Source organism: Aotus nancymaae, unplaced genomic scaffold (genome assembly GCF_030222135.1).
Source record: "Aotus nancymaae isolate 86718 unplaced genomic scaffold, 86718_ANA_hifiasm-v0.15.2.pri h1tg000040l, whole genome shotgun sequence".
NCBI lineage: Eukaryota > Metazoa > Chordata > Mammalia > Primates > Aotidae > Aotus > Aotus nancymaae.
Window position 1 is genome coordinate 117,753,053 of NW_026988454.1, and position 106,699 is coordinate 117,859,751.

At 52.5% G+C, this 106,699-nt stretch overlaps 8 protein-coding genes and 1 non-coding gene across 12 annotated transcripts; 5 read left to right on the top strand and 4 right to left on the bottom strand.

The window, feature by feature from the left end:
* Positions 1–6,783: 6,783 nt before the first annotated feature.
* AARS2 (alanyl-tRNA synthetase 2, mitochondrial) lies at positions 6,784–21,040 on the top strand. Its single transcript, XM_012448773.2, has 22 exons — positions 6,784–7,026; positions 7,854–8,045; positions 8,583–8,728; positions 8,956–9,123; positions 9,969–10,113; positions 12,982–13,127; positions 13,347–13,455; positions 13,842–13,880; positions 13,983–14,094; positions 14,587–14,720; positions 15,174–15,318; positions 15,554–15,726; positions 15,838–15,951; positions 16,048–16,188; positions 17,107–17,244; positions 17,359–17,468; positions 17,625–17,733; positions 18,031–18,153; positions 18,387–18,497; positions 19,115–19,198; positions 19,312–19,422; positions 19,869–21,040. Exons 1-22 carry the CDS (start codon positions 6,784–6,786, stop codon positions 20,031–20,033), a joined length of 2,958 nt encoding a protein of 985 aa, XP_012304196.2. The 3' UTR covers positions 20,034–21,040.
* Positions 21,041–27,248: 6,208 nt separating this feature from the next.
* On the top strand, positions 27,249–27,356 carry LOC135268567 (small nucleolar RNA SNORD46). Its single transcript, XR_010336871.1, has one exon. It is a non-coding gene; the product is annotated as a small nucleolar RNA SNORD46 (small nucleolar RNA).
* A 6,045-nt stretch (positions 27,357–33,401) lies between these two features.
* Positions 33,402–41,210, top strand: TCTE1 (t-complex-associated-testis-expressed 1). Its single transcript, XM_012448777.2, has 4 exons — positions 33,402–33,740; positions 34,756–35,324; positions 38,770–39,219; positions 41,001–41,210. Exons 1-4 carry the CDS (start codon positions 33,461–33,463, stop codon positions 41,208–41,210), a joined length of 1,509 nt encoding a protein of 502 aa, XP_012304200.1. The 5' UTR covers positions 33,402–33,460.
* Positions 41,211–41,876: 666 nt separating this feature from the next.
* On the bottom strand, positions 41,877–50,444 carry TMEM151B (transmembrane protein 151B). The gene is made up of 3 exons (XM_064361006.1): positions 50,019–50,444; positions 47,421–47,861; positions 41,877–45,878 (listed from the first exon to the last, which is right to left on the bottom strand). The coding sequence occupies exons 1-3, from the start codon at positions 50,148–50,150 to the stop codon at positions 44,754–44,756; spliced, it is 1,698 nt and encodes a 565-aa protein (XP_064217076.1). The 5' UTR covers positions 50,151–50,444; the 3' UTR covers positions 41,877–44,753.
* A 4,887-nt stretch (positions 50,445–55,331) lies between these two features.
* Positions 55,332–62,198, top strand: NFKBIE (NFKB inhibitor epsilon). The gene is made up of 6 exons (XM_012448771.2): positions 55,332–55,901; positions 58,236–58,338; positions 59,062–59,284; positions 60,331–60,419; positions 60,589–60,828; positions 61,582–62,198. The coding sequence occupies exons 1-6, from the start codon at positions 55,537–55,539 to the stop codon at positions 61,645–61,647; spliced, it is 1,086 nt and encodes a 361-aa protein (XP_012304194.2). The 5' UTR covers positions 55,332–55,536; the 3' UTR covers positions 61,648–62,198.
* A 1,136-nt stretch (positions 62,199–63,334) lies between these two features.
* SLC35B2 (solute carrier family 35 member B2) lies at positions 63,335–66,782 on the top strand. Of its 3 annotated transcripts, none has more exons than XM_012448769.2 (4): positions 63,335–63,471; positions 63,987–64,180; positions 64,373–64,527; positions 65,228–66,782. In XM_012448769.2, the coding sequence occupies exons 1-4, from the start codon at positions 63,461–63,463 to the stop codon at positions 66,164–66,166; spliced, it is 1,299 nt and encodes a 432-aa protein (XP_012304192.1). In that variant the 5' UTR covers positions 63,335–63,460; the 3' UTR covers positions 66,167–66,782. The 3 variants fall into 3 exon arrangements, with proteins under 3 accessions (XP_012304192.1, XP_012304193.1, XP_021531738.1); XM_021676063.2 differs by lacking the exon at positions 63,335–63,471 and adding an exon at positions 63,595–63,615 and having other exon boundaries at positions 64,377–64,527; XM_012448770.3 differs by lacking the exon at positions 64,373–64,527.
* Positions 66,783–67,004: 222 nt separating this feature from the next.
* On the bottom strand, positions 67,005–73,960 carry HSP90AB1 (heat shock protein 90 alpha family class B member 1). The gene is made up of 12 exons (XM_021676062.2): positions 73,856–73,960; positions 72,290–72,436; positions 71,211–71,417; positions 70,947–71,106; positions 70,622–70,755; positions 70,181–70,489; positions 69,569–69,734; positions 69,168–69,358; positions 68,899–69,046; positions 68,517–68,785; positions 67,478–67,811; positions 67,005–67,368 (listed from the first exon to the last, which is right to left on the bottom strand). The coding sequence occupies exons 2-12, from the start codon at positions 72,434–72,436 to the stop codon at positions 67,259–67,261; spliced, it is 2,175 nt and encodes a 724-aa protein (XP_021531737.2). The 5' UTR covers positions 73,856–73,960; the 3' UTR covers positions 67,005–67,258.
* A 13,136-nt stretch (positions 73,961–87,096) lies between these two features.
* Positions 87,097–100,850, bottom strand: SLC29A1 (solute carrier family 29 member 1 (Augustine blood group)). The gene is given in 15 exon segments (XM_021676064.2): positions 87,097–87,789; positions 88,183–88,382; positions 88,759–88,844; positions 89,081–89,189; positions 89,421–89,518; positions 90,006–90,084; positions 90,230–90,327; positions 90,414–90,548; positions 90,849–90,988; positions 91,104–91,306; positions 91,423–91,504; positions 93,553–93,596; positions 93,598–93,633; positions 98,848–98,947; positions 100,740–100,850. Coding segments are annotated over 15 exon segments (1,608 nt in total). The 5' UTR covers positions 100,826–100,850; the 3' UTR covers positions 87,097–87,677.
* A 999-nt stretch (positions 100,851–101,849) lies between these two features.
* On the bottom strand, positions 101,850–103,576 carry MYMX (myomixer, myoblast fusion factor). Of its 2 annotated transcripts, none has more exons than XM_021676077.2 (2): positions 103,525–103,576; positions 101,850–102,716 (listed from the first exon to the last, which is right to left on the bottom strand). In XM_021676077.2, the coding sequence occupies exon 2, from the start codon at positions 102,692–102,694 to the stop codon at positions 102,440–102,442; it is 255 nt and encodes an 84-aa protein (XP_021531752.2). In that variant the 5' UTR covers positions 102,695–102,716; positions 103,525–103,576; the 3' UTR covers positions 101,850–102,439. The 2 variants fall into 2 exon arrangements, with proteins under 2 accessions (XP_021531752.2, XP_021531753.2); XM_021676078.2 differs by lacking the exon at positions 103,525–103,576 and adding an exon at positions 102,832–102,903.
* Positions 103,577–106,699: the final 3,123 nt, after the last annotated feature.

Below are 106,699 nucleotides of genomic sequence, written 5' to 3' on the forward strand. Positions count from 1 at the left end.
ATTACACAAGATCCCCAGCCTTAGTTAATTCTGATGAAAAAATTGATTCTTAATTGTGAGGCCCCAAGGAAAGCTGCCCAGACACTTCGCCACATGAGCTTTATTGGTTAGTCAAACGCACTGCTTAGCTAATAGGGCTGGGATTGTAGATGTGTTCTTTGTGCATCTCAACCCGTCTTTCCTTCTTCCTTCCTCTTCATAGCACCAAAGCATCTCAGGCCCATGACACAAACCCAGGATTCACAACTACACTTTTTTTTTTTTTGAGACAAAGTCTAGTTCTGCTGCCAGGCTGGAGTACAGTGGCACAATCTCAGCTCACTCAACCTCCGCCTCCCGGGTTCAAGCAATTCTCCTGACTCAGCTTCCCGAGTAGTTGGGACTACAGGTGCACACCACCACGTCCATCTAATTTTTGTACTTTTAGTAGAGACGAGGTTTCACCATGTTGGCCAGGATGGTCTTGATCTCTTGACCCTGTGCTGGGATTACAAGTGTGAGGCACCACAACCAGCCACAACTACTCTTTAAAAAAGCTGCTTAGCCAGGCATGGTGGCTGATGCCTATAATCCCAATGCTGTGGAAGGCTGAGGTAGGCAGATCACTTGATGTCAGGAATTCAAGACCAGCCTGGACAACATGGCAAAATCTGTCTCTAAAAAAAAAACAAAAATTAGCCAAGCATGGTGGCTCATACCTGTAGTCCCAGCTACTTGAGAGGCTGAGGCAGGAGGATGGCTTGAGCCCAAGAAGCGGAGGTTGCAGTGAGCCTAGATCGTGCCACTGCTCTTCAGCCTGGGTGATGGGAGTGAAACTGTGTTTCAAAAATAAAATAAAATTAAGGTCAGATGTGGTGACTCACGCCTGTAATCCCAGCACTTTGGGAGGCTGAGGCAGGCGGATCATCTGAGGTCAGGAATTGGAGATCAGCCTGACCAACATGGAGAAACTCCATCTCTACTAAAAATACAAAATTAGCCAGGTGTGGTTGAGCATGTTGGAAGGTGGAGGCAGGAGAATCGCTTGAACCTGGAAGGCAGAGGTTGCGGTGAGCCGAGATCACACCATTGCACTCTAGCCTGGGAAACAAGAGCGAAATTTTGCTTTAAAAACAAAAAATAAATAAATAAAAATTAAATTAAATTAAGGTTGGATTCAGTGAATCACGCCTGTAATCCTAGAACTTTGGGAGGCCCAAGAGGGCAGATCACCTGAGGTCAGGATTTCAAGACCAGACTGGCCAACATGGTGAAACCCCTTCTCTACTAAAAATACAAAAATTAGCTGGGTGTGTTGGTGCGTGCCTGTAATCTCAGCTACCCAGGAGACTGAGGCAGGAGAATCACTTGAACCCTGGAGGTCGAGGCTGCAGTGAGCCAAGATGGTGCTGCTGCACTCCAGTCTTAGCAACAGAGCGAGACTACATTCAAAATAAAATAAAAAATAATTAATAAAATTAAAAAATAAATTTGTAATGATTTTTGTTGCATTATTTTATTCACTGAGGTAAAATTTACATAACACAAAATTAATCATTTTAAAGTGTACAATTCAGAGGCATCTAGTACATTCGCAATGTTCTGCAACCACCACCTCTATCTAGAGTTAAAACATTTTCATCATCCCAAAATAAAACTCTATATTCATTATGCCACACTTCGCATTCTCCTCTTCCTCAACACCTGGAAACCACCAATCTGCTGTCTCTGTGAATTGACCTATCCTGGACATTTCATATAAGTGAAATCATACAAGATGTGCCCCCTTTTTTTTTTTTTGAGACAGAATCTCGCTCTTGCTGCCCAGGCTGGAGCGCAATGGTGTGATCTCGGATCACCGCAACCTTAGCCTCCCGGGTTCAAGCAATTCTCCTGCCTTAACCTCCTGAGTAGCTGGGATTACAGGCATGCACCACCACGCCCGGCCAATTTTTGTATTTTTAGTGGAGATGAAGTTTCTCTGTGTTGGTCAGGTTGGTCTCAAATTCTCGACCTCAGGTGATCCGCCCGTCTCCACCACAAAGTGTTGGGATTACAGGCATGAGCCACCATGCCCAGCAATATGTGCCCTTTTATGTCTGGCTTCTTTCATTTAGCATAATGTTTTCGAGGTCCATCCCCATTGTAGCATGTGTCAAGATTTTATTTCTTTCTATGATTGACTAATACTCCATTGTATGCACATACCACATTTCATTTATCCATGCATCCACTGATGAACATTTGGGTTGCTTCCACTACAATGAATAGTGCTGCTCATTGCACGATTTTTTAGTGGTTGCTTTAAAGCAACAATTTTCAAATGTTTAATTTTAAGTTTCACTCCTAAAAAGTATTGAAAATCCCAAAAGAGCTTCTATGTAGGTAATATCTATTAGAAATTAAACAGGGAGGCCAGTCACAGAGGCTAATGCCTGTAAACCCAGCACTTTAAGAGACTGAAGTGGGTGGATTACTTGAGGTCAGGAGTTTGAGACCAGCCTGACTAAGATGGTGAAACCCTATCCCTACTAAAAATACAAAAATTAGCCAAGCATGGTGGTGGATGCCCAGATAATCGTGAGGCTGAGGCAGGAGAATCGCATGAACCTGGGAGGCAGAGGTTACAGTAAGCCAAAATAGCACCAAATGCACTCTAGCCTGGGCAACAAGAGTGAAACTCTGTTTCAAAAAAAAAAATGCAATGCAGTGATTACTATTAAAGTCAGGGTAGTGGTCACCTTTGGGAGAAAGAAGATGGTTGCAGGCAGGGCAGAATCCATGGAGAGGCCCTGGGGTGGCTGCAAAGTTCTACTTCAAGATCTGGGTGGTGGATACAAAGATGTCTGCCTTTGAATCAACAACATTGAAACAAATCAACATTTATTTTGGTTGATTTTCTACATCTATGTTTTATGATATGATTTTTTAAAAAATCTCTATTGCAATGTTTGGCAAAGTTTTTTTAAAAAGGGCCGAATATGAAATATTTTAGGTTTTCCAGGCCAAGAGGTAAAATTGATGTTGTTATGTAGGTATTTCTATAACCATTTTAAATGTTCACCTTGGAGACTAAAGCGAGAAGATCACTTGAGACCAGGAGTTCAGGACTAGCCTGGACAACATAGTGAAACCCCATCTCTTTCAAAAATAAAATAAAAATAAATAATGTAACTACAGTATTTTTTAAATGCATAAGGATAAACCTCTAGAATTGAGACCCTCAAAGGTCCACTAATACTTGAATTCCCCATCCAGGGGCTCCACCGGCCATCAGCATGCCCTGATGACTCCACCAGATTCCCACGAGCACCGTTCCTCTCCCACCCTGGTCCACCCTCATCTCTAAGCCACAGGCAGATGTAATCACCACCCTCAATTCCCTAAGAAGCTGGTGGAGGGAAGGGTGCGAGCACTCGTGTGAGCTCCCAGCTACGCCCACCTGCTCTGGGCGAGCGCCCTTCCTAGGAGAAAGGGAGAACCTAAGGGCACCTAAGTCTTAGGCCCCAGGACCAGGCAAAACAGTATTTCCTAAAGCCTGTGTCCAGACTGTCCTCACCAGTCCTTTACTACAACCTTGTCACTCTAGGAAGGGTCTAGTAAACTAGCAGCAGCAGCAGCAGCATCACTGGGAGCCTGCTAGAAATGCAGAATTTCACCCACCCCAGACCTACCAGGTCACTGTCTGCATTTTTAACAAGATTGCAGGAGATCCATATGCATATATTAATGTTTGACAAGTGTTGGCTGTTTTCACAATCCAGATAAGGCAATGCCATAAATACATACATCAAACCAGAAACACCTCTTGAAGGCTGAGTTTTTAACCTAGACGCTAAAAGACTGCTTTTATGATTTTTAAGAGGAAATTCCCACAGCTGAGTTCCCCATGCTCAGTAAGAGTGAAAATTCCCTCCTGTCTTCTCTGACCATCAATCCAGGACAGAATGTTCACTGACCTTGGGGTCCTGCTCTGAAAGCCAAAGGGGAAATCACAAAGGACAATTTCTACTCCTAGAATAACAGTGTTACATCTTTTAAACAAGGTGAAAGAGAGAGCACAAAGAATGGCTGGGTGCCTTGAATCTACCAAGATAAGTAGGTCAAATGGCAACATAAGGGAAAAGCCCAATTCCAGAGAAGATAAAGCACCACTGTCTTAAACAATGAAAGGAGCGCCCAAAACGGTGCTCACAAAACCCAGTTGAGTAACTCCCAAGAAACAGACTCTATTTGCATGTTAAACCTCAAAATGAAATTCCCACAAATACTAAGACAGTGGATCAGTATCCTTGAGAGAAGTTCCCAGGGTTGGTAACTTCCCTGTCTGATGAGTTTTCTCCACCTCCATCTATCTTGGGAAGCTGCAGGCCTTAGGTTTAACTTCCTCATCAGATGACAGTTGCAAACCAGAATAGACACATCCCAGTCCTAGATGAACCACTTGCTTCACTGGGAAACCTAATGATTTCCCTAAAAGAACCTAATGATTCACCAAAGAACACCACATTTAAAGAAAAGAAAATTATCTTGCTCATGCATGGCTAAGAAAGAAAAAAAAAAGAAAATTATCATTTTTAGTGGCAAAGACAAAATAAGATGAGAGAAAAACCTACTTCAAACAGAAAACAAGTAAAAACATTTTTCTAAAAATCCATGGTGCATGCTACGACACGAAGGAACCTTGAAAACATTATTTTAGGTGAAAGAAGCCAGTTGCAAAGAACCACATATGATTCCATTTATGTGACATGTCCAGAATATGCAAGGCTGTAGAGACGGAAGGTAGATTAGTGGTTGCCAAGGGCTAGGAGGGATGAGGTGATTGGGGGTTAATAGCTAAAGGATTCAGGATTTCATTTGGAAGTAATGAAAATGTTCTAAAAGGGATTGTGGTGATGGATGGGCAACTCTATGTAAATATACTAAAAGTCATTGAACTGTATACTTTATTTAAATGGATGAATTGTATAGTATGTAAATTATGTTTCAAATAAAGCTGTTTTAAAAAGTTATATGGCTCAATACTAGATCCACATTTGGAGTTTCTAATATAACACAATGACTTTCTGGGCAAAGTCTGAAAAAAAAGTTGATGTTCAGTACTGAGTAGAGGCCCTGCTAGGTTTGGATGGCAAAACACTTCCATCTCAGTTTGGGAAATAATTTCACAGTCTTGTCTAAAGATCATCAATTTTGGCCGAGTGCAGTGGCTCACATCTGTAATCCCAGCACTTGAGGAGACCGAGGCGTGCAGATCACCTGAGGTTGGGAGTTCCAGACCAGCCTGACATGACATGGAGAAACCCCGTCTCCAACAAAAATGCAAAATTAGCCAGGCATGGTGGTGCATGCCTGTAATCCCAGCTACTTGGGAGGGTGAGGCAGGAGAATCACTTGAACCCGGGAGGTGGAGGTTGCAGTGAGCCGAGATTGTGTCATTGCACTCCAGCGTGGGCAACAAGAGCGAAATGACATCTCAAAAAATAAAATTAAAAAAAATCATCAGTCTCACAGAAATCCCCATCTGGCTTTAGCTTCCTGTTCCAGAAACACTGGAAAAACCAAAACAGGCCAAATGCACTTTCAAAACAGCACCTTTAATCTATGTGGGGAAGGGGAAGAAAAAGGGGATCATGGAATAGGCGCTGTCAGAATAAAAAATTGAGAATGTACTGTTACTACAGAAATTCAAGCCCAGTGTAGCTTCCCCAGAGAAACCATGTATCCAAAGACCCCAAATAATTTAACACACACAGAATGGTGGCTAAAAGAGACTACTTGGATGGCTAAGGTCTTCTCAGTTATTACACTGACCTCAGCTCTGGAACCTCTATTGAGTTTTAGCTTTAGCAAACTCTCTTCTCTCTTCCCAATGTGTTTAATTTCCCAAGCAACAGCATCAAGAGAAGCCCTGTGAGCACCCTGACTGCACCCACAAGGACCTGTTGGCTTCAGGGTCACAGCTGTTACTATGGAAAGACAGAAGTGAGAGGTAAGACAGGTGTATTTCTTACCCTAAAGCAAAACACACAAAACCTTAGGGCACTGGAAGGCTTAGAGAGTGAAATCTCTGCAGCTATCAGCCAACAGCTTCCTCCTGCCTTGATGACCTGGATTCTCTCTGATCCCCAGGCAAATGAGAAGACCAAATGTTAGGCAATTAATAATATAGCAAATGCTGTCTGGCTTCTCTGTTCTCCTATAGACTCCTGCTTCAAGGACAAAATGGCTGTGTGTGATGCCAAGGTCCAAGGGAACCGGCAAATGCCTAGAACAGTGCCTAGCACATACTAGGTCTTCAACTAATATTTGTTGAGTACCTCTTGAATGAATGCTGATATTCCCGTCACTCTCTGCCTTCTTCCCTCAGCCTGGAAAAACACACACAAAACACACACACACACACACACACACATACACACACACACGAAGTTGAATCCACACCTTTTAATTGCAACCCCATTTATAACTTTGCAAAACTAATAAGCACAACATCAATTACTGCTAGAATATAGATTTCAGTGGGTAGGGCATATTGTTAATTTTGTACCCTAAACGCCCAAAATAGTGCCTAGCACATAGTAAGCTCTCAATGAATATTTGTTTAATGCAGAATGAATTTAGAGCCTACTACGTGTCAGGCGCTGTGCTGGACCGACTTCTGCTAGCGACCCAATCTCTTTCACCCAGGCGGCAGAGGCTGCCCCAGAGTCCTCCTACCGCCAGGGGCCGCTGTAGGAAACGCCTGGCTTCCTTCCCTCGTCACTCTTTGACCCTGTAAAGTCACTGCCCGGAGCTAAGATGGCGACGTCGGTGGCAGCTGCAGCCCGGAGGCTGCGGCGGGCCATTCGAAGGTCGCCCGCATGGCAGGGCCCCAGCCATCGGCCGCTCTCATCAGAGCCCGCTGCAGTCCAGGCCTCGGCGGTGAGGACTGCCTTTCTGAACTTCTTTCGGGACCGCCATGGCCACCGACTGGTACCGTCCGCCTCTGTGCGGCCCCGCGGCGACCCCAGTTTGCTTTTCGTCAATGCGGGCATGAACCAGGTGAGGGCCGAACCATACCGGTAGGGGGCGGAGTTTGTGAGTTTTCCAGTGAGAAAGACGCTGCAGGATTGGGTAAAAGAAGCAAGAGGCGGAATTCATAGTTTTTGGGGGAACGAGGACGGTGCTTGGTTGGGTAAAGTGATTAAGGGACGGCGCTCAGAGTATAGGGAGGGTTAGGGGAGGGCTTGAGCGGGGAATTTATGGATGGGGATTATTAGGTCCAGAAATGGCTGGTGTGGAATCCCGTTGGGGCAGATTGGTGGGGGAAGTCTGATTTCATTTATTCGTTCGTTAAATAAAGATAATGCTTTCATTAAATGTTTATTGAGCGCCTATTGTGTGCTGAGTACTATTCTCTAAACTTTTGATTTTTATCAATCACTCACCCTTTCTAGACTTCATTGTCCTCATCTGTAAAATAGGAGCGGCATAGGTTAACCTTAGAGGCTGTCTGGGATCCCTACTAAATGAGTCTCAGTTTTGTACCCTGAAGTTATTGGGTGTGGTTGAAGAAGCTGGGAAGGAGGATGCCACCTTTCAGTGCCCTGTTTCCACTCCCAACACATCCCTCCTTCTTTTACCTTGCCTATTTTACTAGCAGAGGGTCTCTGGTCCATGATTTATTTACCTCTTCCCTGCTCCCCACACACCAGAGATGGCTGTCCCCAGGGTCCCAGGTTGTCCTCCTAGACTAAGATTACACTGCACTTTCAGGGGCACAGTCAGCCTTCGGTCTGAACAGGCATCCCTATCCCCACTCCCCACCTTTCTCTTCTACTGAGAAATTGGGAAATCCCTCTCCCCCTCCCCACTTCTTGTGCTTCCAGTTCAAGCCCATTTTTCTGGGCACCGTGGATCCACGAAGTGAGATGGCAGGCTTCCGACGTGTGGCAAACAGCCAGAAATGTGTGAGAGCTGGAGGACACCATAACGACCTGGAAGATGTGGGCCAAGACCTTTCCCATCACACCTTCTTTGAAATGCTTGGCAATTGGGCCTTTGGGGGTGAATATTTTAAGGTGAGTCTCTGGGGAGCAGTGGTCAGCCAAGAAGGGAGTCAAAGTTCATCCTGTTTCCATTGTACTGTCTGCTTAGGCAGGGCCTCATACCAGATCTGGAGGCAAAGTGCTAGTTGAGCAGGTGTAACAGGAATTACCTCACTTCCCTGATTCGATTATAAGCCCCTTGAGGGCAGAGACTGTGCTTCCTGCCTAATGGCTACTCAAAAGTTGTTGTTTGAATAAATGATCAAACAGCAATGCTAAGGTACTTACTGGAGTTAGAGATCACCCCAGACTACAGTAGGCAGAGAATTTCATGTGAAAATGGGACTTGTTCTGGAACTTGAAAGAAGATAGGATGTAGAAGATGGGGGAAGCTTTCTGGGCAGGAAAACACTCAGGCAGTAATGGTTCATGGCTTATTCTGGGAACAAGATGGCAGCAGAAATGCTCTTGTCTTAAGCCGAGGGCTAAACACATGTGGCTTGATGACTTCAGTGTGGTCTCCCTCTCACCCATCTTCCTTTCCCCACCCCATGCTGGTTTCTGCTGCAGGAGGAGGCTTGTAGCATGGCCTGGGAACTGCTGACTCAGGTCTATAGGATCCCTGAGGAAAGACTCTGGGTCTCCTACTTTGATGGTGACCCCAAGGCAGGGCTGGACCCAGACCTGGAGACCAGGGACATCTGGCTGAGCTTAGGGTAAGTCAACCCCTCCTTATGTTCATTCCTGGAGGGCAGGAGGACTGGAAAATGGTGACTACCAGTGCCAATCCTCAGAGTCTCAGCATATCATTCCAGGATACTGTGGTGTCAGCCCTGTTCCTCCTCTTGCTGAGCTGCGACTTGAGGGAGGGGCTCTCGTGACAGAGAGGGTCCCAGCTTCTGGGTCTGTCTGTCTCCCACCACTCACCTGCCTTTCTCCCCAGGGTGCCTGCTAGCCGTGTGCTTTCCTATGGACCCCAAGAGAACTTCTGGGAGATGGGGGATACTGGCCCTTGTGGGCCCTGTACTGAGATCCACTATGACCTTGCTGGTGGGGTGGGAGCCCCCCAGCTGGTAGAGCTTTGGAATCTGGTCTTCATGCAACACAACAGGTAATGGGGTGCTGAAGCACAGCGAGAATCCTTGGCTAGAAGCGGAAAAGGTGGCAATTAGGAGACTTTGATCAGTTTCATATGAAAACAAACACATAAATGGTGCTTACCGTATGCCAGGCACAATTCTCAACACTTTATAGATAAGAACTGATTTAGGCCGGGCACGGTGGCTCAAGCCTGTAATCCCAGCACTTTGGGAGGCCGAGGTGGATGGATCACGAGGTCAAGAGATCGAGACCATCCTGGTCAACATGGTGAAACCCCATCTCTACTAATACAAAAAATTAGCTGGGCGTAGTGGCGCGTGCCTGTAATCCCAGCTACTCAGGAGGCTGAGGCAGGAGAATTGCCTGAACCCAGGAGGCGGAGGTTGCGGTGAGCCGAGATCGCGCCATTGCACTTCAGCCTGGGTAACGAGCGAAACTCTGTCTCAAAAAAAAAAAAAAAAAAAAAAAAAGAACTGATTTAATCCTAGTCCTTGCCTGTGGCAGTTTAAACAAGTCACCACTAGTGTCTGGCCTCTTATCGTATGATGTAGTTGAATTTAATGATCTTAGATTTTCTTCTAGCCTTGACATGTCTTTCTAAGGGCAAAGAATTCTGTCCTAAGATGGGATGTCAGGTGCCTAGGCAAGGGCTCAAGCAGAGGTGAGAGTGGAAATAGCCCTGTATGAGAAAGGACAGGACCCAAGGCCATATCATCTGCTATTGCTGGGTGGCGGGGGAAGATACTGCTTGTCTGGTTCCTCCCACTGTCAGCCCTCTTGGGCCCCCTCCTTCTCTACTCCTCTTGGGCATGTAATCCTGGGTGGGGCCTCACCTTGCACACCTTCCCTGGCCAGAGAGGCAGATGGAAGCCTGCAACCCCTGCCCCAGCGGCATGTGGACACAGGAATGGGCCTGGAAAGGCTGGTGGCTGTGCTGCAGGGCAAACACTCCACCTACGACACTGACCTCTTTTCCCCGCTGCTCAGCGCCATACACCAGGTGAGTGCCTCTTCCCTTCCAGAAGCCCTCCAACCTGCTCTTCACAGCCCCCAGCTCCATTGCTCTCCATCTTTGTTGAGAACTCAGAATGTTCTCAGCATCTGAGGACAATAACCAACCAAGAATTCCAAGATGTCACGCAAGACACTAGGATTCATTACTTATTACCTGATGTTGCTCCTGACTCCTTCTTTCATTTAAAATATGTGTTGAGTGGCTCCTTTGTGTTAAGTCTTTTGTGCTTGGTACAGAAGACACAGCAGTAAACAGAAAAGAGATCATGAAGATTACATGCTAGCATGAGAGATAGACAATAAATGTGTTAAAGCACAAGGTTATAGCTTACAGATTGTGAACAGGCAGTAAAGACGGGTGAAAGTAACTAGGAGGAAGGAGGGTGCAGAGGAATTTTAGCTAAGGTGTTTGGGGAAGGTTCACCAAGAAGGTGACCTTTGAGTTGAGCCCCAACAGAAGAGGAGCCACAGGAAGCTCTTTCCAGGCAGAGGGGACAGCAGGTATCAAGGGCCTTAGTACTGATGGATTGGATGGGGAGGGGAAAGATAAATCAAGATGGCTCCCCGGCTATTGACTTGAGTAACAAAGTGAATGGCATGACTGTTTATTGAGATGAAGCTTGGGGAAGAGTGGGGTTTGGAGCTAGGTCAATCAAGCTCCCTGCTTTGGAGCATTTTCATGTGTGTGTAGCTTATACCCTCCCTCCTTTCCCCCCAAGAAAGGGCTTGACATGTGCCAAGAACAAAAGGTGGCCAGCTGGCTAAAGGAGAATCCCATGGGATACAGTAGGAACATGTGTCAGTTAGCTTTTGCTGTATAACAAACCACCCTAATGCTCTGTGGCTTAACCGACAACCATTTATTTGCCCCCTTAGTCTGCAGGCTAGCAGTTTAGGCTGGGCTTTCTTTGGGTCTTGTGTGAGCTCATCCATCTATGGTCAGCTGAGAGGCAGCTCCTCTTCTGGGGACTGGCTGGCTGTCAGTTTAGGGGCAGTCGGGGTGACTGGGCCATGTGTCTGTCATCACCTAGCTGGCTAGTCTGGGCTTGTCCACATCACAGCTCAGCAAGATTCCAAGACAGAGATCAGACACATAGACTCAGAACAATGTTATTTCTACCATATTCTATGGGCCAAAGCAAGTCACAAAGCCAGCACAGATTCAGGAGATGGAGAAATAGATTCTGTCTCTTGATGGGAAACAGCTGTGAAGTCCCATTTTAAAGTGGCATATGCATAGGAAAGGGCCATTTTTGCGAACAGTCTACTACAGAGAAGAAGGCAAAGTCCAGTCTTGTGGGCCTTAAAGTCCAAAGTGGTGCTTTGATTCTCAGAGTGGCCGAGAAGGGTTCTTAGGGCCAGGTGCGGTGGCTCACGCCTATCATCCCAGCACTTGGGGAGGCTGAGGGAGGCGGATCACTTGAGGTCAGGACCAGCCTGGCCAACATGGCAAAACCCTGTCTCTACTAAAAAATAGAAAAACTAGCCAGGCATGATGGCACACACCTGTAGTCCCAGCCACTTGGGAGGCTGAGACAGGAGGAAATTGCTTGAACCTGGGAGATGGAGGTTGCAGTGAGCCGAGATTGTGCCACTGCACTCCAACCTGGGTGACAGAGTGAGACGTAGTCTCTAAATAAATAAATAAATAAATAATAGTGTGCATCAGGTCATGCCACTCCCAGCTGATAACTTTTTTTTTTTTTTTTGAGGCAGAGTCTTGCTCTGTTGCCCAGGCTGGAGTGCAGTGGCATGATCTCGGCTCACTGCTACTTCTGCCTCCTAGACTCAAGCTATTCTCCTGCCTCAGCCTCCTGAGTAGCTGGGATTACAGGTGTCCACAACCACCCCTGGCTAATTTTTGTATTTTTAGTAGAGATGGACTTTCACCATGTTGGCCAGGCTAGTCTCGAACTCCTGACCTAGGGTGATCCACCCACTTCAGCCTCCCAGAGTGTTGGGATTACAGGCATGAGCCACTGTACCTGGCCTGATGTACACTTTTGAAAGGCTACTCCTGTTGCTGTGTGGAGGATGAGCTGGAGGGAGATGAGAGCAGAAGCTGAGGAATCAGTTGGGAGGCTATTACCAGTCCAGGCAAAGATCACAGGGCATGGCTTCAGCTAACATCAGTGGAAGTAGAGACAGATTGATTTGAGAGATCTCACGGAGGTTGAAGCAAAAGGACCCACTGATGGACTGGATGGGGAGGAGAAAGAAAAATCAAAGATGGCTCCCAGGCTGTTGACGAGCAACACAGTGAATGGCATGACTATTTACTGAGATGAAACTTGGAGAAGAGAGAGGTTTGGAGCTAGGTGAACAAGCTCCCTGCCTTGGATCACTTCCATGTGTATGTAGCTTACGCCCTCCCTCCCTGCCCACCCCCACAAAAGATGGGAGAGGCGAGAACAGGTAGTGGAAAGCACCTGGAGTCCAACAGGCCTGGCTAAGATCTCAGATCTGCTCCTTGTGAGCTGGGTAGCCTGTATCACCGAGTTCCTCTGAGCCTCAGCTTCCTCTTCTTTAAAGCAAGGATACTGATACCTCCTGGAACAGGCTGTTTTGATGATTAGAGGTCATGTTGTTCAAGCACTCACCCAGTTCTGCTAGTAGAAATTCAGTAAGTGATCGCAGATATGATCACTTGTAGCACCAAACATGAGCCCCATGAGGACAGGGCCTGGCTCCTGTTTATCCATAAGGCTTCTCAGCCCATGACTGGACTGGCAAGGGCATTCTGGATGTGGTTGGCTTTAGGGCTGAGGGCAGGTGCTCTGGAAGTGATAAAGAGCACCCACCTGGGCCAGGTCAGGCAGGGCCACTGGCTGACTCTTTCTCTCCTGCTTTCCAGGGCTGCAGGGTACCCCCTTACTTGGGCCGGGTAGGGGTGGCAGATGAGGGGCGCACAGACACAGCGTACCGCGTGGTAGCTGACCACATCCGCACACTCGGCATCTGCATCGCTGATGGCATCTTCCCTGGGATGTCAGGTGCCCCGTGAGTCTGGAAGGGCTACAGAGAGGACAAGGGCTGCTGGGGGTCACAGGTGGAGGAGGGAAGGAAGAGGAGAGGTGGGTCTGGTTGAGCCAGTAGGAGGAATGGGGAGAGGGAGAGCTTTGGGGTGGGAGCACACACTGTGGACCGTATTCTTCCCACTCCCCATATTGCTGACCATCAGCTGCTGGGAGTACATGTCTGAGCTCTGAACCCCTTTAGGTTGGTTCTTCGTCGGATCCTCCGTCGAGCTGTGCGTTTCTCCACAGAGATCTTAAAAGCACCACCTGGCTTCCTAGGCAGCCTGGTGCCTGTAGTGGTGGAGACATTGGTAAGGGGAGAGCTGCTTCTCCACTCTGGGCCTTCCTGGGCACTTGGGGAGCCTATCACTGAGCCTAGACAGTGCCCCCAGGCACCAGCCTAGCCTGGATGCCCAGGGGTCCCCACCCTAAATGCCTAGCCCAGCATCCTATCAGCAAGCTAAGAAAGCTGTCCTTGCTTACAAGAAGCAGGGAGACAAGCAGGCTCCTTGCTCAAACTGCTGAGCCTTTGACCTTAGGACCCCTTCTGCCACCCTACAGGGAAAGCAGTTCCCCATTTGAGACCCTCTCCCAGCCCTCAGTGTGTCTGACGCCAGGGCAGGTGTCCTTAGGGAGGCCCAGGGTGGAGAGGCGGGGGTGGGTTGGTTGCCTTTCACACCTTCTCCACCTCCCCCAGGGAGATGCTTATCCAGAACTGCAAAGGAACTCAGCCCAGGTACTGGATTTGGATGGGAGTGAAAGGGGCTGATGGGAGAGATATGGAGAGAGACCCTCCCTCCAGGGAGACCCAGCTCCACTTCTGCTCTGCCTGGTTCAGATAGCCAACCTGGTGTCAGAGGATGAGGCAGCCTTCCTGGCCTCCCTGCAGCGGGGTCGGCGGATCATTGATCGAACTCTGAGGAGCCTGGGGCCTTCAGATATGTTCCCTGGTGAGTGGGGTACTTAGCCCCTGCACAAGGGGCTCACTGAGACTCACCAGGGTGGGCAGAGGAGGGGGCTCTAGGCCAGCCCCATGCCTCATGTCCACCCCCTACCTCAGCCCGATGTTCCTCTCTTCCTGGACTCTCCTTCCATACCCAGACCCCTCTGCAGCAGGAACACCACCCTGCCTCTCCCCCATCCACACTGCCCAGCTAGCCCTGCCTCCTGCTTTCCTAGGTTGGCTTAATGCACAGACAGCTTCCCTCCTCCTTTGAAATGACGTGTGCCCAGGGAGTATCCTAGACTAGCTCCAGCTCTGGCCTTGATGCATGAAGCCTGAATGTGCCCCCTCTCCTGAGGCTATGCAGTATGGAGGGGGTATTAATTTGTGTTTGGCATCTGGTGGCTTCTGCAAGGTTAGAAAGGCCCTGGCCTTATTTTCTCCCCTTCTTTGTCTTATCCCTCCCCTCCTCAACATTTTTTGTCTTCCTTTCTCAAAGCTGAAGTGGCCTGGTCCTTGTCACTGGCTGGAGACCTGGGGCTTCCCTTGGACCTGGTAGAGCTGATGCTGGAGGAGAAAGGGGTGCAGCTGGACTCTGCTGGGCTGGAACGGTTCGCCCAGGAGGAAGCTCAGGTACAAGCTATGCCACCCCCATGCTGAGTTCTGTTGGGACATCCCCAGCCCTGAGCTCCTGGGGGAAGAGCTGCTGCTATTGTGAGGAATCAAGAGGCTGAGACAGGACCTGTCCTCTCACCTGGGAGATTTCTAAAACCTCAGGCCACAACCTGCAGAGAGCAACACTAGCCAATGTGCTAAACACAGGAGCAGAAGCTAGCACAGCTTCCTGGAGAGGGGCCCTCCAGGGGCAGCGGTGGGCAGGGAGGCCTGATCCTGAGGAACCCACACGATGGTTCACCGACCAGCCCAGGGGCTCTACCAGCCAGCCAAGCCCTGAGTACTTATCCGAGAAGGGCTGCAGCATCCTCAGCTGTGCGGCAGGGACAGGGCTGTGCGCGGCTGAAGTCCCATGCAGCCCTGTGACATGCATTCTCCATGTACCTCTTCGGTGACATGCCCATCCTGTAGCACCGGGCACAGCAGGCTGAGCCAGTTCAGAAGCAGGGATTGTGGCTTGATGTCCATGCGCTGGGGGAGCTGCAGCGCCGAGGAGTGCCCCCAACTGACGACAGCCCCAAATATGACTACTCCTTGCAACCCAACGGAGGTTATGGTGAGAGCCTGAACTGAGGCGTGTGGCCACAAGCTTGCCTGACCATGACCAGGAAGAATGTCCAAGATGGTTGCTGCTAGCCCCTGTGCATTCCCCAGTATGACCACCAGGGGTCTCTGTGGCCCCCAGCTGGAAGCACCCCCGCCAGTGGGATGCCTGTTGTCCCCAACACACAGACCCACCTCCAGGTCCCCAGCCCCTGTCCAGCACTAATAGCCATTCTGTGCCCTGGCAGAGTTTGGTACCTGTGAGGCCCAGGTGTTGCAGCTGTATACAGAGGATGGGACAGCAGTGGCCTCCGTGGGGAAAGGCCAGCGCTGTGGCCTCCTCTTGGATAAGACCAACTTCTACGCAGAACAGGGGGGCCAGGCTTCAGACCAAGGCTACCTGGTGCGGGCAGGGCAAGAGGTGAGTCCCCTCCACAACCCAGGCTAGTTTCTGTGGGAGGCAGACCCAAGCCGGGGTGGGAGTCGAGGGGAGGGAAAGACTACAGGCACCTTGACCCCTCCCCTCCCCCAGGATGTGCTGTTCCCAGTAGCCCGGGCCCAGGTCTGTGGGGGTTTCATTCTGCATGAGGCAGTAGCCCCTGAGTGCCTGCAGATAGGGGACCAGGTGCAGCTGCATGTGGATAAGGTAAGGATCTTCCCTGACTTCCCAATACCCTGCAGCCCCTTCACTCTCCCCACCCCCTGCCCTCACCCAGGATGCTGGGTGACAAAAGTGTTTCAGGCCTGGCGTCTGGGCTGCATGGAGAAGCACACGGCCACCCACCTGCTGAACTGGGCACTGCGGCAGACCCTGGGCCCTGGCACAGAGCAGCAGGGCTCCCATCTCAATCCTGAGCGGCTGCGCTTCGATGTGGCCACCCAGGTGAGCCCGGCACAGAAAGACAGGCTTCATGTGAGGTGAGGTGACAGGCTTAAAGAAAGACAGCCTGCTGTAAGCGGGTTGACCAATCTAAGGACCTAGGCTCTAGACCCAGCATGGCCACCCAGTCACTATGGAACCCTGGGCAAGTCCCTTCCCCTTGGGCTCTTCCAGCAACAGTGAGGAGTCAGGCTACAGGGTGTCTGGGGCCTTGCCCAGCTCTGATGTTGTGGGATTCTATGTTTTTTTGTTTGTTTCTTTTTTTGTTTGTTTTTTTTTTTAAGACGGGGTTTCACCATGTTGGTCTGGCTGGTCTTGAACTCCCAACCTCAGGTGATCCGCCCGCCTTGGCCTCCAAAGTGCTTGGATTACAGGCGTGACCCACCATGCCTGGCTGTTGTGGGATTCTAAAGAGCCTCCAGCAGGGGCCCTCCCTTCACCTCCAGCCGCGCCCCTTCCTTGTTTCTGCTGTCACCCAAGCCATTCTTGCTCAAACTGGGCTGCCCTCTCTGCTGCCACCCTGTCTCCCTGCCCAACTTGCACATCTGGCTCAAATCCTTTCTCCAGGAAGCACTTGCTGGCTAATCCCCATTCCACCTGCTTATTCCCTGCCCCTGCATCCCCCAATCCTGTAGTTCCCTCTTCCATTGAGCTGCCCCTTGTAAGCTCCTTGTGGATACAGCCTCCTTTTTCTGTGTCTTCATCAACTTCTGGTGCCTAGTGAAAGGCCTGGAGCTTCCAATAGACCCAACTTCCAGATAGCTTTCTAAGGAAAAGAATTGTCTGCTCAACCTGTTATGTGCTAGCCACTATTCTAGAACCTGGGGATAGCTCAGTGGACACCGACGATGTTTTAATGCATCAGTTACAGGTAAGGGGTGACTGCCTGTTGGTCTTTCCATTTCCTCCCCACCCCTCCAGACCCCATTGACCCCAGAGCAGCTCCGAGCAGTGGAGAACACTGTGCAGGAGGCCGTGGGGCAGGATAAGACCGTGTACATGGAGGAGGTGGCCTTGGCGCTCACTGCCCAGGTCCCTGGCCTGCGCTCTCTGGATGAGGTGAGTTGGGGAAACCCTTTTGGTGGAGATCAGGGGCCTCTTTCAGGCATACTAGGAGGCTTTATCCTTCTCCTTTGGCAGCTAATGAGCCTGTCTGTCCCCTCTTGACCTCAGGTTTACCCAGACCCTGTGCGAGTGGTGTCAGTGGGGGTGCCCGTGGCCCATGCATTGGACCCGGCATCCCAAGCCGCACTGCAGACCTCTGTGGAGCTATGCTGTGGGACGTGAGTCACCGCTTTGTGCTGCCTGGCCCAGGGGTCCTGGGTCCTTGCCCTTCCTTGGTCTTCGGAGCCATCAGCCCTTGATGGGTGATACTTTCTGGCTTCTCCCTTCTCTCCTGTCATCCTCCCTGACTTTCTGCTCCCTCCTTCCTCCCATAGGCACCTGTTACGTACAGGGGCTGTAGGGGACCTGGTTATCATCGGGGAGCGCCAGCTTTCCAAAGGCACCACCCGCCTGCTGGCTGTCACGGGGGAGCAGGCCCAGCAGGTCAGCATGCCAGTAGGCTTGGGACTTCTGGGTTGAGTGGATGCAAGGGACACATGCAGGTGACATGCTCAGGCTCAGGGGTGCCCAGCAGCAGAGCCAGTGTTCATACGTGCATACCAATGTGGCCATACCAGCTGTTGGCAGCTGGCATCTGTTTTAATTATTTGGTGCTGGTGCCTTGATTGGTCCTGATTGTTAAATCTAATTTGTCCTTTACCAGTAATGAGTTGAGAGGCCTTGTCCTGGGGAGATGAATGTCAGCCTGGCGGCCCTGACCCTCCTGTTCCCTCCTGGCAGGCCCGAGAGCTAGGCCAGAGCCTGGCCCAGGAAGTGAAAGCAGCCACTGAGCGGCTGAGTCAAGGGAGCCGGGATGGGGTGGAGGCACATCGGCTATCCAAGGACATAGGACGACTCATTGAAGTGAGGGCCACGCCTACCATGGAGCTGTTCCCCAACCTCTCCTGGCCCTGTTTCCCCCTGCCCCCATGCCTCACTGGACCCCTCCAGACTCTCCCCAGCTCTCCAGTCGGGTTGGGCTCCAGCTGGCCCAGATGTTTGTCCGCAGGGTGGGTGGCTTCCCTGGCCCTGCGGGTCCCTACCTCAGAGACTATGGCTCAGGAAGGGCAGGGGTGATGTACTGCTTCTGGCCATAGGCTGTGGATACTTCTGTGATGCCCCAGTGGCAGCGGCGGGAGCTGCTGGCCACACTGAAGATGCTGCAGCGGCGTGCCAACACTGCCATCCGTAAGCTGGAGATGGGGCAGGTGAGAGGAGGTTTCGCTGTATCCTTGTGCCCAGAGATGCTCCAGCACATATACTGAGAAGTCTCAAGGGCTGGGGCATGGGGTGAGTCAGAGGCTGTGCAAGGACATGGGGATGGGGTGGTGGCAGCTTCTTCCTTCTCCTGCCAGCTGGGAACCATCACCCAGGCCATTCCCCTACTTCTCTCTCTGTCAAACTGTGTTTCTCCCCCAACTCCCAAGTCTGGCTCAGACCTCTCTCCCCACCCCGGGAAGCCTGCTGACTTGATTAGTGCCATTCAGCCCCAATTGCACCTTCACTGTGGATCCCCCTTCCTCCCACCCACTCCTGGTCCATCTGTACTCTGACCTTCCTCCTTTCACCTTCAGCGACCTATTTGTAGGGGCCTGGAGCTATGATGAAAGGGAAGTGGCAAGGGAGGTGAGGAAGGACACGTGTGGGACCCAAAAAGGAGGCCACCCTAGGCAGAGTTTCTGCCACCTCTGCTTAGAGCTGATGACCTTTAGGGTGGGTGGGGGAAGCAGGGGATTGCTCAGCTGAGGCTCAGTTCAGGAGTGGGGGATAATTGGAAACCTGCCTCTCAGCCTGACCCCTCTTGCTGGTCCTTCCTGCCCCATAGGCTGCAAAGAAAACCCAGGAGCTGCTGGAGCGGCACTCAAAGGGGCCTCTGATTGTGGACACAGTCTCTGCTGAGTCCCTCTCAGTGAGTGCTGGCCAAGCGGGGCTGCCCCAGGGTCTGGGGAGGGCACAGTCCTGACCAGGGGGTAGCTGGGGTCTGGGAAGCTATGGGCTCACCATCTGCCTTTCATGGCCCAGGTGCTGGTGAAGGTCGTACGGCAGCTGTGTGAGCAGGCCCCCAATACGTCTGTGCTCCTACTCAGCCCCCAGCCTGTGGGGAAGGTGTTGTGTGCCTGTCGGGTGGCCCAGGTGAGGGAAGTGGGAGAGCAGCCCACCACCCCCTTAATACCCATCCTGGTCTGGCTCTCTGATTTTACACCTTTAATTCTCCCAGACAAAGGGGCCAAGGCTGGGTGGAGGTATCTATGAGCATATTCCAGGACAGAGATAGGGGAATCTCCTTGTTCCTAAAAACAGCCCTCCCCACCCCAGAAAGCACCGAGAGATTCCTTAATTACCAACCCCTCCCAGGCCTCACATCCCTTGTAAACAAGTAGCAGATGTTCACGTTCATAAACCTCCCCACACACATTTCCAGCCCAACCCTTCTCCTGCTTGTCAGCCAACCCCCCCACCATGTGCTCAGCTGGGAAGGGGGTGCTGATCACCTTCAGCTCCGCTGTTGAGGGTACCTTGAGTGGATGCTGGCAGGGAGGGCCACTCTGCATCACTTCCCCTTCTGATTCTGTTCCTAGGGTGCCACGCCCACCTTCACAGCCGAGGCCTGGGCACTGGCAGTGTGCAGCCACATGGGGGGCAAGGCCTGGGGCTCGAGAGTGGTGGCCCAAGGCACTGGAAGCACTGCTGACCTGGAAGCTGCCCTCAGCACAGCCCGAGCCTATGCCCTCAACCAGCTCTGACCCAGGCCCACCCAGGGACCCGCATGGACTAAAGGCAAGGCCAGGAGCCCTGAAGGAGCCAGCAGAACTCCCCACAGGCTGAAGCAAGGACTAGAGACGAGGCCAGCAGCTGAGCCGAAGAGGACCACGTGGACCAGGCCCTGCATGACACAAGAAGATAAGGGCTAGGGAAGGCAGAAGTGGGCCCAGAGACACACACCCCCTTGGTGAATGAGAAGACATATGGTTGTGATTGCACATTAGAAATTATTGCACAGAGGATAGGAAGCTCCAGAAGGTTCTATTACTTTGAAAAAGAACAGTGTTTCCCCTCCCAGCAACCTGGTATGGGTGCCCTAACACCAGTCTGAACTCACACTATCTGAAAGGCCACCCGGGATCCAAATCGGGCCATCCTCATTGCCATGAGTGCTCAGACAGGCTCTGCATGCCTGGCAATGGTGGGCACCAACAAAGGGCTCCCTGGCTACCGGGAAGATACAGAATCATCCTGTGAAAATCATTTCAGCAGTGCAGACCCTCTTTACTGTCACTTCTTTCATTAACAGTGACCTCGGCCAGGCGCGGTGTCTCACACCTGTAATCCCAGCACTTTGGGAGGCCAGGGCAGGTGGATTTCCTGAGCTCAGTAGTTTGAAACCAGCCTGGGCAACACAGTGAAACCCCATCTCTACTAAAATACAAAAAATTAGCCGGGCGTGGAACTACAACCATGTGCCTATAGTTCCAGCTAGTCAAGAGGCTGAGGCAGGAGAATTGCTTGAACCCAGGAGGCGGAGGTTGCAGTGAGCTGAGATCACACCACTGTACTCCAGCATGGACAACAGAGCAAGACTGTCTCAAAAAAAAAAAAAAAAAAAAAAAACCTCTAATTTAAATTGGGCCCTGCTGATTTGTTGATAACTTGAGCAACTGAGAATGTTTCAAGCACTAAACTAACGATTCCTTCCTTCATGGAGTCTGCTTCTTATGGAGGAAACAGGCAATAAAGCGAAATACAAGGGTCAGGCTTTGTTGCTCACAACTACAATCTTGGCATTTTGGGAGGCTGAGGTTGGAGGATCGCTTGAGGCCAGAAGTGCTAGAACAGCCTGCACAAACACAGCAAGACCCTGTCTCTAAAAAAGAAAATTGTGATCTTTCTGCCTCAGCCTCCCAAGTAGCTGAGATTACCCACACCTTAGTCCCAGCTACTTGGGAGGCTGAGAGGGGAAAATCACTTTAGCCCAGGAGTTCAAGGCTGCAGTGAGCTATGATTGCACCACTGCACTCCAGTCTGGGCAACAAGAGTGAGACCTTGTGTCAGACGGTGATGAGGTCGGGGGGGAAAATACAGATTGGGGATGAGGAGTGTGGATGGTGTTACCTCCCTCACCAAGAGGCAGCATGTAAGCAGGGAACTGGGAGGTGAGAGTGTGTGCCATGTGGAAATCTAAGGGAAAAGCATTCCAGGCTGAGGGAACAGCCAATTCGGAGACTGTGAGGCCGCCAGTGCCACTGAGCAGTCAGCTGGGATAGGAGCCGGTGATGAGGTTGGAGAGCGGGGTCAGACAAGCAATATGCTGATTAAAACAAGTTGTATAGCACCTGCCTCAAGCCTGAGCTGAAGCTGAAAATTGGCAGCTCAAAGCAAGAGGAAGCCAAGAGATAGAGGGGAGGCCTCCTTCCCTACCAGAATGAGTCCACCTCAGACAGCCAGACGTTGGACCTCTGCCTCTGTTCCTAGATCTCTGTTGCTAGATGCAGGAAAAGGCCTCAGGGGACCCATCTTCCAATCAAGGGCTCCCTGGCTACCAAGTTCTGTCTAGCAAAAATTATTCGAGCAGCGTGAGCCCGCCTGGTATCATTTTCTGCACAGTTTCTCATTCTAATTAAGGCACCGATGATTTGCCGGTAAGGCACCGGTGAGGGCTTGAAAGGACCCAATGCCGGTGCCTGGCCCCTGGCTGCTTGCAAAGCTTTGCCTCAGCATCCTGGCCACTGGAGCAGTAGCTACTGTTCGGCAGTGCTCACCACAGGCCCAGCTCCAAGCTCCGCGGGCGCCAAGATGAGTTGTAGCACCCCTGATTTATTGATGAGTTAACAGAGCTTCGAGGTATTCGTCCAGGTTAACCAACTAAGTCCTCAGCAGAACTGAAATCAAAGCTACCCTTTGAAACCCCCACCTCCTTGGCTGCCTCTCCCTTCCTGAAAGCCAGTTTCTTTTTTTTACTAGCCATCCCTCTGAAGTCTGTCCCTCTTGCCCTCCAAGAGGTCAGGGGTCCCCACCACATCCTGTCGCGCCAGGGCCGGAAGGGGGTTTGGCACAGGACATGGGCTATGTGAAGGAGCACCGTGTTGGCCTTCCTGCGTCTAGTGCCAGACATCAGCTGGGAGAAAGGTGGAAGGTGCCCTCCCGCAGGGCCTAAGGTCACCAGGAGGCCTCAGGGGAGTTCCATTGACTTCTACAGGTGCCCGGGAGATGGTCCGTCCACCCTTATCTTCCACAGACGCTTTTCCTGGACCAACTCCCCACCCCCAGCTCCCTATCCATTGCCACACAAAAGCTACCAAGAGAGCACGAGCACTCTAGGCCAGCAGCCCTGCCCGGGGTCTCCCACCTCCAGCCCCTTTAGAAAGCCCACCCGTTCCTAGACACGTCCCACGGAAACACAGGGCATAGCGCAAGGCCACAGTCCCACGACCCCCAAAGCGGCCGCTTCCACTGAACCTTCCCGAGGCAGGGCCTGGGCGCCCTGCGCGCGAATGAGCCGCGTGCCGGGTGCGCAGCGACAGCCGAGGAAGCAGCAGCGCCCCCTCCTCCGAGGCGCGGCGCGCTCGCCCTCCCCGCCTGGCCCGCCCCTAGCGACGCGGGGCGTCCCCAACGACAGCGACCGGCACCGGCTCGCGGGACTTTGCGTGAGGCCAGCGCCCGGGCTCCCGGAGCGGGTGAGGGCCTCTGGGAGTGGGGACACCCAGCCCTGGTCTCCCTTATCGGGGTTCCCTCAGGCGGGCACGGCCTCGGAGCCCCTCCAGTGTCCTCGGTCACACCGGCCCGAAGCCTGCAGGCGGCCATTGCCTGGGTTCCATTTCCCGTGGAGGGGAAGAGCTAGTCCATACCCACGGGAGACCCCACGCTCTCCACGCGAGGACGTCCCGCGCCTCCTCCCCACCACAGTCACTGTCTGCAAACCGTGTGGCCCGGCGCTGGGGATCCGAGTGAGGAAGGGGAAGGATCGTGGGAAGGAAGGGGGGAAAGTGGGGCATCGGTAGGGCGTGATGGAGAGCGGTCCTAAGCCCTGGGGCCCCAGGCTTCTCCGAAAGGCAGTCCCGGTCCCCAGCACCCGAGGGCTGCAGTCCCTAGCGCGGGTCCAGAAGCTTCCGCATCTCCCTCCCTCCCACAGCACTGCCGGTTTCCCTGGGTTACCAAGGAGAAGCCAGCGCCTCTACACCCCAGGTAGGATGGGGGAGGGACCCCCTGGCCTTTGGAGCTGAGCTTCCCTGCTGGGGTGTCTGAACTGAAGGTAGGGAGGAGGGGTGGGGAGCAGAGAGGCTGGAGTCCCTTTTGAGACAGCAGACCTCAGTGGACAGGAGTTGGGAGGAGGCCAGCCCAAGGACCGTGGTCAGTGAACTGGCGGTTTCACCCAGCCCAAGTCCAAGCACTCACCGAGGCTCTGTTGGGGAAACTTTTTGCCCTTCCACAAATGGAATTCCCAACTTGGGAGTGACTTGCCCCAAAGTAAGACACCGTGGGCATGAAAGAGATGGAGGCGGGTGTAGACAAAAGCCCAGAGCCCTGAGGACAGAGGGGGCTCTCCTGCGGGGATCTGGGGTGGGAGCAGCTGAGAAGGCAGAGAAGGCAGGCAGAGCAGTGGGTGCAGAGCCAGCTCCTGGGGAAGTATCCCAGGCACAGAGGCGCTGTCGTCCCAAAGAGGGCTGGGTGTCTCCACTTTTTGGCTGAGAGGAAGGGAGGAGGGGACAGTTGAGGACCAGGACTGTGATGCACAAGAAGGTGAAAATGCTCCCCTACAGCATCTTCCTCGTATTCCCATTAGGGCGGAATAAGGAACTCCTGCCCAGAGTGGTTAGATTTATCTGGGGACCAGGGGAAGGATGGAGAAGGCCCGGACTTTCTGTGGAGGGAATGTGCCTGGGCGGGAGAGCGCCACTCTGCAGCACTCTGTTGGGCTCCTTCGGCCCTCCAAAGCATGCAGGCAATGGTCCAGCCTTGCAGAAGACTCCTGTGCCCAGCAGTGAACTGGGCGAGGGAACTTGGACTATTTAGGTCAGCACCAAGGGGGTAACCCTGGGCTCCATGCTGGTGAACAAGAGATCTCATGAGCTGGAGAAAGTGAGAGACCCACTGGAAAGTGCTGTGAGTGACTGAGTTGGGAGCAATTTATAAGCAACCCCAGCATCTGTCTAATGGAAGTAAGAGAGAGCATTAGACACACACAAACTAAACCTCAGCTTCTCCATTTACTAGCTAGTGACATTTAGTAAGTTACTTAAGCTTTCTAAGTTTCAGTTTCCTCATTTGTGAAATGGGGACAATAGTGTTAAATAATAATCCTCAATACATTTGAGAATTTGATAAAATTATGTTAGTAAGGCATCCAGCACCTTCATTATAACTTCTAACACGCATCTTGAGTGCTGGCTCTGGGCCCAGCACTATATGAAATGGCTCACACACATTAGCTCCTTAATCCTCTGGGCAATCCTATGAAATCGGTACTATTAAGTACTGTCCCCATGTTATAGATGAAGAAACTGAGGCAAGCAGGGACCTGCCCGAGGTTGCGCAGATAGTGTGGGGGCACAGTAGAGATTTGACTTGAGGCAGCACAAGTCCTGAGTACTTAGCCAGCTGCTGTCCTGCCTCCTGCTATGCACATGCTATTGAAGGCCTAGAGCTCTCAATAAATCGTAGCTATATATAGCCAAGGGTATGGTTCCTGGAACACCTGCCCACCAGATTCAAGCCATCAGAAATGAGGACAACCCTGGCCAAACTGGAGCATCTTGTCACTTTTCATTACCTGTGCTTGCGCATGGAGAGAGCAGTCCTTCACACCCTTTGAGTTATGTCCTGGTGTGGACGTCGTTCCCTGTATGTGATTTCAGGACCCTGGACCCTGGTCCTGAGGATACAGAGTAGGGGCCCAGGGGATGAGGACTGGCCTTTCCCTAGGGACTGTGGTCCCAGGTTAGAGACACAGCCATGTGAAGCCAAACAGGCTCGTGAGGCAGGCCCCAGAGAAGTGAAAGTCCACTGCATGTGTCCCACTCTCCCACTTTCCCCCTCTGAGAGCACAGCACACCCTTGGATGGGGACACCAGATGGTGGCACAAGATGTACCTACTCCTGGTGGCCCTGACCTCTCTGGAATGTCAGGATTCCTGCCCTGGAGAAGGACCGGAGTCTTGAACATGCTCCTAGTCTTCAAACTCTGGGATTCTCTGACTGACCCAACAGGCTTCCCAGGGAAAGAAAGCTCCAGAGAGGAAGGTGACCCTTCAGCCACCTCCAGGACTGCCCTCTGTGGGTGCCTGGGGACTATGTGCCCCAGGCCCCCAGCTATTGGGTATCCACCCATCCCTCCAGGCTCCTATGGAAGATAGTGCCACCTACTAGCACCCTCAGCTGCAGGCAGGTGACTGCCAGGCCAGACTAAGGCCAACCTGTGAAGCAGGCAGAGCTCTCTCAGCCTCCTGTCTTCTTCACTGTGCCCACTCCCCACCTTCTCTCCTCTCCATGGCTGTTCCCCTTGCCTCCTTTTTTTCCCCTCCCTCCTCCCTCACTTCCTTCCTTCCTTTCTTTTCTTTCTTTCCTTTCGAGACAGAGTTTTGCTTTTCTTGCCCAGGCTGGAGTGCACTGGCACAGTCTCAGCTCACTGCAACCTCTGCCTCCCAGGTCCAAGCAATTCTCCTGCCTCAGCCTCCCGAGTAGCTGGGATTATAGGCACACCACCATGCCTGGCTAATTTTCACGTGTTTAGTAGAGACAAGGGTTTCACCATGTTGATCAGGCTGGTCTCGAACTCCTGACCTCAGGTGATCCACCTACCTCAGCCTCCCAAAGTGCTGCAATTACAGGCATGAGCCACCACGCCTGGCCTCCCTTGCCCCCTTTCTAACTTTGCTTTTTGTATCTGAAACTCATTCACACTAAGGTGTAGAATATATATCTATATTATTCTAGAATATATATATTATTCTAGAATATATATCTATATTGTTCTAGAATATAGAATATTCTATATTATTGTATCTATATAGTATCTATGTTATTCTATATTATATATTCTATATATATTCTATATTATTATATTCTATATTATACATTCTATATGATTATACCTATATAATATATATCTATATTATTCTAGAATTATACATATATTCTAGAATAATATAGATATATATTCTACACCTTAGTGCGAATTACATATATAATACACATGACTATATGTTAGATATAATATGAGAATTATATATATTATTAATATATAATTAATATTAATATCTAATATATAGTCATGTGTATTATATATGTAATTTCTGCACACTTAAACTGTCAGAAACAATATATTACAACTTCTACCTTTTTTTTTCTTGAGATAGAGTCTTACTCTGTCGCCCAGGCTGGAGTGCGGTGGCCCAATCTCAGCTCACTGCAACCTCCACCTCCAAGGTTCAAGTAATTCTCCTACCTCAGCCTCCCAAGCAGCTGGGATTATAGGTGTCCACCACAATGCCCAGCTAATTTTTGCATTTTTAGTAGAGACGGAGTTTCACCATGTTGGTCAGGCTGATCTCGAACTCCTGACCTCAGGTGATCCGCCCAGCCCGGCCTCCCAAAATGCTGGGATTACAGGCATGAGCCACTACGCCCAGCCTACAACTTCAACTTTTTAAAAAGTTTGCTACATTAGGCCAGGCACAGTGGCTCACACCTATAATCCCAGCACTTTGAGAGGCTCAGGCAGGTGGATCACCTGAGGTCAGGAGTTCGAGACCAGCCTGACCAACATGGAGAAACCTCGTCTCTACTAAAAATACAAAATTAGCCAGGTGTGGTGGGGCATGCCTGTAATCCCAGCTACTCCAGAGACTGAGGCAGGGGAATCGCTTGAACCTGGGAGGCAGAGGTTGTGGTGAGCCGAGATTGCACCATTGCACTCCAGCCTGGGCAACAGGAGCGAAACTCCGTATTTAAAAAAAAAAAAAAAAGTTTAGGGTGATGAAAAAGAATCCTTAGGCATGGTTGTGGCTACCTTGGTCACTTGTGTGCCACTTGCCAATGCTAGGACATGTCATTAAAAAAAAAGTTTGCTACATTAGTGTCAATATGCATTTTATGATTTACTATGCTTTTGTTTGACCTAAAATGATGAGATGTATTTTTATAAAGCAGTTCAAGGTTAGTGTGATATAGGCACACAAGTATTGATATCAAATTTTGTTTCATTAGGGGGAAAATGCATTACATAACAGGGATGAAAACTGTACGTTAGGGCTCTGAAATTCCCATAGTAGAGTGCCAAAGGCCTGGGAGCTCTCTCAGCCCAGGGAGGCCCTCCCCACTTCCTAAGGAGCAAGAATATGCTTTCTTCTTTCCTAGTGGAGGGCAGGAAAAGCGCGGGGAAGGAGACATTGTGAGTGACTGTGGAAAGGTAGTGTATTGTGGCTAGAGGTAGGAGACCTGCCCTCAGATGCTGGCCCCAGCTCTCACAGGTGTTTTAGGGCCAGTCATTTCCTGTTTCCTTGTTTCTTCGTCTGTAAATGGGGATAAGGAAACCCATCCTAGCTCCTTTATACAGTGCTTGAAGAGTCATATGAGAAGACTTCTTTTTTTAGAGACAGCATCTCACTATGTTGGTCAGGTTGGTCTTGAACTCTTGACTTCAGGCTTCCCATCTTGGCCTCCCAAAGTATTAGGATTACAGGCATGAGCCACCACACCCATCCCCTTTTTTTTTTGAGAGGATAGTTCTGAAAGGACCTTGAAAGGACCTTGTAACTGCTAAATCCTGGACAGCTGTAAGGTGCTGATACCGTCCCAGCCCTGGAGAGATGGGATGTGAGACTAGAGGCTCAGTGTGGCCAGGAGAGGAAGAGGCCACAGGAGTGATATCAGGTCCTGTGAGTAATAACCTGGGGGCCTTTGGCCCTTCTCAGCTATCCCGTTGAACTCTTTCATCTACTGGTTTAGGATTTTCCCCATAATTCCACTCACCAAACTGTGAGCCTTTTGGTCAAAATGGGACAGGACCTTTTGGTCAAAAGGGGTAGAAACCCAACTCAGCGTTGGCAAAGGGACTGCCAACTTAGCTCTCAGAGCTGCAGGCACTGCCAAGGAGCCAGGCAGCTCTGGGAGCCTCCAGACTAGATATGGGGACTGAAGATACCCAGATGCTGTCTCTGTCTATCTTTTGTTTCTGCTGGTCTCTCCCAGGCTTCATTCCCTCCTGCTGCAAGCAGACCTTGGACATGCAAAGAGAATGACTTCCAGCAGCAGGAGATCCAGATCCTGCAAGGACATATGTCCTCTGTCTCCCTCCACTTGGACACATCTCAAGAAGGACTCCGATTGGCTTATATCAGATAGCCACCCCCAAACCAGTTGCCCTGACCAATAGGATACTCCTTTTGGTCGGAATCTATTATCAGAAGCCAGTGGAGCAGCCCCAAACACCAGCTATCTCGCCTAAAGCAGACCTGGCACTGGGCTAGGAATTGGAGACAAAAATGAGGAGGAGACAGCCCCTACCCTCGAGCAACTCACAGTCTAGTGTGGGTGTGGGAAAGGGTGGCAGCCAGGTCATTGGAGTGATGCAAGTACTGGAGAGTTGGGGTCTGACAATGGAAGGGGTTGTTTTGGGGAATCAGGGACAAAGAAGCACCTGGCCTTCAGAGGGGAAGTCGTGCTTGAGCTCAGACTCAGAAGACCAGTGATTGACCCTTTCCCTGGCTGAGACGGTGGGAAAGGCATTCCAGGCAGAGGGAACAACTTGAGCAAGGGCTGGGCAGCATGAGCTGGGCTGCAGTGTCCCAGATTCAAAGAGGAGCTTATTTCCAGCAAAGTGTCCAGCCACAGAGAGACTTAATGTCAAGCTGAGGAAGCTGGTTTTACCCAGTGATTAGTGGTGAGCCACTAGAGGTCTTACATGGAGACTCCCATGGTATCTGTGTGAAGGCTAGATGTGAGAGGACCAGACTGGATACCAGAAACTACGTGCCCCACAGCTGAAGCTGTGATCCGAACAGACACTGAGACCCTGAGCTAAGACAGCAGCAGGAAAGGATAAGCTGCCTGGGTGGGAGGCAGAACTGAATCAGTAACTAGATGGCAGGGTGGGGTGGGAGGGCTGAAGGAGAGAGAGGTGACTCCTTGCCTGCTGGTGCCGGCATCTGGATGGATTGAGTTTGAGGGACCAAGGCGGATCCCAGTGGACTTGTCTGGAATGCAGATGCAGGGGAGTCTGACATTACTCACACCACCACCCAGCCTCACCATCCTGGTAGACAGTACCCTCTGCTTCTCCTGGGACGCCACAGCTGGGAAACCCCACCTGGAAGAGGTGAAAGCTAGAACCCATCAGCAGGAACGAGTGGGTGACCATGGTGGAATCCTGAGGGGTCTCGGCACATGAGGGGTGGACAAAGGGAGAGAAGTCTGTAGTGAAGACTCTTGGAAAAAGAATGGTCAGAAAGTAGGAGGAGAGCCAAGAGAGTGGCATGCCAAAGGGTGACCCCCAAGGGCAGGGGTCAGAACATGGCCTGCCGAGGGAGGAGCCACACTCCATATCCTCCTCAGAACAGTAATAGCGGGGCAGCAAGGAGTTAGTTTTGCTCGTTATCCTTTTAAATATACTTTGTTTTCTATTTTGTTCATTTTAAAAATAGATTTTTAAAAACATTTAGAACTAAAATCCTCCTTAGGATTCTTAGAAGAATCTTCTGTGTTGATAATAATTTGCCTGCCAAAATATTTTTGTGATATCCATTTTTAAAAAAAATCAAGAGATAATTAACTAAAAATTATCAACTCTGATCTTATGCAGTTAATTTTTTCAACGTTTGCCTTAAAATGACATCAGGCCTCATGGTATGGCTGTTCCTGTAAACCCTGAAGGCGGTAGGGGCTCATTTTTATACCAGCCATGCACACGGCAGCCATGTGATGTGGAGCAAGGCCCTGCCCCTTCCTTCTGAGGAGTTGCTTCAGGGCCCTGGAACACGCCCCAATGGGTCCTGCTGTGTCATGCCCAGAAGCGGGCTGCAGGCACGAAACAGCAGCAAGAGCAATTAGGACCAGATCCTAAGGAAGAACTGCCAGGTCCTAAGAGTGAGGCACGAGGCGGTGGGATCAGAGTCACCTCATTGCAGAGGCATCCCGCCTGGCCCCATGTGGGGTTTTCTAGATGTGACTCCCCAGGAGAAGAAGGAGAAGGGACTGACTACCAGGATGGTGAGGCTGGAAGGTGCCACAAGGAATGACTAAAAAGCCAACTCCAGGGCAATGCACACCAGCAACCTGGGGCTCCTCCTGCCCAGCCTGGTCCTGCGCCCTGGGTGTGGCCCATGGGTGTCCAGGGATATATCTAGGACCAAGGGAAATTATAGAATGTTTTAGGGCAAAACCAGGGAGGAGTTGGGCTGGACTATTACCTCTGACCTTCCTCCATTGCCTCTGTCCTGATGTCCTTGCAGCCCCCAACACCACTACTGTCACCTTGCCCTTCACATCGCTCCTGGAAATAGGGAAGGGCCTCAGACACTTTGCACTCACCCAAAGATACCATCTCAGGTCAGCACTCATGAAGCAGGTCTCCAGGATGTGACCTGTCCAGCCTCAGACCCCTGCCCCTTCATTCTCCACACACCCTCCCCTCCTGTGTTCTTTACAGTCATCAATATTAACTGACCATTATCTCAAGGGGATCTCCACTATAGCCCATGTAGGAAGATATTATTATCCAGTTTCACAAATAAAGAAACTGAAGCTCAGATAGGTTAGGTAACTTGGCCAAGGTCACAAAGCACATAACCAGCAAAGCCAGAAATGCAAAGTCAGCCAGCACCACTAAGCAGCAACCCCCTCCAACCCTACTCTCTGAGAGCCATTAGTCAAAAAGCACGATCTGGTTATTCCACAATTCTGGACACAAATCTGTGTGCGAATTTGCATTTGATTTGCATAAGGATGTCACAATACCTAGATATCTTTCCTGCACTATCCCTCTCCCTGCCACCCGCCTCTCAACCAGGCTTTTCCTCCTTGAGATGCCTGGCAGGCTGGGGAGCACCATCTGGTCCCTTCCTCTGCCAAGGACGCCTTTGCTGGTTCAGAGCGTTCCCTCCCACCGGCCACTACCCAGTGCACTGAGTCAGGGTGCACATCTGAGGGAAACTGCCTGGAGGAGGAGCCAAGTGCCAGCAGCCCCATTTCCTTCTGCAGATCTCAGGGCAGGAGTGCAAGGGTGCAGGAATGGGCAAATGCAGGGAAGGTCCCTGGACCAAGCCACATCCTCTGTCTTCTGTGTTCAGCCCCAGATTTAGCTGCCTTCTTACCGCCCACGCTTGCCCACTGCTGTCTGGAATGCTGGGAGGCTGGGAGAACTAGAGAAAGACTGGGTGGGGAGATGGAAGGGAGGGGACCTGGAGCTTGAGCTCTCAGTGGGAAGGAGGAGAGGAGGGTGCTGGCACCCTGGGCAGGGCATGGGGTCTCGTCCCCCTCTCCTTTCTCTCAAACTGCACTCTGCAAAACGGTAGCCACAGGCTCAATTTGCCTATTGAGCCATCAGATTTTGAAGACTTCATATGAAAACATAGTTTATAAAATGTCTTTTTTTTTTTTGAGACAGAGTTTCACTCTTTTACCCAGGCTGGAGTGCAATGGCGCGATCTCGGCTCACTGCAACCTCCGCCTCCTGGGTTCAGGCAATTCTCCTGCCTCAGCCTCCTGAGTAGCTGGGATTACAGGCACGCGCCACCGTGCCCAGCTAATTTTTTATATTTTTAGTAGAGACGGGGTTTCACCATGTTGACCAGGATGGTCTCGATCTCTTGACCTCGTGATCCACTCGCCTCGGCCTCCCAAAGTGCTGGGATTACAGGCGTGAGCCACCGCACCCGGCCATCTTATTAATAATTTATATTGATTATATGTTTAAATGATAACACTTTGTACACACTGGGATAAATATAAAATTAATTTCACCTGTTTCTCTTTCTGTGTGTGTGTGTGTGTGTGTGTGTGTGTGTGTGTGTGTGACAGAGTCTTGCTCTATCACCCAGGCTGGAGTCTGATGCACTCCAAATTCGGCTCACTGAAACCTCTGCCTCCCAAGTTTAAGCAGTTCTCATGCCTCAGCCTATCGAGTAGCTGGGACTACAGGCACCTGCCACCATGCCCTGCTAATTAGTGCATTTTTAGTAGAGATGGAATTTCATCATGTTGGCCAGGCTGGTCTCAAACTCCTGAACTCAAGTGATCCACCTACCTTGGTCTCCTGAAGTGCTGGGATTATAGGCTTGAGCCACCATGCCCAGCGTTGTTTCTCTTTACTTTTTAAAATGTGAGCACTAAAGAAATTAAAATAGCATATGTGGCTTGCATTTTGGCTTGCATCATATTTCTGTTGGCCAGAGCTGTTCTCAGCCCCATCCTACGGATCAGGCAGTTGCTGTTCTAGAAAATACTTAGTGCAGGGGCCTGTTTTGAGCTGAATGGCTCTTTATTACACCTCTGTCTTTTGGCAATATACACCCCTCACCCTCAGAGGGGTAGTCCAATGTAGGGTTCAGAGCATGAATTTGATAGACTTGAGTTTAAACCCACCTTTGATATTTCTAAGCTGTGTGACATTGGGCAAGTCAATTAGCCTCTCTGCTTCAGTTTCCCAGCAGAAAAATGGGAATAATACAAGCGGCTATCTGAAAAAGGCTTTTGTGAGGACACAGGAATTAATGGGCATAAAGAACTAAAAAGATTGTCTGGCACAGAGCAATTACTGTAATTGCTGTAGAGCTATTAGCTAAAATTTTGGCTGCTCCTTGGTACAATTCCATGTGTCAGATAATATATTATGCCTTTTGGATGCATTATTTTATCCACTCCTCCAAATAATCCTACTGGAACTGACCTTCATTTCTCAGAGGCAGCATCTGAAATTCAGAGAGATTCAGTAACTTTCCCAAGGCCACACAGATAACCAATGGGTGTGTACCTGGATCTGCTTCACTCCAGGGACTGATCCTTAAGCACTATTCTGCACCACGTATCTTAGTAAATGCCCACCAAGACCCTCCAAAGTAACACCTCCACCCTCTTCCTTTTGCTCCAGATCCCTGCCTGTATCAAGGGTCTGCCAGTCTGAGAAGCTTCTTGTCATAAGGGCGTCCAGGGGCCACTTGCCCCTACATTGCCAGCCCCCAGCATGCAGGATACCGTAACAACATCAGCCTTGTTGGACCCCAGCCACTCCTCAGTCTCCACCCAGGACAAGTCCTCCACTGGAGGCCACACTTCAAGCACAGGCCCACAGCCCTCAAAGCCTTCTTCAATCACACCAGTGCCTGCAAAGTCCAGGAACCCAAATTCTGGGGCCAATTTCCATCGGATGCGCCGGATCATTGCTGAGGATCCTGAGTGGTCACTGGCCATCGTGCCCCTCCTCACAGAGCTCTGCATTCAGCACATCATCAAGAACTTCCAGAGTGAGTCTGTCCCTGTTTTGGGTGGGAAGAAGAAGGCCAGGAGTGGGGCAAGGTGGGTAGGGACTGTCTGGAGCCAAGACTGCAGAAGCTGGGTCCCAGGGCAGCCCCTGCTCTCCCACATGGCATCCTCATACCCCCTCAACACTTCCCTTCCACCCCAGGGCCAAGACAGCTTCTCCTGCTGTTCCCAGTAGCAGGTCCCACCAGACTCCCACCCACACTGCACCCTCCATGCCTCTGCCCTCTCCTTGCCTTTTCCACTCTCTCCAGCAAAACCCAGTCTGAGCCACGTCTACTTCCTTCTCCAGAAAGCCCCCCCAAGTGAACTGCCCCCCACTCTGATGGAGTCTTCCATGCCATGTAAAGGCTCTTGGTTTCTTCTATATTTTGTGCTCTTTAATATAGATCCTTTCCAAAGATGGGTTGCCAGCCTCTTCTACCAGATGGGGAGCTCTCTGAAGACAGGGCCATCATTTCATCTACAGTAACTATCGTCACCCAGTCTCATTCAGTTTACTTGTTTATTGTCAGCCTCCCCTCACTAGAATTTAAACTCCAAAAGGGATGAGCCCTGTTTTGCTTGCTTTTATATCTTCAGCATATGGGACATAGTAGTCTCTCACAGTGGTATCTTCAGTGTCTAACACATAGTAGGTGCTCAAAAAACTTCTTGCTTTGAAATGGATGAATCAAATCAGATTGGAAGCCTCTGACCTCAGGGATTGTATCCCCCATCAGACCAGGTGATAATTGAGAGTTGAACCTGAGAGTCTGCCTCAGTCCGGGAGCTCCCTGAAAACAGATGCTGAGATGTCCACCTTCATGTAGGGAACATCACAAAGCTAAAGGCTGGGTCTCCCCGTCCGATAGAGCCTCCCTGAGAGCAGAGGCTGTCTATCCCCCAGGGAAGGGTTTTCCCTTTGCCCAGTGCCCTGAGGCAGGCCTAGCCTGAGACATCATAGTGAGGTGTCCCCCAACACTGTGACCCCCTGCTTTCCTTCCTCTGTTCCCATAGGAAACCCTATCCTGAAGCAGCTGCTCCCGGAACACCAGCAGAAGATCCTGAACCACCTGTCCCCTAACCTACCACTGGCTGTGACCGCCAACCTGATAGACGATGAGAACTACTGGCTCCGCTGCTGCATGCAGCGCTGGCCCGTGTGCCACGTGGCCGAGCATGGCGGCAGCTGGAAACGCATGTTCTTTGAGCGGCACCTGGAAAACCTGCTAAAGCACTTTATCCCAGGCACCACGGACCCCGCAGTGATCCTCGACCTGCTGCCGCTCTGCAGGAATTACGTGCGCAGGGTCCACGTCGATCAGTTCCTTCCGCCGGTGCGGCTCCCGGCCCAGCCCCAGACCGGGGACCGGTCGGACTCCGGCAGCGAGGGAGAAATGGAGGAGCCCGCCGTGGACCACTACCAACTGGGCGATCTGGTTGCTGGCCTGAGCCACCTGGAGGAGCTGGACCTGGTGTACGGTGTCAAGGACTGCGGCATGAACTTCGAGTGGAATCTCTTCCTCTTCACCTACCGCGACTGCCACTCCTTGGCAGCCACCATCAAGGCGTGCCACACCCTGAAGGTACTGTCTGCCCGCAGCCTTCCCCCTACCCCTTTCAGCATCTCTCAGATTCCCTCTCCCCATCTCTCAGATTCCCTCTCCCCTCATCTTCCTCCTCCATTATTACCGTTTTCCCATTTCCTTCTCTTTCATTGGCCAAGTGTTTTTTAATGCTCCCTGCGCCAAGCTACACGGTTCTGGGTGTGCAGAAATGAACAAGGCGCTGCCCTCCCAGTTCACCAGTTTGTTTCGTTGAGCAAACATCTGCTCTCCAGGCCCTGTCCTAGGTGCTGAAAATACAACGATGAGCAAGATCGTTTGTTCCCTCTGTAGCTAACAGTCTGATGGGATAAAGGCACTAATCAACAATCATATAAACATAAAATTGAAACTAGAATAGGGTTGCCAGATTTAGTAAAGAGAAATACACGACATCCAGTTAAATGTGAATTTCAGGTCCAGGCATAGTGACTCACTCTGTAGTCTCCCAGCAACTGAGGAGGCTGAGGTGGGAGAATCCCTTGAGCCTAGGAGTTCAAGCCTGCAGTGAGCTTCGATCACACCACGGCACTCCAGCCTGGGTTACAAAATGAGACCCTGTCTCCAAAGAAATTTTGAATTTCAGATAAACAAAAAATAATTTTTAGTGTAAGTATGTCCTGAATATTCCATGGGGCATTCTTATTTATCTGAAATTTATATTTAACTGGGAATCATGTATTTTTTTCTGGTACCCCTGAATTGGGATGAATGCTATAAAGAAGAGATACTTTTTTGTTTTTTTTCTTTTGAGACGTAGTCTCGCACTGTTGCCCAGACTGGAGTGCAATGGCACTATCTTAGCTTACTGCAAGCTCCGCCTCATTCAAACTATTCTCCTGCCTCAGCCTCCCGAGTTGCTGGGATTACAGGTGCCCGCCACCACACCCAGCTAAGTAAAGACAGGGTTTCACCGTGTTGGCCAGGCTGGTCTCAAACTCCTTATCCTGTGATCCACCTGCCTCAGCCTCCCAAAAGTGCTGAGATTACAGGTGTGAGCCACCGCGCCTGGCTAGAAGAGATACTCTTATGAGAGACTATAAAGGAGCATTTGACCTTGCAAGGGAAGGGGTCCCTGAACAAATGTCACTTACATAGAGATTAGAAGGAGGAGTAGGAGTTATAGTCTAAGAGGGAGGAACACTCCAGGCAGAGGGAGCAGTGCCTAAGGCTCTATGGGCAGAGTGAACATGGCCAGCTCTAGGGACTGAAAGAGAAGACTGTGTGGCTGGAGCAGAGTATGAGGGAGCAGGGTGGGATGAAAACAGACAGGCAATCAGTGATCAGCCTTGCTGGGCAAAGGAGGCCTTGTTCAAGAGGCTGTCTTTATCCTTAGGAGCTCTGGGACACCACCCGAGGGTTTTAGGCAAAAAAAAGTAGGTACCATTACTAGATTTCACATATGAAAAGGTGACTCCGTCTTTGAGGGAGAATGGCCTGGGCAGGGCAGCAGTGGACATGCAGATCACGTAGGAGATCATTGCCAGATTGCCAAATCCAGGTGAGAGTGAGGGTCATTTCAGTGAGGGCAGTGTCTGTGGAGACTCTGAGGAGTGGAGAGAGTCAAGACATATTTAGGCAGACGTATGTCTGCCATGCACCTGACCATGCTGGCATGGGGAGGATCTGAAGGAAAAGGAAGGAGAAGGAGGTGAGGTGCAAGACATCTGGCTTATGAGGCTGGCTGGCTGGAGGGGCCATTTGCAGAAACTGGGAATGTGGGAAGAGAATCAGTTTTGAGGGGGAAGAGTGTGTGTTTCAGTTTGAGTCATCTCAAAGAAAGGGTCATTTCATTAGTTGGGTAGAGGGTCTGAAGCTCAGACAAGAGGTCTGAATCGAATGTGGAAATGTGTGCTGGCTTCATGAAGGTGGCAGTTGCAGCCCTGGATTTGGATGGAGTCTCATAGGGGAGAGCCAAGAGTGAGACAAGAAGAGGCCTAACATGTGGTCTTAGTGGAAAAAGAAGAGCTTGCCAGGAAGCCAGAGGGAGGAGGAAATGGGGGACATGGCATTGTGTCACAGAGCAAGGGAGGGGTATGTTTCAAGTAGAGGGAGTGAGCAATGGGGTGGGATGGAGCTGAGGACTGGATTTAGTGAACATGGAGGTCACTGAGGAGGGGCTATTTTAGTGGAGTGACGGGAGCAGAGGCCAGATAGCAGTGGTTTCTGGGGAGAGTGGGAAGTGAGGAATGGGTGGTTGTGATCAGCTTTTTCAAGAACTTGGCTGTGAAGGGGGAAAGGTACAGCCATTAACAGATGAGAACTTTGGGTTCCTTCAGAATAACTCACATATGTTTAAAACCAATGTAAGGTTCCATCCAGTTGCAAGAAAGGGGATGAACGCAGAAGAGAGGCACAGGTTCATAGACCAGTGGGTCAGTGCTTTGGTATCAGGAAAATTACAGGTTCCCATTCAATGGCTGGGAAGGCAAGAGGAGAGTTCACCTGCTGAAAGAGGGGGCTCAGCAGGGAGGCTCCTGAATTCTGAGGAGGCTGCAAAAAGCTAAAATAGTTGTTGTAGATTATAAGGGAGTATTTTGGCCAGAGAAATATAGTTAGATTGGCGTGCAGCATTACAGGCCTATCAGTGGTTCCAGTGATAGCCACCAGTCCCATCAGCTGATGTTTTCTATTTTGTCAGTTGCTTGCGCACAGGCATGCAGAAAATAGAGAGTGGGGCTGATCCGGGGTTAGGGCTTTGCCAGATAGATGCCATGAAAAGAGAGGAGACACAAAAAACTAGGCTGGCTAAGAGGGGTATAAAAAAGGAGTGAACTGAAGGGTAAGGAGGAGGGGCCAGACACTCAGAGGTCTCAAGGGAGAGAAGCTGGGACAAGTCAGTGGGAAGGTGAGGGAGAGAGACTCCCATGGACAATATTCATACTGCCAGCCCCATCCCCTTTCCTGCATTCCTTTATCCCACCCTTTTCCTGCTTCTCCCCCTCCCTACTTTTTCCCTGGTTCTTACTTTGGCAACCTCCTTCAAAGAGGTCCTCTCCTTGCCCTGGTGGGTCTTGGCTGGCAAAGGAGGATGCAGTGAGGGGCCGAGGCCTCAGGCAGACCTGGATTCCAAACCTGTCTCCACCTCTTCAATCACTGTATCATCTGGGAAAATAATGTAAGCCTCCATTTTCTATCTGTAAAATGGAGAGAGCTTTCTCTTCTTCATGAGATGCTGAAGGTTAGAGATAATGGTTATGAAAAATCCAAGCAGCATACCCAGCATGTAGTAACTGCTCAATAAACAGTGATCTTTCCTCTCTCTGCTACCTGCCACCAATTCTACACTACTCTGCCATGCAGACAGACCCCCTCCAACACTGAGCCAGGTGACCAACACTAGGTGAGCAGAGCTTGCCAAAGATCTGGGTGGGAGGGCTGATTACCCCTGGCTGGCAGATGCTGTAGACCCTCTGCCTGCCCACAGATCTTCAAGCTGACCCGAAGCAAAGTAGACGATGAGAAGGCACGCATCATAATTCGAAGCCTTCTGGACCACCCAGTCCTCGAGGAGCTGGACCTGTCACACAACCTCATCGGGGATCGTGGTGCACGAGGTGCTGCCAAGCTGCTGAACCACAGCCGCCTGCGTGTGCTCAACCTGGCCAACAACCAGGTGCGTGGGCCGGGTGCCCAGTCTCTGGCTCATGCTCTGGCACACAACACCAACCTCGTTTCCCTCAACTTACGCCTCAACTGCATCGAGGATGAGGGTGGCCAGGCTCTTGCCCATGCCTTGCTGACCAACAAGTGCCTCACCACGCTGCACCTCGGTGGCAATGAGCTGTCTGAGCCAACTGCCACCCTCCTGTCCCAGGTGCTCGCCATCAACACCACACTCACCAGCATCAACCTGTCCTGTAACCACATCGGGCTGGTGAGTCACCTATTCTGGGCCTGTGAGGGTAGGTGTGGAATCCAGCTGCCAGGGGTATGTGTGGGATAATTGTGAAGATCACAGACTTCACATACTACAGACTGCATCAAGTATGCACACATACCGTGTATCTCAATGTTTATTATTTTTCCCTTAATCTTTATGGTTACCTAAGTAACTGTATATAACCCTAAGCATATTTAACCCTAATTAAGTGTAAGTATATAACTAAATATATTTAACCCTACTTTCTAGATGGAAAACTGAGCCTCAGAGAGGATAGTGAATTGCTCAAGGGCATCAAGTCAGTAGAAAGTGGCAAGGATGTGATTCAAACCCAAGATTGATTGATAGCCTGAGTCCTTTTTAATAGACTATGTCTCTCAAATTTTCTTAACCAAGTCTGAGAGTAAGAAATGCAATTGATTGGGCGCAGTGGCTCATGCCTGTAATCCCAGCACTTTGGAAGGCCAAGATGGGTGGATCACCTGAGGCCAGGAGTTTGAGACCAGCCTGGCCAACGTGGTGAATCCTCTTCTCTATTAAAAATACAAAAATCAGCCGGGTGTGGTGGCATGAGCCTGTAACCCCAGCTACTCGAGAGGCTGAGGCAAGAGAATCACTTGAACCCAGGAGGTGGAGGTTGCAGTGAACCGAGGTCACACCATTGCACTCCAGCCTGGGCGACAGTGCAAGACTCTGTCTCAAAAGAAAAGAAAAAAGAAAGGAAGAAAGAAGAAAGAAAAAAAGAGAAAAAAAGAAAGAAAGAAGGAAGGAAGGAAATGCAATTTACAGGGACACACAGACATAAATATTGAAATTTACTCTTTGTGATATATACTGATATTTTCCTTTATATTCTACTCTATTTAATTTTTTAAAATGCTTCTATGACCCATTAAATTGACTTTGCAACACACTGCTGAGTCACAATCTTAGAACGGTAGCATTCTGCCTCCCAACATGAAATTCTTTCACAGTGGGGCTGGCCCACCCAACCCAGCAGGGGCTGGAGCTGTGATGACCATTGAGTGGGGCCTCCATTAGGTCACTGAACACTCTACTGAACCTCCCCATGAGGACAGTCTTGCTCACCTACACAGGCACATACATCCACACACACGCGCACATGCACACGCGTGCATACACATACACGGTTTCTAGAGGGGGTGCTGTTGACTACAAGTAATAAAAAGCTTAACTAGAAATGGATTAAGCAAGAGGAATGTTCAGTGTCTCCCACAACCAGAATTAAGGGGTTCTAGGGTTGGTAAACCCCTGGATTCAGTGTCATCCTCTGCTCTGCCCACCCCAGCCTGTGCCCAAGGCCTTCTCTAGTGTTTCTCTCATTCTCAAGATGGCTGCCTCTGACATCTCACATAGGAGACATGCCCAGAGGCAGAAAAAGGGTGAACACCTGCTCTCTTTTGCTCTCTTTTTGGAGTGAGGAGAACCTTCACAGAAGCCACCCCCTCTCGGCTTCCCCCTCACATCTCATTAGATTTGCCCCACATGCCCATGGCTGAAGCAAAGGAATTGAATTATCATCATTGCTGGAGATTCATGTTTTTCAAACTAGTAGGGTTGAGAAATCAATTTAGTGGGTCTTGGCTACCATTTTTCAAATGGAAAAGAATAGAATATGTCAACATGTGTCACAAATAGGTTAAGTATTGTTTTGTGAAACTTTTGTTTTAGTCACATCTACATGAAAATGCGTAGCACGTGCGTGAGATCCTGCGTAGTGATGTAAATGCCTTTCTTTGGCACCCTTCTCCCAGGATGGTGGGAAGCAGCTCCTGGAAGGCATGTCAGACAACAAGACCCTTCTGGAGTTTGACTTGCGCCTGTCAGATGTGGCCCAGGAGAGCGAGTACCTCATTGGCCAGGCCCTCTATGCCAATCGAGAAGCAGCCCGCCAGCGGGCCTTGAATCCCAGCCACTTCGTGTCAACCATCACTGCCAGTGGCCCTGAGAACTCTGTGGGATAAAATGACCTGACTTGGGTCATGGCCCCAGCCCCATCCAGAGGGAGTGGAGAAGGGGACCGTGAATATCCTTGGAGTGATCAAGGGTTGTATGGAGATGTGAGGCAGGGAAGGGAGCCTGGGATGGGGGTAAAAAGGGTATGCAGTAGGGACCTAGCCCCTTTGTCCAGGGAGAGGATATTACTGGACCCCAACACATGATCTTCTTCCAGATATAGGGAAGTCAGAGAGGTGTCTGAGGGACTATGCCTGCCAGATTCTCCCACGGGGGCTGCCTGCCTCCCTGACTCCCCTCTCCACCATTTTCTTCTCTACCAAACAGATCCATGGTCTTCAAACACACACACACACACACACACCCTCTGGCTACAGCAAAGCTATGCCTGGCTCTCTCTGCCACCCTTACCCCTACAGATGCATCCCCCTGTTGGTTGACTCTGCTTTAAGTGATCCAGTTCTATAGACCATGCCATCCCCTAGTTCCTCAACCCCCAACCTGGGAAGGGGACAACGAGCTGACCCCAGGGGCTGAGACCCAGTGGCCTCTTCTGGGGAGGCAGCCATAGATGACGACTGCTAGGGAAGGATGACACGATCCCTGCCATCCACCCCAGAGAGCTTCCCCAGGAGGGAGGAGGTAGCAAAGAAGTGCCACACTAGGACAGGAAGTCAGTGAGTCATCCACAACTTTATTATCCACCAGTTTGATTTGTACAATCTTTGCGCTTAAATCCACGACAAAAAGGCCACAGTGTGATGCACCCAATTGACAGAGACCTGTCTTCTCCCCAGCCAGGCCCAGCCCACCCCACAAGCCCTTGTCCCCAGGACACATGGAGCCTTCCAGGTGCCCTCCATGAGTCCCCATCACTCTGTAGCTGCCCACCCTGGGGCCACACCTACAGGAATCACATCAGCCCCCAGGGCCACAAGACACCTAGCTGACTAAACTGATTCAGGCTGAGCGCCATTCCCCATCCTCCTTGGGCTGACTGATTGGCCCAGAGCCTCCAGATCCGTGTCCCTAAAGGGCAGGTCATGGGCTACAATCCCAGTACAAGAGTGCCTGCTCTCCAGGGACTCCTAAGCAGGCGCTGAGCAGAGCACCATATGGGGCTTGGGAGTGACTGCATGTGTGTGCCTGTCCAGGCAACCTAGAGTCTGTCTGTGCCTGACACCCTCTGACAGTTCTGGAGTGCAAACGTGTAGGTGTGAGGGTGTGTGTGTGTGTATAGCCACAGCTGCTAGCAGAGGTTCTAATTAGAGAAACAAGAACATTCAGTGTAAAGTTTAATTTTAGAGATTAATTTTCTGGTTTTCGTTTTCCCTGGCAATCAATAAAGCCACCAAGAAAACAGACCAAAGAATTGGTTTCTCTCTAAGTCTGTGCGTGTGTGGGAGGTGAGGCTGTCTGTGTGAGACGACTTAGGCAGAAATGGTCAATACAGGCAAAAATAATAATAGAGGTCCCCCTTCCCCTCTTCTGAGACCCGGCTCCATCTCATGAACAGGCCTGAGGGAGCAGCCAAGTTCCTCCCTCCTTGGAGCCCTGAGGTGGCCATGCTGTCCCCACACAGAGCATGACATCCAGGTGCCAGCTGGCTTAAGAATTGGAGCCTGAGGCTGCAGCTCACCACCTGTACCTCACAGATGTCCATTCAGAGGAAAGAGGGGTGCTCCAAACACCAGCACCCCAAGGAGCACAGACTCGGGGTCCAGGCAGGTTCAGTGCTGGTAGGCAGGTGGGCACTGCTGTCCAGGAAAATCTGGTGGGCAGCTGTTTGCCCCACCCAAGCCTCCCTCTGTCTAGCCTCTCTTCTCCCTCCTCACTCAGCCATCGCTATCTGAAAGTAAAGCTAAACCCTTTAGAAGCCACGGGCCGTGGTATCCCCACAATTTGAGCCCCTTGCATTCTCCCCTAGGAAGAAGGGAAGGGGAGCCAGAGGCGATGTTGCATAGGTGGAGGCCACACGATTGGTTGTGCAGGCCTGGCTGGGCTGGAGGAAGATGAGAGGGGCCGAAGGAGGGAAGGAGGAGTTCTGATGGCTCAGGTGAAGTAAGAAGCATCAGGGGTGAGAGATGCAGGTGGCCCAAGGGTTATCCTCTCTACCCTGAAATGTGAGCTTAATCCCTGGGCACTAAATCTGCTGGGGAAACTTTAGCCAGGGGAGTTGGGAGGGCAGGAGGGCTGTTCACAGACATGCACACTGAAGCACATCGGGGTGGAGGTGGCAGGGGGAGCACAGGGAGAGAAGGCGGTGTCAGAGCTTTGGGGGAACAGGATGTGGGGCCAGCGCCCTGGGGTGGTGGCAGGATGCCCCTTTGAAGACCCTGGGACACACAGCAGGGCTTCAGCTCATAGGATAGGGGAGGATGGAAGGGTTGGGCAAGATGTAGAGAATTCTTGCCTCTGACCCTGCCACTGGAATTGAGTTATTTCTCCAGCTGGGGCTTGTGACAATGTCCTCAACCCCCCAGAGATGTGTTTGAGGAACAAGCACACTCCACGAAGGCCGCCTCCGAAGACATCTCCCAACCTTCGGAGGTCCTTTTCCTCTACCCTCCACTTCCCTCTCCTCTCTCACCCCCACCTGCTTCCAGAGGTCCCCGTTGTCACCCAGGTCTGTGTCATGCTCTCTCCCCTTAGTCACTGGCCCTGGCCAGCTTTAAACAGTGCCGCCCAGGTGGCGTCTCACACTCTCTAAAGGGAGCACACACCCAGAACCCAGGTGAGGAGGCTGCGGGTTTAGAGAAAGGACTGAGGTACACAGCCCTCCACATTTCACTCCCCGCCTCGCTGCACTCTGGCAACAGCTTTGCAGGGCCAGGAGGCTGGAGGTGAGTGACGTCTGTGCGGTGAGCACAGTCTCTCTGCACCCAGAGTGGGGGCCCAGTTAGACAAACAACAGCAGAGGAAGCGGCAGAAAGGAAACCCCAATCTTTGGGGTCAGCGCCAAGAAGAGGGCAGAAACATTTCCACGGTGTTGGATGGAGGCTTGGGGCTGACACCTGGCTCCAGCCTCAGACCCACTGAATGCATTAGCTAGCTGGAATCCAGCCTGGTGGTCACCAAACCACCGCCTCCTCCATAGAGAGAGGACCCAGGGGAGTGAGGCCTCGGAGGAAGGAAACCTCCAAGTTTCCTTCTCCACAGCCTCTAAATCTCCCAGCGGCATGCCAGGGCCTCTCCCTTCAGACGAGGCCCAAAGTGGGGCCCACAGCACAGCTGCCAGCTAACAGAAGATCTGCTAAAGGGCTGGACGGGAGGGAGGTGTCCCCTTAGGAATTCAGGGATGGGGTTGGAAGAGAGACTCTGCCAGGGGGGATCTCGGGGAGCAGCCGACCCCCTCCCGACAATCGATCTCTTTAGGTACAGGGAGGGCGGGGGTCTCAGCCCCATCCGGGTCTGTCTTGCGGCCCTCACCTCCCCTTCCCTCCCCGCCGCGCGGCCTCAGTCGCCGTGGTGACTCGCCCTGCGCCGCTCAGGGAGCACAGTCCCGCGAGGGGCTGGCGGGAGGATGGCGCGGGCCGCTCCATGGCCGGAGGTCACAGTGAGGTCTCTACGCAGGAGCCGTGTCGGTGCAGCGGCCGGTGGCTGTGGCCCAGACACCCCTCCTGCCGGTGGACGATGAGGACCGGGAAGTAGAGGGCGTCGTGGTAGGGCGGCGGCGGCCCGGCCTCCTCCTCGTCGTCGTCCTCGTCGTCCCCCATGCTGGCCTGGCTGGACAGCCGCGTCTGCTCCGTGGGGCAGCTGGCCTCGTTGACGCTCCCGCTGCGGCTGCGCCACAGGCAGCTGCGCCGGGAGCCGTAGAGGCGGCCAAGCGAGAAGCGGCTGCCCCCGCAGCCCGCGCCCCCGCCAGGCCCCGGGCCGGCCCGCGGGCTGGCGCAGATGCTCAGGGCGCTGCGCGAGAAGATGGACGAGCTGCTGACGGCGCGCTGGCAGTGCTCGCAGCTGCGCCGGTAGGGAGCCACGCCCGCCGCGCCCGGGCCGCCCACCCCGCCGTAGCGGCACGAGGGAGCGTAGCCGCCGCCCGCCCCGCCACAGCGCGCCCCCAGCCCCGCCAGGTCCATGAGCACCGCCTCCGAGTAGCTGGGCACCAGCTGCTGGTTGGAGCGGATGTGCCACTCGAGTTCCGTGCTGTCCACCGTGTTGACCCGCGGCAGGCGGTGGGTGAGCGGGGGCAGCAGCTCGTCGCTGGGGCTGAGGCCACCGCCCGCGCTGCTGGCCGAGCCCGGGCCCTCCAGGCCGAAGAGCTTCTCCACGTGGTAGTGCGCGTAGGCCGTGCGGTACTCGGACAGCACGCGCAGCGGCCACGACAGCGTGAGCAGCGCCGCGGCCCAGAAGGCCGACGAGCAGGCATACCAGGGCGGCCGGGCCGGGTCCGGGAAGGCCACCATGAACTCACGGAAGTCCACGTTCTTGAGGTGCATGCCCTCGCGTGCCTCCATGTAGTCGTCCAGGCCCTCGTTCTCGGCGAAGAAGCGCGCGCGCTGGCACAGGTATGCGTTCTCGGCCTCCACGCTGGCGAAACTGAAGCACTTGGTGAAGCGCAGCCGCGTGGCCGGCGCGCCCTCCAGTCCCACTAGCGTCTTGGACACGTCGCGGACGCCGCAGCGCGCGTAGTCGAACTCGGCCTCCGCCACGTGCGTGTTGACGCGTTCGTGGTAAACCTGCGGCGCGGGGGCGTGGGGGCAGGCGATGGAGTCGTGGGGAGCCTGTCCGTGGTCCCCATTTCTGCCCACTCACCTTTGCCCGCCCCATCGCTGCTCTGGTTGCCTGGTCGGACCCTAAGCCTGTCTTGGTTTAGGTGCCCGTTGGGTTGGATAGGATCTTTCCATCTGACTTACAGAGCAACTGACGCCCTCTGCGTAATCAGATGTGAGGCCCGGACTAGAAGCAGCCCTACCTGTGCGCATTTAAATTTTAACTAAGCCTTGCTTCCTCTAGGAGTCAGGCCCTAGCCATGAACTGCCCTTCTGGCTTGCCTGATCCCTTTGCCACTGCCTCTGTTTTCCAAGTGCTCCCACATCACCACAAACAGCCTCTTCGTCTGTCTTTCATTTTACAGTTGTGTTTCCAAATGGGTTCCCCAGAAGCACTCCCTAAAGAACCTCTCTGTCTCTAGTCTTCCTGTTCCGGCTGGAGCTGTCATTCAGCCTCCTTCCTGTTTCTCACCGGCCCCAGGCTTGTCTATTGATCCTTATACTGAGACAGATGGCCTGCATCTGGGAACGTCTCCTCCAGGACCCCAATATGTCTCATTCTGGCGAGTCGGCAAAGTGCTGATCGACCTGCCCACCCTCAATGAGACTTCCCACATCCTCTGAGAGCCTTGGACTTGGGATCCAGGAAGCTGGGTCTGAGTCTAGCACTACCACTTAGGAGCAGCAGATTTTGGGCAAGTCACTGAGTTTAGGTGTCCATACCTGTGAAAGAGAACTCAGTAGCATCACCTCACTGAACAGGTAAGAGCATGCTATGAGACTCGGCATGTGAAGCCATCTCCAACCGTTAAACACCAACTTTTTTTTTTTTTTTGAGATGGAGTCTTGCACTGTGGCCATCACAGCTCACTGCAGCCTCAACTGCCCAGGCTCAAGCTATTGTCTCACCTCAGTCTCCTGATTAGCTGGGACTACAGGTGTACACCACCAGGCCAGCTACTTCTTTTTATTATTTATAGAGATGGGGTCTTACTATGTTGCCCAGGCTGGTCTCAAACTCCTGGGCTCAAGAGATCCTCCTGCCTCACCAAAGTGCTGAGGTTACAGGCCTGAGCGACCACACTCTGCCATTAATCACTAAATAGACCCATTAAGCACTAAACAGTATAGATCCTGGAGCCAGATTGCTTGAGTTCAAATATCATCTGTACCACATACTGCCTATTTGACCTTAAACATGTTACTTAAACTCTCCAAGCCTCAGTTTCCTCATCTGCAAAATGGGAACACTTACCTACCTCATAGGTTTGTTATGAGGGTTAAATAAATGATTTGATGTTTGTAAAGTACTTAGAGGAGACCCTGGCTCCTGGTCGGTGTTTGCTGTTGTGACTATGGTTGTTGCTATCGACCTGCTGTTGCAATGCCCATGGGAGCTCGCTGCTTCTCGTGCTCCTCCCGCCTTCCCCCCAGGGAGGTGGGGAGGGAGTGTGGCTGGGCCAAGTACCACCTCCCATCTTGAATATCCTGCACTCCCCGCCAGCTCACCTGGGTGGTGGTATAGGCGTCTCCATTGCGGTATCTGGTGACCTGGCGGGTGCGGCGGACATAGTGGTAGCTGATGGCCTTCCACCAGATGCAGGGCGTGGCTTGCTGCATGCGGTCCACACGCTCCCGCACGCTGCTCACATCAACACGGTGCTGCAGCTCATGGCGGGCTTGGCAGTGCCAACACTCCACCAGGTAGACGGCGTACAACATGAGCAGGAAGGCCAGGGGGATGTAGACATAGCCGTTGGAGCAGGGGCTGTCATGGTACATGAGGCTGTTGCCCTGGTAGGCGCTGCTGAAGGTGAGTCGCGTCACTGTGGTGACGTGGCACCAGGCCACTGCCCCCAGGCAGCCGTACATGAGCAGCGAGAGCAGGAGGCACTTCCAGTGGGACTCACGGCAGAGGGACTTGGTGAAAGAGGGCTGGATGGGACGCTGCTGCTCAGGTGGGCAGGGAGAGGGGCCAAGATGAGTGGGAAGTAGAGCAGGGAGGACCCAGCACAGAGATGGATGCAGGGATGGAGGGGCAGAGGCCAGCACCAGAGATAACAGGCAGAGAGAAACAGACAGGGATATGGAGAGAAGGTGAGTCCCAAGTGGGAGCCAGGGGCCAGAGGTAGAAACAGAAGTGACACAGAGCGAGCCATGAGGAAAGGGGATCAGAATGCCAGTACAGGACAGTGCAGAGAGAGACACCCCAAGAGGCAGAGAAGGATCAGAGCCAGAGATGGAGGCCCAGGCCACAAACACAGGTGGATAGGTTGGCACCCAGACAGAGTCCAAAGACAGACACAAAGATGGCAATGAAACAGGAGAAGGTGTGGACAGGGAAGACAGGGGAGGACAGACAGACAGGCATCAGCGAAGGCAGGTCCCCAGCCCAGACCCCTTCCAGGTGCTCCAGAAAAGGGGGAGGGACCCACTGACATCACCTCCCCACTTAACAAGTGGGGCCCTCACTTCTAGACTTTTTTCAGTCCTAGGTTCTAGAGGAGCTACTCCCCTCTGACCCATCCACCTCCCTAACCCTCACAATTAGGCTAGAAGGGCCTCCAGAGAACCCCAGGCCCTATCTCATTCCCCATAGTCTAGACCCTGGTTCCCCTGTGAGCCTCCCTCCTGTGCCCTGACATCCTTCCCTCTGTCTGAGGATGGGAGGGAGGGGGCTGGGGTCCCTGAGCAGCAGGCAGTCAAGGAGAAGGTATCCAGAAAGGCATAGGCATGTAGCTGAGGAGAGGACGGGCATAGGGGATGTGGGACCGGGGTATCGAGGACGATGTTTGAAGCCCAGCCATTTGTCAAGAGAAAACAGTATTTGTTTGGTACTCTGCCGGAGCCTGTCTGTTAAAGCACTTGGCACATTCTGTCCCAGGGTTGGCCCCGGAGTTGTTTACATGTCTGGTTCCCCACTAGACTGGGTACTTCTGAGGTCCCATGCCTCATTCTCTTTGCATCCTAGGTGCCTACCATGGCCCTGGCCCCCAACAGCCACGTCCTAATTGAGTATTGAGTTTGATTTCTTGTAGTGGCCTCTGTTTTCCCACCCCTCCTCTCTGCTGTCTAGCTTTAGGAACCCATCCCCGTGACACTCACACACAACCTTCTGCTGGGATCCTGACTTACTCCCTTAATACCTCAGGCCTGACCTGGAGGCCAGGCAGAGAAGAAAGGAAAAGAGTGGAAAAGAAGGGTACAGAAATAGGCATTAGGCCCTGGATCTACAAGTACGGATAGTTAGGTGAGCTAGGAAATAGCACACAGTACGGTGGACAAGGAGATTAGGGCACATGTGCCTTTCAGGGAACCTTGTCCTTAGGAAGTAGGAACATATGGACCCCTTTGTGTGCCTGCCTCGCTGTGTGCTTGTCCCAGTGTGGGTACCTCTGAAAGGGGCTTTACCTGCAGGCCCATCCCTGCTCATGTGCTTCAGCCCTAGTGCAGGGTGCATGCGTGTGCACAAGTGTGCATGGGAGGCTGGAGTGGGGGTGCTCCTGGTACTTTCCTCCTTCTCTTTGTCTTCAGGTTCAGAGAACTTAAGACTAGGGACCCCCAACTAGGGATATGAGGAAGCAGCAGGAGCCTCATGAGAGAGGTGCACACACCCCCAACACACACACACTCCCAATGACCACAGGGGGGATCCCCCTGCACACATCTGACCTTCTTAGGGTCCCAGATCAGGTAACACCATCACTTCCCCATGGTACCCTCCTGGTTGTGTAGCCCCTACAAATCGTCCTTCCTGGCCTTCTAGGTAGCATCCCCCCTCTGTAAGACAGGATCCCCGCCACCGTCCCCACCCCGGTAGAGCCTAGCCCCCTCTCATCCGCCCAGGGTCCACGAGGCTCCGCCCCTTGGCCCCTCCCCCTGCCCGGGACCCCCCCTGAGCCCCGCCCCCGGCGCGGCCCCTTCCCCGGCACCGCGGACAGCTCCGGCCGCCGGGTGGGGGCGGCGGCGCGGACTGCAGCTGCGGCGGCCAGCTCGGGGTGCGGGGCGCCGGCCGCGTTGCGGCGGAACCGGCGGGGGCCGCGTGCCGTGGGGGGATGGGGGCCAGGCTGCGGCCGCGCCCCGGGAAGGGGCGCCCCCGACTCTCACCTCCTCTCGGGCGGGGCCCTCGTCCGCCGCCGCCGCTGCTGCCGCCGCCGTGAGCTCCTCCGGGACCCCGAGGCCGCCACCGCCGCCGCCGCCGGCGGCGCTCTCTCCCGCGGCCGAGCCAGGGGGGGACATGGCGTAGAGGGGGCGCGTCGAGCTCAGGACCTCCCGGGGGGCTGCCAGGGGCCGGGGGCATCCTGCGCCGGCCCTGGGGAGAGGACGGGAGGGGGCGGGGCCCTCGCTGCTCCCCACCCCCCGCCGGGGGGAGGGGGCCCGGGAAGGGCACCGGGAGTAAGGGGCTGAGGGCTGGGGGTGGGAGGCAGGCTGGGGGGGCCGGGCCGGGGGGGCCGGGGCCGGGGGCGGGTGTCACCTTGAGGCCCTCGCGGCGCCGCTCCGCCTCCCGCCCGCTCCCGCCGCCGCCTTTTGTCTGAGCCGAGCTGGAGCCAGCGCACCCCCGCCTTCCTCCCAGCGCAACCGAGCCCCGCCCCCAGCCCCCCAAACTCCGCCTTCCCAAGCCTACCTAATAACCACCCCCCCTGAAGGGGTAAAGCAACAGGGTCTCCCCACACCCCTTCCCCGCTCCCAAGCCTGCTCACCGCACCTCCCTCCCGCGCTCCCATCCTGAGAGAATCTATGCCGCAACCCCTCTCCATCTATCCTCCGTGGACGGGGTGCTTGAGGTTCAACCAACAGCACCCCCTCACACACACACATCCCTGGTTCCTGCAAGTTCCTGGGGCTCAGGAGTGGGGAGAACAAATTGATTCTTGGAACCGGAGGGAACATCCTTACTCTCAGTTGCGTGGTAAAGGGTTAAGGCAGAAGCTAGCTTGGAGAGGGATGGAATAGGGTGAAAGGGAAGAGATTGAAGCTAGATGTGAGAAAGGACTAACAGAGGGCAGAGGATAGGACATTGGAATCAGCCTTCACTGAACCATCTTCCTTCCCTAAAAGAACAGCTTCAGAGAGGCAGTGAAGTGTGTGCAATGCCCTAGGCTGAAGAACTCAGGAAACCTGTGTTCTAATTTTCAATCCTGTCTCTGCTATCAAGGAGTTATGTGACCTTGGGCAAGTTCCTTCCTCTCTCTGAGCCTTAATTTCTTCATCTGTGCAATGAGGAAGTTGACTGGATAATCTCTAAGGCTCTGACCTGTGGGTGTAGGAAGCAAAGTCACAGACCACAGGTCAGGCTGAGCCACTGCAGGCAGCTGATCCCTTCAGCCCATCTACCCTGCACTGCTTTTCCCTGCATCCCCTGGCACAGCAGGAAGGACCCTGACATTCATTCATTCATTCATTCATTCCTGGATATCTCCATTCAATAAATAGGCGTTGGGTACCTATTGTGTGCCCAGTACAGAAAAGAAACATAGTTTCCTGCCCTCAAGGAGCACAAAGTCTAATGGGGAGAAAAGAATATGAAAACAACCATTAGGAAGAATGTAATAAAAGCAATGCATGATCAATCTTGTTCATGCACAGTCACTGTGGAATCCTACTATGTGTCATTGGGGTCTTTGACTTACAGTAACTGTTCTCCCCATTTACTCACAAGGAACCAAGGCAGAAGGAGAGTGAATGGCTTACTCAAGGTCACCTGCTAGCACTCACAGAGGTAGTCCTAGAATTCAGATCTTTCCCATTCAAAAGTCAATAGGGAATATTTGTGGATAGGAAGTTAGTTTGAGGCAAAGCCTTGATGTCTGCTTTTGGGGGATAGTGTACAAGTCCACTGATCTGCCCAGGATGTTCCTTGCCCTTACTGGGGACAGGAGAGCCACTGCTTCCACCCATCTAGTCCCACTCCTGGCCCTGCCTTCATTTTACTACTCTTCTCTTTCCAGGAGAGGTGAAGGTGGCTCTCTGTCCACCTATTGCTTAGAGCTACCTGCATGGCCCTCTCCAGGTTGGTGGGTCCATTCTTCCGCCCAGAAGAAGGGAGAGGAAGGGGCTTGTTCACTCCCTTGGCAGAGGCAGAATCTCACTTGGTGGCTCATTCCAGCATCTCCCACCCATGCTTTTAGGGAATTTGGCCTCACAGCTAACTCCAGCCCCTCTTGTTCCAGTTTCAGCCCCTTCCACCCAATTCAGTCCTCACTGCCCACAGAGAGCAGAGCCCCTAACCTTGGCCTTTCCAAATCTACAGAGGATTCCTCATACTCCCCATTTAGTCACTACAATCTTCCTCTGGACACCCACCTTCCTGTCTCCACTTCAGAGGGCTTTGGATGAGTTTAGCTCTTTTTGGCCAACCCTAGAGCTCCCAAGAGACAAAAAGCTACCCCTGCCTTCTCCATTCATACACAGTACCCTTCCCTGGAAGCTACAGGAAAAAGGGGGTGAAGGGAGGGGGCGGTGGAAGGAGCCAGCTGACCGGCTGGTCACCATGGAAACCAGGCCTGTTTCCTGAAGATAAGCCTAGCTGTGGTGGGTGGAGGTGGGGAGTGGGGGCACAAAGGCAATCAGAAAACAACAGAGAGAAAGACTAGAGGGGCCCAGCCTCAGGGAAGACTGGAGCTGAGGAGGCGAGGTCAGGTCCCTAACCATGCTGCGGCCTAAGTCAAAGTCCCCAGGTCACCCTTTCAGAGAACACTGCCATGGTCCCTCTCCCCATTCCTGGAGTGATGGAAAGGATACCTGTCAAGAGTGCAAGCTCTGGTCCAGGGGCCAGTGGGTGACTCAATGCTGACCTCATGTGGCCATAAAAGGCACTGCCACACACCTGTCATGGCTCAGGGCCAAACACCCAGCTGGGTTGAGTAGGTTTTTCCTTAAATTCAGCCTCTGTGAATAAAAAGAAGATCCTTGCACACTCCTAAGTTCTTACGTCCTTGCAGAGGGCTCAGACACTCGCACCCTATGTGGTTTACATCTTGATAAAGAAAAGAAGGTTTCACTAAAAAATATATAAAATTTTGGATTAGGTCAGAAGTTATCTTTGCACTTTCTATTTTACCTTGAGCAAGTTAACCCACCTCTTGGGGCCTCAGTTTCCAAACATTAAAATGGGAGTGATAGTGTCAGATTTTGTGCGGGTTTTTTGTTTTTGTTTTTAGACTGAATCTCACTCTGTTGTCCAGGTTGGAGTGCAGTGGCGCAATCTCAGCTCACTCACTGCAACCTCCATCTCCCAGGTTCAAGTGATTCTCCTGCCTCAGCCTTCCAAGTAGCTGAGATTGCAGGCATGTGCTACCAGCCCTGGCTAAGTTTTGTATTTTTGTTAGAGACAGGATTTCGTCATGTTGGCCAGGCCAGTCTTGAACTCCTGCCCTCAAATGATCCACCCACCTCAGCCTCCCAAAGTGCTGAGATTACAGGTGTGAGCCACTGCACCCGGCCAGATTTTGAACCCAATTGGTCTGGGTCTGGAGTTTATTACTACACTTTTGCTGCAGTCTTTGAGGACTGGAGAGGAACATGTCACAGGAGGAAATTGAGAACATCTGAAATGCTGACCCAAAGGAAGGAGATCCTTCAATTTCCCTGGGCTTTCCCCTCCTGGCTCCTAACTGGGCTCCATGCTCATCACATCCTTTCCACTCTGGTCCTCCATGGGGTTGAAGAACAGTGGGCCATCTTCTCCCCTCAGCCCTCCCCCAACTCTTCTGTCTCCAATCACCCCCACCCCAGAGACTAAGTCCTTCTCTTCTCCCTATCTCTCTTCCCTTCCCATTCTCAGTTCAAATGGAACCTTCCTTGCCCCTCACCCCACTGAGTAGTCGGCCCCACTGTGTGCCCCCATAACACCCTGTTCTCACTCCTGTCTTATCCCAACCACTCTGAGCTGTAATTGCCAAGGAGCTTTTTTAGGAACATGGGATTTTTGTTGTTGTTGGCTGTAGGTGGGGGTGGGAGGGGTGTATTTGTTATTACCGTTACTGTCATAGTCGGTTTTGCTTCAAGTAGAAAGAACAATGTCAGACATTATAGGAGATGTTTCATACATGTTTGTCAAATGGATGAATGACAGATGAATAAAACAAGGTTGCAGGGGAAGGGCAGTGGGAAAGCTGGCCTCCCCCATGAAGAATGTTGCTGTTTACGCTCATCCACTTTCCTTTCCCCAATGCTGGAGATGGAAAAGCTAACTGTCCCCTTGGGGGTAACCCTCTAAGAACATTGCTGGCACTAGGCTGGTAGCACTTGGAGTAGTGGGGAGGAACGAGAGAATAAATCATGGGGCACTGATTTAGGGCTAACTTGTGGTGGGGTTCTCCTATGGCCTCCCTAGGCCCAGGGACAGGGAAAGAGGAAAGATGTTTTGGGACTAAGACTAGGGCAGTGGTGGGGACCTGAGCAGAGTGCAACCCAGCATGTCAGGGCCTCCCCATCATGGCCCCACTTCCTTGACTGCTGGGGGTGACCAGAAACTGTAACTACCCAAGACCAAGGTTTCACCCTTTGAGGAAGAAGAAACCCCATAACCACTTTGCTTTTTAGACAACAGTCTGCCTGAGAAGACACTCTTTCCAAAAAAACATTTTCATGCCCAATTCCATGTGATGTGGGAAGTTGACACAGGAGCCTGTCTTCCAGGACCCAGGAGAACCAGTCCTTTAAAGATGATGGGAGTCCCCTTTCCCTACCGATACTCCTGGGCACTGATAAGGAAAGATGAGAAAGCCAGAGAAATTGAGATAAATGGTCAGGGGATAGGAAGCAATGCTTCCCCATCCCACCATGCACATAGCCACCCACAAAGACGCCAGCTTAAACAGACAATTAATAGATATTTCTTTAAAACAAATTAATGGTCTGGGCCTGGGCCCAGCACTTTAGGAGGCCGAGGCGGGCAGATCGTTTGAACCCAGGAGTCGAAATCAGCCTGGGCAACATGGTGAGACTTCTCATCTTTTCTTGTAGTCCCAGCTACTAGGAGGCTGAGGCAGGAGAATCGCTTGAACCCGGGAGGCAGAGGTTGCAGTGAGCCGAGATGGCACCACTGCACTCCAGCCTGGGCAACAGAGCGAGACTTTGTCTCAAAAAAATCAAAATAAAACGAATGAAGAAATAGAAGTGAAAGAAGGAAAGAGTAAATGCGTGGAACTAATGAATGGAGTGAAAGAGGAAAGGGGAAAGAGTGAATGAATGAATGAATGAATAAATGAATCAACGAAGGAGTGAGTCAGGGCCCGGGAACCACAGACTCCAAGTCTACGTAGAGGCCGGGAAGGGGGATTCCGGAGGGGCGGGGTCTCTTTCCGGAAGCTCCAGCTGGGGGCGGGACGGGGCGGGGCCATCTGGAGCTCTGAAACCTCGTTGGTCCGGAGGGGCGGGGCGAGGAGGAGAACCTGCTTGGGCGGCCCGGCTGCCCAGAGTAACCGTTGGGTGGACCCGGCCAGCGCTCCGAACCTTGTCCTCGCTGCGCGCCGGCCCCTCGGAGCCCCACAGCCCGGGAAGGAGGCCGCCGCGGACCGGGCGCCCGCTCTACTAAGCGGACCCGCAACCCGGAAAGGCAGCGCGGCGGAGCCCGGAGCCGGATCCTGCTCGGACTGGGCCCCCGCGGGCCGGCGCCGCGGGCATGTCGGAGGCTCGGAAGGGGCCGGACGAGGCGGACGAGGGCCAGTACGACTCTGGCATTGAGTCTTTGCGCTCTCTGCGCTCCCTACCCGAGCCCACCTCGGCTCCAGCCTCCGGGCCCTCGGACGGCGGCCCTCAGCCCTGCACCCATCCTCCGGGGCCCACCAAGGAACCACAGGAGAAGGAAGACGCGGATGGGGAGCGGGCTGACTCCACCTATGGCTCCTCCTCGCTCACCGAGACCCTGTCCTTGCTGGGGGGCCCCGAGGCTGAGGACCTGGCCCCGCGCTCGCCACTCCCCCACGCGAGGGCGCTGAGCCCTCAGCAGCTGGAAGCACTCACTTACATCTCCGAGGACGGAGACACGTGAGTATGGGGGCTAGGCTAAAGCGGGATGCTAACTCTGGGCCTGCCCAAGAGCCGCAACAGGCCGGGCACCCCCACTCCCTGCTTAGGCTCTTTCAAGTCCCCATTCGCTCTTCCAAACTCCAGACTTAACTCTCAGCCCACTTTTGAGGTCCAGGCAGGCCCAGACCAGAAAACCTGGCATCATCTCTGTCCTCCCATTTCGGGGTGGGCAGAGCTGGCAGGACCCTTACCCAGGGACCACAGCCAGCATCTTGGAAATCTACCAGTAATCCACTCCCAGGAAGAGAAAATTCCCCTGACCAAGTCCAGTTTTTTTGTTTCTTCTTGCTGGGGAAGGGGACATCCTTATTTGCTCAATATCTGGGATTTCCAGTTCCTAACCTCAGAGTGCTCGGTCTCGAGGACCAACAGGTGCCAGTTACAGGGTGCCATTTGGGAAGCCAGGAAGCTAGGCATGTGGGGGTGCCACCAGGGTGTAGGGTTGGGGCTGGTCCTCAGGAGGAGGGGTGAGCCAGGCTGGGGCACTCTTGCCCCAGCAGACAGACAGGAGGCTGGCTGCCCCAGCTTACTTCCTCCTTTGCTAAGAAAGGGGAAGTGAGGGCTAGAGTCAGCATCCCTAACATCCTCTACCTCCAGGGCCCCCCAAATCCCACTAACTGTCGTGCCTTACTCCCTCATTTAACCCTTCCTCCTCCAGACCCAGGTGGAGTCTGGTGGGAGTGGGCCAGAGGACAGTTGAAGTAAAAGGCAGTTGTGTGGGATGGGTTGGCCAGTTGAGGATTTAGCACCCCTCAGGAAGAAGAAAACATTGACAGAGGAGGGGAAGGTTGGGATCTGGGGATGATAAATAGAGTTGGCGGGGGAGCTGGAATTCTTGATCAAGGGTGCTCAAATACATAGGAGTAGGGGAGGCAGGAGGTGGCTGTCCTAACCTGCTTTTTGGAGGTGCAGGGGCCTAATCCTGGGTGACCATTGATAGAGATAGCTGGTGGACCCAGTGGGTGGGAGAGGAGTGACCCAGTCCCTTTTGTACTCTGCCTGGATCACCAGCCCTCAGGCCCAGAACCCCAAGGTTTTGGGGGCTGCATGCAAGATACCTCTGATGACATTTGATCCAAGGAGAGGGGACTTTTGACACTGCCTTCCTTAGTTAGTCTCTCAGCCCCAGCCTTTTCCATCTCTAGTTAGAAGCAGGTGTTGTATCCAGACTGGGTGTGTGTGTAGAGGGGAGAAGGGTCCAGGCTCCCCAGCGAGTCCCCAGAGAGGAGGGGGCATTTTTCTCCATTGGAGGTGTCTGGGCTGTGGAAGGTATGGAAGTGGGAAGAGGAAGTGGGAGGAGGGGATACTGGGGGAGAGAGGGAGGTGGCTGCAAGAATGTGACCCAGAGAGCAGGCCCTGACCGAGGGGATTTCCAGAGCGGTTCCTCCCTCCCTCCGTCACTCTCCTGGGCCTCTCCTGCTGCCTGCCACCAGAGCCTGCCGCCCTCCTGCCCAAGCAGCTCCCTCCCAGCCCAGATGGGCCTTTTAGCCAAGCTACCATCCTCGCTAATGCCCCAAGTGAGCTGTCCCAACCTAGACCCTTCAGCACTGGCTTTCATTTTCCCCATCTGATATGGGGAAACCCCAAGACTGGAACTTCCCCTCCCAACTGACCCCATTACCCCTAGATTAAGGTTCTTGGTCCCCTCAACAAACACATTTTCTGCACTGCAAAGACTTCCTCTTGGAGGTGCACACAGGAATGGAGGGCCCCTGTTAGGCCTGACCTGGTCTGTGCTATCTGAGAAGCGCTCTTGACTCCCCGGGAAGGGCAGCAGGACAGGATGCTGCTCTGTCTCCTTGCTCCTCTTCCAAGAGTGTCTGTGTCTCTCCCTTGGAATGTGTAACATTGAGTTGCTTGGGGGTACGGGGTGACCCTGCATCTGCCTCCTTCTTTCCTGTGTGCTGGGGTGCTCAGCCCTGGAAACCCCCTGTGGACTACTTTGGCAGCTTTCAATTTGGCTTTGAGCTGCAGCTGGCCCGGCAGAGCCCTGAGGGCAGAGAAGAGTGGGTGTGGGCAGGCTGGACAGGAAGGCCCTTGTCCTGTCAGCACCCTGCCCACATGCCCACCCAGCCGAGGCTCTCCTGAAGGCCATCAGTGGGAACTTGGCACTCCAACCCCTAGGATCATGGCTTCCCACACCAACCCTCACTTCCTGGCCCACATTCTCACTTCCTGGACCTACCCTATGGGTAGCCAGTTAAAAATTGATGTATTCCTTCTAACCCCAAGACCCCAACCCACTCCCTGTGGCCTGGGCCCTAACTCTAAGCCCTGCCTCTGCTCCCCTAGGCTGGTCCACCTGGCAGTGATTCATGAGGCCCCAGCAGTGCTGCTCTGTTGCCTGGCTTTGCTGCCCCAGGAGGTCCTGGACATTCAAAACAACCTTTACCAGGTTGGTGACGAGAATGGGTTGTGCCCAGATACCTGTTTGTGCTCTGATAGCCATCCCCAGCAGCCACACTAGTCCATAGGCTGCTCACTCAGGAAACCATATGCCAGACCCTGAGATAGAAGCTGAAGAGACAAACACAAGTAAGACACGGCCTCTCCCTAAGGTGCTTGCAGCCTGGGCTGGGGGACTCGTGTCAACAGCTAAATACACAGCCTGGTGACAAGAGTTGTGATAGAGACACATACCAGCTGCTATGGGGTCCAGTGTCCGTGTGCAGCAGCCAGGGAAGGCTTACAGAGGAGGTGACGTCTGAATGGAGCCTTAGCAGAGAGGTTTGCCAGGGAAAGACTGCCTGGTGCCTCTTATCTTTCCTCCAACATAACCCCTGCAGCCTAAAGCCTGGGGGTAACAGAAGTTTCCCCACAGGATGAGAGGCTAGACTCTGTCCCTACATGTCCTTTCTCCAGGGCCTACAGTGACTTACAAGAAAAGCAGAGAGCTACTTTCTTCACCTTGCTTCCAGAATTGGGGTCCCAAGAGATTGGTGGGACTCAGGGGTGACAGGAGAAGGGCTTGGTAGTATTTCCTTGGAAGCCCAGGCTATGACCTTTATAAGCGGCTTTCAAAGAAGATGCTGGCAGCTGGTGATTCTGGAGCCCAAGCTTGTTCCCAGAGGTGGGAGCATGCTGCAGTGGCCCCATGACCCTCTATTTGTGCCTCCAGACAGCACTCCATCTGGCTGTACATCTGGACCAACCGGGTGCAGTTCGGGCACTGGTGCTGAAGGGGGCCAGCCGGGCACTACAGGACCGGCATGGTGACACAGCCCTGCATGTGGCCTGCCAGCGCCAGCACCTGGCCTGTGCCCGCTGCCTGCTGGAGGGGCGGCCAGAGCCAGGCAGAGGACCATCTCACTCTCTGGACCTCCAGCTGCAAAACTGGCAAGGTGTGGACAGTCTTAGGGCCTGTGGGAGGAGGAGGGCATAGGAGACAGGGATCCCACTCTTGGGGAAGGGAGGGTCCCAGCTTGTCCATTGGTGCCCCTCCCACTGTAAGCACATAGAGATTCAGTACATCTTTGCTAAATGAATGAATGGATGATTTGAGTTAGAATTTACCCAGTACCTACTGTGTGCTGAGCAGAAAACTAAATCTTGCTTTTAAGATACTTGGTTTAACAGAGATCAGATGACCCGATTCATTCATTCAACAGAAATGTACCGAGGGTTTTCTGTGTGCCAGACATTATCCTAGGAACTATGCTTGCGTCTGTGTGCAAAACAGAGAAAGATTGAGACGAGCAATAAATACAAGAAGTGAACTATGTAATAAGTTAAAAGGAAGTAAGTGCTGTAGTGAAAAGTAGAGCAGTGAGGGGAAGGAATGTGGGGAACAGGAGAGTTGATGTGATTGTTAAATAGGGTGGTCAGGGAAGGCCTCATGGAGCCAGGGACATCTGAACAAGGACTTGAGGGAGGTGAAGAATGTAAATTTGAATAGAAATCTCTATTACTAAGCAAGGGTCAGGAAGTGTCCAGGTGTCCAGACCAGAAAGGAGACAGCAAAAAGGCCAGGGGAACACACAGAAGGAAGTGGCCCCTGAGAAAGGGCTGGGGGCATGAGGATCTTAGATGGCTTTTCAGAAAAGGTGGCTTTCAGACTGGGCTTGAAGGCAGGCGTGTGTGTGTGTGTGTGTGTGTGTGTGTGTGTGTGTGTTTTGTGTATAGGAGGAGGGTGTTTTTTTGGCATGTCACTCAGCAACCTGACTCCTGAAGCATGAAAGTTTCAATAACATGACCCTGAAAAGGTGGAAACTTTGAGTTCCTTTCCCCTTAAATTTTTGAGGGGGTTTTGGGGTTTGCATTTTAACAGTCTTGTGATTAGAGACATTGAGTGGGCCGTGAGTCCCTTGAGGCTGAATGGCTGGGAGGTCCCGGAAGAGAGGGAGTTGGTGGATGCAGATCAGCAGCCCTCACCCTCACCCCATCCCAGGTCTGGCTTGTCTCCACATCGCCACCCTGCAGAAGAACCAACCACTCATGGAACTGCTGCTTCAAAATGGAGCTGACATTGATGTGCAGGTGAGGCAGCCATCAGCACACTGCCTGGCGCAGGGCCTTCCCCCAACCTGACCCAGCCCCAGGTCCCCTGCTCAGCGGTCAGAAGTGGTAGCATTTACCTCCTCATCCAGAGCCCGGGCCCAGCACACTGCCTCTGAGGGCCTTGGCTGATATCCTTATTCCTTCCCAGGAGGGCACCAGTGGGAAGACAGCGCTGCACCTGGCTGTGGAAACCCAAGAGCGGGGCCTGGTACAGTTCCTGCTCCAGGCTGGTGCCCAGGTAGATGCCCGCATGCTGAATGGGTGCACACCCCTGCACCTGGCAGCTGGCCGGGGCCTCATGGGCATCTCATCCACTCTGTGCAAGGCGGGTGCTGACTCCCTACTCCGGAACGTGGAGGATGAGACACCCCAGGACCTGACTGAGGAAGTAAGAGGCATATGCTTTGCTCTCCAGGGCCTCACACACCCATGGCAGAGAGAGGTGTTGTCATTAGCTGAAAGGGCCACAGAGCTAGGAGTCCTGGGGTATAACCAGGACTCTGCCACTGACCAACTGTGGGAACTTGAGCCTGTTTCCTTAGTTGGTCAGGACCAGGGAGCCAAATTTGGACTCCTACAGGAACCCTGCAGTTAACGTGAATCAGTGAAGCTGGCCAGGTATGAGACCATGGTGTGGTGAGGCCTGTAGGAACTCAGAGAGCCATCCCTGAGGGTCTCTGTACTCAGCCTCAGCAAAGGCTTACAGAGCAGGAGTGTAGGCCCAGTTTTTCCTGGTCTTGGAATTTTTTGAGAGGTGAAACCCAGATTTTCTGTATAGTCTTTCCTATTTTTAAATGTTCAGTGTAAAAAGGAAACCCAAAATTTTCTGCGAGTACCCAGCCTTCCCCACCCCCACAACAACAAGAAACCCAGGTCCATGGGTGGGATTATCTCTAAGGTCCCTCCTAACTGGGATATTCTGGCATTATCTTAGAAAAGGAAGGCTCACCTATGTCCTCAGGGCTCTGCCAAGCCCAGAGAGGCCACTACTTTGAGGATTCGTATGAAGATTTGTTCCCTGATGGTCTTCAACTGTCATTTGGTGGGGAGGGAGTGGCCCAACAGGTTTCCCTGGATCTCCTTTCCCAAGTCACCTTTTCTCATGTCCTCTGATCTTGCTTCTCTCCATTCTCCTTCTCAGTCCCTTGTCCTTTTGCCTTTTGATGACCTGAAGATCTCAGGGAAACTGCTGCTGTGTACCGACTGAAGCCAGGCAGGGTCCGGGATTCTCGGGGCTCAACCTCTTTCTATCTGGAAGCTGGAGTCATCACTGCTGCAGTTTGGGCCCAGGCTGTGTGCTCTTCTGGTGCCCTAGGGACTGCTATGGCCAGAGCCTGGGGCCAGCCAGTACAGTCCTGAGCTGAGAAGGAGGGACTGCAAGTGAGAGAGAGCCAGTCTGGAAGGAGGAGCTTTCCAGATGGACAGGGATTCTTGGAAGACCCCCAAAGCCCCAGGTATCCTGGGTGAAGCCTGTTTACCTCTCTTGAAAATGGCAGGTGCTCTTGTTTCTACCCATGTTGGGTCAGCCTGAAACTATCAATCAGTAGGAAACATGGTGGACTCTCCTGAGTGAGAAGAGACGGAAATAGGAGCAAGCTGAACTCTGATGGGGTTCCTATCTTACTGCTGTTGAGGACTCTGAAACACTTGTTTAAAGACATCACAGAGAAGGCTCTGAACTGAGTGACTGGGGAAGGGAAGTTTCAGTAACATGACACTAAAATGGCAGAGACGTTAAAAAAGTTTTTCCCTTCTAGAGCTGTTTTGTGCGCATGCATGTCTGTGTGCATTGGGGCTTTTTAGACAGGCCTGCCCTGTGACTTTGTGGTGAAGGCAGAGAGAATGAAATTGTCCCCTGAGCACGGTAGGGCCTTGCTGGGTGGGGTCAGAGGCCAGTAGTCCCCAGGCCTTTCTCTGTGTCCAGCATAGAACTTTGTCCTTGCTGTGGAAATGATGAGGGATGGAGGGAGAGGAGGAAGAATGAGAAGACACAGTCCCTGGAGCCCTCCCCATTGCCCTGGGCACTGCCATCTGGAGGAGCCTGGGGACAAGGGTAGCCCAGGGTGGCTGGGCACGAGGGAGTTGTGACTTCACATTTTTCCTCCCATTCCTCACCTTCCAGGGCCCGGCTGGTTTGGTCCTATGCTGGCATGAAGAGCGTGGGGGAATAAACCAGCACAGTCGCTGGCCACTTGGAGCTTCTCAGCCAGTGAGAGAGACAGCTGTTAAAAGCGTAAACATCCAAATAAAGATGTCCTTACAAGTTGCAGTAGGTGCTGTGAAGGGAAAGAATGGTGGGAAGGAAAAGGATGGAGTCAGGAGAGGGCCATGCTTTGGGTGGCCCGGGAACCCCCGCCTGAGGAGTATCATCTCAACTGGGATGTAAGGATGAGTAAAGGGATGAGGGCAGAGCATTTGGGGGAAAGCCTTGAGTGAATTAGAAGAACTGAGAGCAGGCCAGCGGGTGGGTGAGTGGGCGAGGAACGCGGGCAAGGCCATGTAGAGGTCATGAGAAGTGGGGGGACAGGATTACTGCCCAGCCAAAAAAGAAAGGAGACACCTTTATCCTTTCAGAAAACGGGAAAACTGTAACACAGAGGAGGGGCTTGGGATGCAGAGCCTCAATGTCCGGTCCACAAGATGGCAATGGTCACCATGACCTCTGGGACGCTTATGAAGGCCAAGGGCGATGACGAAGCACAAGGGACGCGCCAAGCTGGCGCCTCTCCAGGGCTGGGCTCCCCGCGCCCAGGGGCAGCCCAGCTCCCCAGATCTCGAGCCGCGTCTGCCTCCGGGCCGCGCGGGGGCGCTGTGGCCCGGCGGCGGCCCGGGGCGCTGCGTGGTCGCGGCAGGGGCGGAGGGGGCCGCGGGGAGGGAGGCGGGAAGATCGCGGCACTTCCGCTGGCCGCTGGCTCGCTGGCCGCTCCTGGAGGCGGCGGCGGGAGCGGAGGGAGCGCAGGGGGCGCGCGGCCCGGGGACTCGCATTCCCCGGTCCCCCTCCACCCCACACGGCTTGGACCATGGACGCCAGGTTGGGGGCTAGGGCAGCGGCGAGCTCACGTGACCGAGCCCCCGGTCCACGTGACTGCCGCACCTCAGCACGGGGGGCCGGGTGGGGTCCTGGCTACCCGGCTGTAGGCCAGCATAGCGCTGCCCAGAGCCAGTGGGGATGGGGGTGCGGCTTGGTTTTGTGCTTGGGGAGCTTCGGGAGTGTCGGGCGGAGGGGCTGGGGACCCTGACGCCCCGGGAACGTGGAAGGGAGGGTGGGGGAAGGGGCGCCGCCTCTGGCCTGAGCAGCGGGCTAACGCTGGAGGGAACAGAGGAGACCTGTGTGGCCGGAGGGGCGGATCCGCCCCCGGAGAGGGAGGAAGCCCTGCCTGGCCAGCGCCGGCCACCCCCGCCGAGAGAGAGAGGCTCTTTGTCCCGGTCGGCCTGCAGCGGAGGGGGCGGGGAAGAGACTGCGGGCCCTACTCCAGTGTGGGCCCCTCTGAAGGGCGGAGGGGTTGAGGAACTGCACCCTAATCCTTACGTCCGCTTTCCCTACAGGTGGTGTGCAGTGGTGGTGCTTGCTGCGTTCCCCTCCTTAGGGGCAGGTGGGGAGACTCCCGAAGCCCCTCCGGAGTCATGGACCCAGCTCTGGTTCTTCCGATTTTTGGTGAATGCTGCTGGCTATGCCAGCTTTATGGTACCTGGCTACCTCCTGGTGCAATACTTCAGGCGGAAGAATTACCTGGAGACAGGTGTGTGTAGAAAGGGCGGGGAAGTGAGCCAGGTCGGGACGGAGGATGTTGGCCAGCAGTCCAAACGGGATAGGACTTGGAAAGGGAGAGAGGGAGCCCGGCCTGTAGGCGGGACAACAGAGCAGGCTGGCTGCTCTGGGGAAGAAGTAGTGCTACGGAGATCTGGGGCTTGACTTTGTGTGCTTTCTTCAGGTAGGGGCCTCTGCTTCCCCCTGGTGAAAGCTTGTGTGTTTGGCAATGAGCCCAAGGCCTCTGATGAGGTTCCCTTGGCGCCCCGAACAGAGGCGGCAGAGACTACCCCGATGTGGCAGGCCCTGAAGCTGCTCTTCTGTGCCACAGGGCTCCAGGTGGGTAGGTGGGCTCAGCCTCTCTTCCTGGGTTGGATCCCGGTGGGCAGGAATTCTGTGAAGGTTTCCATCTTACCAGTCTGAGAGCTTTGCTGGTTGGTGTGTTTTCGTGTCCTCCTCCCAGGGGCACGCTGCACCTCCCTCTTGGAGGTGTTTGGGGGAAATGCTCTTTTCTTTCCTCCTTTCCCCCTCTCCAGCACTGGTACTGAAAGTTCTTGCTGTTATTTCAAGATGTCTAGTGCAGAAGAGAGACCTCCTCTTGCCCTCTTCTGTGATTTCTACCGTGCCGTTATACTTCCTTCCTGTACTGCTGTTGCACATACTGTGAACTCACTGATAAAATTGCGGGGGAGCCCTTCAGCCTTCCCCGAGTAGTGCATGCGAGAGGGTGCTAAGATGCTGACCCCATGGCATTTTGCAGTGAGTACTGGTTCCACCTTGAGTATCATGTTGAACTACAGGTATCCAGTTCTCCCTGAGAGTTTTTGCCTCCCTGAATTGGTTTTTCGCACACAGTTGATTCCCTACAAGGTGAATTCAGACTTAGGAGGGGAGAAGAAACTCCTACAGAGGAAGCCGAAAGTGTGTATTTTCCTTTGAATCACTAAGCATCATCCTGAAGAAGAGGGAGAGGTCTATTTTTGTCGACCTTTTCATTCTCTTGTTTATTGTCTCCTCTGCCTCTACCTTCCCCCACCAGGTGTCTTATCTGACTTGGGGTGTGCTGCAGGAAAGAGTGATGACCCGCAGTTATGGGGCCACAGCCACATCACCGGGTGAGCGCTTTACGGACTCACAGTTCCTGGTGCTAATGAACCGAGTGCTGGCACTGATTGTGGCTGGCCTCTCCTGTGTCCTCTGCAAGCAGCCCCGGCATGGGGCACCCATGTACCGGTACTCCTTTGCCAGCCTGTCCAATGTGCTTAGCAGCTGGTGCCAATACGAAGCTCTCAAATTCGTCAGCTTCCCCACCCAGGTGCTGGCCAAGGCTTCTAAGGTGATCCCTGTCATGCTGATGGGAAAGCTTGTATCTCGCCGCAGCTACGAACACTGGGAATACCTGACAGCCACCCTCATCTCCATTGGGGTCAGCATGTTTCTGCTATCCAGCGGACCAGAACCCCGCAGCTCCCCAGCCACCACACTCTCAGGCCTTGTCTTACTGGCAGGCTATATTGCTTTTGACAGCTTCACCTCAAACTGGCAGGATGCCCTGTTTGCCTATAAGATGTCATCAGTGCAGATGATGTTTGGGGTCAATTTCTTCTCCTGCCTCTTCACAGTAGGCTCACTGCTAGAACAGGGGGCCCTCCTGGAGGGGACCCGCTTCATGGGGCGACACAGTGAGTTTGCTGCCCATGCCCTGCTACTCTCCATCTGCTCCGCATGTGGCCAGCTGTTCATCTTTTACACCATTGGGCAGTTTGGGGCTGCTGTCTTCACCATCATCATGACCCTCCGCCAGGCCTTTGCTATCCTTCTTTCCTGCCTTCTCTATGGCCACACTGTCACTGTGGTGGGAGGGTTGGGGGTGGCTGTGGTGTTTGCTGCCCTCCTGCTCCGAGTCTATGCACGGGGCCGCCTAAAGCAACGGGGAAAGAAGGCTGTGCCTGTTGAGTCCCCTGTGCAGAAGGTTTGAGGGTGAAGAGGGCCTGAGGGGTGAAGTAAAATAGGACCCTTTCACCATCCCCATTTCCCTCTTCTACTGTAACCTCTGAGGAGCTGGCTCAAGGGCAAAACGCAGGTGTTTTCTCAGTATCACAGACCAGCTCTGCAGCAGAGGGTGGGGAGCCCAGGAGGCAGCCTTCCCTTTTGCCTTAAGTCACCCATCTTCCAACAAGCAGTTTATTCTGAGCTCCAGGGTAGAGTCCTCAGTGACCGGCTTTGGGGAGTTTTGGGTCAAGAGGGCATAGGGAGCTTCCGCAGTTTTCCAAGTTCCGGTAAGTCTTGCCCTAGCTGTGGCTCTGCCACCTTCTAGACTCCCCCCACCGCCCCCATCTACAGACATCCATTTCTTACCCTGGTGAGAAAAGCACAAAATGGTGTAGACTCCAATGCTGCTTTCCCAGGAGGGTGAAGTGAAGATGGTGCTGTGCTGAGGAAAGGGGATGCAGAGCCCTGCCCGGCACCACCACCCCTTAAGCTCCTGGATCCCTAGGCTCTGCTCCATGAGCCTGTTGCAGGTTTTGGTATTTTAGAAATGTAACTTTTTGCTCTTATAATTTTATTTTATTAAATTAAATTACTGCAACGGACTTGGTCCTGTGTTTTGGCTGACTGAAAGGGCCTTATTACATGGTAGTTTACCCAAACTGCCTTTAGCTTCAGTGCATGTTAAGACACACAATACCAATGAGCCTCAACTACAAAACCAACTCAACTTGCTGTACTCATGAAAACAGGAAGGTAAGAGCTGGGGTGCGGGAAGGGATAGAAAAGGAAAGACAACATATCCACCTTACAAGGGAGAGCGGAACTGTATAAAAACGGCATATTCTTTATTTTGCATACTTTAATTTCAGAACAAAATGAACAAACAAAATAAAAAACCACAATACACAACATCCAATCCTGCTGTCAGAGTAGGGAAGAATGGGGGCTTGACACCCTTGTTTCCAGGACAGAAAAACACCAGACATCAGCAGGGGGAGCCAGGTGGGACAGGGGCACTCAAGGCTGCAGGGGGAGCCATGGGGACACTATACAAGGGCAGTTTTCCAACTATGAACTCCTAATCTACTTCTTCCATGCGAGATGCATCCTCATCACCCTCAAGAGGAGGGATCTCATCAGGAACTGCAGCACTGGGTTCCTCTGCTGCCACTTCATCTTCATCAATACCTGAAGAAAAAAAGCCATGTGAGACTTGACCAAATAGCAGGTAAATCAAATCCATACAGAAGACTAGTTGCACAAATTCCTTGCCATACCAAATACAAAAGTTACTTACCTAGACCTAACTTGATCATGCGGTAGATGCGGTTGGAGTGGGTCTGGGGATCCTCAAGGGAAAAGCCAGAAGAGAGCAGGGCGGTTTCAAACAGCAGCACCACAAGGTCCTTAACTGCCTTGTCATTCTTGTCTGCCTCAGCCTTCTGCCGCAGCGTCTCCACAATAGGGTGGTCAGGGTTTATCTCCAGGTGCTTTTTGGCCATCATGTAGCCCATGGTGGAGTTGTCCCGAAGTGCCTGGGCTTTCATGATCCGCTCCATATTGGCTGTCCAGCCGTAGGTGCTGGTCACAATGCAGCAAGGTGAAGACACAAGCCTATTGGAGATTGTCACCTGTGGACAATCACAAAAGCCTTGTCACTTTGAAAGAGAAAATGGAGCCGGGCGCAGTGGCTCACGCCTGTAATCCCAGCACTTTGGGAGGCCAAGGCAGGCGGATCACAAGGTCAGGAGTTCGAGACCAGCCTGACCAACATAGTGAAACCCTGTCTCTACTAAAACTACAAAAAATTAGCCAGGCGTGGCACACACCTGTAATCCTAGCTACTCAGGAGGCTGAGGCAGGAGAATTGCTTGAACCCAAAAGGCGGAGGTTACACTGAGCTGACATCGCCATTGCACTCCAGCCTGGGCAACGGAGTGAGACTTTGTCTCAAAAAAAAAAAAAAAAAAAAAAAAAAAAAGAGAGAAAATGGGAACTGTCATGCCTGTAATCCCAGAACTGGGAGGAAGAGATGGGCAGATAACTTGGGTTTGAGACCAGCCTGGCCAACATGGCAAAACAAAACCCTGTCTCTACAAAAAATTAGCTGGCTGTGGTGGCACACAAGCCTATAATCCCAGCCACTAAGAAGATGAGTTTGCAGTGAGGTGAGATCCAGTTTTAAAAAAAAAAAAAAAGATGGTATTTTACCTACTCTCAGAAGTTAACTGAAGGAATGCCTAATCTTTGGAATTTATTAAAATAGCCTGCCTCAAACCACAAAGCCCACCTCAAAGATATGTTATAAACTGTATCATAGTCCCAGAATGGCTTACCTTCTCAACCTTCTTATCTAAGATTTCTTTCATGAGCTTGCAGAGGTTCTCAAACTTTGCCTTGCTCTCTTCCATTTTCTTCTTCTCCTCCTCATCCTCCGGTAGCTCCAGACCCTCCTTGGTAACTGAGACCAGGCTCTTCCCATCAAACTCCTTTAGCTGCTGCACACAGTATTCGTCAATGGGCTCAGTCATATATACCACCTCGAAGCCCCGCTTCCGCACTCGCTCCACAAAAGCTGAGTTGGCCACCTGCTCTTTGCTCTCACCTGTAGGGTTATTAAATGGACTCAGTGACCAAAGTGCCTCATACTGCCAGTTCCAGGTAGCCCTGAATGTGTTCCCTCCTCCTCCAAAAAGGCTTCGATCAGAACCAACGTACCAGTGATGTAATAAATGGACTTCTGTGTCTCCTTCATGCGAGAAACATACTCTGACAGAGATGTCATTTCATCTCCAGACTGGGAGGTGTGATAGCGCAGCAGCTCAGACAGGCGGCGTCGGTTAGTGGAATCCTCGTGAATTCCAAGCTTGAAGAGTGGGAAGAGAAAAAACAATCCAACTTAACTACAATAACCTCTATAAGAATGGAAGAATTTATCGTAATTACTAAAAAAGTGGTAAAGGGAATATAACCATGTGCCTCCTTACCTTGAGATTTTTAGAGAATGCCTCATAGAATTTCTTGTAATTCTCCTTGTCTTCTGCCAGCTCAGAGAAGAGCTCAAGGCACTTCTTAACAATGTTTTTGCGAATGACTTTCAAGATTTTGCTCTGCTGCAGCATTTCTCGGGAGATGTTCAGAGGCAAATCCTCAGAGTCAACCACACCACGGATAAAGTCTGCCATCAACCAGGGTGAGAAAGCTCAGTAAAAACAGCTAGACCAGACCTGGTACCCAGATTCAAACAGAAGGCTCTATTGCCCCCTGAACCCTCACACTATGTATTGCAGAGAACTATTATACCTAGGAAAAAGACTTTTTAGTTGCAGAATGCTGAAAACCTTGTCCCAAGACTTCACCCAACTAAATTATGCCAAGAGATACTCACTGAGATACTCTGGTATCAACTCATCACAGCTGTCCATGATGAATACACGACGGACATAGAGTTTGATGTTGTTCTTTTTCTTCTTGTTCTCAAAAAGGTCAAAGGGAGCCCGACGAGGAATGAACAGCAATGCCCTGAATTCCAACTGACCTTCTACAGAAAAGTGCTGAAAGAATCCAAACATAGCAAGTAGTAGTACATTTCCAAAGAGTGCCTTTTGGCCCCAACAAATTTATCTAGAAGTGGAACAATGTTCCTCCCTAAGCCTAAAGGACAAAGCACACACAACAGGCAGCTCTCCAGAAAACCGAGCCTTAATGCCCTCAATGATCTAGAGGAGCACTAGCAGTGTACAGAAAAAAAGTCCTCTCCGATCAGAACCCTGGATGTGTAAGGCTGCCATAGACATTACCAAGATTACTATCAGAAGAGAAAGTGAGGTCATTAAGGAGGATGGCTCCTCACTGTAACAGGGTACTCAATGAAATCACATGGCTCTCAACATTTCTGTTATCAGGTGGACAAGTTCCATGTGTCTATTACCTGCCAAAACGCCACCTACTCACTCCTCTCCGTATTTGTATGTTGAGCCAATGTGCAAGGGCTTCTCACCTTGACTGCCAAGTGGTCTTCCCAGTCATTGGTGAGGCTTTTGTAGAATTCTCCATACTCCTCTTGAGTGATATCATCAGGGTTTCTAGTCCAAATAGGCTTGGTCTTGTTTAGTTCTTCCTGATCAATGTATTTCTCTTTGATCTTCTTAGTTTTCTTCTTCTTATCCTTACCACTATCATCCTCCTCATCTGAACCCACATCTTCAATCTTGGGCTTTTCTTCATCATCTTTATCTTCCTCTTCTTTCTCACCTTTCTCTTCCTCTGCCTCATCATCACTAATTTCCTTCTCTCGTTCCTTCTCCAACTAAGTAACAAAAACAGAAGTTAGCCTTGAGTACTAACCACTAACAGAAAGCAAAAGCCAGGGACCATGACAACTCCAGAACAGGAAACACACTGCACAGTAAGTGTAAAAGGTTTAAAAGTCCACACTCACATAAAGGGTGATAGGATAGCCTATGAACTGAGAGTGCTTCTTCACTACTTCTTTGACCCGCCTTTCTTCTAAGTACTCTGTCTGATCTTCTTTAAGGTGGAGGATCACTTTGGTACCCCTGCCAATGGGCTCACCTACAAGAGTCAATCACAAGCATATAACAGGGTGAAAGTATAAGCAGTTAAGACTTCACCAAGTCAAAAAAAAAAAGTATTAACAGAACTGCTATAATTTGAACTGCTTTACAAACAGGATGCTCAAAATTTCTGCCACTTCACAAGCCCAGAAAACTCCAACCCAGCTAACTTGTAACAGAAGAGCTTACCATGGTCAGCACGCACAGTGAAGGAACCTCCAGCAGAAGACTCCCAGGCATACTGTTCATCATCATTGTGCTTTGTGATCACAACCACTTTCTCTGCCACCAGGTAGGCAGAATAAAAGCCAACTCCAAATTGCCCAATCATGGAGATGTCTGCACCAGCCTGCCAACAAATTATTTAAAGTCAAACACAAGTTTTAAAAAAGCAACAAACCAAAGAACACTGACGAATATGAATGGTGTGTGTGCCTACAAAACTGCACATACCTGAAGAGCCTCCATGAATGCTTTAGTACCAGACTTGGCAATGGTTCCCAAATTATTTATGAGATCTGCTTTGGTCATGCCAATGCCTGTGTCTATCAGAGTCAAGGTACGTTCCTGAGGGTTGGGGATGATGTCAATTTTCAGCTCTTTACCACTGTCCAACTTGGAAGGGTCTGTCAGACTCTCATAGCGAATCTTGTCCAAGGCCTGAAAATACAAGTAGGATTTTGCTTTTGCTTTCTCTTTAAGACAGGCTCTGGCTCTGTCGCCCAAGCTACAGTGCAATGTTAAGAATCACAGCTCACTGCAGCCTTGATCTCCCAGGCTCAAGCCATCCTCCCACATAGCTGGGACTACAGGCACATGCCACCATGCCCAACTAATATTTAATTTTTTGCAGAAACAAGGTCTTGCTATGTTGCCCTTGAACTCCTAGGCTCAAGTGATTCTCCTGCCTTGGCATTACAGGTGTGGAGCCAACAGCTCGACCTTTTTTTTTTTTGAGACAGAGTTTGGCTCTTGTTGCCCAGGCTGGAGTGCAGTGGCACGATCTCAGCTTACTGCAACCTCTGCCTCCTGGGTTCAGGTTCAAGTGATTCTCCTGCCTCAGCCTCCCAAGTAGCTGGGATTACAGGTGCTCGCCACCATGCCCGGCTAATTTTTTGTTGTTGTATTTTTAGTAAAGACAGGGTTTCATCATGTTGGCCAAGCTGGTCTTGAACTCCAGGCTGGTCATGATCCACCTCCCAATGTAGTGGGATGACAGGCGTGAGCCACTGTGCCCACTTTTGTTTTATTAAAACCCTTATCTTCAAAGAAAATCTTGGTGTATTTCTCTCAGCCTCAATCTGATTGCCCCTTATCTTGAGGCTTTAGAACCACAGTTAGTTACATTAGCCCACTTATCCTGGACATAGTCCCTTTCAACTTCAAAATGGCCACAGAGTAAGACAAATCTTTCTGGAATAGTTGCAGGTTTACCCCTTCAACAGTAGTCCCCAACAAAGGCCAAGCTATTCCTTTCCCTTCTTCCAGAATGTTAAAATAAACATATCAAATGTGAAAACCAGAGCACTTACATCAGAAGCATTAGAGATCAACTCCCGAAGGAAAATCTCCTTGTTGGAATAGAAGGTATTGATGATGAGAGACATGAGTTGGGCAATTTCTGCCTGAAAGGCAAAAGTCTCCACCTCCTCCTCTCCATGGTGCACTTCCTCAGGCATCTAAAATAAAAACAGTAATTAATTACAAAAGAATATGAAGGCCCCATATTTAAAAATCCTAAAGGTCATCTCAGTTGTTAAGACCTCAGAACGTGAGTTGACTGGTAGTTTAAGCTGAGTACTATCTATCCCTTCCCAAGAGACGGAAAAAGGACTCTCTTAAAAGATCTCAGGCTACACACTAAGTGGGAAGCCAATTCAGAAGGAAAAAGAAAATAAGCTACAATGTTCTTCAACTAAATGTCACAGAACCCAGCTACTTAAAGAGTGGTGGTCAGCAGGCTCAGCGTCATCTGGTAGTATGGCAAGAACTCATAATCCTGGTCCAACCCAGGTATCTAGAGATCCCCGGTAATCCTTACGCAAATTTAAATGTGAAAATCACTAGCTACGGTTCTTTATTTGGGGGAGGTCAAAGTGACTAGTTTAAGATAAAAATGGCACTAATTTTAAACCGGTCCCCCTGAGGTGTCTGCCTAAAATCAGCCTAAGGGGCAGGACTCCTGCCCCACACGGCAAAGAGGAATAATCTGAGATCTGTAGGCCACCAGCCCGAGGGGCAATTAAATCCAGACAAAAAATCGAAAAACCAAAAGCTCAACCACGACCCCTTTACAGCACAGAATTACAGAACCAAACCCGACACAAGAAAGATGGTGGCCGTAGCCAGCGGGCCGACCCTCGTCACTGCTGGACATGCGTCGGCAGGGGCCACGCGAGGAGGGGGCGCCGCCGTGCACCCTCCCTTCGCCCCAGCATCCGGGCACCGGGGCGGGGCGCCAGATTCCAGAAGCTTCTAGAACAATCTCAGCTCTCGAGAAGGGGCGGAGGAGGGAACCCAAGAATCTTTCAGAGCCTGCCCCCTCCCGACCCCTCCTCCACGGGGACTGCGAGAAAGATCTGGAAGGAGGAAACATGGGAGCTGGAGGCCGAAAGCGCTTCACCCTCACCGTGAACCCTCACACAAACAAAGCACCCAAGGCTTTTGACGCGGCCGTTAAGAGAGATGGTGAGGCCAGTCCCGCAAGGCCGTGCTGAGTCACCCCGTGCGAGCACCCCCGCCACCCTGCGGTTCCCCTCTGGCGCCCTGTAGCCGCGTCCGGAAGTGGAGAAGCAAGAATGGCAGCGTCCTGGGCCGCGCGGCCACCACGTGCAGCTGCCCGCCGCCCACTCCCCCAGCTCCTCAGCCCACCTCACCACGGCTAGCAGCCGCCGAGAAAAAAGCCCACCGTCCAAGCACACAAGGGAAAACTGAGCAAAACTCAAAAGCCCTCAGCTACTACCACCCTCGACCTGTAAAAATCCAGGGCGTTATCCACAGCCCACCCCGACATCTGGACTTCCTAAAAACAGAAAAAAACACCAGCAACACGAAAGAGCAGTAAAGTGAAAGAAACCTGGCGGAGACCTTGGCCTTACCTTGAGAAGAAAAGGCTCACAGGTATTAGAAAGCAAGGTGGGCTGGCTGTCCAACACACACGCCGCACAAGTGCAGCGCCGGAGTGACTCAAGAGAGCTATTTCACGCCCCAGGTCGCCCTATATAAGGCGAAGCACAGCACAGCCGCCCTCCCCCGGATCCCTCCGCCTTAAAGGAGTATGCTTGTCAACCCCGCACCTGCTGCCACCAGCCCACCTTGACGTCATGGTCCGAAATAAGGGAGGGGGCGGGGAAGAACCCCAGCAGCGGGTCCACTCACACGTTTGCCTGTGACCACAGCCCCCATATCTGCACGTCTAGGACATGACAAGATCAGGAGCGGGGATGAGAAGTGCTCATTTGACAAAGCAGTGTCTCTACGGGCGAGGAACCCATTGCCCTCCCTAAAAACCTGTAGGGCAGGCGTCCCCACACCCAAGGGCGGGGCTTGGGGGGACACCTAAAAAGAGCGGAGGCGGCTAACCACCCCGACCGCCGCTCCCAGATGCAATCTTTTTCCTAGAATCTGCCCCACACATTTCGCATCCCGGTAGAAAGAATTGGAATGCGGGACCCAACCTTGGGAAGCCCGAGATCCGACTCTCCCAGGAGCACAGGAAAGGAGGAGGCTTAGCGACAGTGGGTAGGTCAGCGCTGAGAGAGGGCGCCGGCCGGAGCTGGCGGGGACTTTTTGCCGGCACGCGGCGGAAGGCGCGGCGGCACTGCGGCCTTTCCAGCAGTTTCCAGGCCTGTCTCGGCGGTCCGGCCCCCGCCCGCCCCCTCCCCGCGAGGCTCCGCCTCTCCGGCTGCTTCCTGGCCGGAGCAGGGTCTTTGCGGCGACTCCGCCCAGCGTCCGGCTCTGACCCGTCCGACGTACTAGCCCAATCCTCTGGGATGGGATGGAGCGTTGGGAAGGGATCGGCCTACCCCTCCTTCCCCAAGTCAATCACACAACACTCGGGCACCTGGGGCGCCTCTGCGGGCGTCCACTTCTGCAGACTGCGACTGGAAACAGAGTCGCTACTGGAGGGACCCCCCTCCATTCCCTGCGGCCGCCACGTACACGGAGCACGGGGACATGCACCCTCCCTACGCAGGCACGTCAAGCCCTTTCTCAAGCTGGTTTGCTTTTCTTCCGCCCGCTTCCCTCCTGCAGCTATTTGGACATGGGAAGGTGGGGAGTCTCTAGGAACCACTGCAGGGCAGCCAGAGCTCTTGGAGGCCGCGTGACGACGCCGGCCAGAGAGCGGCTGGCCAAGTTTTTCCCCTTCAGCCTTGGCGTCAGAGCCACTAGGCCATGCCCCTGGCCAGTGAGCTGCGGACCGCCATGTCTGGCCTGGCTCAACCCTTTAGCCTGCCTTCCAGTTGGCAAGCTGCCCTTGCCTTTCCAATGTCTCATCCGAAAGCCTGCTGGACCCACAGCCCCTCCAGGAGAGAATAACCACTCCCTGCTCTGTGCCTTGTAGACGTCCATCTACTCCCCTTCCCGGCCCACCCCTGGGATGGGTTTTCCCCACGACCACCCACATCGTCCTCCCTCACCAGCCCTGTTGTTACCATCTACATTCCTTAAGCTTTGAATACTAAAGAACAAAGGCGGTCCCATGCTTTCCTCTTCATTGTCCTGTCCGCGGTCCACTTCGCCGTGCCCGCCATCACTACCCCGATTTTATATCCTTTCTCCCTTTCTTTATGGTCTGCAAAAAGCCTATGCCTGGGAGAAGTCTATAAGAAGGGGCGTTGGAGGCTCTGTTCCTGACCAAAACCGCAAACCGGAGGGAGTGTGATCCCTTAACATGCCGTCTCCTTCTAAGCAGAGAGGCCCAGCTCGTTAAAAATCTGCTCCCCAGTTTACAGAGCATTCACAAAATCTCACTGTCCTGTGAGCAGATGAAAGTCAGTGTGCACATTCTATCAACAGGAAAATGGCTTCAGTGACTCCCAGGGTCCCTCTTCTCAGAGCCCTTGCTGCACTAGCTCCCTTCCTGCACAAATGGAGCAGGGATGTGATCTCACTCCTAGGACCTAAATCCAAAGCAGGAATCACTCCTGTGGATGGGCTTCCCGAGCTGGATCCTTTCAGTGTCAAGACTCAGCGGCTTCCTGAAGACTTTCTAAATTGGAAAATCTCAAATTTTATATCAGCATATAAATTCCATTTTCTCAGCTGGGCGCAGTGTCTCACGCCTGTGATCTCAGCACTTTGGGAGGGCGAGGTGGGTGGATCACCTGAGGTCAGGAGTTTGAGACCAGCCTGGCCAACATGGTGAAACCTCGTCTCGACTAAAAAATACAAAAATTAGCTAGATGTAGTGGCGGGCACCTATAACCCCAGCTACGTGGGAGGCTGAGGCAGGAAAATCGCTTGAACCCAGGAGGCAGAGGTTGCAGTGAGCCAAGACCATGCCATTGCGGTGGCTCACGCCTATAATTCCAGCACTTTGGGAGGCTGAGGCGGGTGGACCACGAGGTCAGGAGTTCAAGACCAGCCTGGCCAATAGGGTGAAACCCCGTCTCTACTAAAAATACAAAAATTAGCCAGGCATGGTGGTGCGCACTGGTAGTCCCAGCTACTCAGGAGGCTTAGGCAGAAGAATCATTTGAACCCAGGAGGCAGAAGTTGCAGTGAGCCAAGATCGCACCACTGCACTCCAGCCTGGGCCACAGAGCGAGACTCTGCCTCAAAAAAAAAAAAGAAAAGAAAGAAAGAAAAGAAATTCCACTTTCTCTTCCAGGAAGCCTTTCAGGAGACTGCCTACTTGTGTCCAGAAGCTCCATCCTTTTCTGCTCATTGACACTAATCTCCGCTGTGTGGCGATCGTGGGGATTTAGAGATTCATACACAGGACTGGGAGCCCTCAGCCCATGGGGGACTGCAGCAGGCCAAGTATGAACCATAGGAGAATGGGAGAAGCAGCAGAGGCCCTCAGCTCAGCCTGGAGAAGGGAGCAGTCTTAGGACCATGGCTAGCCTGGCCATGACATGAAAAGCATGGAAAGGCACAGAGCCCCATTAGAGGAACCATAGCTCAGGAACCCAAAAAGGAAGCACAAGGAGTTGAAAGTAGCCCTGCAGATAGGGTTTAGGTCACAGAGGGCAGCAAAGAACCCAAAAAGGAAGCACAAGGAGTTGAAAGTAGCCCTGCAGATAGGGTTTAGGTCACAGAGGGCAGCAAATGCCACTGGTAAGATGTTCTGACCTCAAGGATGCGAGAAGTGAAGGCTATGAAAGACAGGCTTAAAACTACATCTTCTGAAGCCTTATTCCCAGCGGCACTGGGGACCATTGATGTTCCCAAGATCCCTGGTATTCCTCCATGAAACCTCCTAGGCCCAGCCCAGCCTTCTGCTGTTGAAAGGTGGCCAGCTAAAGCAGGGATTAACAACCCAAGGCCTGCAGCTGGTGGGTCTGCTGCTTGTTTTTGAATGGCCTATGGGCCAAGAGTGGTTTTTACACTTTATAATGGTTGAAACAAAAAAATCAAAAGATATTATTTTAACATGAGAAAACTATTTGAAATTTGAGTTTCTGTTTTCATGAAGTTTTTTGTTTTTGTTTTTGAGATGGAGTCTGGCTCTTGTCGTCCAGGCTGGAGGGCAGTGGCACCGATCTCAGCTCACTGCAACCTCCACCCCCGGGTTCAAGTGATTCTCCTGTCTGAGCCCCCCAAGTAGCTGGGATTACAGGTGCCCGCCACCACTCCTGGCTAATTTTTGTATTTTTAGTAGAGATGGTGTTTCACCATGTTGGCCAGGCTGGTCTCCAGCTCCTGAGCTCAGGTGATCTGCCTGCTTCAGCCTTCCAAATTGCTGTGATTACAGGCGTGAGCCAGTGCCTGGCCAATTTTAATGAAATTTTATTGAAACAGCCCTCATCTTTGACTGCTTCTGTGCCATGAGGTCAAAATCGATAGTTGTGACAGAGACCATAACGCTTGCAAGCCCTAAAACATTCACTCTCTTGCCTTTTACGGAAAACGTTTGCAGACCTTAAGCTATTTTAAAGCTCAGTAAAATCTTGCAGGGAGTACAGAGAGTTAGCCTGGACACAGTCTGGGGTTCATGGAGGCCACTGAGGGGAGTTACATAAAGCTCAGTGGACAAATAAAACTACTGAGGGCCAGAGGACACCAGGGATATGAGCATGGAGAGTAGTTGTGGACCCTGAACCCCTAGAACAAGCAGCCTCTTAAGCTCAGTGCCTGCCAGGTGTGTCCCATTACTTTCTGGGTCGTCCCAGTTCCATGAAGCTTAGATCTGAATTCCTGAGGGAATACCCTGAACTGACACCCTCCAGTACCTCCAGTACTAGTGAGCCTGACATTCAGATGCAGTGGACGGTTGGGCAGGTCTGCACAGCCTGCGTGGATTCCACCTCTTTGCCTCCATTTTCACATTTCCACTAGGACACAAGAGAAGTCTCTTGTACAACTTTTGGTCACTGTATTGTTAGTATTATTTTTTTGATGCCATAGAAAATGGTAATTTTTGTTCATTTTCTGTTTCCCAGAGTTCAAAAAGGAATTGAGCAATTGAATTTTTGTTTGTTGATCTAGCAAGTTGGTAAGCTACCTTATTAATTTTTGTCTGTAAATGTTTTGGTGTTTTATAGGTACAACCATATCATCTGAAAACAGTGACAGTTTGGTTTCTCCTTTTCTGATTCTTGCATCTCTTATTTCTTGTTTGAATGCACCAGCTAGGATCGCTGAACAATGATGAAATAGTGATTCTAGGCATCCCTGTCTGATTCCTGATCAGAAAATGAAAGCAACTAACACTTCACCGTTGTACTTTTTTTGTTTTTTTAAGACAGGGTCTTGCTCTATCACAGAGGCTGACTTACCATGGTGCAATCATAGCTTACCACAGCCTCAACCTCCCAAACTCAGGCGATCCTCCCATTTCAACCCCGCAAGTAGCCAGGACCACCATGCCTGGCTAATTTTTTTATTTTGTAGAGATGGGGCCTCCCTATGTTGCCCAGGCTAGTCTCAAACTCCTGGGCTCAAGTGATCCTCCCACCAGGGCCTCCCTAAGTGCTGGGATTACAGGCATTAGCCACTCTCACCTAGCTGAGCATATTTACTCTTTCTATTCCTAACTTGCTGCAAAGTTTAATGTGAATAGGTGTCAAGTTATTTTTTGTTTCTATTGAGAATATTATTTTTTAAATTCCCTTCATCTGTTTATATGGTTAATTTATAAATAGACTTTCTAATATTAGACTGAAATGGTCTGTTTCTTTAAAGTTGTGTAGAACTTGCCTGTAAAAACTACCCCAGTCTGTTGTTTTCCATATGGAAATATTTAAGAACCGAATTTCTAAAATAGTTTTCTATCTCTCCCTGAGTCAATTTTGCTTAATAATTTTTCTGAATAGTTCTTGAAAGTTTTACACATTATGGGCGTATTGTTTTCTCTTACTATGTTTCTTTTAAATTATCATTGTTTGAGACAGGGTCTCTGTCTGTCACCCAGGCTATAGTGAAGTGGAGCTAACATGGCTCACTGCAGCCTCCACCTCCTAGGCTCAAGTGATCCCCCCATCTCAGCCTCCCAAGTAGGTGGAACCACAGGCACTCACCACCATGCCCAGCTAATTTTTTAAATTATTTGTAGAGACAGACTCTTGCGCTGTTGCCCAAGCTTGTCTCAAACTCCTGGGCTCAAACAATCCTCCTGCCTTGGCCTCCCAAAGTGCTGGGATTACAGATGTGAGCCACCATGTCCAGCCTCTTACTTTTTTTTCAATTTCTCTTCTATCTAAAGTATGTCTTCTGCCGGTCGCAGTGGCTCATGCCTTTAATCCCAGCACTTTGGGAGGCAGAAGCAGTCAGATCACAAGGCCAGGAGTTTGAGACCAGCCTGGCCAACATGGAGAAACCTAACTCTACTAAAAATACAAAACTTAGCCAGGCGTGGAGGTGGGCACCTGTAATCCCAGCTACTTGGGAGGCTGAGGAAGGAGAATCACTTGAGCCTGGGAGGCGAAGGTTTCAGTGAGCTGAGATCGCACCACTGCACTCCAGCCTGGGTGACAGAGTGAGACTCGGTTCCAAATAAATAAATAAACAAAATTTTAAAATAAAGTGTGTCTTCTTTTCCATTTCTAAAATTGTTTTTTTATGTCTTATCTTTTTTCTTGTGCAATTTCACCAAAGGTTTGCCTATCTTATTTATATTTATCTTTATATATCTGTTTTCAACATCTTTAATTTCTGCTTGTTTTTTTTCTTGTTGTTGTTTTTGTTTTGAGACAGAGTCTCGCTCTGTCACCCAGGCTGGAGTGTAGTGGCGCAATCTCGGCTCACTGCAACCTCTGCTTCCTGGGTTCAAGCGATTCTCCTGCCTCAGACTCCCGACTAGCTGGAATTACAGGTGCACACACCACCACACCCAGCTAATTTTTTTGTATTTTTAGTAGAGACGGGGTTTCACCATGTTGGCCAGGGTGGTCTGGAACTCCTAACTTCAAGTCATCCACCTGCCTCAGCCTCCCAAACTACTAGGAGTATAAGTGTGAGCCACCACATTTGGCCTAGTTCTGTTGTTCTTGTTCTATTTTCTTAACTTCAGTACTTAACACATTAATTTCAGCCTTTCTGTTTTTCCAACATAAGGATTTAAGGCTACAAATTTCTCCTCAAATACTACGTTTACTATATTCCACAAATTTCAATATATTACAAATCTCAAATAATATTCAATGTTTTTATTACAAGTCAATTTTAAGGACTTTTCTGATTTCTTATGGTATCTTCTTTGACCAATATAAAAGTATTTTATGTTTTCAATGTTTTTATATACCCTTTAATTATGTTGTAGACATACAATGTGGTGTGTATATTACTGGCTCTTTCGTATTTGAGACTTTTGTCTTCTTTTTTTTGAGACAGAATCTCACTCTGCCACCCAGGCTGGAGTGCAGTGGCATGCAGATGACTCACTGCAGCCTCAACCTCCTGGGCTCAAGCAATCCTCCCACTTCAGCCTCCCAAGTAGCTGGAACTGCAGGCATGTGCCACTATGCCTGGCTGATTTTTAAATATTTTTTGGTAGAGATGAAGTTTTGCCTTGTCGCCCAGACTGGTCTCCAATGCCTGGGCTCAAGTGATCCGCCAGCATCGGCCTCCCAAAGTGCTGTGACTACAGGCTTGAGCCACCGTGCTGGGCCTGTATTTGAGACTTCTTTGTAACCTAGAATGTGGTTAGTATCTACAAATGCTCCATACGTGCTTGGGGAAAAAAATCTAGTTGTTAGGTTAAATCTATTAAATCAAACCTGTTAAATGTGTTGTTCAAAACAAACACACAAAAAACTCCTTGCATGCTTTTGTATTTGAGACTTTTTATTCTCTTTTTTTGAGACAGTGTCTCACTCTGTCACCCAGGCAGGAGTGCAGCCCTTTATTGGAGAAAAATAGAACCTACTTGAAGGCTGCACAGGACATAGCTTGGAGAAGAGAGAGGCTGAAGGCAGACAGACCAGTCAGGGATGGGGAAGAAGGGGAGTATAAGCCTTGTCTGAGGAAGAATGATAGAACGTGGGAACTCTGGGAGAAAACAGGGATGGAGGACCACTCAGGTTGGAGGTCTGCTTTAAGCATGTTGTAGGACACCGAGGAAAGATGTCCAGTAGGCAGAGGGGTATGTAGGAGAGGCCTGGGCTGCAGTTTTAGATCTATCTAGCATCATGCTGATGGCTGAAGTCATGGACAAGGACAAAATCATGTAAGGGAGTGCAGTGAGAAAAGGGCCAGAAACCGTGGTCTAAGACACCCCTGAATTGTGAATCAGATATTTAATAACCTGCTCTATTAATACACACACATATGACTATGTGTTACCTTTTTAAGGATTTATCAGTGGCCTAAGGGGTGTGACTATTGTCAGCCATTGTCAGCCCAGTCCAAAATGTCTGTCCTCCTTCTGTCATCATGCCCACCAGGCATCCCTTTTTTTCTTGGGCATTGTTCAGTGTTCCAGGCTCCCCTTTGACTAAGAAGGTAAAACGTAACCCCAAATCAGTTCATCCCAGAGCAGATTATAGTCAGTGGAAAGTGCAGGGGGTAGGTGGCGCCACAAACAACCCTGACCTACTTAACTGTTTTGCCTGCCTGCCACCTCTCCTGTCCCAGGATGAAGTCATTCCTTTTCAGCATGCAGGTTTCAACGGGCTGGATTTCTGGGCCATTCACTGGCCTCACTGCCATCTCACCCAGATGATGGAATGGTAGGACGGTGATAGTGCTGCTGGGTGGAGAGCTCACACCCAGGAGGGGCTGAGGTTAGACATCAGGAAGGACTTTGCTGGTTTCACTTGGGCAAGATGGTATGAGAGGTCAATGTCCCAGGAGGCTTGAGATCCCCAAGGGTATGAAAAGAGAAGACAAGAGTTGTCTTGTGTCCAAAATAGGGGAGGAAGGTGGACCACATTGGCATTATGGTGCTACATGATGCCTTGTATTTTTCTGTTCCCTTCACTGCCTGGGAACTCTCAAAGGGGGAGGAGGGAGAGAAATATATTTGCCTAGTGCTTTGCAGCTTACAGAATATTTTTCCATCCTTTAACCTTTCAGATTCAGTTTTCTGGAGTAAAACGAGCAGAGTAATAGTCATCACTTTATAGGGTTATTGGGAGATCAGATTAAACCATGTAAGACAGTGAGTACAGGGGTGGCTGGCCCAAGTAACGTTGTTACTATCTCAGTGAATAACAAGTTTCACGACTGGCGCGCTTGTCAGGGCAAGTGTCACTATCCCTGCCTTACAAATGAGTGGCGCCGCGACGGAACGAGTCTGGCTCAAAGTCACCCGGACACGGGGCAGTGGAGTGGAACTGACACCCAGTCTGGTCATCCACCCGCCAGGACGCAAAAGCGCAGAGCAGTGGGGCCATGCTTCCGCCAGGGGGCGCGCGGGCCGGGTGACGTCATCCGCTCGGCTCCTTGCCGCGGGTTGGGTCAGAGGCCTGGCCCTCGTCTCCCCTCTCGCCGCCCCTAGTCCCACGGTTCCCGGCTGTCCGCGGGGCTGAGGGACCCGCGTGGTGGTTCATGCTGGAAATACCTGGAGTACAGGAAATGAGGCTTGGATCTCTAAGCTTCCAGGGACTGGAGGTGCGGGGGAGGGGAATGAACGCAGGCGGGAAGGAGCGGCGAATCGCCTAGGTGGGGGAACGTGGGGTGCGGGGAGGGCCATCCTGAGGCTCATCGTGGTAACTGATGGTGCCACGTAGCTCTGGGGACCTCACCTTCTGTATCTATGCTCTCCTGCACACTTAATTTCCTTAAGTCCATACATATATTGTCACCTCCTTGTAAGGACGAGGAGGCGGGACCTAGGGGAGGAGTGACTAATCCGGGATCACAGCTGGTACCTGGCAAGCCCAGGAGAGAGGACAGAGGCCTTCATGGGGCCCTGCTGACTCACACTTAGCAGCCACCCTGCAGTCTGGAGCCAGAATGCCAACTTGCCCACTTCCAGCGAGCACCAGGACTGCCAAGTTTGCAGAGGGCTCTGAGTGGGCGCGTCCTCTCCCTGAGAACATCTACACAGGAAGCCAGGTTATACCGAGATGGGCTGGAGGAGCCCAGCCAGGACACAGGCCCATTGATGAGGCTGGGGCTGGGGGAGTTGGGCTTTGCCAGTTTCCACCCTCAGTGCCAATCTGCCCCAGGAAACAGTTGGTGCCCAAGGGTTTGAGGGGACACTGCCAACCTGGCCTCCCAGTCAGATCTGCTGGCTGACCTCCTGGGGACTGCCACTCTTCCTGTATGTGTGAAGACTTGGCTTCCAGGCAGCGCCTGCTGGACAAACAGGCCTATTTTAAGGTGACTGAATTTTTCTGTTTACATCCATTTTGAATTACTATCAAAGTTTAACTCTAAATTTTAATTAGGGGCCAGGCGTGGTGGCTCCCGCCTATAATCCCAGCACTTTGGGAGGTCGAGGGGGCGGATCACGAGCTCAGGAGTTTGAGACCAGCCTGGCCAACATGGTGAAACCCCATCTCTACTAAAAATACAAAAAATAGCCAGGCATGGTGGTGCACCCCTATAATCCCATCTACTCAGGAGGCTGAGGCAGGAGAATCAATTGAACCTGGGAGGCAGAGGCTGCAGTAAGCTGAGATTGCACCACTGTACTCCAGCCTGGGTGACAGAGTGAGACTCTGTCTCAAAAAACAAACAAATAAACAAAAGGCTGGGCATAGTGGCTCCTGCTTGTAATCCCAGCACTTTGGAAGGCCAAGGTGGGCGGATCACGTCAGGTCAGGAGTTTGAAACCAACTTGGCCAACATGGTAAAACCCCATCTCTACTAATAATACAAAAATTCGCCAGGTGTGGTGGCACACTCCTGTAATCCTAGCTACTAGAGAGGCTGAGGCAGGAGAATCACTTGAACCTGGGAGGTGTAGGTTACAGTGAGCCGAGATCATGCCATTGCACTCCAGCCTGGGCAACAAGAGCAAAACTCTGACTCAAAACAAAACAAAACTTTAATTGGGGTTCTCCTGTCACATGCTCCTCCTGGCCCTGGCTTTATATTGCCTCCACCAGAATCTTTCCATATTCGCCTCAAAGAATAGATACACAGATACATTCTGACTCATAGATTATACCTGAGGCTTCATTTCTATTTGTCAGGATGGCTGATTTACTACGGCTCTTAGCTTTTCAAGTGTTTAAGCCTCCAACATTTCACCATAAAAGATTAAACAAGAGGAACATTCCTGTGTTTTAATGGCAGCCACTCCAGGGACAGCAGCTGAATATTGACTGTTTTGAGCAAAATGTGACATGGAAGGAAGATGACAACCAGCAGCAAGTCACGGCAGCCAGGGATATTTGGTGGATTTTCATGCTCAGCCCACTCTACCTTATAGGCAGCAAGGTGCTAGCAGGAAAGTGGAGAGGACCCAGAGGAGGCCCCTGCTCCCCAAAGGGCAGGGGCCTGCAGAGCGCCCACTTGGGGTCGGGAGCCATCCCTGCAGCTGGGTGGGCAGACCTAGGAGCTGCTTTTCCTAACCTCACCTCCTCCAAGTTTCCCTGTGAAAACAATTAGGTCAGGAGAATGGAAATGAAGAGACTGACATTTTTTAGCATTTGCGTTTTTAAATTTTGGGGAGAAAATATTCTAGTAGTTTCCTTCAACATCAACTGAAGTACAGGAAGGGAGAAAGGAACTGTATCCTACATGGGTTTTCCTCTCAAATCAGTGCTGGGGTTGAGGAACCTACTTAACATCCCCATCTCTATCCCAGGGGCACAATCGAGGCATGCTGCCACACAGCTGGAGTCGGGCATGTGAAGATTGTGGAGATGAATTCCACCTTGGGATAAGCACATGCCATCAAGCCAATATTTGCCAAGTACCTCTGGGAGCCAGGTATAACATAGCTTGAAAAGCCAAAACAGGAGTAAAAAGTAGGCCATAACCTCAAAAACATGACAGTCCCATAGCTGGAGTAAGATAAGAATATGATAGAAGACAAGTCACAAAGTTATGAAAGCTCTGAGGTGCAAAAAAATTGCACAAACTGGCTGTCAGTGGTGGAGGATCAGAAAACACTCAGGACACAGGAGCATGCTCCAGAGAGCAAGCGCACCCGATAGATTTGCTTTCAGATTTTTTTTTTTTTTTTTAGACAGAATCTTGCTCTGTTGCCCAGGCTGGAGTGCAATGGTGCAATCTTGGCTCACTGTAACCTCCGCCTCCCGGGTTCAAGCAATTCTGCCTCAGCCTCCTGAGTAGCTGGGATTACAGGTGTGCGCCACCATGCCAGACTAATTTTTGTATTTTTACTAGAGATGGGGTTTCACTATGTTTGGCCAGGCTGGTCTTGAACTCCTGACCTCGTGATCCGCCCACCTCGGCCTCCCAAAGTGCTGGGATTACAAGCGTGAGCCACCATGCCCAGTCTGCTTTCAGATTATTCTTGTGTCCATGTGTGGGATGGACTGGAAGAGACCTGGGAGGAAGTCCCAGTGGGCCAGGCAGGAGGTGGTAAAGCAACCTCAGGAAGACCTACAAGACCGTAAGGTGCTGCTGGTGCCAACAAAGGAAACCAATAGGGCTCTTTGGGGTTTGGGTACAATAGGAGGACTGAGGATAAGAGCTCAGTTTGTATGTTCAGCTTGACTCATTGCCCAACAGCACTGCAGACGGGGAAGGATACTCAGGGAACCCCTCAGCTTTTGAACCTGATCCAAAAGGAATGCTTTGTTTTCCAGCATGGCAGATACATACTGTGGTCTGACAAATGATTAATGGCATATAAACTTCAGTTCCAAGTGCGTGGTATACTTAGCTACCCCATTAGGACTGCAGAGCTCATCAAAGAGCCTTCAAAATGCGCTAACAGCCCTTAATGAGGTCTGAAGCTCTCAATTAAATTAAACTCTTGTGAGAAAGGAAGCCTGAGCAAGGTGCCAACTCTGTAGCCATCTGCTGGCCAGGGCGAGTGAGCAGCCCAGGCTGAGAATTCGGGAATGCCTTCTGCTTTCTGGGAGGAGTCTGAGACACGTGGGAGGGTAGGGGTGGGTATGGATTATGGGGGTGTTGCACTGTGGCCAGAGCTTGGGTCCCACTTCCAGTCAGGAGGTCATTCTTGAGATGGGGGTCCCACTGGTAGGGCCCCTCCACTGAGACACTCCCATAGTTCCACATCGACCCACCCCTCCCTAGGCCAGAGTTTGGGTTGAGAAGGGGAGGGTTGGTTTCACCATGCAGACACACAGGCCCCTTGTTCCCCAGGAAGTCTGGCAGGCTGAGCTTTGGTGTGAGGGCTGGGTGCCAGGTAGGGGAGAACCCTCAGGCCTCAGTCTCTTCCTGCCTGGTGGCATGGGAGTGCAGCCAGTAGCTGGCCAGTTTTGTAGAGTTCATTCCTGGGGCTGGGGACAGAGTGGAGGGGGTGGCAATGAAGACAAAGGAAAGATGGGGTGCTATCTCCATCCTCCCGTCCTCTGAAAGAATGAATCAAGCAGCAAAGAAAAACCTGTTGTGTTGGCTAACAGTCTTGGTATCCTGGTTCCAGGCCTGTCCCTCCCCTGTGGCCCCAGTAGGGGGCATTGCAGCCCCTTTGAGGCCAGGAGGACTACCCCTACCTTCCCCTTGGACCCAGGCCCAGTCCTGGTCAGGGCCCAGCTGGGTCATGCTCATCTCCCAGATTCAGGCTGCCAGCCCTCTACCCTCCCAGGGCATGAAGCCATGGATGGAGAACACAGGGAGCCATGGAGAAAAAAACAAAAAAGGTTTACTTAATCAGAGAGCCTCTGAAGGCACCTGATAACTGTCAAATATTTTAAAAAGGCAGTAACATAGCAACTGTACAGGGTGCATGATGGGTAGGAACTGGGCATGGGGAGCTAGGAGGGGGACATGGAGAGAACATGGGGCAGAAAGGAGGGAGGGGGCATCTCAGATTGGACCATACAATGGCCAGACCCAGCTTTTAGCCACCCCTGGGACAGACAGATAGTCTGACAGACACGGACACAGACACAGACACACACACAAACACGTGTTCTCCGAGCCCAAGAGCCTCCGCTGGCCTGCACAGGGTCAGTCAGAGCCAAGTGTGGAGAAACTGAAGCAGATGCCGAGGCTGCACCCCATCCCTTGACTCTGAGCCCCAAGCCCGCAATGTCCCGACTGTCCGTCCCACTGTCCCCAGGGCCTGGACATCCGGGCCCAGCACAAGCTGTGGAAAGCAGAAGTCAGCTAGAAGAAAAAAACCTCCAGACCACTTGGGCCCACCCCTGGCAGAAGGAAGGGGCAGGAGGCAGGGAGGCAAGCAGTCCTTCTGTCCATCCTTGGTCACACAATTGCCCGGAACAGGAAGGAGAAGACGGCCCCCAGGGCCAGGCCCAGACACAGGAAGAAGGCCATGATGGTTCCTGCAGTCTCCGCCTCAGCTGGCTTTACTTTCCTGAGGGAGGAAGGAAGGGCAAGGCTACCTCAGAATGGCTGTACCCAAGCCCAGAGCCTCTGGGTGGAAGGAGGGGTGGGGTGGGGCGACTTGACTGTGGGACCTCATTCAGCTGATCAACCCCTCCTAGCTGCCTAGCCCCAACCTGGCTTTTCCTCCTTGAGGGAATATGTATGGTGGGGTTGTCTTCTGCAAGCCCCTCTCCTCCACCTCCACCCAAGTAAGCCTGGGCACCCCCTCTACTACCATCACTATGTTTTCAGCCTGTGAGCCATCCCTCCTCTCAGCTCTGGGAGCAAGGACTCTCCTTTTGCCCTCCCTCTACTGAGTGTCCCCTACTGGAACTCTAGATCCTGTCTGATGCCACCAAGTCCCTTGCCCAGCCCCACTCACTTGGGCCCAAAGCACATGCAGAGGCTGGCGAGGTAGCCGTTGGAGAAGGCAAAGGCAGCCATGAAGAAGATGAACCAGGCATCGTGCTCGAAGACCACAGTCAGGTAGCGGCGGGGCTTGATGTTGCACAGCAGCAGCAGCGGCACAAACACCAGCCGGGCCAGCACCAGGCTTGGCAGCCAGCGGCTGTCCTTCCCAGGCTGTGGGCACCAGGCAGGGCCTCAGCCCAGGCCGCCACCCCAGGGCACAGCCAGGCCCCCAGGGAGCCATCTGGGGCCCCTCTGGACCAGAACTGAAACCTCAAAGCCTGGTTCTTCTTAGGGGGTTACTGCTTGAAAGGGGCACAGTGGAGGCTTCTAGAGTGCTAGAAATATTCTACATCTCGATCTGGGCAGGTATGCATATATACATATTCATTAAGTTGTGCACTTAAGACTTGTACTTAACTCTACATACATTATGCCTCAACTAAAATAAATGGTCCCCTTACCACTAGACTTTCTTGGGTTTCCTCTCTGGGTCTGAGGCTGGACTCTGACTTCCCCCAGGGGCCTGTGGCCCTCTTCCTCCACTTACCCACATGAATACAGCCGTGAGGCTCCGGCCCAACCAGTCAAACATATTGAAAGTCAAGAAACAGGACACAGGAATGAAGTAATGTTCTGGAAGAGAAGATGAATGGGTGGTTATCAGGCTCAAAGAGGCAGGTATAACAAGCCTAACCTTCACTGGGCCTCAGCTTCCCCACCAATAAAATGGAGAAGATGCTTCCAGCCCAGGGAAGGGCAAATGAACCCAGGAAATGGGGAGAAGGTGACCCAGGCTCCCTCTCTTCCCCACTTCTAGCCCAGCTCAAGATCCTGTCTGTTCCCACTCTGGGAACCTGTGGCATCCTCACCCCAGGCGCTGGTGCCTGCAATGCTGGACTTGACCTCAACAGCCACGGCTGGAAACATCCCAATGGTGATAGTGAAGATGAAGCAGACAGAGAAAGCCAGGACTGAAATCTAGATAGAAGGGGTAGAGTCACCCAGGCCCCTGTGTCTTCATGGTGGCTGTGCTTTAAAGAACCAGGAATCCCCACCGCTGGCACTTGTGTACGGGCACACACGCACACACAAAAGAATCCAGGAGTGACCACTCTCAGGTCAGAAAGGGAGGAGATGGGTGGCAGGCGGAGGGAGCAAAAGGAGAGACACAGGACAGGAGTAGAGAGTAGGAGAACCTGCCCCACGAACCTTTTTCAGGATGGCTTTGATAGAGTGGCTTTCACTGGTGGCCTGAGAGTGGGAGACTGAAACTCCAGACTCCTCTTTGCCTGCTCTTGGCTCCTCTCCTGCAGGGTGACAGGTTGTGGAAGACTCTTCAAGTTGTGGGGAGGACAGAGCAACAGGAGACAACACGAACATTCCCCAAAGGGACTGGGATTACTTGGAGGTAGACGCCTCCTTAACCAGTCCCAGCCATACCCTAACCCTAATCCTAACCCAGACCTCGCCTCCAAATCCTTACAGCTCAAGCCCCAGGGGCCTGGCCTCTCCCAGGAGGCTCAGGTCATGTTATTCCTTGCTCAAGAATCTGAAATCGCTTCCCACTGCCTTGAGTCCAAACACCTTGGGCATTCAAGGTATCCAGCATCTGTCCCCATTTTATCTTTGCTGGCCCTTATTTCCTATTGTCCCCCTCTCCCCACCCCAGTCCCTCGGTCCTCCTCTGGCTCAGGACTGCCAGCTAACACAGTGCACTCATCCTTGTCCTCTTTGCTCATGCTGCCCCCTCTCGGTATACCATCCTCCACCCCAGCTTCCTCAGGCTCTTCGGACCTTTGCTGATGAGGTCCAACTTGGTCTCCTGCTCCCCGGGCCCTTCGAGCTTGAGCTGCTGGTAGTAGCGGTAGAATTCCTATCAAGTAAGGAAGACGGGGGAGGTGGATTCAGAGGCAGAATCTCCAGAATCCTAGCCTCCCCCAGGTTTTGGCCTCAGAACACCCTTGGTCTGGAACCCCAGACCCCTATACCCCAAACCCCAGCTCCCTCCATTTGCTCACCAGGCGGGGCAGGCCCAGGTAACAGATGATGTTCAAAACGATGACCACGCAGGCTGTGATAAAGTAACCGAAGGCACTTTCTGATAGCTCTGAGCCACCTGGGATGGTATCAGTGATCAGAGACAGGCCCCATCCCTTCTCCCCACCACACCAGGGCACTGGGCAGGTGGACAGCAGGACTTACTGGCAATAGCACAGATCATGGCCACGGAGGCGAAGAAGCCTGCTAGGCCCTGGCCACTCATGATGGGGGCTGTGTAGCTGGCAGGCAGGAGGCCAGCCAGACCAAACAGGCTGCCCTGCAGGATGGCACCAAATGCTGGGGAAACAGGGTGGGCATGAGCAGGAGAGCTAGGGCTGGCGATTGGGGTGCCCAGGAAGACAGGTCCTTGTCATTCCTACTTTACTCCCAGTGAGTCTTGAGGCTAAGCTGCCCCTCTCTCTGCTCCCTCCCAGACCTGATCCAGGCCCACTCAGGCCTCTGAATCCCAACTGCTCACAGCATCTACTCCCTCCAGGTAGAGGGGTGGGCTCCTCTCTGGCTAACAGTGGGTCTGAAAGAAGAATGGGGGTAGGTGGGCAGGCCTCCTCCCATAGGCCCCCTCGCAGCCCAGCTTACAATTAATAAGCATGATCTTGATCATGGTGATGACAAAGAAGGGCAGAGGATCCAGCTGCACCTTCACCAGGATGGCAGTGATCAGGAACACCAGCAGGATGGCCACCAGGCTGCCCAGGATCCGTACGGACTGGGGGATCCTGCCGGGAGAGGCCAAGGGTGGCAGAGACAAGTGGGCAAGGCTAGGGGTCAGCCAAGGGGCTGCAGGATGCAGTGAGGGTCAGGCTGGGGGCTGGGGAGGGGGTTGGCACTCACCTCTGGTGCAGGAAGGAGTTGAGGCAGGTGAAGAGAAGCAGAGGTAGCATGGCACACAGGGTCATGACATTGTTGAAGATGGCACTGAGAGAGTTCCGCTCAGGCAAGGGTGCTGCGGGGGCAGCTGATGCCTGGGCGTCCTTGCTCAGTTCAGCAGTGACCAAGGACACATTCTGGGGCATGTCCAGGCGGCTTGTGAAATACTGCAGGGGTTGCAGAGAGGCATGTTGAAATCTCTCTGCCTGTGCCTATGGGCACAGAGTCAGGTCTTGCAGGCACAGTGGACATGCCCCCTGGATCCCAGTCCCTCTGGTCTCACCTGAGTGGCTGTCATGAAAAAATTCCATGGGAGCAGCGTTCCCAGACCAAGCATGAAGAAGATAAGCCAGACAGCTTTGTATCTGCAATGGAGGAGGAGAGAGGGGCCAAGTGACACACTACCCTGCCCCCCTCCACGATGAGCCCCAGGGAACCCCGTCTGTTGTCAGTCTCTCTAGGTCCCGGGGCACAGGGCACCTGTGTTTACGTCCATGTGCATGTGTCCTTTTATGGGTGTGGGTGGGGTGGAGAGAAAAGGGCACATGGTCCATTGGAATTCGGGGTGGGGAGGGGGCTAAGGTCACAAGGACTGAATGGAATGGCTGACAGGACCATGGTTCTCATCCCTGGAAGGCTCGGGGGACCCTGCAGGGTGGGAACCAGGGTGACCCACACATCTGGAGATGGTTTTGGAACTCCTGCTAAAGGGCTGGGGCAGGCGGATGAGTGAGAAAGCAAACAGCAAGCGTCTTCCACCCCCATCAGGCAGGCTGGAAATAATTATGCTGTCTGGTCAGGGACTGTGTGACTCCCTAAAGAGGATTCTGAGGTCGAGAAACTCCCATACTATTCTGGACCTAGGGGGACAGGCGGGCGGGGTGCCTCAGGGCAGCTGTGAAGCGAGGGCATTAGAGCTGCTTTCTCCCTGGCCAAACAGAACTTTGTAGTTCACATCACTCAGGCCAGGCCAGGAGGTATGGGGCCACTGGAGGTCATCTGGGCCTCAGGGTGTAAATAAGGGCTGCCTGTCTTTGACCAGGGCAATGCCCCAAGCCCTACACCTCAAGGCCCTTCCAGGTCAGGCCAGCTTCTCCCAGGTAGGCCTTGCCTGAAAGTTGAGCAAACCCAGTGGGCCCATGGAGATATCCAGATGGGTTTGCATACCCTCCCTAGAGCCAACACCAACTCTCTTCAGCGATGGCAGGGATAAAGCCCAAGGCAGTGAGAAGGCAGGCCTGGCCAGACTGCAGGAGCCTGGACCGCTGGCAGGCCTCACACAGGGACGGTGTGGTGAACCCCCCACGTGAACAGTCTGGGTTAATGCCAACTGCAGCCCTCCAACCCCCTCACATACACGCTTCCCTTGGAGAAGCTAAAGGCTTGGTTCGGAGCCCCAGAGTGGAAGGAAAAACTCCTAAAGTCATACAGGACAGAGGATCGGGGTGGGGGTGGCACTGGGAGATAAGCGAGCTGTGCGACGAGGCAAATGGAGACGGCGAGGGCTTCAGGGAACGGTCGGCAGGAGAGCGGAGGTGAGGACAGAGTGAGCAGGCAGCCTGGGAATGGAGGACAGAGGCATGGGAGCACCCTGGGGCCTGTACTCACTGCCGTGCCTCCTTAAATTCCGTCACTTCTAGATCCACTTCCTGAGATGTGGATACTCTTAGCTCCATTTTACAGGTGGGAAAATGGTCCCAGAGAGATGAAGCTACATGCTCAAGGCCCCCACAGGAACAAGTGGCCTAGTTTCAGAGCCATTGGCACGGGAGGGAGATGGGGTGGGTAGGGCAGACGTGATAGGTTTCAGGGGCCTGAGCTGGAGGGAAGGACAGAGCCTGACACTTGGAAGGAGTTTGGGATCTCAGGCATCACCTCCTTCAGCCTTCTTGGGTCCCAGATCCCTTTGAGAAATTGAATTAAGCTACAGCCTCTTCTTTCAAAACACATATTCACAATCATAACTGCAAGTCTAACTTGATTGGGAGTTCACAAGCTCCAGAGGTGGGGAATTGAGAGGAAGATCAGACCAAGAACCAGGGCGGGCCAGGTCATCTAAGGCAGAGGCCCCAGGGCAGTTCTGCCAGAAGTGAGCTGAAAGGAGGGGCACAGCCAAGTATCTCCCCACAGTGGTGGCGGGAGGAGCCGGAAGCCGCTGACTGGCTGGAGAGCAACAGTGGAAACACTGACAGGCCAGGGAGGGACTGCTGCCCACCCACCCTGCCCTCCCTGAAGACACCCCCGCCAGGACCCAGCCAAGGCACACGGGGTCCCCAGCCCTGATGCAGACCTGACTCATAGCTACCTGGCTGGAAGGGCAGCCAGCAGTGGCAACCCTCAATTTCAAAGGACACTGCACCCAGCTCCTGAAAACCCATTCCCTGGATCCACAGCCCAGCCCCCTACCTCTTACCTGTCCTGAGGCTGGTGACTGGTTGTCATGGCGATGATGTTCTCGGGTTTTGTCTGGCTGACAGCTCCCTCCCTCAGGGGCCTGCTGGGGACAGGAACAGTGTGAGGCCCTGTCTTTGCCCTGCCACAGGCCTCCTCAGGCTCTTAGGGTGAGAGGGGGCAGGGCTGACAGAACAGGCCAGCCGCAGAGTCCACCAGGAACCCCTCTGAACCACTCAACTTGACCCCCACCCAGCCTCCTGGCTCAGCAGGCCAGTCCTGCGTGGCCCCTCTGCCTGCTCAGGCTCTACCTGGCTCCCGGCCTGGCCGCTGCCACCGCTATTTTTATCCAGCAGGCGAAGCAGTTTATAAGCTGGGAAACAGGAGGGTGGAGAGCAGGAGGGAAGGAGGAGGAAGGATGATGGGAGGGAGGGAAAGACAGTCAAAGAAGGCAGGGAAGAGGACGAGAGGGGTCAGGGACAGTGATGACAAAGGAAGGAGGGAAAGGAATGGAGGAGACAGAGCAAAGAGGTCGGGGGAGGAGGAGGAAGGACACAGCAGGCAGAGCTGCAGCAGCCACAACAGTGCCGATGACTGAGGCCAAGCCAGAGGCTCCCCGGGTCCCTCTCCGCAAGTCTGGTCTCTCCACCCTCCCTGGAAGGCCCTGGATTCATGGCTAGAGTGGGGCTGTCCTCTCCTGGAGGCACCCCAGATTCCAGCCTCTCTGCTGGTGGCACCTTAACCTTCCTTTCCAGCCACTGCCCAGGGGCTTCCTAGTTGCTGGCTGGTTTTCCAGGAAAATATTTCATAATGGATGTGGGGGAACAGCCCTTCCCACAGCCTAGCTGGGCCCCTCTCCATCCCCTAAGTCCTGACCCCAGGGTCACCTAGTACCCCCTTAGTTCCTCTCGGTCACAGGCTCCTGTCCTCTTACCCTTGCTGAAAGTGACCTTGAAAAGAAGATTAGAGGGGTGAATCCCAAAGCTCCTATCCTTCTCCCTCAGTGTCCCTCTCCTGCTCCTCATTTGTGTAGGGGGAGACCCCCTGGCACCAGATTAACCAGCTTTCCCATTGGCTGGCATGGGAAGCCAGGCAGATGTGTGCTGGCACATCCCCCACACTCAGGCCCAGCTGGCCCAGGCCTTGCTGTTTTGGGTGTAAGGACAGCTTCCCTTTCCTCCCTTTCTGGGAACTCACCGGGTGTCCAGACTGGCCAGCAGAAGGGTCGGAGCAGATTGGGCCTGGGAAGTCCCTAGGAGGTGCTCCTAGTTTACGATCAGGCAGCGGGTCTTGTCCATGGGCTCCTGGGTGCGGATCCAGAATGAAAAAGGTGGCACAGGGCGTATCAGGAGAGAATCCCTCAGGCTTCACAGGGCCCCATTCTGAGAAGCCTTGCAAGCAAAGAAGCAGAAGCACACCCAGGAGATAAAAAGCCACCCCTGTAGCTCAGGAGATAAGAGAACAGGGAGTCTCAGCAGGGGAGCTCTCTTGCAGGTGCAGCCATGCTCCAGGCTCCACTCAGACAAACAGAGGCAGCTGGGCGCCCTGAAACCCTCATGGGCTTTCCCACCTTCCCAGAGCTCCTCTCACCCTCCCTGGAGAAACTCCAAGCTCTCAGAGGTATTCCTCGGCCCCTTGGCCCACACACCTCCAGATGGAGGCAGAAGGATTCCTCCAATCACCCCTTCAAAAATATTTACTGAGGACCTCTGCATGCCAGCCAGGCACTGTCCTAGGCACCAGAGTGGTGAATAATCACATTTAAATTTTCTACAGGGATGGAGGCAAGAGGTCATTACTAGGGTGGGGGTGGGGAAAGGCTCAGGGCTCAGGTTTTCTATTAGGTAGGAGGGACCCTTCCTCTAGGTTCTTACCTCATACCCGCATGCCCTGTACTCCGCTCCCACCCCACAGGCAAGGTTCCCGGCAGTTAAGACCGGGTGCAGCTTCAAACCAGATGGGGGACTGGGGCGGGGGATTAGCTCCCTTTCTCCTGGGTAAAACTGGCTTAGGCCAGTTTTCTTAGAGAAGAAGTATGTATTTCTGCCCTCTCCCCCAGCAACATCCCTGCTCTTTCTGTTCTCAGGAGCCCCCATCCCAGTCTTGGGCACAATTCAACTCCACGGGCAGCCCTCTCCTCCTACCCGTATCCTAACATTCAGCTGGCCAGCCTTCGTGTTTTGCTCTTGTCTGCCTTTGGTCAGCGGCAACCAGGGACCTGACACCAGCTCAGAACATCTGGTGTCCCTCCAGCCATGCTTTGGCCTGCTGAGGTGAAAGCAGCCACCAAACTGAGTACCTCCCTGCCCGACTCCCAGCACCTCTCCTGCCACTCCCAGGATCTCATACGGGTCCAGCCACTTCCTGCAGGTCTCTCATCTTTTCCTCACAACCACACATAAGGCAGTATTAGCACTAAACAGATGGGGCCAGCTGAGGTTCAGAGAGGTTGAGTCACTTGCCTGAGGTCACAGAGCTCAAGAGTGGAGGAGCAAGGATCTAAATTCAACGTTCAAGTTATTCTAGGCTCTTTTGGGGATGGAGAGAGAGGTGTAACAGCTGCTTCTTAGCTAGGCCTGAAGACTGGGAGGTGGGGGGAACTAAAGGGAAAAATTAGGTGGAGACCAGGCTCATTCCCAGCCCGACTTGACTGTCAGGCACCTCAGCCTCATCCCATCACACACATTCTGGCATGGGGAGCTTACACAAGCAGAAGGAAAGTTGGAGGGTCTGGAGAGGAGTAGGCTACCGAGAGGAGCAGGCAAAAGGACGACCGAGCTGGAGAGAGACTTCTAGAGGTGTGAGGGCAGGGTTGGAGCCAGCCTTGACCCACAAGTGCTCTCTCCTGGAAAGCAAAGCCGAGGTGTATGTGTCTTCGCCCTCTCATTTACTCTCACGGTAAATCAGTAAATGAGGACGCGCCCAGGAAGGAGACGCCAGGGACACGAGTTTGGCCAGTAAAAGCCCGGGGTTAAAGACACAGCCCCGCATCTTAGCTCGCGAGCCTCCATCCCCATCCCCATCCCCCTCCGCCAGCTCAGTCAGCAGGCGGCCCCTCCCTGACACCGATCAGATAGCTCAGGATCACCCGTCCACTCGCCTGCCCCGTGCGGAGGTCACCATGACGGCAGCCTGTTTTAGGCCCAGGAGACAGGCCACTCTGCCCCGCTTGGGTCCTGGTCCCCGCAGGGTCCTCCGGCTCCCCGGCCCGTGCGCGCCACGTGCTGCGCGGCTCCGCACGCTTCACCCTGGGCCCCCACCGGCGTCCCTCCTACGAGCCGCGGATAACGCCTGGCCTCCCGGCCCTCGTGGCAGGCGAGCAGCGGCATCACGCCCCTGCCGTCCCCAGACCCCGGCCCCGAGCAGCACCTGCCGGAGAAGCAATGCTCCCGCGCTGAGATCTGCGCTCTCCCTGCAGCTTCCCGCGCCCGCTGGGGCGCATTCAAACCCGCCCTCCGCTAGGCCCGCCCCAACCCGCGCCTGCCGCCACCTCCGCGACATCCGCGCGTCCGCGGCCCCGCCCCCTGCCCGCCCCTGCCACCCCGCGGCGCCTCCTCGCCCTCTGCGACCCCACCCCGAGCCCCTGCGCCCGCAGGGCCGCGTAGTTGTGTTATTTCAGTAGATAGGACTTCTCTGGGCCCTGCCATACCAAAGTTGTCCATCGTGTGGGGCACATAGGGCTGGAGGGTACAGCCCCACATTGGGGACCTGCGCAAACTCCCATGATAATCTATCTCGGGACTGTTACATCTACACACCCGCTACTCAGACCGGTTCCGACGCTCCCCGTGGCCCACTCCACCTCAGATGTTCCGCTATCCCTCCCCAAGCCCCGCCCACACCGCGCTCCCTCCACGATGCACCTTTTTCCTCCCAGCGCGCTCCCTTTCGACTCCACCTTCTTTCTTTCAGGCCCCCTCCTCTTCTTTTCCTTCAAAACTGCTTCTGTCCCCACCTCCCCTGTTCTGTGACCAGCATGACGGGTTTTCCCATCCCTGACACATCCAGTCCCAGCCACAGACGTGCAAACACCACACCACCCACAACTTTGACTTGGAGGGGGTGTGTGGCTCTGCCTTGTGCTTGTGTTTGCGCAGAGGGGGATGGGGCACAGCCCTGCAGCCCCCTCATAATTCACCCTTTCTTAATCCAGCATTTTGGAAAACCGAGGCACAACTGGAGATGGGAAGAGAAAAAGCCAGGAACAGCCTTACATACTGAGTGAATCCTACTGTCCCAGTCGGAGATACTCCTGAGAGGCAGAAGGGTTGCTGAGCATGTGCTTCACTAGTACGTGGAAGGGGTGGGCATGCTGAGGGGTGGTCCAGCGCATTTCTCCAAGGGAGGCGGAAGGAGGCCCTTTTCTTGGTTGGGCAGTAAATGGCGTGGGGTGGGGGGGCACTCCCTGCCCTTCCAGCACCACTCAGTGCTGGAGGATGATCCAAAGGCTGGAAAGGTCCTGAGGAGAAAATCCAACCCACGCTGTCCACCCCAAGCCCACTAACCGGAAGGGCTTGTTTCCTAGAGAAGCCACAGACACTGATTAACAACTAGCAGTAGTCACATCATAAGGATAAGGTCGTCCTACCCTGTCCCCAGAGAAACAGGACCCTAAGGAGAGAGGTAGCTTTTCTACTTAGGGTCAGTGGCTCTCCCCAAGCTACTCCAGAATGGGTGTCCCTAGCCTTCTGTTTCCATGCCCCACAGAGATGACACATATTCCTTCCCAACCCTCCCCTATATCCCCCCATTCCTGCCAGCCCTAATCAGAGGGCAGGAAGATGAGTCTCAGTGGTATTTTTCTAGGCACTGCCCCATGACTTGAGTGGCTTCATGTCTGTCCACAGCCCCTGAATTCCTGCCCTCATGTTTGTCCAGTCTCTCTCTCTTCCTCTCCTAGCCCTCCTCTCCCCTCTGCTTTGACCCCTTCCTCGCTCCCCACCTTCCTTTCCTGGTTTCTGAGTCTGTGGGGGTGGCAGGCCTAGTGGTCAGAAGATCTGCCAGGCATGACCAGGCTGGGGGCCAGTGGCCGCAATTGTGTACCAAGGGGATTGGGGGTGGAAGAAAACTGGAGGGAAGTGGTGAGGGTCCCAGGCCAGACTAGGGAAGGCTGTTCCTCTCCCCACCCACACTGGGTCCCTGTCGGCTTGGCTGATGGCAACAGCCAGTGCTGTTATTGTTGGAGAGAAGTCCATCTGGCATGCACCCTACTGGGCTCCTAGCCAGCACCCACACCCCTCTGTAGCCACCTCCCAAGCAGTGGAGGTTGCTGGGTGCCGGGGCCCCCTGCTGGACAGCCCCAGGAGCCCTAACTCACAAAGGCCTTGCCTGGAATTTTTCTAGCCAGGCCTTGCCAGATCTCTTCACTCTCTGCCTGGTCTTCGGGCCTCTCTCCCTCCCTGAGCTCCCTCAGGTCCCTGTTGAAAGGGTGGAGTGGGAAGGGTTGGTCCTGCTGCACCCCTACTCTCCACCTTATCCACCACCCTATATGGGACTGTGGCTCGCCCCAGACTCCCTCCCCTACTTGGCAGGCCCCAAGCATGCCTTACCACCTCACACACAGTCCTCTCTCTCCCCAGGCCTGTGTCCTCTCAGCTGTCACCAACAAGCCATCTGTGTTTGCTGTAGGTGTGTTTGCTTGGCCTGGGGGTTGGTAACCAGCTCATGGCTTATGACTATGTTCTCAGTTGTTTTTGTGACTTTATCTCCATGGTCTTGTGACAGGGCTGGGTCTGGGTAGAGGCCAGTGAGGCACTTGCCAGAGATGTAAAATGTAATAGGGAGCCAAAAAACTCATTAATCAAGATAAATTTTAGGCCAGGAGTGGTGGCTCATGCCTGAAATCTCAGCACTTTAGGAGGTCGAGATGGGAGGATCGCTTGAGCTCAGGAGTTCAAGACCAGACTGGGCAATATAGTGAGACCCCCATCTCTACAAAAAAATTAAAGTAAATTAGCCAGACATGGTGGTTCGTGCCTGTTGTCCCAGCTACTCCAGAGGCTGAAGTGGGAGGATCACCAGAGCCCGGGAGGTTCAGGCTGCAGTGAGCCATCATTCTGCCAGTGCACTCCAGTATGGGCAACAGAGTGAAACCTTGTCTCAAAAAAAAAAAATATATATATATATATATATATATATATATTACTGTCAATTGTCCTGCCATAAATATTACTGTGACCAAGATAAGTTTTTTTTTTTTTTTTTTTTTGAGACAGAGTTTCGCTCTTGTTACCCAGGCTGGAGTGCAATGGCACGATCTTGGCTCACCGCAACCTCCACCTCCTGGGTTCAGGCAATTCTCCTGCCTCAGCCTCCTGAGTAGCTGGGATTACAGGCACGCGCCACCATGCCCAGATAATTTTTTGTATTTTTAGTAGAGACGGGGTTTCACCATGTTGACCAGGATGGTCTTGATCTCTTGACCTCGTGATCCACCCACCTCGGCCTCCCAAAGTGCTGGGATGACAGGCGTGAACCACCGCGCCCGGCCGACCAAGATAAGTTTTAATGCAATGTCTACAAATCAAGGCTCACATCTGTCATCCCAGCACTTTGGGAGGCCGAGGTGGAAGAATCACTTGAGCTTAGGAGTTCAAGACTCGCGGGGGCAACATAGGGAGACTGTCTCTTCCAAAAAAAAAAAATTGGCTGAACATGTTGACGCACACATGTGGTCCCGGCACTTTGGGAGGCTGAGGTGAGAGGATCGCTGGAGGATGGCTTGGGTCCGTGATGTCGAGGCTGCAGTGAGCTGTGATCGCGCAACTGCCCTCCAGCCTGAGCAACAGAGCAAGACTCTTTTTTTATTTTTTTAAGACTCCATGATGAATAAAACATTAAAATTCTAAGTAAAGACAGGTGTGTTCACAGGGTGGGTACTGGATCGAGGTTCAGAAAGACTTAATTGTTTGTTCAGCTAGATCTGGGCTGGTCTTCTAGCTTAATTTTCCAGACCTCTTCTCCCTACCCTATGTTCCCGGGTCATCTGTAAGGGGTTGGGGAGTTTGGGGAGGCAGTCATCTAATACGGCCTTCGAAGTCCCAGAAAAGTAGCCCCGCATCCAGAAACCAAAGATTCCGACTCCACTGAGACGCCATAGCCCAGCAGGTTCCCCTACCAGCCGCCCGTCCCAAAGGGCAGCGTGAGAACAGCGCAGACCTCGCCCCCACTCCACCTAGCCAGGACTCCCCGCCGCCCCGCCCCACGCACCTGCTGAGACTTTGGAGCCGGCATCCGGACTTGGCGGGGGACGGAAATTCCCAGGCCCGGGGACGCCTGGTTCTCTCCCTCCTCATCTCGAGGCTGGGGCCATACCCACGGCTGGAGGGCGCAGCGCGCGCCGGACCTGACCGGTGCGTACCGCCGGGCGGAAGAGAGGCCGCCACAGGCGACCCCAGCGCCCCCTCGGCGCTCCGCAGCCGGCTCCTTCCAGCCCTAGCGGCTCAGGGGCCGGGAGACCGGAGCCGATTCAGTGGGAGGGGCCCGTCGGGCTTGGACGCGCGGCCGGCTCCTTTGGGCACCCGAGGCTTCGGAAAGAGACGGGGTTAGGGGCCGAGGGCCTCGGACCCCCTTCTCCCTGCCTCTCCCCCTAGGTCGCCTTCCTGAGACCCGGGAGCAAGTGCAGTGGCTTTGAGGGCTCCCGAAGGAAGCCGATGGGGAGGGGTGGGGAGGGACGGCGTGAGGCTGGCAGGAAGCCCCGCAGGGCTGGGGGTGGGGTGCACAGCTCCGGGCTCACTTCTTCCCCAACCCAGGCTTCTGACGGGTGTGGGGAGGGGACGAGGATCCTGACTGGGTCCTGTGCTCCTCACTGTCCTCCTCGGGACCTAGATAGAGCCCAACACTCACCCAGGGAGGGAGGATTATTGCTTAGGAACAATAAACAAATTATCCGGAGGCTGGGATGCAAATATGTCTAACTCTTATTTGACCCCTGAAGGGCCTCCCACTGGGGAAGAGGACATAATGAAGTCAGTTCGTAAGGTCATTCACACACCCCTAGTCACTTCTAGGGTGGGGTGACCCTCAAGGGCATGCATTTCTGCACTGCCTCCCTGGGTGGCCTCCCACCCAGTCTCTTAGCAAACGGATCACCCTGTTCCCACCACTACTAGCTGAGAAATCCTCAAACTCCCTGGAGGGCATTTTCTTCCCTACTGTGAGCTAGCCAGCCAAACTTCCTCTTAGATACACTTGAGCCATTTCTGGGTCACAGTGTGACACACTGACCGAACTAAGGGGAAACAACTTCCAGGCTGTGAGGACTGAGACCACAATAGAATAGGTGGCAAAATAAAGCTTTATACGATTGTCCGTCTCTCCTCTCCCCCACCCCCACCAGGTGCCAGGCCAGGTTAAACTTTTGCAGAGCCACAGTCTGGGTGATTAGACTTTCAAAGGCATAGAAAGAATTCAAATCAAATATTTATTGAGCACTTGCTGAGTGCTGGGCTTTGCAGGCAGATCTGCCTCCACAGGGAACCCAGATATTCTTTTAAGGTAGGTCCTGAGTCTGGAAGACAGTCTGGATTCAAACCTTGCCTCTCTGCTAAATTGTCACTTGTCCCTCAGTTAAGCATTGGGAACCTTGACATTCTCATTTGCAGGGAGGGCAGGGTAGGTGGGTGTTATTTCCCCTCCCATCTGAGGGCAGAGGTGATTAGGAGTGGTCTTTGGGAAGAACTGCTGGAGGAGAGGGGCAACGGTCAGTTTTCTGCTAGATGCAAGGCATTCTTCCAGAAAGACATTTCTGTTGGGAGTGGAGAGGCATGTCTGTGGCAGATCCCTCTCATGCACAGCCCTTACTATATCTTCTTTCCACCCGGCAGCCTTTGGTCAGTGCTGGTGCCAGGATTATCCTACTCCAAAATAAAGTATTTTGAGGGGTACAGCTGCTGTCAGGACTTGTAGCCTCACTTTTGGGGGCCTAACCTCTCCCTCCTCTCCAGGCGGTCCACTCTCGAGGCCTCCCCAGCATCCGGTGAGTGTCGCTGGCTGAGAATGAACAGCAGACAGCCCAGCAAAGCCTCTCTCGTGTCCTGGGAGCCCAGGCGCCGGGCCAATCGGCGCAGCAGGGGCAGGAGGTACTGGCGGGCCAGGCGGGCAGCAGGCAGCAGTAGGCGGGACAGCAGCAATCGCAGCAGCAGCGGGAGCAGCGACGCCGGCATGGCAGGGTCAGTGAGTCAGTGCCTGGGGAGACAACACAGGCTTTAGGCTTGTGTGTCCTGCTTCCATCTCACCTGGCAAGGACAGGGGGTGAGCAGGAGTTCCCCCTCCCTTCAGTTTACACCTTTGTGCTCCTGACCTTAATACAGAGGTCAATTTCGCTTTCACGGAGCCCTTTCTCTTGGCAAAGTAGTTGGGGCAGGAAGGTTTTCACCACACCATAGACGAGGAGAGTGAACCAAGGCAAGAGTGAACCAAAACCTACGGCTTGCCATTCCCAGCTTCCAGGCATTCCTACGGCTCCCGGGCCCCTCCCTTCTTCTAGTCACCCCCTCCTGCGGCACAACCTCCATCCCCCTGGTATTCCCTAACCCTTCTCCCTCAGTCTAGCAGGAGGTCTCCAGGCAATTCTTTTTTTTTTTTTTTTTTTTTTTTGGGACGGAGTCTCGCTCTGTCACCCAGGCTGGAGAGCAATGATGCAGTCTCGGCTCACTGCAACCTCTGCCTCCCAGGCTCAAGCGATTGTCCTGCCTTGGCCTCCCGAGTATCTGGGACTACAGGCACACCCCCCCACCATGCCTGGCCAATTTTTGTATGTTTAGTAGAGACGGGGGTTTTACCATGTTGGCAAGGCTGGTCTTGAACTCCTGACCTCAGGTAATTCACCCACCTTGGCCTCCCAAAGTGCTGGGATCACAGGCCTGAGCCACCGCACCCGGCCTTCTCCAGGGAATTCTAATTATTTTTGGCATGGGAGGAGCCTAATCCACCCCGACCTGACACTCCCTGACCTCCCGGTCCCCTATCCCCACCGATCCGTGGCAGCTCTCACCGGGCAGAACTGCTGCTCAGAATCAGTCTCTGGCTGGATTTGCCTGGAATAGAGATAGCCCCACTGGATTCAACATGGGGGTAGCCCCGCCCAGCTCATCCCCACCAATTACAGCCTGCCTGGGTGGGGGAACAATGAAGAGACAGCTGTGTTCTGGCACCTGGCATATTGAGGAGAGCGGGCAGCTGGCTGGCCGCCTCTTCTAGTCTAGAAGGAGGAGAGGGCAGGGAACATATGCAGGATTTTCCTCTGAGTTGGAACCCAGACTACACTTCCTTCCTTTTTTTCTTTTTTTAAGACAGAGTTTTGCTCTTGTTGCCCAGGCTAGAGTGCAATGGCGCAATCTCGGCTCACTGCAACCTCTGTCTCCCGGGGTCAAGCGATTCTCCTACCTCAGCCTCCCAAGTAACTGGGATCACAGGCATGTGCTACCACGCCCGGCTATCTTTTTTTGTATTTTTAGTAGAGAGGGGGTTTTACCATGTTGGTCAGGCTAGTCTGGAACTCCTGAGCTCAAGTGATCCACTTGGCCTCCCAAAGTGCTGGGATTACAGGCCTGAGCCAGCACACTCTGCCTAGACTGCACTTTCTAATTGTGTTTCTTTAAGCATGTTGACTCTTCTGGGCTCCAGTCCTCTCCGCTGTACCTTCAGTAACTGGCAGTAACTGGAAGGAGTAACTGGAACAGGACAATATATGAAACCCATTTGCCTAAACCTCAGAAGCAGTGAGTCTGCAGCCCGAACAGACTCCTGAACACCAGACATGCTCACAGTAGAAGACTAGGACCCCAGCGGGCCTCTGTGGGCCCTCTCCTGGGGAAGAAAAGTAGACGCACAGTCTCTCCCAGCTGGACATAGCTCGGCGGCATTCCCCCTCAGGGAAAGGAAGAGGGATGCCTACTTCAAGATCCTCTTCTCCACCTGCTTCCCCCCACCTCAGATTAAATGAGATTCTGTGAGATAGCTGGGTATATCTCTCTGGGTTTATAGCCTGGGCTTTATGTTATTTTTTTATTTATTTTTTGAGACCAAGTCTCACTCTGTTGCCCAGGCTGGAGTGAAGTGGTGTGATCTTGGCTCACTGCAACCTCCACCTCCCAGGTTCAAACAATTCTCCTGCCTCAGCCTCCAGAGTAGCTGGGATTACAGGCATCCACCACCACGACCGGCAATTTTTGTATTTTTAGTAGAGATGGCGTTTTACTATGTTGGTCAGGCTGCTCTCAAACTCCTGACTTCAGGTGATCCATCTGCCTCAGCCTCCCAAAGTGCTGGTATTACAGGTGTGAGCCATCGCACCCGGCCTGTTTTTTATTTTTATTTATTTTATTTATATATTTTTTTGAGACAAGGTCTCATTCTGTCACTCAGGCTGGAGTGCCATGGCATGATCATGTCTCAGTGCAGCCTCAACCTCACAGGATCAAGTGATCCACCTTAGTCTCCCGAGTAGCTGGGACCACAGGCAGGTGCCACCAAACCCGGTTTCTTTTAAAAAATTATCTTGTAGAGACAGGGGTCTCAATGTGTTGCCCAAGCTGGTCTCGAACTCCTGGGCTCAAGAGATCCTCCCACCTTTACCTCCCAAAGTGTTGGGATTACAGGCATGAGCCACTGTGCTCAGCCTATTTTGTTTTTTAAATACCTACCTCATTCTTCTACTTCATAAATTAAGTAGATCAGATGAGATACTGCCCATGAAGTGTTTTGTATACCTCAAAGCCTTGGGAATATGAGCATTTGTCATCATCCCCACCACCAGCTGCCATTAGTATCATCGTCTCCATCAGCATGTCAGACCTTAAAGAAAGAAAACTTATAAGGCCTGTTCCACTTCTATCCAAAGGAAGCAGAGGAGAGGAGCAAGAAAATATAGACATAGGCAGAGTCTTCCTTTCCTTCCAGTTGCTTCCTGAGGAGGTATGATGACCATGTGCTATCCTAGGGCTGTGGGTGACATGTACTTTGGGTACACACATATGCCAAGCTTCTGAGTTCAGGATCTCACTCAGTTCTCACCACTAGCCAGACACAGTGGCTCATACTTGTAATCTCAGCACTTTGGGAGACTGAGGCAGGCAGATCATTTGAGGTCAGGAGTTCAAGACCAGCCTGGCCAACATGATGAAACCCCATCTCTACTAAAAATACAAAAATTAGCCAGGCGTGGTGGTGTGCGCCTGTAGTCCCAGCTATTCAGGAGGCTGAGGCAGAAGAACTGCTTAAACTCACAAGATAAAGGTGACTGTGAGCCAAGATTGCACTGCTGCACTCCAGCCTGGACAACACAGTGAGACTCCGTCTCAAAAAAAAAAAAAAAAATTCTCACCATCACCCTGCAGGGGAGCAATTATTATAACCATTGTACAAATAAGGAAACTGAGGTTCAGGGTGGTTAAGCAACTCACCTAAAGCCTCACAGTGTATAAATGGCCTGATCTTCCTCTAGACCTGCTCCTTCCCTATGCTTTCCCATCTATAAGTGACAATTTATATCTTTCTAGTTACTTTGGCCAAAATCTTAGAGGTTATTGGTTTTTTTTTTTGTTTTTTTTTTGAGACAGTTTCGCTTTTATTACCCAGGCTGGAGTGCAATGGCGCGATCTCTGCTCACCACAACCTCCGCCTCCTGGGTTCAGGCAATTCTCCTGCCTCAGCCTCCTGAGTAGCTGGGATTACAGGCACGCGCCACTATGCCCAGCTAATTTTTTGTATTAGTAGAGACGGGGTTTCACCATGTTGCCCAGGATGGTCTTGATCTCTTGATCTCGTGATCCACCCGCCTCGGCCTCCCAAAGTGCTGGGATTACAGGCTTGAGCCACTGTGCCCAGCCCTAGAGGCTATTCTTGACTCTTCTCTTCCTATTATAGATCACTACCTACATTAGCCAATTCTGGTGGTTTTACTTTCAAAATCTTCAGAATCTCATCACTTGTCACTGATACCACCATGACTTCCCTCATCTGAGCATCCATCATCTCATTTCTCATTTCTCATTGCCAGAATGATTGCAGTAGCCACCTAACTGGTGTTCTGTCACATCAGGGTCACCACTTGCCAGGGTCTGACCAGCAAACCCCATCTTGCATGGCGGATGAATAAGGTATACCGACACAGATCTTTTGCCTGTCAGTTGGACTAGGGGCTCTGCTGCCTTAGTCTGCAGTGTTGC

Excerpts from the sequence above, each read along its gene's own strand:
- TMEM151B (XM_064361006.1), bottom strand. The coding sequence starts at position 50,150 with ATGTCCCCCCCTGGCTCGGCCGCGGGAGAGAGCGCCGCCGGCGGCGGC. Across the intron at positions 47,862-50,018 it reads AGGGCCCCGCCCGAGAGGAG|CAGCGTCCCATCCAGCCCTC; the intron begins GTGAGAGTCGGG and ends CCACCTGAGCAG. Across the intron at positions 45,879-47,420 it reads ACGCCTATACCACCACCCAG|GTTTACCACGAACGCGTCAA; the intron begins GTGAGCTGGCGG and ends CCCGCGCCGCAG.
- MYMX (XM_021676077.2), bottom strand. The coding sequence starts at position 102,694 with ATGCCGGCGTCGCTGCTCCCGCTGCTGCTGCGATTGCTGCTGTCCCGC.
- SLC35B2 (XM_012448769.2), top strand. Across the intron at positions 64,181-64,372 it reads GAAGAATTACCTGGAGACAG|GTAGGGGCCTCTGCTTCCCC; the intron begins GTGTGTGTAGAA and ends TGCTTTCTTCAG. Across the intron at positions 64,528-65,227 it reads TCTGTGCCACAGGGCTCCAG|GTGTCTTATCTGACTTGGGG; the intron begins GTGGGTAGGTGG and ends TTCCCCCACCAG.
- TCTE1 (XM_012448777.2), top strand. The coding sequence starts at position 33,461 with ATGCAGGATACCGTAACAACATCAGCCTTGTTGGACCCCAGCCACTCC. Across the intron at positions 35,325-38,769 it reads AGGCGTGCCACACCCTGAAG|ATCTTCAAGCTGACCCGAAG; the intron begins GTACTGTCTGCC and ends GCCTGCCCACAG. Across the intron at positions 39,220-41,000 it reads CCTGTAACCACATCGGGCTG|GATGGTGGGAAGCAGCTCCT; the intron begins GTGAGTCACCTA and ends CCCTTCTCCCAG.
- HSP90AB1 (XM_021676062.2), bottom strand. The coding sequence starts at position 72,436 with ATGCCTGAGGAAGTGCACCATGGAGAGGAGGAGGTGGAGACTTTTGCC. Across the intron at positions 69,359-69,568 it reads GTTGATACCAGAGTATCTCA|ACTTTATCCGTGGTGTGGTT; the intron begins GTGAGTATCTCT and ends GGTTGATGGCAG. Across the intron at positions 69,047-69,167 it reads CATTCTCTAAAAATCTCAAG|CTTGGAATTCACGAGGATTC; the intron begins GTAAGGAGGCAC and ends CCACTCTTCAAG.
- AARS2 (XM_012448773.2), top strand. The coding sequence starts at position 6,784 with ATGGCGACGTCGGTGGCAGCTGCAGCCCGGAGGCTGCGGCGGGCCATT. Across the intron at positions 18,154-18,386 it reads ACATAGGACGACTCATTGAA|GCTGTGGATACTTCTGTGAT; the intron begins GTGAGGGCCACG and ends TTCTGGCCATAG. Across the intron at positions 19,199-19,311 it reads TCTCTGCTGAGTCCCTCTCA|GTGCTGGTGAAGGTCGTACG; the intron begins GTGAGTGCTGGC and ends TTCATGGCCCAG.
- NFKBIE (XM_012448771.2), top strand. The coding sequence starts at position 55,537 with ATGTCGGAGGCTCGGAAGGGGCCGGACGAGGCGGACGAGGGCCAGTAC. Across the intron at positions 55,902-58,235 it reads ATCTCCGAGGACGGAGACAC|GCTGGTCCACCTGGCAGTGA; the intron begins GTGAGTATGGGG and ends CTGCTCCCCTAG. Across the intron at positions 59,285-60,330 it reads CCAGCTGCAAAACTGGCAAG|GTCTGGCTTGTCTCCACATC; the intron begins GTGTGGACAGTC and ends ACCCCATCCCAG.